Genomic DNA, 117,922 nt, shown 5'->3' with positions numbered 1-117,922 from the left:
TATTTGTCCGGGATGGAATGTTAGCTACTATGGTTTTCCTCTTTTAAGTGTTTGAAGCCAAAATGGCATGTCTGCTACACCCCATGAAACAGCCTTTGGTTGTATTATTTTTGGAGAACCCACAGACAGGGCTAGATCAGCAGAGCCCCAGCCTCAGGCCTGTATTCCCATTCCACACACCCCATAAATCAGTCACAGATAAGTAAATAGGAGTTATTTACATTCATTTCTTCTCCTCTGCCCCTCAGACCCTTTATACTTCTCCTCTCCTCTACGCTACATTGATACAATCAGAAGGCTATAGACATGGACATGGTCTGAAAACAACCTGAAAACACCTTGAAATATGAACTTGGAACTCAACCAACTCACAAGTGAACATCCTCACGTGTGCCTCAAACTTTATTTTACTCTTACAAGAAGTAATTCTACAATTGACAGGATGAGAAATCCATCCACTGTAGTTTAAAATATTCCGCTGATCTATATATATATATATATATATATATATATATATATATATATATTATATATATATATATATATATATATATATATATATATATATATATATATATACAGTTGAAATCGGAAGTTTACATACACTTAGGTTGGAGTCATTAAAACTCGTTTTTCAACCACTCCACACATTTCTTGTTAACAAACTATAGTTTTGGCAAGTCGGTTAGGACATCTACTTTGTGCATGACAGGTACTTTAAAATTCCAGAAAATCATGTCTTGGCTTTAGAAGCTTTTGATAGGCTAATTGACATAATTTGAGTCAATTGGAGGTGTACCTGTGGATGTATTTCAAGGCCTACCTTCAAACTCAGTGCCTCTTTGCTTGACATCATGGGAAAATCAAAAGAAATCAGCCAAGATCTCAGAAAATAAATTGTAGACCTCCACAAGTCTGGTTCATCCTTGGAAGCAATTTCCAAACGCCTGAAGGTGCCACCTTCATCTGTACAAACAATAGTACGCAAGTATAAACACCATGGGTGGGCAGAACTGAAAAAGGTGGGCAGAACTGAAAAAGGTGGGCAGAACTGAAACACCATTTGTAGGCAGAACTGAAAAAGCGTGTGCGAGCAAGGAGGCCTACAAACCTGATTCAGTTACACCAGCTCTGTCAGGAGGAATGGGCCAAAATTCACCCAACTTATTGTGGGAAGCTTGTGGACGGCTACCCGAAAAGTTTGACCCAAGTTAAACAATTTAAAGGCAATGCTACCAAATACTAATTGAGTTTATCTAAACTTCTGACCCACTGGGAATGTGATGAAAGAAATAAAAGCTGAAATAAATCATTCTCTCTACTATTATTCTGACATTTCACATTCTTAAAATAAAGTGGTGATCCTGACTGACCTAAGACAGGGAATTTTTACTGGGATTAAATGTCAGGAATTGTGAGAAACTGAGTTTAAATGTATTTGGCTAAGGTGTATGTAAACTTCCGACTTCAACTCTACCATTACACTCCACACTCAACTGAGTCAAACACCAGCCTTTCACCACTTAAATGAATAAGGCCTGCCATGAAGCTAGGCATCCATTACAGGCCTCAGTGGGTCTATAAATCACAGGATCACAGACAGAGGGGCATGTCTGTGGGGTCCTCTACTCTCAGTTACCTAGCCATGTAGCCCCAGCTCCATATAGCCACAGGACAGGGCGTTTTGTTAGGCTGCTGTTCTAGTAAAGACCTCTTGCTTTGATATGGCCATGCAAAGGCAAATGCCTCCAGGGCCAAAGGAATTTCTACTCCTGAGCACCCTCTTGACGGAAAACCTGCCCCTTAAATATCAACAACAGGAAGTGGCCATCAGTCACCAACACGCCACAACAGCTGTTACAAGCCCCACTTCAATGCAAGACATGAAAGGAACTACTCCCTGTTGTTTCAGCCCTCCCCTTGTTTCTTTCTCTCGCTCTTTGTGTCTTTTTCCTCTCTTGCCCTCCTCCAGGGCTCCTTTCTACCCCCTCCTTCTTTAACCCGCCCCACCCACACTTATCCTCTCTCTCAACCCTCCGACCCCCTTGCAAATGGAGAAATGAGTTATGTCAGTGAATGACTTGAGTTTTAAGCATGGCACGTTTCCTTGTGACATTTTTCAAAGCTTTAGATCAGAAGTAGACACTGAGTAAAACATCTATTTGAAGCTCATTCAATTCTTGCCTGCCTCATAGCCTAGCCTACTCTTGAATTGGCTTGTGAACAGAATAACCAACCCGCCGCGTATGCATCATCTGTTTATACATCTTACATCCCACGGCGGAGACAGAATAAAACAAACACACAGACAGACAGACAGACACATTCAAAAGGAAGATCACATCACACTTAACCCTGAGTACATCTGCATACACATGTTCTTGGAGCTCGACAGGTTATTTGAGTGTTAGCTGCAGTGTGTAGGTGAGAAGTGATGGGTAAAGGCTAACGATGACAAGTCAGACAGTGATCCTGCTGAGTGAGGCAGAAGAAGTGACTTCATCTATCCACCCCCAGCCAGCCATTCAGCCAGCCAGCTTCCCACTCCCTTTCCTCTTAACTGCAGATAAATGGCATTAGTCATTATAGTCAAGGACTCCACTGCTGACAACACTTGATAAGCACTGTCACAGACTTTCTACGTCCTATTTTTTTTTTTTAAAGCAGCCCGGGAAAATCCCTTATTTATTGTTCTCTTGAGTCATTGAGTCTGTCAGCTAGCCTAGTGTTCTCAGTTTAACAAGGTTGGATGAACAGCATGGTGTTGTTAAGAAACAAACAGGCATGTACAGTGCATTTGGAAAGTATTCAGACCCCTTGATTATTTCCACATTTTGTTACGTTACAGCCTTATTCTAAAATGTATTAAATTGTGCGTCCCCCCATCAATCTACACACAATCCCTCATAATGACAACGCAAAAGCAGCGTTTTAGACATTTTTGCAAATGTATAAAAAAAAGAATAATACTGAAAATAGCATTTACATAAGTATTAAAATCCTTTACTCAGTATACTTAGTTGAAGCACCTTTAGCAGCGATTACAGCAAGTCTTCTTGGGTATGATACTACAAGCTTGGCACACCTGTATTTGGGGAGTTTCTCCCATTCTTCTCTGCAGATCCTCTCAAGCTCTGTCAGGGTGGATGAGGAGCGTTGCTGCACGGCCATTTTCAGGTCTCCAGAGATGTTTGATCGGGTTCAAGTCCGGGCTCTGGCTGGGCCACTCAAGGACATTCAGAGACTTGTCCCGAAGCCACTCCTGCATTGTCTTGGCTGTGTGCTTAGGGTCGTTGTCCTGTTGGAAGGTGAACCTTTGCCCCAGTCTGAGGTCTTGAGCGCTCTGGAGCAGGTTTAAATCAAGGATCTCTCTGTCCTTTGCCCAGTTAATCTTTCCCTCAATTCTTCCAGTCCCTGCCGCTGAAAAACATCCCCACAGCATGAAGCTGTCACCGCCATGCTTCACCGTAGGGATGGTGCCAGGTTTCCTCCAGACGTGATGCTTGGCATTCAGGCCAAAGAGTTGGTTTCTTGGTTTCATCAGACCAGAGAATCTTGTTTCTCATGGTCTGAGAGTCTTTAAGTTCCATTTGGTAAACTCAAAGCGGGCTGTCATGTGCCTTTTACTGAGGAGTGACTTCCGTCTGGCCACCCTACCATAAAGACCTGATTTGGTGGAGTGCTGCGGAGATGGTTGTCCTTCTGGAAGGTTCTCCCATCTCCACAGAGGAACTCTGGAGCTCTGTCAGAGTGACCATCGCGTTCTTGATCACCTCCCTGACCAAGGCCCTTCTCCCCCGATTGCTCAGTTTGGCCAGGCTGCCAGCTTTAGGAAGAGTCTTGGTGGTTCCAAACCTCTCCCATTTAAGAATTATGGAGGCCGTTGTGTTCTTGGGGACCTTTAATGCTGCAGAAATGTTTTGGTACCCTTCCCCAGATCTGTGCCTCGACACAATCCTGTCTCAGAGCTTTATGGACAATTCCTTCGACCTCATGGCTTGGTTTTTGCTTTGACATGCACTGTCAACTGTGGGACCTTAAATAGACAGATATGTGCCTTTCCAAATCATGTCCAATCAATTGAATTTACCACAGGTGGACTCCAATCAAGTTGTAAATCAAGTCTCAAGGATGGAAACAGGATACACCTGAGCTCAATTTTGAGTCTCTTAACAAAGGGTCTGAAAACTTATGTAAATAAGTCATTTCTGTTTTTTTAACTTTTAATAAATAATAAATGTTGCAAAAATTTATATAAACCTGATGTCGCTTTGACATTATTGTGTTTGTGTGAGGATTTTATTTCATTTTTGAATACGGCTGAAACGTAACAGAATGTGAAAAAAGGAAAGGGTCTGAATCAATTCCGTATGCACAGTAGATGCAGCTGTTCTTTAGAGAGATACTGTAGAACACGTGCATTTGCTACAGATGGGTTGCCTTGTTACTCATCTCAACTGGCCTGAGAAGCAAAATGTTTCCATTTTTATTACTGAATAAGGGGATGAAAAATCCATATGTGTAATAACTTGATATGTTGATTGTTGTAACATAACATGATGCATAGTTCTTTGTTGGATAAAATCTGTTGAATAGTGACTCATTTTGTGGCTGTGCTGTCAGACAGTTGCAGTTGTGTTGTCATGACAGGCATCTCTAGACACAAGCGTGTCATTCTCATGTATAACCTGAATGGAGACAATGACGTGTATTATACGGCCGATAGAACAAGAGGTGGTGTGGCATCATGTAGTTTCTTGGGAGAGAAATGAGAACTATCATGCCAGACACAATTTATGACCATTGGAGGAGCAGAGTACCCTGAGCATCAAAGTTTATTTATTTCCGCCCGAGCTTAATAGCATCTGTCAGGACTAATTTTCCAATAATACAGCCAATTCATTGCGCAATTAGATTAGTTAAATGACCTAATTGGCGATTCAGCTAGCAGCAATGCAATGAAGCCATTAACATTCCAGAATTGTACCCAGACATGAACATAGGGCTGTTATTTCGAATGCACTTAATTTATTTACAATGGGAATGGATAGGCTATATAAAAAAAATGACCTCTTCAGGAAACCATCAGCTTGTTGTTTGGCTATGCGCTATCTATGATAGAGATACTTTTTATGTCAATAAAAAACGACTTAATGTCAGTTATCATAAAAAATATGTCTATACGTCTTGGGCTCCCGAGTTGAGCAGCGGTCTAAGGAACTGCATCTCAGTGCAAGAGGTGTCACTACAGTCCCTGGTTCGAATCCGGGCTGTATCACATCCGGCCGTGATTGGGAGTCCCATAGGGCGGCACACACTTGGCCCAGCGTCATCCGGGTTTGGCTGGGGTAGGCTGTCATTGTAAATAAGAATTAGAATTTGTTCTTAACTGGCTTGCCTAGTTAAATAAAGGTTAAATATAATTACAACAAAAAAGAACATAGGCCTACTTTACAACATTGCTACAGAGAGTGTAAGGGTGTGGGCATAGGCAGGCCACGCCTCTACATGGAGAGAGTCTTCCCCCTTATTGAATGCGGGAACTCGCTATTGGGCGGCGGCTTCTTGCTTTGAAATTCCTCGTCCTTAGATCTTTAGTATGTGAAATGAGCATGGTACTAGCTGTTGTGTGAACGGAGAGAGACAGTGGGACATCGACGGAGCAGCCTGACCATATCCTCTACGGCGATATTCGATTTAGTCCTTCTTTTTATTCTGTTCTTGTGATAACTGACTGCTGATGATCTTTCTGCTCCATTCGAAGGAAAGTATTTTGAAGGGACAGAAGAGCGGATCAAGGAATGATGACATTTGAGATAAATCTCCCTTTTTAAAGACACTAATTTCATTTGATTCAGGGAACCCATGCTAGCGTTGGTATATTTGGATTAAACAAACCGGGTACTTATCATTGATTATTGATTTGCGCATAATACGGTGTGTACATAAATGTATTTCGACTTGCACCTACACGTTCGCTGCCCTCGCCTGAACTCTGCGCCGCCTCGATCCAGATGAACGATTCTCCCCACGGATCTGAAGCGCATTTACGCAGTCCGTCCCCCGAGCGCACCGGTAACAACAGCGGTAATTCACCCCAGAGAGGAGCGAAAAGACCGCTGGTTTCCGTACCTTCTCCCTCAGATCCAACACGCCAGGCTAAAAGGCTGCCCATTCGGATTCTAAAGATGTTGAGCGCACACAGCAGCCACTTGCTACACCCGGAATATCTCCAACCCCTGACGTCCGCGCCAGTGAGCATTGAGGTAAGCGAAGCATATCTTCTAAAACTGTCTAATTGTTCAATCATCATCTACCGTGTTAATGTTTGGAAATATTTACAAATATCCCATGTAGTTTACGAGATTAATCATGAATTACGCATCAAATTGTCGCTAACGCGTCAACAGTTTACATTACAATGCTGTTTATATTTATTTTCCCTTTTAAGTTTTGTTCTTAGATAATACAAACATGAGCCAATGAATTACATTGAATGAATCTCTCAAATTAGTAGCCTATTATGGAGTCGACTTTTTTAGATGACATAAATAAGCCAGTGTCTTGATACTCTCAGATATTGTGCGTAATTCTCTGTAAAAGATGGAAACAGAAATAGTTCAATCGTTTCCTTGGTTTTCTCCAAATAGAACAGATGCTCTTTACCCCGTGCCAACATTGCAGTCATAAATCTGTCTTTCTATTGGGGATTTTCATACTGAATACACAGGGACATACAACTCTCGAGCAGAATTATGTTTCCTTCCCTCTGCGGATATATGACTCATGGGCTAATTTATGACCAACATTTATAACACATTTTACTGCACCTCGTTGTGATGCCATTTATTGCATGGAAATCACGTCCATGTATTTTATGTGGCCTATTAAATGATAGTGGCTGAAATAGATTTCTAGTGGAAATACTACACTCAGCACAAATACTACAGAATAGTCACCAAATAGTTACAGAATAGTACCCAAATAGTTACAGAATAGTACCCAAATAGTTACAGAATAGTACCCAAATAGTTACAGAATAGTACCCAAATAGTTACAGAATAGTAACCAAATAGTTACAGAATAGTAACCAAATAGTTACAGAATAGTACCCAAATAGTTACAGAATAGTACCCAAATAGTTACAGAATAGTAACCAAATAGTTACAGAATAGTAACCAAATACTTACAGAATTACCACAATACTTACCAAATTACCATGCAATGTAAGTCTAGTATAGAGTGTGAATAAAAAGTGTTTTTAACATGGCGGTGCTCTCATCCTGTCTCTGTGTGTGTCACCCCCTCAGCTGGATGCTAAGAAGAGTCCCCTGGCCCTGCTGGCTCAGACCTGCTCTCAGATCGGCAAACCAGACCCCCCGTCCTCGTCCAAACTGGGCTCCCTCTCCTCCGGCAGCCTCAGTGACAAGGACCCATCCGGACGCTCCTCCAGCTCCGGCCACAAGTCTGGAGACCAGCATCAGTCTCTGGAGGATAAGTCTAGCTTCAAGCCTTACAACAAGGCCGGAGGGGAATGCCGCAAGGATGGGCTGTTGACCAAGGGTTCTACAGACAAAGCTGGCTTCAGAGTGCCCAGTGGTGGATCCGGGAGCGGCGGCTCTTGCCCTTCCTTCCCCCCACACTCCACCTCTCCTAGCTCCAGCTCCCCTCCCCTGCACTCCCAAGGCCAGTCCCACAGACAGACCCAGTCCCCGTCCACACAGCAGCAGACATCACACTCTCAGGCCCTGCACATGGACAAAAAGCCTGTGAGCTCAGACCAGGCCAGCTCAGACAGCAACAGCAGCACAGGGAAGAAAGACTCTGATCACAGCAAGGAGAGGCTGGATGGGGCCCAGCTAGCTAACTCCAGTCACATGCGGGCTAGCGCCAACTCCAGCAATGCCAGCTCCGCTAGCAGCCCGCGGCCGGATAGCAAGGCTGACCCACAGTCCTCTCAGCCTGGGCTAGGCTCCGGACACATCGCCCCTGTCTCCCCCTTCAAACCAGGACACTCCGTCTTCCCCATGCCCCCCGCCTCCATGGGCTACCATGGCTCCATAGTGGGCGCCTATGCAGGCTACCCCTCTCAGTTCCTGGATCATACCAAGTCTAGTCTAGGGATGGGGATCCCAGGGAAGCACCCTGGCTCCAGCCCCCTCACCGGGGCCTCACCTCCGTCCCTCATGCAGGGTCTATGCAGGGACCCATATTGTCTGACCTATCCCAACCACCCCCATCTAGGGGGCAGCAACTGCAATACGTGTGTCCACGACCCCTCCTCCCTAAAATCAGGTTTCCAAATCATGTATCCGTCTCACCATCTCCACTCCCTCCACCCCAGCTCTCTATCCTCCACCACCCCCACCCTGTCCCACCCGCTCTACACCTACGGCTACATGCTGCAGAACGAGCCCCAGCCACACGCCTGTAACTGGGTGTCAGTAGGAGGGCCGTGTGACAAGCGTTTCTCCACGTCAGAGGAGCTGCTGGCCCACCTGCGTACTCACACAGCTCTCTCTGGTGGGCTGGACAGTAAGCTCCTCTCTGCCTACCCCTCCTCTGTCTCCTCAGCCGCCTCCTGCCACCTCCACCTTCCCCAGCCCGGCAGCCCTGGCACCATGCCCAGCTCCTTCTCCCTGCGGGGGTCACCTGGCTTAGGCCTGGCCCGCTACCACCCCTACACTAAGGCCCACCTGCCCGGAGCCCCAGGCCTGTCCATGCATTCTCTACAGGCCTCCTCGCCGTACTACTCCCCCTATGCCCTCTACAGCCAGAGACTGGGCTCAGCCTCTGCCCTGGGCTACCAGTGATGTTTGAGGACACAGAGACAACAGAACAGGCACCTCAGACATGCACAGTGGATGGATGAACCAGGCCCCGTCTGGACAGGAGGGGTCTTTGCCAGTCACTACAACAAGGGGGCCTCACCCTGCCTGCCTGGAATACCACCTGTTGCCACAGGATTCTGAATGGCATTGCAATGGCAAGAGACCCAGTGGTGATGGCTGGCCAGCAGTACAGGCCCAGAGACATTGGTGTGTGGGCCAGACACCTGCCTGGGAACAGAAAGGAGCTTGAATTTGATTGGATGAGATGGTGGAATTTAGATTGTTTTTTTGATTTTAGATTATGATTTTTTTCCCGCTCCCTCCTAGGAATGAAAACGTGTATTTATTTTTCACCTGAGCGCTTGGCATTCAAAATGGGGGAAGTTTACTATCCAAATGAATTGTTCATAAATATTCTAATAGAAAAAATGTTTTGAATCATAGCATTATGTCTATCATACACTCTTTAAATAAAGTTTTGCACCATGGCAAAGATGGACTGATGTTTTTTTTTCTGGAGGAATAAGCCTACTTTTTAACATTTCTTCTGTGTCTTTCCATTTCCGCTCTTTTTTTCCGTCTGCTATTCACACTCTGAGGGAGTATCGCATGTCCTGACGGTGAAAGTCTTCTTAATAAATTGCCATTTATTTTGTATTTGTAAGCAGAGATGCCATATTTTTTCAAGTGTTATTGTGTGAGCCCGTTGGGGTTGCTGACTGTCATTGAACGAGGACGAGATTAAATCAAACAAAATAAAACCACAACGATGGCAGTGCTATCCATCTGACAGGGAAATGTCTTATTTTGTTTAATAAATGATACTTGATTGCATTTGAAGTTGTTTTGTCTTAATTAAATGTTTATATGTTGCCCTAACGTAAAACTCGTTTTCATCATCGGTATAAGAGGGTCATTTATCTGTTAAATGTAATTACATTTAGCTGTTGCACTGCAGTTATCTCTATGGACCAGTATAGTAATGATTTAGTGAGATACTACAGCTATATGGCTATGTGTTATATTTAAGCAATAAGGCCCGAGGTGGTGTGGTATATGGCCAATATACCACGTCTAAAGGCTGTTCTTAAGCGCGACGCAACGCAGAGTGCCTGGAGACAGCCCTTAGCCGTGGTATATTGGCCATATATCACAAACAAGTATTTCTGCGTCATGTGTAACCTTTATATAACTAGGCAAGTCAGTTAAGAACAAATTCTTATTTACAATGAAGGCCTACACCGGCCAAACCCGGATGACACTGGGCCAATTGTGCGCTGCCCTATGGGACTCCCAATCATGGCCGGTTGGGATACAGCCTGGACAGCCTATACCCGTGGTATATTGTCTGATATATTGGGTATTATATCAGACAATATACCACGGCTTTCAGCCAATCATCATCTAGGACGCAAACTACCCAGTTTATAATTCAGAATAAATAATAGCAGTTGACAGGATTTTAGTGTCTCAGAGAAGGCAGATCAGGTCAACTCACATTTAGCCTGTTAGCTTCTTTCTAAAGACAACTATCCATCCTTCCTCCCCTTCTCCCTCTACCGCCACCATAATGATGGGTGTTGGGAGTGCAGGGTTTAATTGCTGATGCTTGTTTGTTAGCGGGCCAGAATAGCCGTCTCAGCAGCACTGTGGCTTGCTAGCTGTCTCTGAATGGCTGCTGGGTCAGTGGGATTTCAATAATGACTAGAGAGAGAGATGCCAACCCAGGCTCCCCTCTCTGTCTGATGGATGGCCCTGCTGCACAAAGGCCAGGACTGACAATGCAAGCGGTAAATAGAGAAATATTAATCAAAGCTCTTGACATTTTGTCCTCCCCAGAGAGGAGTACAGCCTTTAAACCAGGCAGCGCAAACAAAAAGGCTATGTGCTTCCCAAATAGCACCCTATTCTCTATGTAGGACACTACTATGGACCAGAGCTCTATGGGAATAGGGTGCCATTTGGGATGCGATCTATGTCTTTCTCCTGGCGGGGGAAAGCATTTTGTAGGTTTATAAATACAATACTGTATTATGTATAATCTGAGGTCAGACTTCTCTGTTTTTAGTATTTGTTAGATACTAATATTCAGGAAAAGAGAATGAAAGCCTAGGTAACAACAACACCACAGTTCAGCAATTCCAGTGGTTTGATCTTGGTTAAATAATGGTTTATTTCTCCCGCCTTTAACTGTCTGACAGTGTATAGTATAGGAGGTTTATCCAGGAGTAAAGAGGCCAGTAGTCTGTCTCAGGGGCGGCTATTGACCCAGACTCCCCTAGCAAGAGAAGCACTCTCGGTTCATTAGCACTCCAGACAGGGGAGAGAGAGCGAGAGGCGAGCACAGGTGTCACTTGACAGGGCCATTAACAAAATAGATCACCCTCCCAAACCATGGTGGGCTGGCCAGCTCCAGACCAGCAAGATCACTCTGCCCTGAGAGCTGAGCACAGGAACTCATCAGGAGGGATGCCCAGCGGACACATTTTTCATCCCCAGGAACAAGCTAAGGCCCACAGCAGACGGGGATGGGGAGTGTCTGCCACACAAATGGTTTATCTGGGTTCTCTACCTGTTTTCAGGGTTGGATCAGAGGTTGGAATCAAAACTAGGACAGAGGAATTGTTGTTTTGAGGTTGTCCTGTAAATAAGAATACCTTTTATATTGAAGATATGTTAAACGGTTAAAAGTGGTCCACTAAATTGGGTCATATCCTGGTTTGTGTTGCCACCTATGGGTCTGTTGTAGAAGTAAAGATTATATATTTGACTGAGTACAGTACTATTTATTACTCTTTGCCGTGTTGTACATGGCTATTGACTTTGAAGGATATATCTGGGTCCCTGTGTAAATGTAGTAGTAATAGTTTTAATATGATGTTAATGTCCTGGGTGAAGCTGGCACTGGCCCTTAAAATACTTCTGACAGATCAGCCTCCCGCTAGTGTATTAGAGAGGGGCCTAGAACCAGAGGTCAAACTGAGGGCAAAACTTTCAATCTTGTCCACAGGGAGGAATTAATTCCGCTGTCGCTATTTACACTCGTTCATCAAAAGCCTCACTATTCTTTCCATCCAAGTACTCTCATCAATCTCACTCCCCATCTATCTTTCTCCCCTCTCACTGCTCCAGCTGAGTCAACACCCAGATTCTCCATTTCTGTCGCCTCTGCTCTGCAGGCTGGCTGGGCGAGAAGGGGGGGGGGGGGGAGAAGGGCAGTTCATAAAGTCTCCAGCTGCTGTCCTCCCAGGAGGGCCCACACCTGAGATAGATTGATCTCCCTGTCCTGTCCATACTTCCTGGGTGTGGTGGGGACAGGGACAGACAGACAGAGGTTGCTTCCTGATTGGCAGAGTCCCAGTTGCGTCCCAATTCCCTACATAGTGAACTACGTTTTACCAGAACCGTTTGGACCCTGGTCAAAAGTAGTGCTCTATAAAGGGAGTCGAGTGCCATTTGGGACACAACAAGGGAGATTGTAGCCTCTCTCTCAGGCTGAAAGAGAGCTGTGTTGCCTGCCTGCCTGCTTGCCTGGCTGCATGTCACTGTGGGGTCCTGGGCAGACAGCCCCAGTGATTAATGACAGGGTGTGGAGCTGCTCCTCAATTAGACGCCAAGTCCACACTGGCTTACCATTCTGACAGCCATGAGAGAGAGAGAAGGGGAGAGAGAGAGAGAGAGAGAGAGAGAGAGAGAGAGAGAGAGAGAGAGAGAGAGAGAGAGAGAGGAGAGAGAGAGAGAGAGAGAGAGAGAGGAGGCATCCTCTCTCTCATATACACACACTATTTCTCTCTTTCTCTCTCTATTTCTCTCACTTACACACTCTCTCTCATAAACACAAACAAACCGTCAAACAAAACCAATGTTAACTTCAACTTCCATGACTCTGACCTCTATGTTGAGCTTCATTCAGAACAGGACACAATGCAGAGCTCTACTCTTTCCAACAGTGACCACACTGGAAAGCAAACCAGATGGTAAAACACATCCTTCATCAGGGCCATTAAGCAATCACACAACTCCTGCTTTATTTCCAAATAAAAACACGAGGAATGCCTCTCTCTACATACTTCACATCAACCTCTCATCTCATTCATACCCGAATTTAAGCACAGCATAATGCCAGTCTTTAAAACAATAACAAAGAAATAAAGCACATTGCGCACCAAGGGAGGCCAAACTCGTTTGAACCACCACCGCTTCTGCTCTGCTCCAATCTCGTTTGTCCTATTGCATGCGTGTGCGCGGTTAATAAACATACACCCGGTAACCCCGGAGCAGAAAAGTACATCGCAATTATGGCGCACCGCTAATAACGCGCATACCGCTATTGCAGCTGGATACCATTTGTTTGCGCGCTGGGAGAGCTTGGCGGGTTATGTCACAATCACGGTGTTGCACAGGGGAAGATGCCTTGGCAAGGAATGAGCGTTGGCCCTGCTACTTGCCATTATTGGCCTGGTATGCACATTTTCCCCCCTTCACTTAGTTGCTATGGATCGTTCCACGAAAAGAGTATTTTTGCGTCCCTTTGATATTTTAAGTAGAAGTTGTGGAGCAATTTTGAATTTTAAATGACTGTTATATTAAATGAAGTGGTATTTTATAGAACACATGGAAAATTCCATTATTCTGATTTTTTTTATATGAATAAAAGATTGCTAAAGTGGAAAAATTCAGCATGTCCCTATGTCAACCCTGGGTCACTTCTAGGAAGATTTCAACCCACTTAATCAAAAATAGTCTCCAAGTTTCCCCATCATTGTAAAGCCCTAGTTATGTTGTTGCTTCCGTAATTTCTGAAGGTGATTATTTCTGCAATGTGAATAATGATTCGTGTATTTATGTCCCTCTTTTTAAGGTCAACCCTGTAATGTGCACTGAACTCTCATTTTAATATGTGAAAATATTCATTTTTTTTGTAAAAAAAAGACATTGAAAATCTGATAGTCAAATCATAGTGTAAAAGCAGGTGAGCTGTTTCTTCTCTTTTTGGACATTTTGTGTTCTTTTGTGGTGGAAAACTGCGGGTCAAACATAACACGTCGACCCTGTTACCAATAGATGGACAGGCCAAAAAGGTTTTAGCAATTTCATTTTTTGTGTGAAGCTTGCACAGAAGCTTCCATTCCCCCTCATGAGGGAATTTATTCCAGATTTAAGATGAGATCATTAACCCTGTTACGGTCGGTCAATCCTGTTTATATTTGCCACTTATAGGTACTTACTATAGTCATTTTTTTATTGAACTTCTTGAGATGGGAAGACGTGTTTTGTGAATAAATTGAACATGTGCTCTTTATGACAGAATGTTAAAATGAGGTGAAGTCAAATGTTTTTTGGACCAAGTTACACTTCTCAAAAGGTTACAAATTGGTGGAACAACCCTTATGGTTCCTGCCTCTGCTGTCTCTCTCAAATCAAAGAGACTGTCTAAAACCAGATGCACTCTTCAGTCAAAATGTCTAGCTAGAGAGAAGTTATTTAGATCATACTTTCAATGCAGCTGGTCTGAATTTCGCAAAGTGGTGAACTTCAAAGTCTAATCAATCCCAAATTCGTATTCTTATCAGAGGCAAAATCAAGGTTATCTCATACACTTATATTTGGGCCTAGGGTGAACTTATCTGACATGTGAGATTGAAACCACACGTTGAAATAAAAGGATGCCAACCCTCTTGATGAGTGACCATCTATTCATCCTATTACACAGTTAGTCTCTATAGGAACACCAGTATGTGAGGGTTGAACTTCTTCAGGCTGTAGGTAACGAGAATGAATGATTGGTTGACTGTATTGTATGAGCGCTGCCTCTAGAGCAAACAGTGTTGTGTGCCTCAGTGTGCCATGTTCACTCATCTGTAGTGAGTGTATTCAGGGGATGGTATTGTTGTCTTGCAACTGTTCAAACAGAGACATAATTCCAGGTGTCAACACACTGCCGGTGCCCCCCACCACACCACACACACACACACACACACACACGCACGCACGCACACGCACACGCACACGCACACGCACACGCACACGCACACGCACACGCACACACACACACACACACACACACACACACACACACACACACACACACACACACACACACACACACACACACACACACACACACACACAGCGAGAGTTCCCCTTCTCACTCCCATACCTAAGCTTCAGCTTGCACGTCTCCCTTAGGCAGTGACAGCTCTGAGTAAGACACAGTGAACACAGTTGGTCCAAACTGACACTATGGCCTGATTCCATCACAGTGACTCTAATGAGCCCTTGTATTTAGCTAGTGGATAGATATATTGTCCCACGAGTCTCCATAGCTCTTGTTGCCCCTATAGCACTACATTACAGAGTTGTCTGGTGTTGGCATCTCATGCCCATCCATGTGTTGTGTGTATTGTAATTCAACAGGACTGTGAGATTGTGTTCACATATGGGACTTTACATTAGGAGAGTCATAGCGGTTTCTTGAGTGAGAGTGAAAAAAACAAATTCCCTCCAGAGGCCCTAGCTGTAATTATTTTCACTTTTTTACTCAAGCCCCTTTTAGAAGCCTGAGAGAGACCACTCCCTCACTCCTTCTTCACCCCTCCTCTCCATGTGCGTCCCAAATGGCACCCGAGTCACTATATAGTGCACAGAGCCCTATGGGCCCTGGGCAAAAGTCATGCACTTTATAGGGAATAGGGTGCCATTTGGGACGCAGCCTCTATCCTGTAATAAGTCAACCCAGCTGCCTGTGATGTTGCTTGGGGCGGAAAGAAAAAGAGGGAGGGGATAAGAGGGGAGGGGCTGGGAAAGCCAGGAGGGGAAACAGAGCTGATTATCCAAATACAGTCATTAAAGGGGAAATGTGTTTTTCAAACTGTCAAGATGATTAATGGGGTAGAGCAAAATCCTCACAAATGCTCTTGTTTAGTCTAACTGGCAGACACGATCCTGCCCATTGATTTATGGCAGGCCTGGTGTGTGAGGCCATAGTGGGGTTAGGGGAGTGCTGGGGGAGGGAGGGGGAGGAGGGGAGAGGCAGGATGGTGAGGAGCGAGGAAAGGGATTTGTGGTGAGGGAGCATTAGGGCACAGGAGGTAGAGAGTTAGGGAGGGATAAAGGAGAGGAAGGGAGGGATGGAGGGGTGGGAGGCAGAAACAGCCAAGTAAATACTGTGACTCGGACAAACTTTTGCCCCTTGGTTTTAGAACGCAACATGTCAAGAGTAGGATTTCCAGTGCTACTTTCATACAATAAATCACCCAAGCAATAAATCAACAAACCTGTCAAGCTGCCTTTTTTTGAATGAATGAATTAATAGACCTGCACTCAAAGGAATGGATTATACTATAAATCCCCTTTTAAGTGAGAGAGAGAGATAAAACCGTTTCTTTTTCCCTTAGTCAGGTTGAGACTTCATGTCACAACTGTGCATGCACACAACATGTTTCCTAAGACATGGGATATGCACTGTCAAGTGTAATACCTCTACAGTACAACTCTCAATGGATATGACTAAGACCATAATAACAACCCATGAATGCAATCATCAAAACCCCCAACTGGTTTATCCAAAGGTTCTAGAATGTGTCCCAGTCCCAAATGGCACCCTATTCCCTATAATAGTGTACTACGTTTGACCAGAGTCCTGTGGGCCACAGGTTTTCCATACAAACTCCCCATTGCCTATTGATGAGTCCCTACAGACCACCCTTTTCCTTCCAGCGAAGCCAGATAGATGGCTATCAGCTGTTACCCTTACAGCCTCTATTTAGTTCCTCCAGCAGATACAGGGGCTGTCTATCAGGAATTTTCTCATTCTTCCCATTGCCCCGCTGAAGCCTTCGAAGAGCCTTTCCCACACCCCCACAGCACCGCACACACTGTGTCTCCGTGTACCACAAATATACTTACGCACATTCACAGGACCATTTTACCCCGCCCACGCACACACACTGTACACATACACTGAGCCCTCTCATAACTCTTCAGATGAAGAGGAAGGTGCTAAATGGAGATCTCAGCAACGAGGAGAAGATTAATGTGTTGCTGGAGAGAGAGAGAGAGAGAGAGAGAGAGAGAGAGAGAGAGAGAGAGAGAGAGAGAGAGAAAGAGAGAGCGATAGAGAGAGAGGGGGGGGTAGAGAGGAAGAGAGGGAGAGGGAGAGAGAGCGGGGGAGGGAGGGGGGGAGGGAGAGAGAGTGTGTGAGAGAGAGCGGGGGAGGGAGGGAGGGAGAGAGAGAGAGAGAGAAAGAGAGAGAGAGAGAGATAGAGGGTATAGAGAGGGATATAGGGGGGGAGGAAGGAGAGAAAGAGAGAGAGATGGGTCAAGCTTGTGTTACTCTGCACTGGGACCACTTCTGGCAGCAGAGAGGTGAGGAGGACATCCAAGACCTGGAGCACAAACAGTAATGATATTAAATGGCACCAACATGGAGTAGAGGGGACAGGTAGCAGAACATCAGTATCTTGACTTATTTCCTTCCTGCTTAACTTTGTGTCAGGTGTCTTAGCCATTGTGAGGCTATGGTGATTTATCCTGAAGGGGGGGGGGGGGGGTTGGCGGGTGGACGTCAGATGGAGGGAGCTTGGAATCTGGGAGGGAGAGAGGCAGGGGGAGAGGGAGGGAGGGAATGCAGGGTACGAGTAGTTGGCCGGCATGTCTTGTGAGTTGAGTGGTGTCTTGCCCAGCTGTAAGCTCACTCATGGTGCCATGGCCTTCTTGGCTGTGTGTATGTGTGTACACCCGTGTGCCTGTACCTATGTGTGTGTGTGTGTGTGTGTGTGTGTGTGTGTGTGTGTGTGTGTGTGTGTGTGTGTGTGTGTGTGTGTGTGTGTGTGTGTGTGTGTGTGTGTGTGTGTGTGTGTGTGTGTGTGTGTGAGAGAGAGAGAGAGAGAGAGCCTGTATTTGTTGAGTTTGTCCCAGCTGTGAGCTCACCGACAGTGCCCCTGGCCTCCTGGTATGTGTGTGTCAGGGCCCTGTGATTAATGACCCACAGGCCTTGTTTCTGCTGCTTCCTTTCTTTCCAGCCATGTCACACTCACCGTCACGCGTCAACCTAATGGACGCCGGCAGATTGATACTCGAGCAACCCCCACTAGGCCACAGCAATAGACTGGAGGTTACTAGGTACTACACATGGACATACACGCATGTCGCACACGCACGCACACACACACACACTCTCACACACACACACACACACACACACACACACACACACACACACACACACACACACACACACACACACACACACACACACTCTCACACACACACACACACACACACACACACACACACACACACACACACACACACACACACACACACACACACACACACACACACAGGATACAAAGCTCCAGGGATAATTCAGACATTTCCAGTCCAAACCTCGCTTCTCAACCTCTCCTGTTCTGGAAGGTAAGACAGTGCTGCAGTGGGCATGTGTGTTAGTTAGTGAGGGTGTGTGTTGGAGTGTGTGGGTTGGGCTGTCTGTAGATATACTGTGCGGTGTACGTTTGTGTGTGGGTGCAGGAGCAAGAGCAAGGCTTGCATGTGTGCTGGTTCCCAGCCTGTCAGAGGGCTGTCAGGCTGTGATTTATGGTTGCTAGATTCAGAGCAGTCTTCGCTGCCAGTTCAGTATTGTTACAACTGACAGCTAATGAGGCCAGACGTGCTTTCAAGAACAGCACTTAACAGAGGCCTCCATCTTCACGAGTCACAGGGTCCTTTTCCTCTCTCTCCCATTTATTTTCTCTTCTGGAGTGGCAGTGTAGAGAGGGCTAGCAGCCATGAGAGCCCTGCTTGGGTACTGAGAGAACAAGGCAGAGCAAAGCAGACAGAGATATACGGAGGACGCTCTCTTTCATTTACACTCTTCGCTACCTCATGCACACTATTAAGCCGGACTTCACACAAAACAGCCACAAGCAAAACTCTGAGCACCATGCCACCCTTTACTGCCGCTAAACACTGTATATTATTAATGTTACACGGGCGTGGTGTGATTTATATCATCTAAAAAGAGAAACGGTAAGGAAACAGTACAGGGAAAACAGTGATAATATCACAATGGCGGGCTCCTTGTTGTTCAGACTGTGGAAACATACCTGGACTATGAGTTTTAGGCAGTGGTCTCGTCTGTTCTACCTTCAACACCTTCGCTCTGTGTGTAGACCCCATGCTATAATCACTACCAGAGTCTCTGGCAGCAGCACCCGTGCACCCCCCCCCCCCCCCATTCCCTCCCCCCTCCTCCCCTGGCCCCTGGTTCCTTGTCAGTCGTGATTAATGGTAGGGCCCCGGTGCGGCTTACGTTGCCAGTTCCAGCAATGTTCCCTTGATACTTAATGAACTCTGACAAACTTATTTTCCCTCGCTCTGTTGTTCCTTTTTTTCTTTCCCCGTTTAAAATGCACAGCACAGATCTGCACTGCGGCACCTAGGGGTCCGGGCTGGCTTTTCAAATGTCTAAAGCGACTGATCGAGGGCTATAAAAGGCTCATTTTGGAAGTGAGGAAGCAGCAGCACACATAAATCAGATGTCTTTCAAGCTCGATGAGGTGTTGTCACTCTACCTTGTGAGCTGCACGATAAATAATCAAATGTGTCCTAACTGTAATGTAGCTAGATCATCTTAAATAATATTTTGTACTCGCTGTGAGTTCTGCCATTGCCGCAGTCCACCACTAGTCTCACCATTTTTTTTAGATATTTTTTAACCTTTATTTATCTAGGCAAGTCAGTTAAGAACAAATTCTTATTTACAATGACGGCCTAGAAACAGTGGGCTAACTGCCTTGTTCAGAGGCAGAACGACAGATTTGTACCTTGTCAGCTCAGGGATTTGATCTTGCAACCTTTCGGTTACTAGTCCAACGCTAACCACTAGGCTACGCCGCCTGTTCTCTCTGCTTCCTCAGAGAGCAGTACCGGAGCACCATCATCAGCTAATTTAGGCAGTCCAGCACATGGAATCAGTTTTCAAGTATTTATTGTCACGTTCTAGCTCTTTCCCAACAATGCAGTAGTACTATTAAAACATATATATATATATATATATTTAAGTAAGAACAAAAACACAAGAAATATAAATAAAAAGAACACAAGAAGATAAGTAAGCTATATACAGGGTCAGTTCCAGGGTCAGTTCATTCCAGGGTCAGTGCCAATACCATATTTACAATGTGCAGGGACACTGGAGCGGTAGGGTTAGATATGCATAGGGGTAAGGTGACTAGGCACCAGAATGTATGATAAACAGAGTAGCAGCAGCGTATATGATGATTGTATGTGAGTTTGTGTGTGCGTGTGTCTAGAGTCAGTATGAATGTGTGTGTGTGGTATGTGTGTGTGAGCAAATGGTGTGTGTGTGTTTGTGTGTGTTGGAGTGTCAGTGTGTAGAATGTGCATAGAGTCAGTGCAAAAATATCAATAAAATAGAAGGATCAATGCAGATAGTCCGTGTAACCATTTCGTTAGCTATTTAGCAGACTTATGGCTTGGGGGTAGAAGCTGTTCAGGAGCGTGTTGGTGTCAGACTTGACGCTCCGGCACTGCTTGCCGTGCGGAAGCAGAGAGAACAGTATATTGCTTGGGTGGCTGGAGTCTTTAACGATTTTCCGGGCCTTCCTTTCACACTGCCTGATATAGAAGTCCTGGATGGCAGGGAGCTCAGGCCCAGTAATGTACTGGGCCATTCGCACCACCCTCTGTAGCGCACTCCGATCAAGAGCGGTGCAGTTTCCATACCAAGCATTGATGCAGCCAGTCAAGGTGCTCTCAATGGTGTAGCTTTAGAACTTTTGAGGATTTGAGGGTCCATGCCAAATCTTTTCAACCTCCGTAGGGGGAAGAGGTACTGTCGCGATAAAGATGAACGCCAGAAGAATCACATAATAGCCAAGTTGGTTCGGAACTCCTTCTAATCAACTGAAACTATTTGAAAATATTAGACTACCGTGGCATAACTTTATATAAATATTTGGACACCCCCAAAATGTTCAAGACAACATTGGTCCTCAAATGGCTCTCAAACAAATGACAATGAGGGAGTTTGATAAAGTGAACCGGGCTATGGCCGGTTATGTGAATGGGCAAAAGTGGTGAGGGAGGATCACCCTTCTCAAATCGAACGATAATATGCGCCGCTCGGTCATGTTGTCAACAAGGCAGCATGATGCATCGTTTAGATACACACATCTCTTTTTCATAAAATATACACTACTGTTCAAAAGTTTGGGATCACTTGGAAATGTCCTTGTTTTTGAAAATCTCAACGTCAAGAGTGAAGAGGCGACTCCCGGATGCTGGTCTTCTAGGCAGCGTTGCAATGAAAAAGTCATATCTCAGACTGGCCAATAAAAATAAAAGATGGGCAAAAGAACACAGACACTGGACAGAGATAACGCTTTGTCTTTGCAACTCTGCCTAGAAGGCCAGCATCCAGGAGTCCGCCTCTTCACTGTTGACGTTGAGACTGGTGTTTTGCGGGTACTATTTAATGAAGTTGTCAGTTGAGGACATGTGAAGCGTCTGTTTCTCAAACTAGACACTCTAATGTACTTGTCCTCTTGCTCAGTGCACCGGGGTCTCCCACTCCTCATCCTATTCTGGTTAGAGCCAGTTTGCACTGTTCTGTGAAGGGAGTAGTACACAGCGTTGTACGAGATCTTCAGTTTCTTGGCAATTTCTCGCATGCAAAAAATAGCCTTCATTTCTCAGAACAAGAATAGACTGACAAATTTCAGAAGAAATGTATTTGTTTCTGGCCATGTTGAGCCTGTAATTGAACCCACAAATGCTGATGCTCCAGATACTCAACTAGTCTAAAGAAGGCCAGTTTTATTGCTTCTTTAATCAGAACAACAGTTTTCAGCTGTGCTAACATAATTGCAATAGGGTTTTCTAATGATCAGTTAGCCTTTTAAAATTATAAACTTGGATTAGCTAACACAACATGCCATTGGAACACAGGAGTGATGGTTGCTGATAATGGGCCTCTGTACATCTACGTAGATATTCCATTAAAAATCAGCCGTTTCCAGCTACTTCTGATCAATTTGATGTTATTTTAATGGACAAAAAACAATTTTCTTTCAAAAACAAGGACATTTCTAAGTGACCTCAAACTTCTGAATGGTAGTGTATGTTTGAATTTTCAAAATAGTTATTTTGGGAAGGCAGATAAAGCCTTTTAATAAAAAACAATCACTTTTGCATGTGAAGCAGAGAATCCGACTCATTACCCCACGTGCTTAACCTACATCACTTCGGACAAAACAGGGCACCAAGCTCATGCCCGGGAGGCAGCCCGGTTCCAAAACGAATGCAATCAACACTGGCCCGGGGCATTACTTGAATCCCCTCACTGGACAGTCTATATTACCACACAGGACCTTCCATTACAACATTCTCATCTGCATACTGGATTTAGGGGTGGTTTTATACCATTACATGTTCCCCACTAATTATGATCCTCTGTGAAGCACTGACCAAAACTATGGTTCCTACCTTGTTACAGTAATATAAAAGCAACTCTGCCCTATTGTATCACAGCAAACAGTGTAGAAATGTACTTATCAGTACACTTGTATAAATGCATAATATAAAAGCCACAATTAATCGAAAAATAAACCTAGATATTAGATTTTTTTAAATCACTTCTACATAACAGTCAGAATATTTAGCTTTCTTTGATAGTCTTTGTTGCCCTCTACCGGTTTTGAAGGATATTTCCTCTAAAGGCACTGAAGAACGCACAGCTGATGACGCATGACGCAAAATGAGGAAGTGAACTTTGTAGTAGGTGTTAGCAAATGTTGTTAGCGAATAAGTTTTGTATGTATTTATGGAGGAGGCACCTCGTGTAATATTACAGGTAATAATACGGGTTTCGAGTACACTTTTATCAATGGCCTTTTCAAGTATCTAACGTTACATGCAACAACAATGTATGTGAAATATTTAGTCAATGTAGGTTAGATACCATCCTCTGTAGGAACTAAAGATAGCTTAAAGATAGCTTAAAAAACTAACGTTAAACTGTTGTTGCACAATGCCTGTTACGTAGTTGGCTTATCTTGTTTTGCCTTACTGGGAGGGGTGTATGAGTAAATCCAAGACTGGGCGCTTAGCTAGGTAATTCATGTTTAGCTGTCAGCATTCTGTCAACTGAACGTGAAACAACTTCTCCATGTTAGACTTAGAAAGTGGAACCAAAGATACTGAACCAAAGATGACTGAACCTTCACGTGCGAGCTCAAGTTTCACCACCTGGTATGACAAGCCTGCACGCTGTCTTTGATTGATTGACTGACTTGTAGTTGTCTAGACAAGATCACTATAGTAGCTTTATATTATTCTTGTTGTAGCTGTGCACAGACTAATAACTTGTGGCGGCCTTCAGTTGTGGATGTTTTCGGAGTGAGGTGAGGCAGGCGAGAAGTTTCCATGCCTTTCTTGGTCAATCCTCTTATAATGTTGTAAGGTCAGTCAGTCCCTGCTGATGTCTCGGCTAAGCTTCTTCTTCCTGACTAATAGGAGTTTACCTTGACAGCAGCATGCCTAGCATCCAGAGCCTTCTATTTACAAATAGAAGGCTGTGCTCAGATGTTGTTTTCAACTACATGCAGCTGATTCTATTCTAATCAACTGTCCTAACATCCACAACTTGCAAGATTACTATTTACTACACTAAAACAACATTTTTGTAAAAGCGGTAGAATATTTGTAAGGTTATGTATTAGATTAGACTTCAACTCTTCAGTGAAAGGTATCAACAGTGCATTCGGAAAGTATTCAGACCCCTTCGCTTTTCCACATTTTGTTACTTTATAGCCTTGTTCTAAACTTGATTAAATAAAACAATCTCATCAATCTACACACAGTACCCCATAATGACAAAGCAAAAACAGTTGTTTTTTTAAATAAATGTCTGCAAATCTATTTAGTTTTATAACAGGAATACCTTATTTATGTAAGTGTTCAGACCCTTTGCTTTGAGAATTGTAATTGAGCTCAGGTGCATCCTGTTTCAGTTTGATCATCCTTGAGATGTTTCTACAACTTGATTGTAATCCACCTGTGGTAAATTCAATTGATTGGACATGATTTGGAAAGGCACACACCTGTCTGTATAAGGTCACACAGTTGTCAGAGCAAAAACCAAGCCATGATGACGAAGGAATTGTCTGTAGAGCTCCGAGACAAGATTGTGTCGAGGCACAGTTCTAGGGAAGGGTACCAAAACATTTCTGCAGCATTGAAAGTCCCCAAGAACACAGTGGCCTCCATCATTCTGAAATAGAATAAGTTTGGAACCACCAAGACTCTTCCTAGAGCTGGCTGCCCGGCCAAACTGAGCAATCGGGGGAGAAGGGCCTTGGTCAGGGAGGTGACCAAGAACCCAATGGTCACTCTGACAGAGCTCCAGAGTTCCTCGGTGGAGATGGGAGAACCTTCCAGAAGGACAACTATCTCTGCAGCACTCTACCAATCAGGTCTTCATTGTAGAGTGGCCAGACGGAAGCCACTCTTTAGTAAAAGGCACACAACAGCCCGCTTGGAGTTTACCAAAAGGCACCTAAAGAACTCTCAGACCATGAGAAACAAGATTCTCTGGTCTGATGAAACCAAGATTGAACTCTGGCCTGAATGCCAAGCGGCAATTCTGGAGGAAACCTGGCACCATCCCTACGTTGAAGCATGGTGGTGGCAGCATCATTCTGCAGGGATGTTTTTCAGCGGCATGGACTGAGAGACTAGTCAGAATCGAGGGAAAGATGATCGGAGTAAAGTACAAAGAGATCCTTGATGAAAACCTGCTCAGGACTGGGTTGAAGGTCTCTGAATGTCCTTGAGTGGCCCAGCCAGAGCCCAGACTTGAACCCGATCAAACCTGAGCCTGGACTTGAACCCGATCGAACTGAAAATAGCTGTGCAGCGACGCTCCCCATCCAACTTGACAGAGCTTGAGAGGATCTGCAGAGAAGAATGGGAGAAACTCCCCAAATACAGGTGTGCCAAGCTTGTAGCGTCATACCCAAGAAGATTTGAGGCTGTAATCGCTGCCAAAGGTGCTTCAATAAAGTACTGAGTGAAGGGTCTGAATACCTATGTAAATTTGATATTTCCTTCTTTTTTTTTCGTATTTTGCACATTTGCAAAAATGTATAAAAACCTGTTTTTGCTTTGTCATTATGGGGTATTGTGTGTAAATTGATTAGGGGGAAAAACGATTTAATGCATTTTAGAATAAGGCTATAACATAACAAAATGTGGAAAAAGTCAAGGGGTCTGAATACTTTACGAATGCACTGTAAGCTTGATTATTATTTAATTAATCCATCCTCTGTCCAACATTGTGCATGCCAATCCTTTAAAAACAAATGGTTTATTCTTCCTCTTCTTCCCAGGATGGCACAGTTGGGTGCCATTGCTTCAATAATCTGTGCGATTGGAGGCGCAGCTCTCTTCGCCTCTGTTCACAAGATTGAGGAGGGACACACTGGAGTTTACTACAGGTCAGATTTATGTTATGTCTTCATTTAACAGATCTATCTGTTATGTTGCTCCCTCCTCAACGTGTCCTTGACTTGTGTGTTCCACAGGGGAGGAGCTCTCCTGACCACCACCAGTAACCCTGGGTTCCACCTCATGATGCCTTTCATCACTAACTTCAAGTCTGTGCAGGTAAGACTGGTGTCTTAGGCCCTGGGCATGACTGGTCTGACTGGGGTTTAGGCTGAAATGGAGTTGAACAAAGAGAGGAACTGAAACCTGACTGGTCTGTGAGGTTTCTGAGGTGAAATGTACTAGGGCAAAAGCTGAGGCTGGACTTCATTCAAACAGGAAAGTTTAGGCAGTTTCTTTGTTTACAAAAGTCACCCTGTGCTCGCACACTTCTTATTCTGAAAAGTGACAGCAAATCTATGATGGGAGTCTACCAGGAGTGTATTCACTAGGAACCAAACGGGGAGGGACCTGCCTATATTTGTCTAATAGGAAATCTAGGTTACGGTTTCTGTTACAGAACATTTAGCTACGAGTGTGCTACTAATGAATACACCCCTGGTAGGTTTGCAGGTTTTCATACAGTGGTATTGTCACATACACCGGATAAGTGCAGTGAAATGTGTTGTTTTACAGGGTCAGCCATAGTAGTATGGCACCCCTGGGGCAGATTAGGGTTATGTGCCTTGCTCCGATTTTTCACCTCGTCGGCTCGTGTATTCGAACCAGCTATCGTTCGGTTACTGGCCCAACGCTCTAACCGCCAGGCTACCTGCCGCCCAAAGACCTGTCAGAAGAGTTTTTGGACCATGGGGAAAATAACTACTGTGTAAATACAACAATGTAGGTTTTATTGAATTGAGCCCTACAGAAATGATGTATTTGTGGAGTGTTTAACGTCTTCTCTTTCTGTTCTTTGTAGACCACTCTACAAACAGATGAAGTGAAGAATGTACCATGTGGCACAAGGTAGGATTGTCTGTCACCACTGCCCGAAATAAACTTCATGGATGGAAAGATTACCAGCTACTTTTATCTCCATTCTTGAAAATGTATTGCATGTATGTCTAGTTACATTCTGTTTTATTTGTTCAGTGGGGGAGTGATGATTTACTTTGACCGGATAGAAGTGGTGAACTACCTGGTACCCTCAGCAGGTAAAGTCATAAGCCAATGCATCAAACATTGGAGCAATTTTGACAAGGGGCTCAAGTTTTGTCTCTCTCAACACAAAACTAAAACTGATCTCTTTAGTATATACGCTATATTGTTTCAAAACCAGTGAAACCCATGCATTGTAACAGTGTGTTGTCTGCTGCATCATCATTCCAAAGGGAGGCTACTCCATGTTCTCTCAAAGTGTGCTCCGAGTCTCTTTTGTTATGACAAATGTAAGGGGTGGGTGGAACGAGGGGAAGCCTGGCGCGTGATGGTTGTGTACTTAGCAGTGTTGTAGTAACTGAGACCTGTCTCTTTTTTTTCACCATTCTGAATTTCTAAAGAATCGGTATGTTGTTGTAAAATACGAACACAGATATACTGGACATTTTGAACTGTTATGCTGGCAATTTGACACAATTTACTATCCCCCTCCAGTCTTGATCTTGACTCTGACTCTATTTGCTCCGGTCTTGAGTCAGTCTCGCTTCAGGTGGTCTCGAACACAACACTAGTACTTGGCAACCATTTTGAACACAGCTTACTGTAACCCTGCGATAGACTAGCTTCCGGTCCAAGGGGTGTTACTTGTACATCAAGCTGCCTGATGCTAAGAAACAGGAGGCTTCTGCCCTATGGACCGTTCTGGCTCGGACCAAGCTCCGTATTTACTGTAGCAGCTACTACTTACTTACTTCATACTGCTTTCACATAGGATTTACGGTACTGTATCAAAAAAAAAATAAAACAAATGTAATATTGAATACCTTTCAGATATAAAGAAAAGGTGGGAAAAAAGTTGGCGGTATGGTAAAGTTGGTGTAAATTTCTTGGTGTGAAAGGGATATTACTGTAGCGGGGAGAACGGAGGGGAGAACGGCTCATAATAAGGGCCGGAACGGAGCAAATGGAATGGCACAAACACCTGGAAACTGTGTTTGATACCATTCCACCAATTCCGTTCCAGTCATTGCCACGAGCCCGTTCTCTCCAATTAAGGTGCCACCAACCTCCTGTGCTGTAGTCATTCTTCTTTGTCCTTTCTCTGCAGTGTATGATATAGTGAGGAACTTCACAGCGGATTACGACAAGGCCCTGATATTCAACAAGGTTCACCATGAGCTCAACCAGTTCTGCAGCGTCCACTCTCTACAGGAGGTCTACATCGGCTTGTTCGGTAACTAATCAATATTCAAAGGGTTTCAAAGGCCTAGTGTTGTCTCTGGGTGGTCCCAAATGGCATCCAATTCCCTACATAGTGCACTACATACTGCAAAACTACTATACTGTATAGTGAATAGGGTGGTGTGTGGGATGCAGCCTATGTCTCCATTGTGTGCGCTTGTGCGTGCGTGCGTGTGCGTGCGTGTGTGTGTTGGTTTCCCTCAGACCAGATAGATGAAAACCTGAAGCTGACCCTACAGGAGGATCTGACCTGCATGGCTCCTGGACTCATTATACAGGTACTGAGACTGGGAAGGAGACATGGAAGGAGGAAGAGACAGCAAACCATCTTAGAGAATCCTTGCATATCAGTATAAATATGTTTTTATTGAAGGTTTATATGCAAGGAATCCCGATTTGATTGATTTGATTTACTCGATACTCCACTTATCCTTGTGTGATCCAGGTAGAGCCACACGCACACAGGGGGTTGAATGGCAGACAGGAAACAGGGTTAAGTTGAAAGTATTGTGCAAGGTTAAAGTAGAATACTGTACTTCAACTTTATGAGGCTCCATATTGTGATAATGAATGCCAGGTGATGAGTGGGCTGCTAAGCGGCCTGGATGGACTTCAGTTACCAGCTAGAACTTAATGAAAGACGATAAACAGAACAGATCCCATGTTGCAATATCTGGACTGGAAAACGATGAGAGATTCTGTCAGACTCAAAAATGAGACAGCGAGATGGAGTGAGAGAAATAATCATTTCCTCCCCGACCCCACCTCTGCTCATTCCTTTCCAGTTTTAAGGCCCCTCTGGGTTTAAACACTTAGCTTTTTGTCCTCATTAATCCTCTAGAAGAAACTACAATAACAGCTGTAGGTTCTGCCAGGAACGAATAACACTACAGCACAGTTCACTTCAGAGAGAGTTTGGGGGAGGAGTAAGATTGCATTTGTTCTTTTGTGCTCCCAAATTGAACTAGGTCTGTGCCCCAAAGGGCACCCTATTCCCATGACCAGAGCACTATGGGGCTGGGTCAGAGGTAGTGCACTACAAAGGGAATAGTTTGTCGTTTGGCATTTGGCCTAGATGATTCCCTGGTGATGGAATGCCTCTTATTGCCATGTAATGACTTGCAGTTCCACAGTAAAACAAATGTTCAATATGATCTCAATCATCTCTCCGTCACCCCTCTTTTTCACGGTTGTGGTTCGGCAATCTTGACCACAGGCGGTCCGAGTCACGAAGCCCAACATCCCTGAGAGCATTCGGAAGAACTACGAGATGATGTGAGTAGAACAGTTGGCTGTGTAACACTGAAACATTCTAGAACACTGCAACACTCCATATTCCCAACTCCCTGACGTCCTGTATTCATATTCTCCTCAAACCTGGATGTATCCCAAATGGCACCCTATTTCCTCTATAGTGCATGATCTTTGACAAGTGCACTACATAGGGAATAGTATGCTATTTGGGACACTCATCACTTCCATCTGGGGGGCTTTAGTAATGGACTTTTTAAACCTGTCTGTTGTTGTGTTTAGAATGTTCTGGTGAGGGATGGGACACATGCTGCATGCTGTGGGACTAGAGAAAGATATTAACCAACTTTTAGCATGCACCTTTGATCTCTCTCTGTGTGTGTGTGTTTAGGGAGGCTGAGAAGACAAAGCTTCTGATTTCTGCTCAGACTCAGAAGGTGGTGGAGAAGGAGGCGGAGACAGAGCGGAAGAGGGCTGTGATCGGTCAGACACTAACGCACTATGACCTTTACATTTTCACAGAAAAAAAAATATCAAACTGACATTTTATAATAATACATTACATTTATAAACAAATGACTGTAAGTCTGTTTTGTTGAACTCATTTTTAAGAGGAATTCTGCCCGTTTTCTCATTTAATCCCAGAATGTAAGGCTCATTTCCTGTCTCCTCCATGTGCTGCTCTACAGAGGCAGAGAAGTTGGCTCAAGTGGCTGAAATCAAGTTTAGCCAGAAAGTCATGGAGAAAGAAACAGAGAAAAGGATCTCTGAAATCGAAGGTGTGTATGTGTGTTTGGCAAAACAATAAGACTGTATATTTAAGCAATAAGGCCAGAGGGGGTGTGGTATATGGCCAATATACCACAGCTCAGGGCTGTTCTTTGCAACACGGAGTGCCTGGATACAGAGCCGTGGTATATTGGCAATATAACGCGAACCCCATGGGTGCCTTATTGCTATTATAAACTGGTTACCAACGTAATTAGAGCAGTAAAAATACATGCTTTTGTCATACCCGTGGTATACGGTCTGATATATCACGGCTTTCAGCCAATCAGCATTCAGGGCTCCAGCCACCCAGTTTATAATTGTCATTAGGCCACTGGTCAGTGAAATGGCATGCTAGCATAACAGGGCTTTTAAGATGCTCTACATTTTTTTCCTTTTCCCTGTGGGTCATGATGATAGACAGAGGTGTCTCCTGAAGATTGACTATGGGAGCTCAAAGCTTAGTGCAATACATTTAGACATACCCCGTCACTGCCCCCTCCTGTCTTCAGAAACGCAGCACCTGTTTCCACGATGGTGTCGTAGCCTATTCCCTTATCATAACCTTTCTTTTTGTTTCTCCGGCTAGGCCTACGTTACACATTTTCGCATGTGCTAGGCTATCCATGGAAAGTAAACTTGTCGTATTCTCACGTGGGGAGAGGGAACATAAGCTCTGGCATAGACAAATTGGAACGTTTTAGCACAACACAAATAAGGGACAGTTCCCGGCTCGACACACTCAGTGCGTGGCTGGTAGCCTTATGTCTGCCTCGCCACTCACAAAATGTAGTTCGTAACACAACAAGCTCCTGGGTTTTTAAAAGTATTATCTTGATTTTAAAATGTTTCCGACCCACAATGTAATTCTGAACCGCGAGCCAACCCACCGGTTGAAATAATGTTTTCATTCCACCCGCCAGCTGATTATTTTTGCGAATCACCCGCCGGGAACCGTGGATATCTGACCCGATGCAGAACTATACTAACGATTGGCCCAATAGGGTAAATGCAGATGGGCAACCCTATGCTTCAGCCTATTTATGTATAGCCACTATGCTGCATCAGTTGGGCTACAGGTATTAATGCTAATAGCATACCTGATAATATGGACCATACATAGGTTATAGGCATGGTCCAATATGTGAAAATGATTTTACTAGGAGGTGGAAATAATATTATAGATGGCGTCAACACAATTTGACGTCTAACCCCTGGGTTGCAGACGGAGCATTCTTGGCTAAGATGAAGGCCAGGGCCGATGCAGAGTTCTACACAGCAGAGAGAGCGGCCGAGGCCAATAAGGTGAGAGGAACATACTGTGAGGAACAGCTGGTCCTCCTTGGCCCTAACCCTTCCACATTTGCAGATCTGAAGGATTTGTAAAATCAGGGTGGTGAAAGATTTCTCAGCTCCCTCCATGTTGCTTCCTCCATGCAGATCTACAAATATCCAAGGCTTAGAGCCAAGGGGAGGTGGTAGGGAGGGAATTCAGACTGGCTGGAACAGTGAGAGAGAGAGAGAGAACACACTGCCCCTCAGGCTACAATCTAACAGCATCACAGGACAGCCATCACTGGCTTCTGCCTTCTCTCTCTCTCCTCTCTCCCTCCATCTCCACCCTCACTTTCTTTCTCTCCCCCCTCTCTCTCTCCACTCCCAGTTGAAGCTGACGCCAGAGTATCTGCAGCTTATGAAGTTCCAGGCCATAGCAGCTAACAGTAAGATCTACTTTGGGAGTAAGATCCCCCAGATGTTTGTTGACTCTGGCCCCTCCACTAAGGCCTCTGATGCCATGGACGTCCTAACTGAACAGATCCTGGACCTAGACTGATGGAGGGATGGAAAGGAGAAGAGACCCATCCCAGGACTGGAGCTGTGGAGCTAGGCCCATGCCAGCCACAAGGTGGGTGAAAGATGAGCCTTGGGTACGTGTCCCAAATGGAATCCTATTCCCTATATAGTGCACTACTATTTTTTGAAGTATCTGGCCAGTGAAAATCTTAGTTTAAAAATTGATATTCTGTTAACTCATACCAAAATGTTTTTGACTTGTCTTATTCATATTTGTGGCCAAAGAACTTTATACATTTTTAGGGAAAAAACACTTCAAAAACCCCACCTCAAACAGTCCATTAAAAAAAAAATGTTATGCTTGCTATTTTCTCATAAAACATGTCACGTTGGCTGAGCTGGCCAATGAGCGGTCTACTAGCGTGAATATTTTTAATGACCAGTATACGGCCACACCATTCTGTTGTTGGGTTACGCCCACACCATTCAAACACAGGAAAGCTGCTTTTTAACATAATTAATTGCCAGGTTTTTTGGAAGGAAAACTATTTCACTCATATGTTATTAATTATAGGTCATATTTCATAGAAGTCTGGTACACAGATACTTTAAAGAGGCAATCGGCAGTTGCTACGTTCACGCTTGTTTTACTCCAGTGTTTGTTCACAAAGTAAATGTAAACAAACACTATATAGCCTCAACATGACCCATAGCTCTGTTTATTAATTTTAGTGGTTACATTCTTCCAGCCCCATCCCTCATCTTTTTACCAAACATTTAAAAATATATATACTGCTGATTGCCTTTTGAAAGCGCAACTGAAGGCAAACAACTTCTCTGATAGAAAATGGCATATGTGGCATCTATATTAGTCAAACATTTATTCTAGTGTCAAAATTTACTACAAAGTGTAAATAGGATAATTTTGTACATAAAGTCAGTCTTGTCCAAAACTGAGTTTTGTAAGTGAGTTCTTCATGACTTACTTGAGGGTTGGGTTTTGATTTCAACAATGCTCACTTGCCCACTAACACAGGGTTACACAGCTGTGGTGATTGCCTCTATCCAATCCTACTGCAGAACACACAGACAGTGAGACATACCTGCCCATTAGCAGGTAACCCGGGACCGGTTTAAAAAATGAATGGAAGTATGGAGGTGGTTTTGTGCCTACAAAAAAAGGGGTTAAATATGTGTCCCAAAAAACTAAATATTTCCTGAACTTTCTTATATCTCCTAGATATAGGACAGACACTTCAAAACCTTATCCCTTATGATTTCCTGTCTTTTTTCCCATTAATGAATGTATTATTCAGTGCATTTCTAAAGCCCAAATTATATTTTTAATCACATTTTTGTATATATTTTTTTGATACCTGCATGGGCCTAAAATTCCAAATCAAATGGCTAACTGATCCATGGTTTGACCAATTCCATGTCAGCTTAGTAGAACCCCTACCCATAAGTGCACTACTACCCATAAGGCTCTGGTCAAAAATAGTACACTATATAGGGAATAGGGTGCCTTTTGGGATGCTACCCTGGACCGGAGGTTTTACTAGCCCTACAACAGACTATTCTAAGATTGTATGCGAAACAATGATATATTGAATGTAACAGTGTGGTTTGGGACATTTTAAACATGAATTGAACTTTTGCAAGTGTATGATGTATGTTTTGTAACTTGATTTAATTGGTAGTGCTTTCATGTATTTTCTATGTTTTGCATAGCTCATAATACTGTAAGTGTATGAGATAGTTGTGTATGATTAACTACATTATTAATGATTCATTTACTTAATCATACACAATACATTGTTTGGAATACCTAGTTTCTTCATACAGATCCCTCTCCTATATGAATTGGCTGACTGTCTTTATCTTATCTCACCAGGATCTTATCATAATAGCAGATGTAACAGATCTTGACTAGCCCACTGAATGAACATTACTTGACCTCTGTTTCAGAGAGTGAGCATTGATATTCAATTGTTTTTTGACTCAAGAAAAGTCCAGGTTGACTTGTTTTTCTCTCAATTATCTAGTTATGCTGGACAAAAGGCCATTGTTATATTCATGTCTGCTCTTGAGAGAGTGTCCTAGACACAACAGAGAGTATCTGTTAGACTTGAGATATTGAGAAACAAGCTTCTCCTTGAGTGTAAACATTGTCCCATGCTGGAAAAGAGAGAACAATGGCTTCTCTGTCAGTAGTAGTCATAGTATGAGGGATACAGATGAACACATTGACAAACCACCCTCCACTCAAAGCACTTTCTACTGGTGGTGTTTGACGGTTGGTCTCATGCTTTGCCACTCATTTTAAACCATCCCATTTTATTTTCTGGTATTGACTACAAATGTTGTAGGAATGGCAATGAACTACACAGATGGAAACCTTTTCTGAAACTGAGGCAGACTTTGGGCTGAAACTCTCCTGGTCTTGCTTGGGAAGGGGGGTGACATTAGAAAAGGGTTTGGGACTCACTATAAAAGTATAAATTATCTTCCGCATCAAATCTTCCTGGGAATTTTGGATTTGTGACATTATCTAATTGTACATTATACAAAAAGTTCTACATGCAATACAAGCCTCACACTCATTGATGAACCATCTTAACCCTCTGCTATTGCCTATCCCCATGATTTGGTGAAGGGGTGATACCACATAAAATCCAATTTTATTGGTAACACACATATATTTAGCAGATGTTATTGCGGGTGTAGTTAAATGCTTGTGTTCTTAGCTCCAACAGTGCAGTAGTATCTTAACAATTCACAACAATACACACATGTAAAAGAATGGAATTAGGAAATAAATTAATATTAGGATGACCAATGTCAGAGTGGCATTGACTAAAATACAGTATGAAATTAGTAAAGCAGTATGTAAACATTATTAAAGTGACTAGTGTTCCATTATTAAAGTGACCAGTGACTCCATGTCTATGTACATAGGGCAGCAGCCTCGTAAGGTGCAGGGTTGTGTAACGGGGGACAGCCGGCTAGAGAGCGCTATTTAACAGTCTGATGGCCTGTCCAACCACTCCCAGTTCAGTATTCGAGAAAAAAATTAAAATAGCAACTTTTGTCGTTATCTGCTAGGCATTTCATACAGGTTCTACATGAAGAAGAAAAAAGATTCCCCTGACATTGGATATTAAGAGCATTACAGGTGCGTGCTTTAACAGTAGATTTTATTCTGATTAGTCCTTTCTCGTCTGCGGTTCATGACAGACCATGTCCATAGATGTTAATCTCGTCAGTGTGACGCATGTTTGTTGAAGATTGGACCAGACCTCGTTATTTTCGAAATAAAATCTAGTCATCTTACATGGAAAGGAATGGTGGAAAGAAAAAAACAATAGTGTGTTTTTTTTCTTGTTATTAGCTGACATATGTTAGTCATTCATATTGGAAGGATGAGTCAATGGTATAAACATGTAATGGGGTTTTCATGAAAGATGCAACAGCAGCTTTTTGACTCTTTCACACACTGGTGCCCTCAGTGTAGTGTTAGACTGAGTTCATTTGGGGTGAATCATTTGTATGTTTTTCACCAACGCTTTGACTAAAGCAATGACAACTTGTTTGAGAGGCACTTGTGTTGTATCCATTAAACTGTTCTCTCAATGTAACACTGGTTTGTTCTGGCTGAGTTAGCTTCGTTAGCCGTGTGAGTGACAACCTGTATAAACTGTTTGTTAGACTCTCTCAGGTTGACTTGACTGATAATGACTTGAAGGAGACTCTTTTTGCGCTCGCTCACTGATGTTAAATTGTGAATCAGAAATCCATAATTTTGTAACGTACACAATAAAATGTGTTTTTCTTTGACGACGAGGTACTTTGTCTTGAAATGTAGTCTGTTTTTATTGCCTTTTTCTTACATTGCCCTTTCACATCTGTCAAACAAGAAAGGCTGATGAATCTTGATTTTGCAATTTAGGAGGGGTAGACAGTTACATACCACAGCCTATTAGCAAAATTATATTTATTATCTGCTTATGTTATTTAAACTATGATATCTTCACTGACATTCAGACTATTGCACACCATATGGACTGGATTTCAGAAGTTATGGAGAAGAGAAGTTACCCAATTTCAGGTGCAGGTGAAATGTTTAATAAAACAACAAAACCAGTAATGAGACAATTCCATAAGGCTACACGCCAGTAAACAAGAACAATACCACCTGGTGAGAAAACATAAGGGAGTGACATATAAAGGGGAGGAAATGATGAAGTCCAGGAGAAGATGTCAGTATAGTATTTCATAATGTAGCACGTTTTTTTTTTTTTTTTTTAACTAGGCAAGTCAGTCAGAACACATTCCTACTTACAATGACGGCCTAGGAACAGTGGGTTAACTGCCTTGTTCAGAGGCAGAGCGACAGATTTTTACCTTGTCAGCTCGGGGATTCGATCTAGCAACACTTTTGGTTACTGGCCCAATGCGCTAACCACTAGTCTACCTGCCGCCTCAAGATGACTTGATAACCTAGTGTACATTGTCAAGTGCTGACAGTTCAATCACCTGTTATCTCCTGTGAGAAACCCCCTAGATTCCCAATCTGGTATGCCGGATGTGTAATCAGAAGACTGCGTAGGCAGGAACCAAGGTGACAATATCCCTGCTTCAGATTCAGGCTTGTAGAGGTAATTTCAAGCATGAGACATGTCTAGGATTGCAAAGGGAGGGTATATTACTGGTAACTACCAGAACTTGGTAACTTTCAAGTTTTTAAAAAATTAGATCACATGACATCTAGTGGCCTTATTGGGTACATCAGATTATCACAGGTGTCTGTAATTATCTCTGGCCCCTCCATGTGGTCATATAAAATAAGATGATTTTAAAATAAACAATATAATGACAAAGCTAATATCTTTATCTGAAGTCGGGTCTATGACATGAATTGCTTTAATCCCATAAAATTATCACAGGCTTTTAGTTTAAATGGAACACATTGAGAACACATTGATTAAAACTCAGATATCCCTGTTCCAGAGAGGGGCCCCACGCAAGATGTTTGTGAAACCATCTGGCTCCAGCATGGTATCATACACTAGACGTAACATAGTAAATGAAAATACAGGACACTGAAATTAGTATATGTTACGTTTGGTAGGGTTACATAAGACAGAAGGTTACTTAAGGCAAACACTAAAGGAGGGTAGTTGGTCAGGGTGGATGAGTGGGCGGGTAACGTGAACGTCTAGCAACCCAACAGTTGCATGTTTGAATCTCATCACGGACCACATTAGCATTTTTATTCATTAGCAACTACTTACTACTGTTTAGCTACTTTGCAACTACTTAGCATGTTAGCTAACCTTAGCCCCTAGCCTAGCTAATGTTAGCCATAAAAAAATGGAATTTGTAACATATCATACAAAATGGAGGGAGGCAGATTTACTATGTTCTTCACAAAGAGGGCAACAGATGCTACTGAGCCAGATGTCTATGTGTCAGGGGAGAAGCTCCAGGTGGTATCTGATTTTAAGTACCTTGGCATCATACTTGATTCCAACCTCTCTTTTAAAAAGCATGTGAAAAAGGTAATTCAAATAACCAAATTCAACCTAGCTAATTTCCGATTTATACGAAATTGTTTGACTACAGAGGTAGCAAAACTGTACTTCAAATCTATGATACTCCCCCACTTAACATACTGCTTGACTAGTTGGGCCCAAGCTTGCTGTACAACAGTAAGACCTATTCAGTCTGTCTACAAACAGGCTCTCAAAGTGCTTGATAGGAAGCCCAATAGCCATCATCACTGTCACATCCTCAGAAAGCATGAGCTCCTGAGTTGGGAAAATCTTGTGCAATACACTGATGCATGTCTTGTATTCAAGATTCTAAATGGCTTGGCTTCCCCTCCACTCAGTATTTTTGTTAAACAGAAAACCCAAACATATGGCAGCAGATCCACAAGGTCTGCCATGAGAGGTGACTGTGTAGTTCCCCTAAGGAAAAGTACCTTTAGTAAATCCGCTTTTTCTGTGAGAGCTTCCCATGTCTGGAATGCACTGCCATCAGACACACATAACTGCACCACATATCACACTTTCACAAAATGCTTGAAGACATGGCTAAAGGTCAATCAGATTTGTGAACATGGTCCCTAGCTGTGTGTTGCCGCTTTCCATGTCTGTTGTCTGTAACTTGTGAGGTGTGGAAACACTTTGTTGCTTTTATGAATTTTGTCTTGCTGCTTTTTGTTCTATGTTGCTCTGCCTGTATGCTACGTCTTGCTTGTCCTATGTTGCTATGTCTGTATGCTATGTTGCTATTGTCTATATTGTAATTGTTTTTAATAACCTGCCCAGGGACTGCGGTTGAAAATTAGCCGGCTGGCTAAAACCGGCACTTTTACTGAAACGTTGATTCATGTGCACTGTCCCTGTAAAAATAAAATAAAACTCAACTATGTTACCTACCCCTAACTATCATACAAAATGGATGATGGACATCCACAAATTAATGCATGCCATACGAAATGTAACATACTGTATCATACTAAATTGAGGGAGACAGATTTACTATGTTACCTATAGTCTATGAGACCAGGCTGTGCTGCTGACTTGTATAAATTGGAATGTGATTTTTTTTTAAACATTTATTGCTTCTGTGGATCTATTACCCTCCCACCAAACAACAGACAAGCGTGTTCTGTCAACCATTGTGGAAGAGAAAATAAGTATTCACTCGAGCAACTAAATGCGTACCTTCAGCTGGAGACAGTGAATTGAAGAAACTACATCATGGACTACGTTATTACAAAGTAGTAGCCAACACACTTGGATAAATGCTGAGAACACTTCATGATGGTCATTTTTGGTTTGATTAAAAAATAACCCTTCGTTTGCTGTTATTATGAATATTAGTACTTTTCTAAAACATGGGAACCCAGATGGACTGCTGCTCCAGGCGCTGTGGGATGATCTGCGAGCACAACGGGAGTTCCTCACGTCACCTTTCCTGCCCGCATGCTTCGCTTTCCTCATCCACCTTCTCCTCTGCGCACCTTTTCTAGCCTTTGAAGTGCTGGGATGTTTCTGGCCACGGATAAATCTCTACAGGATCTCGAGGACCGCTGAACCGTTGCTGTTGTGTTTGCAGCGATGGGTTGACTGCTGTTGGAGGATTTTTCTGAAATACCTGACAACTGTTCTCCCAGCCACAGCGCTTTATCAAAGAGTAAGGATTCCAAGATTTCCCGAACTCGCGCCATCATGCAGCCTGCTCATTGGGGAGGTTATCGCGTGCCTACTTCTATTTGATGCGCTGTTCTTTTTATGGCATTATTCCATGCATCGGTAAGCTTGAACCAGAATCTAGGTTTACAGCACAGGAGGTTGGTGGCACATTCATTTGGGAGGACTGGCTCCTGGTAATGGCTGGAGTGGAATAAATGGAATGGTATTAAACACATGGTTTCCAGCTTTCTGAAACGTTTATGTCAAGTAACTTGGATGCAGTGAGCAGTGTTGCATTAAAATCATCTCAAACAAATTTGGTAATACACAAATCAAGTAAAACATTAAAATTGCATTACTAACCACGTTTCCATCAACAGTTTTATGCAAGTAAAGTTATACCGTATATAAAAAATTAAAATCACGACAGCTGTGATAGAAACGGGTAGTTTCAGTACAATTTTGTAAATGCCGACAGATCATTTGTTCGTTCGACATGGTGGGATCTTTTTGTGTCTGTAAAATTAATAATGCGAGAAATGGTGGTGGCAACACCTTTATGCACAAATATTGATATAATAACCATCATATCGAAGTAAACTTGGGAGTCTGTCACGCCCTGGCCTTAGTATTCTTTGTTTTTCTTTATTATTTTAGTTAGGTCAGGGTGTGACATGGGGAATGTTTGTGTTTTGTTGGTTTTGGGTGATTATATGGTAAAGGGGGTGTTGGGTGTAGTGTATGGGATTGTGTTGAGTGCATGTGTCTAGCGTTGTCTATGTTGGTTTAGTTGTCTAGGAGAGTCTATGGTTGCCTGAATGAGTTCCCAATTAGAGACAGCTGATTTCTGTTGTCTCTGATTGGGAGCCATATTTAGGGTACCCATAGGCTTTCATGTGATGTGGGTAATTGTCTATGTGATACGTTTGTAGCCTGTGTGTACACATCGTTATTTAGCTTCACGATCGTTTTCTTGTTTTGTTTAGTGTGTAAGTGTTTTTGTTTCGTTTTGCCTTCATATTCATTAAAAGGAATATGGCTTACTTTCCTACTGCTGCGTTTTGGTCCGTCAATCCTCCACACGATCGTGACAGAATTACCCACCAATATAGGACCAAGCGGCATGTAAAGCGGCAACAGGACCCACCTACCCACCGAGGATTCTTGGACATGGGAGGAGATACTGGATGGTAAGGGGCCGTGGGCACAACCGGGAGAATATCGCCTTCCTCGTGAAGAGCTGGAGGCAGCTAAAGCCGAGAGGAGGCGATATGAGGAGGCAGCACGGAGACAAGGCTGGAAGCCCGTGAGTACAACCCAAAAATTTCTTGGGGGGGGCCTTAAAGGGAGTGTGGCGAAGTCAGGTAGGAAACCTGCGCCTACTCCCTGTACTTACCGTGGAGAGCGAGAGTACGGGCAGACACCGTGTTACGCAGTAGAGCGCACGGTGTCTCCTGTACGCGTGCATAGCCCGGTTCGGTACATTTCAGCTCCTCGTATCGGCCGGGCTAGACTGAGCGTTGAGCCGTATGTCATGAAGCCGGCCCAACGCATCTGGTCACCAGTGCGTCTCCTCGGGCCGGCGTACATGACACCAGCCTTACGCATGGTGTCCCCGGTTCGCCTACATAGCCCGGTGCGGGTTTTTCCACCTCCCCGCACTGGTCAGGCGACGGGGAGCATACAACCAGGTAAGGTTGGGCAGGCTCGGCGCTCAAGGGAGCCAGTACGCATGCACGGTCCGGTATTTCCGGCGCCACCTCCCCGCCCCTACCCAGTACCACCAGTGCCTCCTCCACGCACTAGCCCTATGGTGCGTGTCTCCAGCCCTTTACCACCAGTGCATAAACCACGCACCAAGCCTCCTGTGTGTCCCCAGAGTCCTGTGCGTCCTGTTGCTGCTCCCCGCACTAGCCCTGAGATGCGTGTCCCCAGTCCGGTACCACCAGTTCCGGCACCACGCACTAGGCCTAATGTGCGCTCCCAGGGTCCAGTATGCCCTGTTCCTGCTCCCCGCACTAGCCCTGAGATGCGTGTCCCCAGCCCGGTACCACCAGTTCCGGCACCACGCACCAGGCCTACAGTGCGCCTCAGCCGGCAAGAGTCTGTCGTCTGCACAGCGATGCCTGAACTGCCCGTCTGCCAAGCGCCATCTGAGCCATCCGTCTACCCAGCGCCATCTGAGCCATCCGTCTGCCCCGAGCCATTAGAGCCGCCCGTCTGTCCCGAGCCGTCAGAGCCGTTCGTCAGTCAGGAGCCGCTAGAGCCATTCGTCAGACAGGATCTGCCAGAGCCGCCAACCAGACAGGATCTGCCAGAGCCGCCAACCAGACAGGATCTGCCAGAGCCGCCAACCAGACAGGATCTGCCAGAGCCGCCAACCAGACAGGATCTGCCAGAGCCGCCAACCAGACAGGATCTACCAGATCCGCAAGCCAGCAATGAGCAGCCAGATCCGTCAGCCAGCCATGAGCAGCCATATCCGTCAGCCAGCCATGAGCAGCCAGATCCGTCAGCCAGCCATGAGCAGCCAGATCCGTCAGCCAGCCATGAGCAGCCAGATCCGTCAGCCAGCCATGAGCAGCCAGATCCGTCAGCCAGCCATGAGCAGCCAGATCCGTCAGCCAGCCATGAGCAGCCAGATCCGTCAGCCAGCCATGAGCAGCCAGATCCGTCAGCCAGCCATGAGCAGCCAGATCCGTCAGCCAGCCATGAGCAGCCAGATCCGTCAGCCAGCCATGAGCAGCCAGATCCGTCAGCCAGCCATGAGCAGCCAGATCCGTCAGCCAGCCATGAGCAGCCAGATCCGTCAGCCAGCCATGAGCAGCCAGATCCGTCAGCCAGCCATGAGCAGCCAGATCCGTCAGCCAGCCATGAGCAGCCAGATCCGTCAGCCAGCCATGAGCAGCCAGATCCGTCAGCCAGCCATGAGCAGCCAGATCCGTCAGCCAGCCATGAGCAGCCAGATCCGTCAGCCAGCCATGAGCAGCCAGATCTGTCAGCCAGCCATGGGCCGTCCCTCAGTCCGGAGCTGCAGTCCCTCAGTCCGGAGCTGCCCCTTATCCTGGTGCTGCCCCTTATCCTGGTGCTCTCCCTTATCCTGGTGCTGCCCCTTACCCTGGTGCTGCCCCTTACCCCGGTACTGCCCCTTAGTCCGGAGCTGCCCCTTAGTCCGGAGCTGCCCCTTAGTCCGGAGCTGCCCCTTATTCCGGAGCTGCCCCTTAGTCCGGAACTGCCCCTTAATTCAGTGGGGTTAATGTGGAGGGGGGTCATTTGGAGGAAGCTAAGGAGGCGGTTAGTGACTGTGGTGGGGTGGGGACCACGACCAGTGCCGGAGCCGCCACCGTGGAAGGAAGCCCACCCAGACCCTCCCCTAGACTGTGTAATGGTGCGCCCGGAGTTCGCACCTTAAGGGGGGGGTTATGTCACGCCCTGGCCTTAGTATTCTTTGTTTTTCTTTATTATTTTAGTTAGGTCAGGGTGTGACATGGGGAATGTTTGTGTTTTGTTGGTTTTGGGTGATTATATGGTAAAGGGGGTGTTGGGTGTAGTGTATGGGTTTGTGTTGAGTGCATGTGTCTAGCGTTGTCTATGTTGGTTTAGTTGTCTAGGAGAGTCTATGGTTGCCTGAATGAGTTCCCAATTAGAGACAGCTGATTTCTGTTGTCTCTGATTGGGAGCCATATTTAGGGTAGCCATAGGCTTTCATGTGATGTGGGTAATTGTCTATGTCAGGGGTGTCAAACTCATTTCGCATCGTGGGCCACATACGGCCTAGGGAGATGTCAAGTGGGCCGGACCATTAAAATTATACCATACTCTGCTATAAATAACCAAAATATCATGTCTTTCCTTTGTTTTGGTGTAAAGAAGCACAAGAACATTAGGAAAATATTGAAATTTAATGAACTATCCTTTTACAAAACATTTCATGAAACACCTCATATTTCCTTTGATAAAAGTAAATTGCACATTTGTCTTTCACAAATATGCATTGCAACTGATCCCACTGATTGTACAAAGGCACAAAACTTTAATTGGTACAGAAAAATATAGTAATGCACTTTAAGATTAAATGAGACTTTTAAAGAAAGGAATTTTTAAACCACTTACACATACGCATATAAAATCTAAATGTAATCCCTGCGTACACCTTACAAACTAAGGAGAGTGATTTTAAATGTGTAATGAAGAAAGTGTTCGCCTGTCCTGTAAATCTGTAAACTTCATACATGAAACATACATACACATACAATACATACTGAAAATTTATGGAGTTGTATGAACAGTAGAATTCCATCACACAACTTTTGTTTTGAAGCTGCTGACTAACATTAAAGTGCACATTTTTTAAATCACCACAGTAAGGATTCATCTTCACAGAGCTGTATTCTTTCAATGCAAACAGTATCTAAGGCAGCATTTTAAAGGTGTTAGTCTAGTCTGGACTTGTATTTGTTCCTGAAACTTGGCATCTTTTGGCCTGTACAAGTGCATCAACACCAGGTGTCATGTCCTGACTAGCTGTCACTTTCAGAATGTCATTTAAGTGCTTGTTTGTGAGCCTTGAACGCATTTTTGTTTTATTGATATTCATCACTGAGAAAATTTGTTCACAAAGGTAGGTTGTCCCAAACATGCACAAAATTTTAGCAGCCAGGGCTGTTAATTTGGGGTACCCTGGTAGTAGATACTGATAAAATCTGTCCAGACCTACAGAGGCAAATTTGCCCTTCAAATCTGCATCACACTGCAAATCAATTATCTCTAGCTGAATTTCGACCGGCAGATCAGAAGCTTTAACTGTGAAAGGTGGCGAAAAACTGAAAATTCTGTCTCAAGTTCACCAAATACCTGAAAACGTTTCTCAAACTCCCGCAGTAGTCCTGCAATTTTGTCTTTGTACCGTTTCATGTCCGCATCAGGTCTGGTCACACACACATCTCTCAGACAGGGGAAATGAGCAGGGTTGCCATTTGCCAGTTGCATCTCCCACAAAGTCAGCTTCAACTTAAATGCATGTATGTTGTCAGAAAACTGTGTGACAACTTTTTTGCGGCCTTGCAACATTTTGTTCAGATTGTTCAAGTGTTCAGTAATATCAACCAAGAATGCAAGGTCCCGTAGCCATTCCTGAGATTGTAATTCCAACACCGGTTTTCCTTTTTTCTCCATGAACTGTCCGATTTCCTCTCGTAGATCAAAGAAATGCCTCAGCACAGCGCCTCGGCTTAACCATCTCACTTCGGTGTGGTATGGCAGGCTGTGGGTAATGTTGCTGTCGCTGAGAAGTTTGTCAAACTGACGATGGTTCAGACCTCTGGACCGGATGAAATTTACAGTGCGAACAACCACCTCCATGACGTGGTCCATTTTCAGCGACTTGCAACACAATGCCTCCTGGTGCAAAATACAGTGAAATGTCCAGAAACGATCTCCTCCATTAAGGGCTTGTACTTTGTCTTTGAACTTTGTCGCGACACCTGCTTTCTTTCCGACCATGGATGGCGCGCCGTCTGTAGCCAGGCTGACAGCGCTGGACCAGTCCACTCCAACTCTGTCCAATGCAGCAACGACAGAGCTCTGTCCACTCTGTCCATTGGCACCAACTCAAGAAACTCTTCAGTAACAGTCAATGTCTCATCAACTCCTCGAATAAATATGGCCAGTTGGGCCACGTCTGTGATGTCAGTGCTCTCGTCAATTGCCACGGAAAATGCAATAAATGACTTGACTCTCTGTTTCAATTGACTGTCTAAATCTGCCGATAGTTCCGAAATCCTCTCTGCTATAGTATTCCTCGTCAGGCTAATATTGGCAAAAGCTTGTCGCTTCTCGGGACATACAAGTTCAGCCGCCTTCATCATGCATCGTTTAACAAAGTCACCGTCGGAATACGGCTTCGACGCTAATGCTATTTCGCTAGCAATTAGGTAGCTGGCTTTTACCGCTGCTTCACTGACTTCTCGGATCTGGATGAAAGTTGACTGCTGTTTCCTCAGACCCGCCAGCAATTCGTTAATCTTATCTCTTCTCAGTTGTCCTTGCAAGCCGTCATATTTTTCGCTGTGATGAGTCTCGTAGTGGCGTCGAATATTATATTCCTTCAATACCGAAACTTGTTGCAAACACACCAAGCACGAAGGTTTTCCGTGCATCTCTGTAAATAAATAGGACGTGGTCCATTTTTCTTTGAAAATTCTACACTCCTTATCTACTTTTCTCCGTTTGGATAACGACATTTTGGCTAATGAGGGTGTAGCGGAGAGGTAGAGACCAAGGTATTAACAACGTCGTAACAAGCAGCAGATGGCGCATTGATACCGTCTGCTGGTTTCAGTCTGTCTCAGTGATGCGGCTTGTCTTCTACTCTGATGGAAAGAGTGCGCCCCTTAGCGGATAATCCATGAATTGCAGCGAATTAAAAATATTAATTCCATGTCTTTTATGCATTTTTTCCACTTTCAAATTATCCTGCGGGCCTGATCGAACCTCCTTGGGGGCCGGTTCCGGCCCGCGGGCCGTATGTTTGACACCCCTGGTCTATGTGATACGTTTGTAGCCTGTGTGTGCACATCGTTATTTAGCTTCACGATCGTTTTCTTGTTTTGTTTAGTGTGTAAGTGTTTTTGTTTCGTTTTGCCTTCATATTCATTAAAAGTAATATGGCTTACTTTCCTACTGCTGCGTTTTGGTCCGTCAATCCTCCACACGATCGTGACAGAGTCGCATGATTATATAATGTGTGGTCCTCCCACTATGATTTCGGGATAACATGCAGTTTATTAGGCTACAGATGAAAAAAGTTATGATGAACTTCACAGGGTGGTGAAAGTGCATGGGGATCTTGATGCTCCTTTCCAATAAAAATCGAATTTTATTAGTCACATGTGCCGAATACAACAGGTAGACCTTACAGTGAAATGCTTACTTATGAGCCCCTAACCAACAGTGCAGTTAAAAAAAATATGGATAAGAATACGAGATAAAAGTAACAAGTAATTAAAGAGCAGCAGTAAAAAATAACAATATATACAGGGGGGTGCCGGTACAGAGTCAATGTGCGGGGGCACCGGTTAGTTGAGGTATTATGTACAGTTGAAGTCAGAAGTTTACATAAACCTTAGCCAAATACATTTAAACTCCGTTTTTCAATTTTCCTGACATTTAATCCTAGTAAAAGGTTCCTGTCTTAGGTCAGTTAGGATCAACACTTTACTTTAAGAATGTGAAATGTCAGAATAATAGTTGAGAGAATGATTTATTTCAGCTTTTATATCTTTCGTCACATTCCCAGTGGGTCAGAAGTTTAGATAAACTCAATTAGTATTTGGTAGCATTGCCTTTAAATTGTTTAACTTGGGTCAAACGTTTTGGGTAGCCTTCCACAAGCTTCCCACAATAAGTTGGGTGAATTTTGGCCCATTCCTCCTGACAGAGCTGGTGTAACTGAGTTAGGTTTGTAGGCCTCCTTGCTCGCACATGCGTTTTCAGTTCTGCCCACACATTTCCTATAAGATTGAGGTCAGGGCTTTGTGATGGCCACTCCAATACCTTGACTTTGTTGTCCTTAAGCCATTTTGCCACAACTTTGAAAGTATGCTTGGGGTCATTGTCCATTTGGAAGACCCATTTGCGACCAAGCTTTAACTTCCTGACTGATGTCTTGAGATGTTGCTTCAATATATGAACATAATTTTCTTTCCTCATGATGCCATCTATTATGTGAAGTGCACCAGTCCCTCCTGCAGCAAAGCACCCCCACAACATAATGCTGCCACCCCCGTGCTTCACGGTTTGGATGGTGTTGTTCGGCTTGCAAGCCTCCTCCTTTTTCCTCCAAACATAACGGTGGTCATTATGGCCAAACAGTTCTATTTTTGTTTCATCAGACCAAAGGACACTTCTCAAAAAAGTACGATCCTTGTCCCCAGTTGCAAACCGTAGTCTGTTTTTTTTATGGCGGTTTTGGAGCAGTGGCTTCTTCCTTGCTGAGCGGCCTTTAAGGTTATGTCGATATAGGACTCGTTTTACTGTGGATATAGATACTTTTGTACCTGTTTCCTCCAGCATCTTCACAAGGTCCTTTGCTGTTGTTCTGGAATTGATTGCACTTTCGCACCAAAGTATGTTCATCTCTAGGAGACAGAACGTGTCTCCTTCCTGAGCGGTATGACGGCTGCGTGGTCCCATGGTGTTTATACTTGCGTACTATTGTTTGTACAGATGAATGTGGTTCCTTCAGGCGTTTGGAATGTGTGTAGACTTGCGTACTATTGTTTGTACAGATGAACGTGGTACCTTCAGGCGTTTGGAATTTGTGTAGAAGCTAGACTTGGCGCTCCGGTACCGCTTGCCGTGCAGTAGCAGAGAGAACAGTCTATGACTAGGGTGGCGGTCTTTGACAAATTTTAGGGCCTTCCTCTGACACGTTTGGTATCGAGGGTCCTTTTCTGGTGACATGATGATCGATGCTTGACTGCAGTTTGACAAATAAAAATATTCTCTTATCTATAATAATCTCATCATGTAGACTAGTCTACCAGCATAGCGTACCCGCACTGTATCGGTGAGCTCTTGGCTAGTGCACACATGCCAAGACCAGAATAGGCAAATTCAATAGGCTATTCAATGAAACAGTTTTTGTGACACAACTATCGGTGGAGTTGAAAATGCAATGGAAACACACTGAACTTTTAGATTTTTATTAAGTATAATGAAAACTTAAGCGAAAATAAAATGTTGTGTGCACTACCTCATCACGCACTGATTTGTATCTGCAGTCAGTTGGGTGGAAACACACCAAGTTTCTCAAAAACAAATTAAATCGTACTGTTCTATAACATGCTATTTACATGAAAAATAGAGATTTAATTGTAAAAAAAGCTAAATTCTCCTTTAACTCGGACGACCCTCATGTAGAGAGTCTAGAAGGAGCACATAAGGTTTGTCCCTGGCTGCCTACCAAACACAAAAGTTCTGTCTTTATGGTCCCCAGGGTTCCCTGGCTGTATCGGAGGGTCCACCAGAATCATCACCAGAACCGGATCACCTTCGCCCTGGCTGCCCAGGACGCCAGCCCGGCTGAGCTACTCTCCCTGCAGATGCTGGCCCTGAGCAGTGCCTGGGTGGTGGGCTGCCACCCTCTGAGTGAGGCCCTGTTCCACCTGCTCAACACCTGGCTGGCCATAGAGGACCACTGTGGCTACGACCTGCCCTGGGCCATCCATAGACTACTGCCCTGCTTCGGAGGGGCCCCCTTCCACCAGGCACACCACCATATCTACAGGGGGAACTATGCCCCCTACTTCAGGCACTGGGACTGGCTCTGTGGGACCTACCTGGGCGTAAGGGAGGAGGCTGGGAGTAAACATGGAGGGAGGACAATGAAGAGACATTAATTTGGCGTCATGGAACAGCCCCTTCTTCCACAGAGTATAAAACCCACTTCCTACAAAATCTACATTAAGTCAGAGAACGCCGGGACAGAGTCCTCACGTTGGAATGGCTACAATTCTATAGATCATTAGACCATACAGCTGTAGTTTTGGCTACACAATTAGAAATGGTTAAAATCTGAGACTATCAATCACTACAGAATAAGAGCAAATCTTAGACATAAGATAAATATATATATTGCAATTATTCTCAAATGAGCGGCCATTCATGTGCAAAGGATTAGAATTTCAATGATTATAATTATCCACTGTGTATAGTGAATCCATTTAGTCTTTCCTGCTCTTTCTCAGTCCCCACCCCTTTCCTTTGTCATTTAGCCCACTAGGGACTTTTCTATCATTGTTAGTAACCAATATCTACTGTTTGTTTGTTATTTATTTCTTTGATTATTTAGTTAGTTAGTAAATAAATAAATAATGAACACAATTTGTATATTGTTGATTCATTATGGAAACTAGGGTTCATGCAGATATCCAAGGGTTTGCGACGTTCAGTAATGAGAACTGATGAGGTAATAATAATAGATTAATGAGAATGACTGTAATTGATCAGATATTAAAATATCTGAAGAGTTATATTCAGAAAATTATAACTCTAAATCGGAACCTTTTCCGCTGTGCCCCGGCGTCTTAGTTAATTCATGTTTAATTATTAGTTTAAATCACGTAATAATGAAACCTAGAGAACTGATTTGATATAAATAAGTCTTCACATTTAATGATAGTCCAGACACGACACAGGTGTGCGTAATGAAGGGCACCCTGGCGCCCTTGAGCTCCAGAGAGAGAGAGCGGGAGCAGGCGTGACAGGAATCTACAAGTATGAAAATTATATTGGGGAACTAATATCAGCCTGCTCATGAGGGCCTCTCATTCATGAGGGCCTCTCAGCTTGAATTCCAGCCTTTGCCAACTCACACTTCATGAAGGGTAAACAATATTGAGGTTTTAAGTTAATCAAGCTTCCTCAAATTACTAAAATGTAAGTATAATGTAAATAAGAGGATGGTTGGACTCGAGTCTAACTCCAGTCACAAATTTGATGACTTGAGACTCAACTTGATTGAAAATAAAATAACTTGAGACTTGACTTGGAGCCTCAAGACTCAGAACCCGACTTTGACTTTTAGGAATGTTTTGTCATTTATTCTGTGGTTCAGAGTCTCTGTGGATTACTCTCCACACAGCCAGAGAGAGTATTGCATTTGCAAAAAAAAACTGATTGGCTAGTAAAAAGCCCATTCAGCACTCTGATTAGACCAGCAAACTGTCAATCAACACAGGTCAGTCGGCAAGAGCTAGAGCAGTGAGAATGTTTTGTGGGGTTGACAGTAGGCCTATATTATTTTCATACATATTTTTTCTAGACTACATAGAGTACATATACCAGTACGCTAGACTAACATTTGTATTTTACATTTATACCTTTGCTTATTTTTTTATTTTATTTTATTTATTTTTTGAACTCCTTTTTCTCCCCAATTTCATGGTATCCAATTGGTAGTTACAGTCTTGTCTCATCGCTGCAACTCCCGTACGGACTCCGAAACACAACCAAACCAAGCTGCGCTGCTTCTTGACACAATGCCCACTTAACCTGGAAGCCAGCCGTACCAATGTGTCGGAGGAAACACCGTACACCTGGCAACCGTTTCAGTGTGCACTGCGCCCAGCCCGCCACAGGAGTCGCTAGTGCGCGATGGGACAAGGACATCCCTGTCGGCAAAACCCTCCAAAAACCCAGACGACGTTTGGCCAATTGTGCGCCCTCCCCATGGGTCTCCCGGTTGCGGCTGGCTGCGACAGAGCCTGGACTCGAACCCAGAATCTCTAGTGGCACAGCTAGCACTGCGATGCAGTGCCTTAGACCACTGTGCCACTCGGGAGGCCATACCTTTCCTTATTCAATCTGGTTACCATAGGCCTACGGCATTACAAAACCTTTTTTTTTGCCAGAAACATCTGATCTGTGCTTCAGAAACAAAAAGTTGGGCATCTTGACTGTTGGCCAATGACCAGTCATCAGCAATGCAATGCGGATGCACATATTGTAACGGCTGTCGGTGGAAGAGGACCAAAGCGCAGCGTGGTACGTGTTCATGTTTGTTTATTTACACTGAACACTAAATACAAAAATAACAAAAGGGAAAAATCGAAACAGTCCTGAAAGGTGAAAAACACTAAACAGAAAACAACTACCCACAAACACAGGTGGGAACAGGCTACCTAAGTATGGTTCTCAATCAGAGACAACGATTGACAGCTGCCTCTGATTGGGAACCATACCAGGCCAAACACATAGAAGTACAAAACATAGAACAAAACATAGAATGAACATAGAATGCCCACCCCAACTCACGCCCTGACCAATCCAAAATAGAGACATAAAAAAGGAACAAAGGTCAGGACGTGACACATATTCAGATTATTGACCAGAAAGCGCCTAGCAGAAACAGAGTAACCTACCTACCAGTGGCGGTCGGTGCCGTTTAAGATTAAAACAATTTTTTTTTTATGAGCATGACAGTCTGGGCATCTTTCTTTAGGTGTTTTTCAGAGTCAGTAGAAAGGCCTCTTTAGTGTCCTACGTTTTAAGAACTGTGACCTTAATTGCCTACCGTCTGTAAGCTGTTAGTGTCTTAATGACCGTTCCACAGGTGCATGTTCATTAATTGTTTATGGCATGGGAAACAGGGTTTAACCCTTTACAATGAAGATCTGTGAAGTTATTTGGATTTTAACGAATTATCTTTGAAAGACAGGGTCCTGAAAAGGGACATTTCTTTTTTTGCTGAGTTTAATTGTCACCATATTAGCTAATGTCATAGTCAACATAAACCCTCTACAATCATGCAGTACAGTGTACAGTCAGCAAGCAGTTTAGCAGTTACAGTTACCCAGTGGCAATAAATTAATAAAACCAAAAGCTTACCTTGACTTGGCAAACATGGCATCCCTCTCTGTTTGAGTCAGATGTTTGAGTAGGCTAAACTAGCTAGATGCATTTGCTAGCTAAGTAATTGAAAGTGAAAAAAAGTACAATGAAATATAGCTAGGTTTCTCTCTCTCGCTTCTCCTTTATTTTTGAAGAAATTAATTTGTTCAACTATTGTCTTTCTTTTTGTGTCAACTACTCACCACATTGTATGCAGTGATAGCTAACTGTAGCTTATGCTTTCAGTACTACATTAATTCTCTCATCCTTTGATTTGGTGGACAACATGTTAGTTCATGCTGCAAAAGCTCTGATAGGTTGGAGGACATCCTCTGGAAGTTGTCATGATTACTGTGTAAGTCTATGGAAGGGGTGAGAACCATGAGCCTCACCAACACCATGGTGCTACCCTACAGAGTGCTGTTGAGGCTACTGTAGACCTTCATAACAAAACAGTGTGTTTTAATAAATTATTTGGTGACGTGAATATTTTTTGTATAGTTTTATCTATAAAGGCTACGTTTTTTAATGTTTCACTATATTTATTTTTATGAAATTTACTGAGGATGGTCCTCCACTTCCTCCTCTGAGGATCCTCCACTGCTACATTAATATTATCCATATTAAGTAGGCTACCATTTTAGCAATCTGCTATGGACTCATCTTTGCAACAACAATAGGCTATCTAACTGGTGATTTCATTGATAATTTTCATGTTTCAGATAGGCCTAGTGTAACAGTATAACTTTAAACCGTCCCCTCGCCCCGACACGGGCGCGAACCAGGGACCCTCTGCACACATCAACAACGGTCGCCCACGAAGCATCGTTACCCATCGCTCCACGAAGGCCACGGCCCTTGCAGAGCAAGGGGCAACACTACTTAAGTCTCAGAGCAAGTGACGTAACTGATTGAAATGCTACAAGCGCGTACCCGCTAACTAGCTAGCCATTTCACATCCGTTACACTCACCCCCCTTTCAACCTCCTCGTTTTCCGCAGCAACCAGTGATCCGGGTCAACAGCATCAATGTAACAGTATAACTTTAAACCTTCCCCTCGCCCCGACACGGGCGCGAACCAGGGACCCTCTGAGCAAGTGACGTAACTGATTGAAATGCTACTAGCGCGCACCCGCTAACTAGCTAGCCATTTCACATCCGTTACACTCACCCCCCTTTCAACCTCCTCCTTTTCCGCAGCAACCAGTGATCCGGGTCAACAGCATCAATGTAACAGTATAACTTTAAACCTTCCCCTCGCCCCGACACGGGCGCGAACCAGGGACCCTCTGAGCAAGTGACGTAACTGATTGAAATGCTACTAGCGCGCACCCGCTAACTAGCTAGCCATTTCACATCCGTTACACTAGTTTGGGTGGGTTATAATGAATATACCTCAGTGGTGGTACTGGCTATATGTCTAAAGATAGCTGTGACATCTCACTATCTTCTATACTTGATGAAGTTGTAACATATTCCAGAGAAATCACAATGTGACAAATCCCTATTTGATATTGACTTTCAGCTCAAAATGTAGGTATAAAACGTAGTTTATTTCTGTATCTTACATTTTGAAAATGCATCATCATTTACACTGTAATGACAGGCTACATTTGCGCAGCAATTGTGCGCACGTGTTTGCATGCGCACACATGGTCGCATAAATGAATATGCAGCTCCAAAACAACGTTGGTGATCAATAATAGGAACCGTTTACTTTTCAAGCTCACCAGCAATTGGGCATCAACTAGCATAGGCCTACTGGTCTTTTGGTATGTTAAAATTAGTTAAGGTCACCAACGCTCCGGAAAACATGAAAACAGCAAGTTCTCTCATTTGTGTCTGGAAGTAGCTAGCCAACTAGTTAGCTTGGGTGCTTGACTGCCGCTGTCAGGTCCGAATGCTCGGATCAATCATATTCCTCGGTCAGAGCGTCCAGTGTGCGTTCTGAACGCTCTGAGAACGAAACTGTCTGAATTTACTAATGGACAATCTGACAATGCTCTGAATTTCTGAACATTTACAAAGCACTCCAGAGTGACTTTACGAACGAACACACCATATGAAAGTATTTTGCGATAGATTTGAGATGTAGGCTACATCTCCTAAAAATTTAAACCAACACTTTTTCAAACAAATCACATATTTTTGGTCACGTACACATAGAGTTGAAGTCGGAAGTTTACATACACCTTAGCCAAATACATTTAAATTCAGTTTTTCACAATTCCTGACATTTAATCCCAGTAAAAATTCCCTGTTTTAGGTCAGCTAGGATCACCACTTTATTTTAAGAATGTGAAATGTCAAAATAATAGAGAGAATTATTTATTTGCAACTTTTATTTATTTTGTCACATTCCCAGTGGGTCAGAAGTTTACATACACTCAATTAGTATTTGGTATCATTGCCTAAATTGTTTAACTTGCGTTTTGGGTAGCCTTCCACAAGCTTCCCACAAGTCGGGTGAATTTTGGCCCATTGCTCCTGACAGAGCTGGTGTAACTGAGTCAGGTTTCTAGGCCTCCTTGCTCGAACTGCTTTTTCAGTTCTGCCCACAAATTTTCTATAGGATTGAGGTCAGGGCTTTGTGATGGCCACTCCAATACCTTGACTTTGTTGTCCTTAAGCCATTTTGCCACAACTTTGGAAGTATGCTTGCGGTCATTGTCCATTTGGAAGACCCATTTGCGACCAAGCTTTAACTTCCTGACTGAGGTCTTGAGATGTTGCTTCAGCTGTTGCTACCCCCACAACATCATACTGCCACCCCTGTGCTTCACGGTTGGGATGGTGTTCTTCGGCTTGCAAGCCTCCCCCTTTTTCCTCCAAACATAACAATGGTCATTATGGCCAAACAGTTCTATTTTTGTTTCATCAGACCAGAGGACATTTCTCCAAAAAGTAAGATCTTTGTTCCCATCTGCAGTTGCAAACCGTAGTCTGGCTTTTTTACGGAGATTTTGGAGCAGTGGCTTCTTCCTTGCTGAGTGGCCTTTCAGGTTATGTCGATATAGGACTCGTTTTACTGTGGATGTAGATACTTTTGTACCTGTTTCCTCCAGCATCTTCACAAGGTCCTTTGCTGTTGTTCTGGTATTGATTTGCACTTTTCGCACCAAAGTATGTTCATCTCTAGGAGACAGAATGCGTCTCCTTCCTGAGCGGTATGACGGCCGCATGGTCCCATGGTGTTTATACTTGTGTACTATTGTTTGTACAGATGAACGTGGTACCTTCAGGCGTTTGGAAATGTCTCCCAAGGATGACCCAGACTTGTGGAGGTCTACAATGTTTTTTCTGAGGTCTTGGCTGATTTCTTTTGATTTTCCCATGATGTCAAGCAAAAAGGCACTGAGTTTGAAGGTAGGCCTTGAAATACATCCACAGGTACACCTCCAATTGACTCAAATTAAGTCAATTAGACTATCAGAAGCTTCTAAAGCCATGACATCATTTTCTGGAATTTTCCAAGCTGTTTAAAGGCACAGTCAACTTAGTGTATGTAAACTTCCGACCCACTGGAATTGTGATACAGTGAAATAATCTGTCTGTAAACAATTGTTGGAATAATTACTTGGTGTCATGCACAAAGTAGATGTCCTAAACGACTTGCCAAAACTATAGTTTGTTAACAAGAAATTTGTGGAGTGGTTGAAAAACTAGTTTTAATGATTCCAACCTAAGTGTATGTAAATTTCCGAATTCAACTGTATTTAGCAGATGTTATTGAGGGGTGTAACGAAATGCTTGTGCTCCTAGCTCCAACAGTGCAACACTTTTTAAAACAAGAATTACTCAGGAGGAAGAACTGTTGACTTAATGAATGTGGGTTTGGTTTTCTGTAGGTCCCAGGTGAATACCACCAATATATTAATGTTGACAAATAATGGCTGTGGAGGTTTTAGTTGAGGTCAAGGTCATGTTTCTTTTTTCTCTCAGGGATTGGAGGTGGTTTAGCGACTACATTTCACGCTATTCCAACTCAATCACAGATCATTTTCACTGGCATACTACTCAGCTTTCATAACAATGTCATCATGGCAACTCCGTTTGTAAAGTAACTCCCCGATAATGACAAAATGACCAGTTCCAAACAAGCGTCTACTGTATTTAACTTGTATGTCCTCATTTGCTATTATATACTACATCTGTACAAAGCTAAACCAAATATACCTATGTTTTCCTAGTACATTAGGTTTACAGTACATAATCGAACTATCACTGTTTTCAAACTGAAGCGAGACTCAAAATGTCAGACTGCATAATGTTGTAAGAAAGGTAAGGCAAACTGGGGAAACTTCGTCTAGTCAATCATAGGCAAACACCACGCCATTGTAGAAACACACAGATCTGCAGTTAACTACTGTAACTGTAACTACATTATATAAGTAAACAAGACAGACAGTTATGTAATACTATGACAGTGGATACAATGCATTGTGGTCCTGGAAAGGACATGTTTATAAATCCATAAATCCCTGTGTAAGTCCATAAATACCCTGGAAGGCCACAAGATGTCTTCATTGAGTCAATATTATAAGTTTGACTGGTTGTGGCAAAAGGGCCTCAAGTCAATGAATTGCAACATGTAGGCTACTCAGTCATCTCAGTGGTTGGGGAAAACAGATAGTACACTGAGATATAAACCGTGAATCATAGACACAGGAAATACGTTTCCCAGCACAATAGTCTAGTGTGTGAGTGTTGAGGCTACCAATGACAACAATTTGGTACATTGTCCCCCCAACAAAAGGTTGTCAAACCCCCTACAGCCCACCCCCATTTCCCCCATAGCATTGATAGTCAGTTTAACACTGATGGAGGAGATGAACGTTAATAATAGTCCAAGAGCAAAGCCCTGGCCAGCATAGAACACAGCTGGAATACCATGTCTCTGTGCAGAAAGTTCCAGACTTCATTACACTCGACAGAAGTGCATCCACCAGAGCTCCTGATTGAGCTCCTGATCAAGCAGCTGCTTGCAGTACAGTACAGAACAGTAGTGTTTATTTCTGCTGAGGTGTGGCTCACCCCAGCTGTAATGAACACGGGAGGGAGTAGAAGGGGGAAGAAAAGGTCGGGGGCCATCCCTGGGGGATGCAGACACACACGTAGCTCCTTGCCACACAGCTAGTCCACATGGTAGTGTGACTTCAGCACAGCTTCCTCAGGACAATTGGACTCTGGGGCTCTACCCAAAAGCGTGCCAGCTATCTCCATTATCAGCACGGGCTGTGGGGCAGAGATCTGGCTGGATGGAGGGCAGCGTCCTTGACCCTACGCCACACCTTCCCCTGTCCCCATTACAGGCAATTAGTACATTTCCTCCCATGTAAATACCCACGTTTGATGGTTCCTTACATCTCACGGCTCCCTCCCTCTTTCTCTTTTGCTCTGTCTCTCTCTCTAACCATCTCTCTCCATGTTGCTCTCTTTCGCGCGTTCTGCCACGCTCTCTTGTATGAAACATATCTGTTCTTCTTTATCTATGAATCTAGCATTTCTTCTCTTGTGCTTTGCCTATGAACATGGATAGATAATTACACAAAATGACAGCTGGAAAGAACACCCACAAACCCACACATGGCCTGATATGGGCCTGAGGGATTCAGAGGGAGGGATATGATGGGCGCTATCCCACGTCAGAGCAAAGGCAGGGCAGGATGACACATCGAAGCACCCTTTCCAGCATGATCTCAAAGTCATCTGTAATGTCTAACCTATGCATAGCAATTTCTCAGTCATGACTAAGTATGTACCACATCCAGAAAAAAAGTGTTGCCACAAACTCTGGCATGAGCATACATAATGGGTAAAATACGTATTTTTATTATAGTCTTGACAAGGCAACCGTTGCGTAATTACAATGCATGTTTTGAGAACTGTGTCATTTTGTAATGTGAGAAGTAGCCAGAGAAAGCACAGATTTTTCCACATTCATGTCCTATCATCAGCACAAACACTAAAGACTTCCTATTTCAACATGCTTCTTAGAGTTTGGCATTAGTTGACAGTGGCCAGACTCATATTTTCAGCGGTTTCTGTAAATATTCAATTAGTGAGCTCCCGCACTGAGGCTTGAATGCCAGCCTGTTGATGTCCAGTCGTCTAGTAATTGGTTAGGGTCCTTGCCTTCTGGTCTGAGACTATTTATAGATGACCTCTGCTCTCATCTAACACGAGATGACAGAGGTCACTGATCTCATAGTTTACTTCCCAAAACATTGCGGTGCATTTGCCATTAGTATGGTAATGCCAAAGAGCTGTGTATATGGTCGTGAATAACTTAAGACACATGCACTTAGTTATATGGTATAGGACTCTTCAAGAAAAGTGGGTCGATGTGATTTAACTTTTCATATTTTGCAATTAATGAGTTTTTGACATCAAGGTCAAACTGGTGGTGCTTATATTTGTCCTCTATCATACATGTACAAGTGTGCGGTGAGAAAACTAAATGTGTTTTTTGCATATCTCACTCCCCCTTGCCCTCAGAGACTGGGGTCATGGCCAGGGATCCACCATTATTGACAGCAAACTTGGAGCGATTAGGATTGAGTGGCTTTTTCAAGGGCAGATCGACAGATTTTTCAACTAGTAAACTCGGGGATTGAAACTAGAAACCTTTCAGTTACTGGTTCAACACGCTAACCACTAGGTTACTTGTCTTTGATTAATGGTTTTGTCAAATCCAAGTTTTATGTGTATTGGTGAACTAATCCTTGTGTAAATATTTCATTTTGTGTAATTATCTATCTCATAGGAAAAGCACAAGTTAGCAGCAGAGAGAGAATAAATATTAGATGCATAGATAAAGAAAAACAGAGGTTTTGTGAGAGAGAGAGAGAGAGAGAGAGAGAGAGAGAGAGAGAGAGAGAGAGAGAGCGCGAGGTGGAGCAAGAGAGAAAGTAGGGCCATGTCCTTTTATACAGTGGTGTAAAGTACTTAAATAAAAATGCTTTAAAGTTTTTTGGATAACTGTACTTTACTATTTACTGTATATTTTTGACAACTTTTACTTTCTACTCCATATGTTTTCTCTGATACGCAAAAGTACTCAAAACATTTTAAATGCTTAACAGGACAGGAAACTCGTCCAATTCACAAACTTATCAAGAGAACATCCCTGGTCATCCCTACTGCCTCTGATCTAGCGGACACATTAAACAAAAGTGCTTCGTTTGTAAATTATGTCGGAGTGTTGTAGTGTGCCCCAGGCTATTCGGAAAGGAATTTAAAAAAAATTAATATTGCTGTCTGGTTTGCTTAATATAAGTAATGTGAAATTATTTATACTTTTACGTTTGATACTTAAGTTTAGTTTAGCAATTACCTTTACTTTTGATACTTAAGTATATTTAAAACCAAATACTTGTATTATTTTACTTAAGTATTATTTTACTGGGTGACTTAAATTTTTACGTGAGACATTTTCTGTTAAGGTTTCTTTACTTTTACTCAAGTATGACAATTGGGTACTTTTCCACCACTGCTTTTATACTCTGTGTTATGAATTTCTTTTATCACAGGGTTTAAACTGGTAGTATGCTTGTCTCCTGGCAGGAGACTTGTCTCCTTGTCTCCTCCTAAGGCATGTGGCATGCTGCTTGGGAAAGCTAATAGCTCCTCCATGTTTCTACTTATCTGTGTGTGTCCCTCCTCAGTGTGTTGACATGGGTGACACTAGCCCTCTCAGAGAGTGAGACACCATGCCAACACAGCCTGGCATACAGTCAACTGGCCCTTGCACTGTGTCAGTGTTCTGGGTACTTTTTAGCTGGGTACGGTAGGCCTACTACTACAGCCTACTACAGTACATAGCTACTGGATCCTCAAAAATGTCTACAGCTGCACCATCGAGAGCATCCTGACTGGTTGCATCACCGCCTGGTATTGCAACTGCTCAGCATCTGACCGTAAGGCGCTACAGCACATCAATGGGGCCAAGCTTCCTGACATCCAGGTCCTCTATACACGGCTGTGTAAGAGGAAGGCCCAAAAAATTGTCAAAGACTCCAGTCACCCAAGTCATAGACTGTTCTCTCTGCTACCGCACAGCAAGCGGTACCGGAGCACCAAGTCTAGGATCAAAAGCCCCCCCCTCTTTGTTTTACACTGCTGCTACTCTCTGTTTATTATCTATGCATAGTCACTTTACAAATTACCTCAACGAACCTGTACCCCCCGCACATTGACTCGGTACCGGCAAGAAGAAGTATGTGAACCCTTTGGAATTACCTGGATTTATGCATATATTTGTCATAAAATTTGATCTTTGTCTAAGTCACAACCATAGCTAAACACATTGTGCTTAAACTAATACACAAATTATTGTATTTTTCTTGTCTATGTTGAATACATCATTTACAGGTACAGGACGGCAGGCAGGCTCAGAGTCAGGTCAGGCAAAGGTACAGGACGGCCGGCAGGCTCAAGGTCAGGGCGGGCAGAAAAGGTCAAAACAGGAACAATCAAGAGACAGGAACTGATGGGAAAACCGCTGGTAGGCTTGACGAAACGAAACGAACTGGACACAGACAGCACAGGTATAAATACACAGGGGATAATGGGGAAGATGGGCGACACCTGGAAGGGGGTGGAAACAGGAAACAAAGGGCTGTGAGACATGGGTTTACATAAAATAGGAAGTATATGGAGGGTACGGGGCAACAGAGGACGAAGAGCAGAGGTGCTAATGATCTTGGAGCAGAGAGAATGGTCTTGGCTTCCGGAGGTGTAGCCGCGGGGCTATAGCGGCGTGCCATTCAGGCTTGACATTCTTGTGCACCGGTCGGTGTTGCAGAAGCGAAGTGTCCTGGGCCTTACTGAACCCTTCCCGGAGGTCCTGGTACTCCGCTGGAATGGCGAAGAGGTCCGGGGCAATTTCCAAGCCCCCAGGAAGATGTCCTGGGGCAGGCAGAGCTAACTTCAGGCAATGAGTGTGGCAGAACGGGCTCCAGCCCACAATGGCACCAGTAGACCAGTCAATTCAGCGATTGTGTCACTGGAGCCAAGAGAATCCCAATACCATGGGAACCTGCAGAGACTCAATTAGCAGGAATTGGATCATCTTGCTGTGGTTCCCGTCACTCGTAGGTTGATGGGGTTGGTATGGTTGGTGACCCGGCCTATAGAGCGCCCGTCCAGCGCTCTAACATCCATGGGAATGGAGAGGGGTTGAGAGGGGATGCCCAGCTTGGACGCCAGGGTAATGTCCATAAGACTCATATTGGTCCGCGAGTCGATGAGTATCTGGAAAGACTTGGACTGGTCGCCCCACAGCAGGGTGGCATGGAGAGGGGGGCGAGTAAGGGGAGAAGCAAAATTATCCTTAAGACCCACCAGAGTACTCATTCCCACAAATGAGCTAGGTCTCTTGAATGGACAGGTAGACACATAATGACCAGCAGTACCGCAATACAGACAACTCTGGGTGTTAAGTCTGCGTACGTGTTCGGCTAGAGACAGCCTAGCCCTGCCGAGCTGCATCGGCTCGGGAAGTGGTAAATCGTCAGTCTTCGGAAGCTCTTGGAGGAACTCGGGTAAGCTCAGATCCTCTCAGGGACGTAGACGCCGGGGACTTCCGGAGTTCATCAGATCCAAGGTGGGATCCTTGAGTGAGTGATTGGGACCGCAATCAGACCTTTTCTCCCTCTTACGTTCCCGTAGCCATCCATTGATCCGGATGGTTAAGACGAGGAGTGAGTCGAGATTCGTCGGTAGTTCCCGGACTGCAATCTCGTCCTTTACTTCCTCAGATAATCCGCGCAGGAACGTGTCGAACAGTGCTTCCGGGTTCCAGGCACCCTCCTCTGCTAGCGTGTGGAAATCCACCGCACTGAGGGAGTCCTGCCGAAGCTGGAGTAACGTCCGGCAGCCTCTCTCCCGGATACCGGTGCCTCAAATATTTTTCACTTCTGCCACCAATCCCTCCAGACTGAAGCATACAGCCGACTGATGTTCCCAAACGGCCGTAGTCCAGGCGAGGGCCCTCCCGGACATCAGCGTGATGAGGTACGCTATCTTAGAGCGGTTCGAGGGGAAGGAGTAAGGCTGCAGTTCCATGACAAGGGAACACTGAGCGAGAAAGCCCGACAGGTGCGCGGTTCCCGGGAAACCAGGGTGACGGCGCTGCTACCAGCCGGGTTACTGAGGGGCTGGGAGGTTACCGTCGTGGTATGCTGACTAGGAGACAACCCACGGAATTGCTCCCGCAATGTTTCCAATGCTAGGTCGTGCCATTCGGCCACGACCTGGAACCCTTCCATCAGACCGCAAAGCAGCTCCTCGTGCCTACCAATGGTGGCTCCTTGGGAGATGGCGTTGCGGAGCTGGTCCAAGTCTGCTGGGTCAGGGACGACCAGCAGAAGCCTTACTAAAGCTTCCACCTGACTGAAGAGACCTCACCTCTGGCACCATTTCCCAAATAATGCTAGCAACATCTGAGCTTGTTTGATATGTGTAATTAGCCCCAAACATGGCCAGCTGCACCTGCAGTAGTCTTGAATTCAATTCAGGATACAAGTCTACCACCTTGTCCAGGTCTCCGCGTAGCAGCACATTTTCAAGCTGCTACAGCTTGTGGAATTTGATAGGGTTTGACTAAGTAAGACATTCACATTTGGATGATTTGGGCGAGGTCCGAGCTCCTCACCTCCCTCTCCTGCACCTTCATCTTCGCCTGCCTGTCTGCTCTCTCTCTCTGTCTGTCATTGTCTCAAACTCACTCTCCCTGCTTGATTGTATTATCTGAAATACACACGAGAAGGCATACTTAAAGGAATATCTCAGCTTATATGAACATTAGGACTAGACTGTCGTGATGTCATTATTCGGTCTAAACCATCAATATGTGCTCCTTCTCTCACTCACCTCCATGTCACCTGCTCTCCCTGTCCTGTCGGCATCCTCGTGCTCTCTCTCCCTCTCTCTCTTTGCTCTGAACGCACCAGAGTGAACATGAAAGAAATATTATCAGTAAACAAGTGGTGTTTCTTGCCATGATGTTCCGGAATGGATTACTAACCATTTCTGATCTGAATGGCAATGGTTATTATATCAAGAAACATTGACTCATCTCTTGTACTACTGTATACTTCAACCATCTGACTGGTACTCATTTTCTCACTGCTCTCAACTTACTTTTCTTCTTTTCTGAGGTTGCCCAAAAAACTGACGACTGTCACTGCCCCCCTTCCTCTAGCTCATGATGACACTCACTGTGAATGAAAGTGGACTGTAATAAAACTGCTTGCACTTTAATCAAACAAACACTAATAATGCTATTTATCATAATCAAGTACAGCTATAGAGTATACTATACGAATATGCAATAAATGAAAGCTACTACTGTCTACATAAATTACACATGCAGCCCAACATAAATGATTGACACTTTACTCAGACTTCACCTGGGCTTTCTGACAAATATAACGTGATTAAGACATTAACGTTAGTTGAATACGCCGATGAGCACCATTGATGGTCGCTGGGTGAATGTGTGGCTAATGAACTTTCCAGGTAACTTAACTATGATAGCTAACGTTAGTGATTGATTAGCACTCGCAAATCGGCCCGTTTTCACCAAAAACGTTGTTTCCACTACATGCATTTACTGACACTTTTTAGCAAAATATTATTTATTTCCACAATTACAGTTCCGGCGCAAAATGGCGTGTTGACGTTAAACGTATCACAATCGACAGTGATATAGCCTACGTAACACTCATATTACATTCGAGTTTTCCTCTTTTTAATACATTTGAAAGTAATGCAATAGAGAGACAGTACAGTGTTTGACACTGATTGTACCTACCCACAGCAGTCGAGCAACGGCTTCTGCTGGGGTATGGCAACTTCACTTGGACAAACCACACGCAGAACTGCATTACACCGTAATACTAGAACCGGTAGTAATAATAATGGCAATTTTTTAAGTTTAGTTATGATTAGTTTAGTTTAGTTAGTTTAGTTATGTTTTTAGTTTAGTTATGAACATTTGATCATGATTATTTCAGGCGGCGGTGCGTGGTTGCCTGTCGTAGCATAGGAAAAAATATATAGATTTCTATTTTTTATATCAATATATTGTGTGGGACATTTATAGCATATTTTAATATTGGGCTGTAGTAATATATATTATAATTATGGCCCTGTTTCACAGTAAGGCTGTTGTATTCAGTGCATGTGACAAATAACATTTGATTTGATTTGATTGACTCTTATAGCATACTACTACAGCCTACTACTACATCCTACTACTGCATCCTACTACTACAGCCTACTACTACATCCTACTACTGCATCCTACTACTACAGCCTACTACTACATCCTACTACTGCATCCTACTACTACAGCCTACTACCACGTCCTACTACTACATCTTACTACTACAGCCTACTACTACAGCCTACTACCACGTCCTACTACTACATCCTACTACTGCATCCTACTACTACATCCTATTACTATGTCCTACTATTACAGCCTACTACTACAGCCTACTACTACATCCTACTACTGCATCCTACTACTACATCCTACTACTGCATCCTACTACTACATCCTACTACTGCATCCTACTACTACATCCTACTACCACGTCCTACTACTACATCCTACTACTGCATCCTACTACTACATCCTATTACTATGTCCTACTATTACAGCCTACTACTACATCATACTACTACATCCCACTACTGTATCCCACTGCTGCATCCTACTTCTACATCCTGCTACTACTACAGCCTACTACTACAGCCTACTACTACATCATACTACTACATCCCACTGCTGCATCCTACTTCTACATCCTGCTACTACTACAGCCTACTACTACAGCCTACTACTACATCATACTACTACATCCCACTACTGTATCCCACTGCTGCATCCTACTTCTACATCCTGCTACTACTACAGCCTACTACTACAGCCTACTACTACATCATACTACTACATCCCACTACTGTATCCCACTGCTGCATCCTACTTCTACATCCTGCTACTACTACAGCCTACTACTACAGTCTACCAAGTAAAAGTCATGCATCTTTACACAGTGTTTTGGACATCACATACTTTTTATTTACATTCACTATGTGTAGTGTCAACATTCCTTGGCTCTGCTGCTGTTGTTGATATAAGTCCATCAGGCATGTTTTTGGAAGAGCATTGGAAGCGAAGGAAACATGTTTATAGTTCATTTTTCTCTCTTTTTTTCTCTCAAAAAAAGGTAAAGAACAGGTTTTCCATCTAAAGCAGCTGTCTGCATCTGCAGTTTGTTATAGCGAGCGGCAGGCAGATCATCAGGAAGACCATCCATTGTGTTCATTAGCTGGGCTTCCAGTCAGTTTCCCACTGTGTTTGTGTGACGTGTGTAAACTATGGCCTGTGAGCTGATACTATGGTACACAACAGTCCCAACCTGAGAGTTATGCATCCTAGTCATACCCCCAGCCCTGAAAGCCCCCCAGATAGCACATAACGTTCTGAGAACCATATGTTTCTTAAAGGCTGGTGAGAGCGTGGTTGACCTATGGTTATTTTGCATACAACCTTCCCACAACTTTCTGAGAATGGTGCAGGATAATTCATTGGCTTTAGCACATTCTCAGCACATATAAGGAACTTAACATTAAAAAAACGTTTTTTTTTTCTTGGTATTTCAATAAAACGTTTCCTAAAAGTTCAAACTTTTGGAATGCTAGCTCCAGCCTGGTGCCGCAGCGGACTTCATAATTCCATGGATAGAGATCAGAAGATTATAGGTTTGAATCGCACAGATGACGTGTCACAATTAAAATATAAATGTGTTTGTATGATTAATACCTCAGGAAATTAATTTCCATGTGTCCTATCTGTGCTTGGAGTTCTAAAAAGTTAACCCAAAATAAGTTACCAGTGTTATTAAAAGTGAGAAACGTTAAGGAAATTATTCAAAAGTCTCTGAATAACCTATAATTTAGCGTTTATTAGCGTTTCTCAGAACGCTAATAAAATCTCCCAGGAAAATGTTCAAATAACCAGAGTAAAATATTATCAGAACCTCCCTGCAACATAAAAATAAAAGTTCCCAGAACAGACTAAATGTTCACTTCTGTTCTCAGAACGTTTAAAAATCTTTCAGTTTTACTGGTCAGGAAACCAAAAACATACATTCCCACATCTTACAAGGAACCAAATGTGCTAACTGGGCTCTTTTCTAAAGATAATTAGGTCTAGTAGGGAGGTTCAGTTTTGCAACCTGTTTATAGTTGTCTGGCCAGGAGAGAAATGGATTATGGTTTCTGATACAGATGTTATTATGATAATATAGGTACAATAGTCCTTTTTTTAAAGTATTCATTGTATGAAAATAATGATTTGTGAAGCCTTTTATGCACACTATGTTTAAGTTTCGCTGCTTCAGTATTTTACAAAAGGATTCACAAAGGAACCACAACAACAGGTAACAAAATATAATATTCATAAAATATTTATAAATTAAAGACATGTTCTACAATATGGTCAGGGTATGTACTGTATGTTCACCCTCTGTATGCATATCCATGTTGTACAATTTTACATAATCACCTACTTGTCATAGTAAAATCAATAAATTAATCAATAAATAGGCTTTCACGTTACCCAAGCAGCAGAGAACTGTATTACATTTGTATTACAAGAACACAGAACAACAAGAAAGAACTCCACACAGGACTCTCAGAGGAGGGGAGAAGAGACATGAAGTGTCATACTCTCCACTCATCTTCTCAGCCTGTCCATGATAACAGGCCAAATATATGGAAATCTTTTCCTTAAACGTGACGGATTTCAGGGCCAGGGGGAGAGGGATGTATGGAAGGTAAAGAAACAAAGGGAGGGAGAGGAGGTTGGAGGGGGCACATGATGGGGGTCGGTCAGTGAGTTGAGCCAGTAGAATCTGTTTCTATTAGTACCCATGGAATCTTGACAGGCCACCCCCCCTCTCCTCCCCCCTCCGCTCCCCCAGCACCTCCAGCCCTGAGTGGTGGAGCACATGTTTCTCACCGCCAACACCTCCTTATCGGCGCGGTGCGGAGGAGTGGGAGAAAGCGGCTCGCACGGCATGTGACTGACTCTGAGGCCGATGTGGGAAGGTGGGTGAGGGCTCGAGGGAGATAACCCAGCCCACCCTAACTGCTGCCCTGACCTCAGCCCACTGTCCTAAATGCCAGGGGGAGGTGGTGGGGATGAGGATGAGGGCAGGCCCCTACCAGAAGTCCAGTCCAGTCAGGTTTGTGTTTCCCTTGGGAGGCCTGTTGCTGTTAGGGAGACATGCTAAATGAGGTGTGGATTAGTGTTAGCGTCCAGGGAGGGGGAAAACAGAGATAAGTGGAGAGGAAGACATGAGATCAATGTCAGTGGAAAGCTAACTGTGGAGAACCCTATGTGGTCCCACCAGCTAGGCCTATTGGACATCACTGTATGGCTGGTTGCTGTATTGCCGGAACCCTTTGAGAGACCTAAGGATAGTTTATTTTTAAAGGTCCAAACTTTTTTCCTCATTTTTTTTTGCAAATTCCAAATGTGTTATTTAGCTTCAAATGGCATCCAACTGCTTCTATTACAGAATTATGAATTGGTATCATACATATTTTACTGTACAAAATAAAATATAAATTTTCCTGAAATACAAAATATACATACACAATGTACAAACTGTTTAGTTTAGATCCATCTTATATACACATACATGTCATAGCTGTTTTTCTTGTCAACTGTTCTCAACTGTGATTCTAGATTCATTTCAGAGTCCATCTACTCTAAAACCAATCCTGCTTGAAAAAAAAATGTAGTCTTTGCTTTGTTCCATCCGCACCCTGTCATTTCTCTTCACGAATGGCTCTCTCCATGTCTATATGACCAGCAGGGTGGACTAGCTATCTGCAGCCACACTCTGCCACCACCATGCCCTCAAACTTATACTTGTACGTGACTACTCCGGTGTCATCCATGTAAAGCAGGGAGATGGGATCCAGCTTGGTGGGCACGCAGCAGGCCCGCGTCACCTTCTGTGGGCTCTTCATGCTCACCAGTGTCTGGACGATGGCGTGCTTGGTGGGCGTCACGTGTTTGGTCAGCGGGTATGTGCAGATGCCACTGCACTCAAAGGCCTCGTACCCGGCAGGCGCTAGGATCCAGCTGTCCCAGCCGATGTCTTTAAACTCCACGTACAGCGACTGCTTCTTACACTGGTTGACCTTGGCATTGCGGCGGATTCGGGAGGCCGTGTCATAGATCAGATTGGAGCGCATCTGGAGCAGGGCCTCTTCGTCCTGCTCCTCCTCCTCTTCCTCATCTTCCTCGCCCCCCACCCGGCCCAGCTCCCCCCACAGCCTATTCAGCTCCAGGTCACCCTGAAGCAGCGCTTCCGAGGTCTCGTGTCCAATCATCTCGTTCAGCTCCCGCTTGTCATCGCGGTGATCACCACTCTGATCGTCGGAGAAGATAATCATCAGGGGTTTGTGTTTGTCATCTGCGCTGCTGTCTATCTCCATGTCTCCCCTGAATATCCTCCTCCCCTCTCCTTCTCCCTCACCGTCTGCTAGTGTCTGCCCTCTTTCCCCCTCGGAGGCCAGGCTTGCTATGTGGACCTCCAGCCTGTGGGTGGTGCTGTACTCTGACTTGCGCCAGTGTTGGACGGCAGCAGTTAGGTCAAAGGCCTCCCAGGCGTTATCAGTACCATAGACCTGCCGTGATGCCAGCTCTACTAACTCCTCCCGTCCTCCACCTCTTCCTCCTGCTCCTCCTCTATCGGTGTCCTTCGCTGTTCTGTTGCCCTCTCCTGTTCCGTCCTGCTGCTCCAGCTCGTAGATGGTCACCTTGCGGTCGACCCCGGCGTAGAGGTTGCGATCAGTCTGGACCAAAGTATAGAGACGCAGCTCTGCGGTTGTGATACGCTCATTGTGGGGTATGGATACGTTGAAGAGCAGAGGGTGTTGTCTCACCCCTCTACTGCCCAAACTGCAGGGAGACGAGTCTGGGGGAGAGGAATACACAGAGATAAAGGCTGTTAATTAATCAGTAGTTCTCCATGTTGATGTTTTGAATAGATTGCCAGTGTACTACACTGCAGAATTGATAGTACAGCAAAAGCCAAGATTTTGTCCAAAACACTTCCGAGGCAATTGTAGCATCCCAATTAACATTCAACTAGATCAAGTTGAATGAATATATCATTGTAAAAAATCTAAATGAATAATGAGAAATTCACAGTTTCATATTCTTGTCCAAAAAAAAAAAAATACGTTTTATTTTATTTGCACAGTGCAGACTCAAAAATGTAAGGTGCTACAGTATTTGTAAGATGAAAAACAAACGTAAATGAAAATGCATAAATTATACTTAATTGTTTTTACACTATGCATGTTGACCTTCTACAGGTACATTTTGATACGTAATACATTTCTGATGAACAGTTCTGATATTAATACTCTCATTACACAGGGATAAAGGGCTTACGGTACATTAATTAAAAAAATTCCAAAGCAAAGTACACCACAGCATAATGTGAAGCTAGTACGGCATAAGGACACAGAGTACAGTATAGTGGTTCTCTACCTTCGTTCTTGAAGCTGCGGATGATGTTGGCGGTGGGCATGGCGGTGTGGTCGTTGGCAAAGCGGTTGTACAGCTCCATCATGTACTCGGGCGGCTCCACACGGACACTGCCAGGTGCCTGGGCAGGTGGGCCCAGGCCAGACAAGTTGAAGGTCCGGAGGCTCTCCAGCAGGCTCTGCATGTCCACATCCCTGTCCTGCTCCAACAGAGATGGGTCTATGACGCCCCCGTGGCCGTCCCCCAGACCTGGAGCAGGGCGATGTCTCTCTGGGGCCAGGGAGATGGGGCTGCCCTGCCCAGACAGGGGCCACATCAGGAGCAGCAAGGGGAGCAGGGGGAAGGGAGTCCTGGTGATAGAGGTAGCCTCTAACCTGGAGAGCCCATTGTCCGCCATGGAGAGGAGTGCTACTGTTCTTGTGTTGTATGATATATCCACAGGGACTATCCAATGTTGAGATTGAACAGAATTATATCTATCAAATGTGTTAATCCAACGGTCCACTGGAGGTTGGATTCAGCTTGATGAAGGGTGAGAAACAACAACCGTGTTTTTCTCTTGCTGATCCGGTTGGTTGTCGGTTCTCTGGTGACTCAAAAGGTTCTGTTGACCCTTGGAGTTGACCGGTGAGGAGGTCTGTGCTCTGTAGCTCTCCCTGTGTGTTCCTCTTGCTGTGTGTGGAACCCTGATAAACGACTCTCATTCCAGATCTCATGCCATTTATCCTAATGCACACCTTTTGATGTTGTTTTCTAAAGAGTTGGTGTTCCGGCTAGAGGGTGGCTTTGCTGTGTCCAAAGGAGGCATCCCTTGTGTTTATTCTCTCAGTTTCTCCCTCTGTTCTCTCTCTTCTCTCTCTCTCTCTCTCTCTCTCTCTCTCTCTAGCTCTCTTTCTTTCTGTCTGTTATCTATGATATGGTAAGCTCTGCATTTCTCAGTGTTTGTGTCCCTGTGTTTGTGTGTCCCTGTGTGCGTGTGAGTGTGTGTGTGTGTGTGTCTGTCTGTGTGTGTTATCTCACCACTTCCTTAATGAGGACTTTGTAAACATTGTCCTGTAGCCTGTTCCTTGTAAAAGGGATATTTTGTTTTGTGTCGGAGCACTAGGGCAAGGATGAGATTGTTCATGTGTTTATTTGTTTGGTAAATGGGGGAGCTGCAGAAACAGGAATTTGCTCCATTGACCATTTATTTTTGACAAATCCATAAAGGGTCTATTGATGTTGCATGCTACATGATATGTCTGTTGGACAGTGCCTTCCCAAATGAAATTGAAATGTAATGAGGTGTGAGATGTAATGGGCAGCGATGAGAAATGATGGACTTCTGCAAGTCTGAAGAACACATAACAAACCGATTGAGATCAGCTGGTGAGAACAGCACTGCGCAGATGACCGTGCATTTCATTAGTATTTTATGACATAAGTTGTAATGTTTCAAAATAAAAACTTGAAAAGCATATATTTCAGTTGGAGAAAGAAAGTTGTTTCTTCGTCTGTTGTGGAAACAAAGTCGACAACACGACACAACTTTTCCATAATCTACTTATTACCCACTTGTGTTTCAAAGTTTGCAGCACTTAAGTGCACTTCCTCTTTAAGTTGGCGAACACGTTGCAGATGTCACTGGAGTGTTGGAAATCGGTTATCTCTGTCTGAATGTCTGACTAAGAGGCCCAACTGCCTATTGAATGCACAGGAGTCAAGACGTACAGTTTCCAGTGTGCTCTGCGCTGTGCCCTCACATGTCCGTCAGACATCAGTACAGTGGTTCTCAGGTCAGCTTTAGTCCAGATTCCACAGCCCAGAATGAAGTGCAGGAGGGAGAGGGCTTTGCAAGGGCAGACTCCATGCTTTGTAAGGGCAGACTAGTCTCCTTGCATTCCACTGTGATTAGGGAGACAGCATGGAGTCAAAGGTGACAATGGAACTAGAACCTGGATGGCTCAAGCTAGAACACATCTCCACTGACCAATGACCAGAGGAGTAATCTACACTAACCTCCCCTTTAAAGTCACGTGCCCACTCTCTTTTTTCTCTCTCTTTTTAAGAGGAACGCAGGAAACGGTATTTTAATGAGTGATTCCAAAACCTGAGCATCCCCTCAATACCTCATCATAACACCTCGTCATCTCAGATTTGCCTTTAAAGACGGACTCCGCTAGACTAATTAATGTTACCGGTTCCAGATTCTCAATTCGGACGTATAATTTAACTGCACTTTTAGAATCTGTATGGCTGCAAGTGTTTGTTTCCACATTCATTCAGGGGTCCTCATTCCTGAGTCTCTGACAGTGACCTGCAAAGAGGCAGTCTTGACCGTGAGGAGGAGATGACATGGGAAGGAACAGGATCTTCCTCCCCCCCATTACTCATCCTCCAGGGTGACAGTTGACAGACGTGCTGTTATCTCCCCTGCGGTCCCTTTTACGCAAAGCCTCCTTTGTGCACTGCCAGTCCCCATCTCTCTTCAATCTTCCTGCAATGCTGAAGAATGCTTGATAACACCAGTGTCCCACTTTCACTCGCTCCCTGTTTTTCTCACAAGCACAGACATGCCCGAACAAACGTGCTCCCACACACACGAATCCACAAACAGACTTGCACACACACGCACGCACATACGCACACATTCCAGCCATTTCCCCCCTGGCCTCCCACTATCTTTCTTCTGACCACTTCAGTGTGTGACGACATTCTCTTTGGCCCTGATCTCATTCATTCTTTCTGTCTCTCTCACTCTCTCTCACGTGCATATTACACATATCACATGCAATCCCTCTTAAAAGGTTGTAGTTCAACCCTAATAATGACAAACTGTGCAGATTGTTGGTCAGTCAACTTAATCTATTCTTCTTTATTCATTTGCGGATCAAACAAATATAAACATGATTTGAACCTTAACAATTGAGCCGATATGCGCAGCGTTTTACCATGAATGTGATCTCCGCGAACGTTGGCAAAATGCCTTTAAAAGCCATACTGTTGGCTGTCCAGCGCGCTGCGCTATGAATTGAATCACAGCCAAAATACTAATACAGTCCATTATAGTCCAAGTGTCCTGGACATGATCTTAACCTGGACACTATGCACCAATAGCTATTGCATTTACATGCTGTAAGTTATCCAACAATAGAAATGTAACAGCCCCTGCATGGTCAGCAACCATCAGCATTTTATAGGATAATACACACATCACATCCATGATCAGCTACACCAAGCAAAGGCCATTCCCATACAGTTGCAGCATTCCTCATTTTATGCCTATGCATGTGAAGTGTAGTCAACATCTGCTTTAGATAAAGAGTTTATACATGGGTTTTCCCACCAAACAAACTGACAAGCTAGCAACATTTTTCAGGACCCAGCCAGGGTTACAGCTCTAGCCAAGACACTGACTCTCTACCTCTCTCTCCCTTGTTCAGGGATCTCTATGTTAAATATCCATCCACTGCATTGAGGGATCTCTTTGGGATCTCTTTGGGATCTCTTTAAAGCTAAAGGCCGTTCTAGGTTCTAGGTTGGCCCTCGTGGTTCTCTGGTGGGGAACTACTGGATCTAGGTTGGCCCCCTTGTGGTTCTAAGTTGGCCTTTGTGGTTCTCTGGTGAGGAACTGCTTTATCTCCTGGTCCAGCTCCTGGTTGCGTCTCTGGGCCTCGTCGCGGCTGCGTTCTGCGTTCCTCAGCCGGATCTCCAGAGCAGACACACAGCGCTTCTCTGTATCCAGGGCTGACTGCAGCTCCGCTACTGTGGCACTCAGCTCTCTGTTCCTCTGCTGCAGGCTGCATGGGAGGGGAGAGGGAGAGAGATTGGATTTATGAATGCAGAGTACAGTACACTAGTGTTGACGTCGTGTCCTTTCCAATAAAATAGTATTCCGCATCCTAAATGGCACCCTATTCCCTATAGCCCTAGTCAAGGTAGTGCACTATATAGGGAATAGGATGTCATTTGGGACAGAGACAGTATTCCATAATATAGACCTGGTAACGAGGTGCTCTGTGTCTCCCCGTCTGTCCTCCTGCTGTTCAACCTTACTGTCTGGTTGCTGGGCTGAAGATGAAACCCCAGCTCTACTGGCCTCTGTCTTCTTCTCAGGGGTCGCTGGCTGAGACTTCTGCTGGGGGTTCCTGCTGGGTTTGGAAGAGGTGACTGTGATGTCATCATAGGTGACTGTGACGTCACTTTCTCTCCTGGCCGTCCCTCTGTCCTCCCAGTCCTTCTTCTGGACCTCTCCGAACAGAGAGGTACTCTGTAGGTCCAGGATCTTAAAGATGTCCTCTGAGAGAGTCTTCTCCCCCTTCTCCCCTTTCTCCTCGCTGCACTCATTGATGTGGCTCCAGCACTTGATGGCCTTCAGCTTGCCGGCCATCCCGGGGACTGGGCAGTTCAGGGTGGGCAGGGTCTGGGTGCGTTTGCGGGGGCTCCCGGACCAGGGGTCCATGGCTGAGGATGAGGAGGGGGCGTGGGGCTGCTGGGGCCCTCCCTCGGGGATGGAGATGGTCACTGGATCTGGCCCCAGAGTGTCTGTGTCCTCTTCCTCCTCTGGAGACTCGGACAGAGACCCCTCACACTGCAGGGACAGACAGAATGTGGATTTAGACCACAGAACTAAAATGAGAGAGAGATATCAATTTCTTCTCCAAAACATTCTGAAATCGAATCAAGCTTTGCTTAAAGTGTTCTTACAAACTGCAACACACATGAACATTTACAGAAGTGTAGCTATGCAATGCTTACTGATATAATAATGTATCATAATATACACTGAGTATACAAAACATGACTAACCAGTTGAATCCAGGTGAAAGCTATGATCTCTTATTGGTGTCACTTGTTAAATCCACTTCAATCAGTGTAGATGAAGGGGAGGAGACGGGTTAAAGGATTTTTAAGCCGTGAGACAATTGAGACATGGATTGTGTATGTGGGCCAGTCAGAGTGTGAATGGGCAAGACACAAGATCTAAGTGCCTTTGAGCACGGCATGGTAGTAGGATCTCAGATGCACCAGTTTGTGTCAAGAACTGCAACGCTGATGGGTTTCTCACGCTCAAATTTCCCCGTGTGCATCAAGAAGGTGTTCCTAATGTTCGGTGTACTCAATGTATTACTCCTTGAATTGTGCATGTGTTATACCACGTTCACGGTATGAAATAAGAGAAGAACCTCTTTGAGGTTGTGTCCCAAATAGTACCCTATTCCCTTTATAGTGCACTGCTTTTGACCAGAGCCCTATGGGCTGCGTTGAAAATAACTGTGTGATGTTGTTACCTCAGCAGACTCCCAGCCCACAAAGCTGCGTGGAGCGCTGCTCTTCTTGTTGTCACTCTTCTCGGTGGGGGGTGAAGGGGCCACGTCTTTAGCCGGAGGAAACAGAGCCTTATGCTGTCTGATCATCACTGTCATCAGCTTCTGGATCTGAGGAGTATCTGTGAGGAGAGACACAGCCAAGCGCACAGTCTGTTCATACAAAAGACAGATCTGGAAGGGAATGGGGATACAGAAACAATTTGTCGACATAAATGGTACTGCATCTATGCATCTTAATTTCATAAATAATCGAACTGAGGGGCCTCCCGGGTGGCGCAGTGGTCTAGGGCACTGCATCGCAGTGCTAACTGCGCCACCAGAGTCTCTGGGTTCGCGCCCAGGCTCTGTCGCAGCCGGCCGCGACCGGGAGGTCCGTGGGGCGACGCACAATTGGCCTAGCGTCGTCCGGGGTAGGGAGGGTTTGGCTGGTAGGGATATCCTTGTCTCATCGCGCTCCAGCGACTCCTGTGGCGGGCCGGGCGCAGTGTGCGCCAGCCAAGGGGGCCAGGTACACGATGTTTCCTCCGACACATTGGTGCGGCTGGCTTCCGGGTTGGAGGCGCGCTGTGTTAAGAAGCAGTACGGCTGGTTGGGTTGTGCTTCGGAGGACGCATGGCTTTCGACCTTCGTCTCTCCCAAGCCCGTACGGGAGTTGTAGCGATGAGACAAGGTAGTAATCACTAGCGATTGGATACCACGAAAATTGGGGAGAAAATGGGATAAAAAATAAAATAAAATAAAAAAATAAAAAAATAATCGAACTGTACAGTAAGGTCAGTTTGTCATTGCATCAAGCAGCAGCAGTATGTCAAAATAAAGGTATGACTTTCAAAGTAAAAGCATAGGCCTACTGCTGATAATGACAATTACACCCCGTTACAGCATGCACTAAAGGCCTTTTCGCACCAGGGTTGGGGTCAAAACCATTTTAATTCCAGTCAATTCAGGAAGTCCACTGAAATTCAAATTTTTTCCAATGTTTTTCAACGAGGAAATGCTGGAATTGGAATTTGGTTTACTTTCTGAATTGACTGGAATTTAAATGGACTTAACGTCAACCCGGTTTCACACTGCAATTTCTTAGCCCAGGGCTATCCTTAACATGGCTTAAGATGATCCTGACAGGCAGTGGTCTGGTCTCACCCTTCATCATAGTGATGGGGTCCTCAATCTGGGACTTGAGCAGGTTGATCCCAATGACCGTGGCCAGGTTTTCAACACTCATCTTGTTCACCTTGGAGTTCTGCTGCACTTCAAATAAGAACCTTCACAGAGAGAACGTTTAGACAGCAAAGTCACACAGGGCGAGTACCAAATTATACCTTATAATGTGCCCTATTTATAGGACTTAGAATCACTCACCATGCAGATTATTATAATTAATTTTTTTATCAAACACAAAATGCTGTATGGGCAAGCTGTAGACTAATCATCACAGGGTTAGTAATCAAATTGCTTGTCAAATGTTTCAGTAGAAGCTCGTTCGTCAATGGGTTCTATGATATGTCATTCAATTGAATATTCCCTACCCTGATCTGTGCTTGTGTAAGTGTCAGCTCACCTGCATATGTAGCTGAGGAGGTTGTAGTTGGTTCTAGGAAGGATGCTGATCTGCTTCTCCAGTCTCTCACGACCCTGGGTGGAAAGTGAGTTGGAATATACAAAGTTCAACTAACGCACTCTTACTCGGCAGACATGCATCTAGTCATTTTGGCACAGGTGATAGAAATAAAGCTAAATTACAAATGATTGTGAAGAAGAAAAAACAAATGTCCATGAACATTTGGCTATGGTCATCATTAAAGGAAGTGACAACACTTTGATTCAGTACATACTCATTTTGGCACAGTTGACCGATGTAGAGCTAAATCACAAATTGTAGCCTAGACGACGTGTTTATTTATAAGAATATTTGGCTAACTTCTTCACTGAAGTAAATATTAATTCCTACTGCAGCACTGTTGGGGTCCAGCATGGGGCTGCAGTCCAGGAAGTCTTGGTACTGTGTCCAAGGAACCACCGGCTCAGGCAGCTCCCGCAGGTACAGCTTGAGCAACGACGCCACTGTGTGGACATCTGTGTCACTGCAGGGCACAAAGCAGTCAGAAACAGTGCACGAGCACACACATGCATACACAAACAAAAACATACAGCTGTGCTGAGTGTATTTCGATTTTGTGTTGAATCCAGCTACAAATCAGTTTGTCCCCCTTTTCAACAAATTTGTCACATTAGAGAGTTCAGCGTGGGCAGAAGGTTCTTATAAAACTGTCTTTCTCTGTCTACTAGGACAGGATGTGGTGTGAGCCACAGAGCACTAACAGCAGAAAAGTGTATCAGGCATCTCTGTACTATCATCCTCACTGCATCTCTCTCATCTTACTATGCAACCTTTAGAAAAGAAGCCAACGGGATTTCAGTTTGTATAAAAAGGGCGTAATAATTGTCTGTTTGTACGTTGGCGCCCTTGAACGTTCCTTCAAACGCTCTTATGTAAGTTAGCTTAGCTTAGTTTAGCGCTGAGGCGTCTCACATTGGGAAGGAAGGTCTCTCTCCGGCGTTGAACGCGTCCCTAAACTGTTTGACTGTGTTGTCTTGTCCCGGCAGTCTGAAGATGCCTTCCTCGCTTAGTCCGTGTTCTCTGATGAACTCTGCACACTTCTGCACCAGGATGGGCACCATGTGGGAGCCGAACCGCTGCTCGTGGGTTACCGTATCACCCAGGCTCTTCCCAAATATCGCTGAGAGGGAAGGAGAGCGGTTAGAGTAAGTCACAGCCCAAACTGGAGAATCAGAGACAGGGTTTTTCAAGTTTGTGGCTAGTTCCTCATGGGTTGCGGCTTTATGTCATGGGCCCGAAGACAATTCCAAAAAGAGTCCTTGAACCAAAGTCAAGAAAATAAGTTCAGATGACTAGAGACCCGCTTTTTCCTGACCATGTGACCTGACCAGGAAAAACATATTCTGGGTCCTAGTTATATGTTTTTTTCCTGGTCAGGTTCCTTGGTCAGGGAAAACTCTTGTCCTTTAATGTCAGCAGACTATCTGTACCTCCACTAGAGGGTGATCCAACCACCCTGCGCAGCGTGCGGACCCACTCCTCCATCTCACTGTGGGAGTTGGCCATGAGGACGTACGGGTACCGCTCCCGATCACCACTGCTGCCTGGAATACAGAGAGGGTATGACTCTCCAACATACTGGGATACATCATACATAGATTGAAAGGCATATCTTTAATTCCTCTCTCAACAGAGAGACAAGAGAGACATGGTGAGATGGAGGGCAAGAGAGAGACATGGTGAGATGGAGGCTGAGAGAGGCATGATGAGATGGAGGGCAAGAGAGAGACATGGTGAGATGGAGGACAAGAGAGAGATATGCTGAGATGGAGGACAAGAGAGAGACATGGTGAGATGGAGGGCGAGAGAGACATGGTGAGATGGAGGCAAGAGAGAGACATGGTGAGATGGAGGGCAAGAGAGAGACATGGTGAGATGGAGGACAAGAGAGAGATATGCTGAGATGGAGGACAAGAGAGAGACATGGTGAGATGGAGGGCGAGAGAGAGACATGGTGAGATGGAGGACAAGAGAGAGACATGGTGAGATGGAGGACAAGAGAGAGACATGGTGAGATGGAGGGCAAGAGAGAGACATGGTGAGATGGAGGACAAGAGAGAGACATGGTGAGATGGAGGACAAGAGAGAGACATGGTGAGATGGAGGGCAAGAGAGAGACATGGTGAGATGGAGGACAAGAGAGAGACATGGTGAGATGGAGGGCAAGAGAGAGACATGGTGAGATGGAGGACGAGACAGAGACATGGTGAGATGGAGGACAAGAGAGAGACATGGTGAGATGGAGGGCAAGAGAGAGACATGGTGAGATGGAGGACAAGAGAGAGACATGGTGAGATGGAGGGCAAGAGAGAGACATGGTGAGATGGAGGCTGAGAGAGAGACATGGTGAGATGGAGGACAAGAGAGAGACATGGTGAGATGGAGGGCAAGAGAGAGACATGGTGAGATGGAGGACAAGAGAGAGACATGGTGAGATGGAGAGCAAGAGAGAGACATGGTGAGATGGAGGGCAAGAGAGAGACATGGTGAGATGGAGAGCAAGAGAGAGACATTGTGAGATGGAGGGCAAGAGAGAGACATGGTGAGATGGAGGCTGAGAGAGAGACATGGTGAGATGGAGGACAAGAGAGAGACATGGTGAGATGGAGGGCAAGAGAGAGACATGGTGAGATGGAGGGCAAGAGAGAGACATGGTGAGATGGAGGGCAAGAGAGAGACATGGTGAGATGGAGGGCAAGAGAGAGACATGGTGAGATGGAGGACAAGAGAGAGACATGGTGAGATGGAGGGCAAGAGAGAGACATGGTGAGATGGAGGACAAGAGAGAGACATGGTGAGATGGAGAGCAAGAGAGAGACATTGTGAGATGGAGGGCAAGAGAGAGACATGGTGAGATGGAGGCTGAGAGAGAGACATGGTGAGATGGAGGGCAAGAGAGAGACATGGTGAGATGGAGGGCGAGACAGAGACATGGTGAGATGGAGGGCGAGAGAGAGACATGGTGAGATGGAGGACAAGAGAGAGACATGGTGAGATGGAGGACAAGAGAGAGACATGGTGAGATGGAGGACAAGAGAGAGACATGGTGAGATGGAGGACAAGAGAGAGACATGGTGAGATGGAGGGCAAGAGAGAGACATGGTGAGATGGAGGGCAAGAGAGAGACATGGTGAGATGGAGGCTGAGAGAGAGACATGGTGAGATGGAGGGCAAGAGAGAGACATGGTGAGATGGAGGCTGAGAGAGAGACATGGTGAGATGGAGGGCAAGAGAGAGACATGGTGAGATGGAGGACAAGACAGAGACATGGTGAGATGGAGGGCGAGAGAGAGACATGGTGAGATGGAGGACAAGAGAGAGACATGGTGAGATGGAGGGCAAGAGAGAGACATGGTGAGATGGAGAGCAAGAGAGAGACATTGTGAGATGGAGGACAAGAGAGAGACATGGTGAGATGGAGGACAAGAGAGAGACATGGTGAGATGGAGGGCGAGAGAGAGACATGGTGAGATGGAGGACAAGAGAGAGACATGGTGAGATGGAGGGCTAGAGAGAGACATGGTGAGATGGAGGGCTAGAGAGAGACATGGTGAGATGGAGGACAAGAGAGAGACATGGTGAGATGGAGGGCAAGAGAGAGACATGGTGAGATGGAGGACAAGAGAGAACCATGGTGAGATGGAGGACAAGAGAGAGACATGGTGAGATGGAGAGCAAGAGAGAGACATGGTGAGATGGAGGGCAAGATAGAGACATGGTGAGATGGAGGGCAAGAGAGAGACATGGTGAGATGGAGGACAAGAGAGAGACATGGTGAGATGGAGGACAAGAGAGAGACATGGTGAGATGGAGAGCAAGAGAGAGACATGGTGAGATGGAGAGCAAGAGAGAGACATGGTGAGATGGAGAGCAAGAGAGAGACATGGTGAGATGGAGGGAATGAAAGAGCGAGAGGGGGAAAGAACACAGAGAGAGAGAGAGATAGAGAGAGAGAGAGAGAGAAAGAATGAGAGAGAGAGAGCAAGCGAGACTGAGACAGAGTCAGAGACAGAGACAGAGTCAGAGACAAACTGAGACTGTCTTCCGCTTACGTGGTATAATCTCAAAGAGGAATTTTCCTGGATCATCTTGATTCTGTGGGAGTTCGTTGACTTTACTGAACCTCAGCTGAATTACACCCTGGGGACAGAGAGACAGACTGTCACTGACATCTTAGTAAACAACGCATACATGTCTAGGCTACAGGAAACACAGGGAAGGACTTCAATAAAGACGGAAACATGAATAACTGAATATTGACAGCAGTAGTGTTGTTTGGATGCTTAAAGGTTTTCCTAACCACATGACCAGATCAGGAAAAAGCCAAAGTTAAAGGCTATAACTAGAGCCCAGACCTATCTGCCTTCTTCTCTACCCCATCTCTCACCTGGACAGTCCCTTCCTTTTCGTCTTTATGGTAGGTCAGTGTGCTTCCTCTCAGCACAAAGTAGCGCAGCTGCCAGTTCTTTACGATGGACCTCTGCTTCTTCAGCCAGCCAGCCTTCAGAGGCCTCTCCATGGACCTCCTGGTGGAGCCGGGCGAGCCTAACCCTGGGCTGCCCTCTCCAGGCATCACACTCTTAGACCGTGCTGCCGCAGAGCGGAAACAAACAGAACGGTCGTACTGTTAAAAAGAGCCTTGTGAAGAGACACTTCACTAAACACAGCCAGGATGTCAACAAGGCTCTCAACATCCGTCAAGTCAGGTCTTCCTCTTTTATTCATCTGAACATGCATCAATCTGACTTGCAGCAGAGAGAAGTGGGGGCCTGGCAGGAAACAGGCCGCCTCTGTCTGACCTGCCACGCTTCCTGTTTAAGGTGCATGCTTCTAGATTCTAGTCGTGATTGTTCAATGGTAGGAACATAGTGACCTACAAATACACTGTGCCTTCAACAATCATGCACAATAGACTGCAGGGAAGGGCAACACAGGAACAATAATACAGTGCATGGTCTCAACTAGGCCTAAATGTAGATAAGGTTGAGTCATTTGTCCTTTACTAACAGGCCAGCCATTGCTCAACAACATGGTGACTTACTGTCTAAGTTGTCTGTGGAGGATCTCAGAAGAGAGCATGAGAGAGATAAACGGAAGAGTATGAAGAAAGGATGGAGATGGGGGTAGAGTTGTAGGCTACGTGGCACACGACAGAGAGAGAAAATCACGCATGGATTGGCACGCAGGGTGGTACTGTAGCTTGCCGGACAGATGGTGTGATTGTGATTGAGAGCGTTCGCTCACTTGTTGTGTAATTCACCGTGACCTCCCAGGCCAGATGAAAGAAGAGAAGAAGATGAGGCCTGGCTATATAAACAGGAAGTGACTGCATCGACGGGAGAAACACTTTGAAGGCCCCCCCCCCACCCCCACCTAAAACGCAGACCCTTTGGTCTGTTTTAATAGCGTCATCCCTTGAAGAGGGCCATGTCAAAGGACTCTGGACGAACGTCTGGCCCACACACAGTGAAGTATGAGACGCCACGGAAAGAAGGAAAGACGGACACAGACCCTTGAGGAACTTTTCAACTGGTCGCAGGACCTCCTAGACCCAGGAGTCCCAATGGAAGCATGAATACAATGTTCAACTTCTCAACCAAACGGAGCTTGTTGCTAGAACGCCAGCTCTTCCACGTCAGTGGGAATAGTGAGGGGTTGAAAGTGCGCGGCCGTGGCACAATCCTATTGAGTGTACAAAGAGCAGGCAGAAATAGATGTTGTTCCAAATAAGGATCTCCGTTACGTGAATATTTAACCCCTAGGGACCAGTCTTGAATGGCACCATATTCCCTATGTAGTACACTACTTTTGACCAGAGCTTTATGGAGCCTGGTCAAAAGTAGGGTACTAAATAGGGAATAGTATTCTAACTTCAGCAGTTGAACTGACAGAACACGCTGGCCCCATTCAGTTGCGTGACTATACATATTCATTCTGTGTACATATTTCTTATCCCTATATAATGCCATTGACATGTATGGCTTTTGATCCTCTGATGAATCGAGGGTAGCCGTAGATAAAAATGTGTGTACAGTGTACTGGTGTAAGGGAAATTATAGGAGTCATCAGATCTTCTCGCACAGTCGCTCTCACACACAAACACACGAGTCTGCAGAGTCACAGCTACTGTTCTGACATTTCATCAACTTCCTGCTGAAAGTACCCAAAGGGCACAGAGAAAATGAGAAACGCCTTGCTGCCTGAAACTATAGCACTACATTTTCTTGAGATGAGGACTGGGGTTAAGTTCTCAGGGTTGTGAGTAACTGACTGGTAAAGTATACTGTGTGATAAATGAAACAATCATGGAAGTCAATCAATCAAATGTATTTATAAAGCCCCTCTTACATCAGCTGATATATCATAGTGCTGTACAGAAACCCAGCCAAAAACCCCAAACAGCAAGCAATGCAGGTGTAGAAGCACGGTGGCTCGGAAAAACTCCCTAGAAAGGCCAGAAAGCTAGGAAGAAACCTAGAGAGGAACCAGGCTGTGAGGGGTGGCCCTTGTAGCATAAAAAGTCACTTCTTTTCATAGAAATAATAAGAAACTTGTTTCCCAGCAATGCTGATGTGTACCCACTAAACTACATAAACCTGTTCATCATAAATAGGAGCAGTATCCACACTGTTTTACCTGACAGGTTGATGACAGCTGCAACATTCCACTAATAGTTGTGTGAAGTCATGACATTGCCATATAAGGCTATGTCGGCTATATATGTATTCACATGCACTCATGCACTGTTTTGTTAAGTTATAGGTGCACCACACCTGCTGTAATCAGGTGCATGATCCTTCTGTAAGCCATGGCCCTGGACCACAAACACAGTTTAACACAGAAATATAACCAAGTATAAGAACCAACAGTCTAAATAAAACAGTCTCAGTATGCCGCTGGCACACACAGTGCCACAGTCAACCTCATGTCTAGGGATGGCTGGGTTACTTTGTAAATGTAATCCGTTATAGTTACTAGTTAGTTAGCTGTCCAAAATTGTAATCAGTGACGTAACTTTTGGATTACCCAAACTCAGTAACGTAATCGGATTACTTTCTGTTATTTTGGGTTACTTTCCTTTTAAGAAGCATTGGAAGAAGACAGAAAGGATCCACCAAATGCATTTGGTGTGTCCTCATAGTAGTCTCTGACTTGTGGTCATGCCCACTCAGATGGAACAAGTTTAAAGAACCAATGCGGCCGTTTTTATCTCAATATCAAATCATTTCTGGCTAACAATTAAGTACCTTAATGTGATTGTTTTAAATTAAACTTGTCAAAAAGAAACAAAAGTAGCTTCTTAGGAAAGAGCAATTTCTCAAGCAAGAATTTTGCACGGACTCTGGGAGTGGTCTGAGTGGGGAGGGGAAAACTGAACATTTGCTGTTTTGGCAAAGAGGTTTAGAACTCTGGTCTAGTAGCTAATGTACTGCCTGGTGATGTCACCATGCAAGCCAAAACTCCATCCCACCAAAACAGGCTGAATTTTGAGCATTTTTGTCTACATTCTTACAAATTCACAGCAGTTGTTATTATTCCAACCACAAAGTGTGGAAATATAACTTTAGAAAATCCTATTTTTGACTGCACTGGGCCGTTAAACCCACAGGTCCAGTCTCTATACCTCTTCAGAGACGCATGTAACACACATGCACTAGTGTACAATGCAACTGATGATACAACAACACATTTTCCTATTTACGCAAACGCAATGACTCCCAAGAATAGCTTCATGTTTAGGATAACATCCAGTAACTTACCTATTCTAGATGTTTCAGCTTTAAGGGTACTGAAGTCCCAGTTCCGAGGTAGCTTAAGCGACATGATTCCTCCTTCATAGAAAAGATCAGTATCTCACTTCACAACACACTCACACACACACACTCACATATATACACACAGCACACACACATGTATGAGGGGTTTTAGCTGTAGATCTCCAGTCTGTCTGTCACACTAAAACCTTTCTGTATCTGACTTCCTACTTCCTGTATAGCTACTAATCTATCTTTCATTTTTTTTTCAACATGTCAAAACACGTTCTTTCATGTTCCCTCTACTTCCCTCTAGATACATGTTCTGCTATTCTAATACTTCACGGCACTGTAAATACTTCCCTCTCCAGGTAGGTATATCATAGCAAGTGCTCTACGATAGAAGGTTTCAAATGACGAACCATTCACTAGTGTCACTTAACCACTGGTCTCCCTTTATTCTCTCTCAGGAGGAAGTGGGTTTTGTTTCTGGGTTGCAGTCTCTTCAAGCTGTGGCAATGTCGCTTACCGGCAACATGCAGCCTACGGTATGTATTCACAGTCATACATTTCAACTAGATTTTTTACGTCTAAAATTGTAACATTGTGGCTTGCTGGTACAGCATTGGTGATTTATTTTAGAATTTGTGCACTGATTAATATATTACAAAACTGCCCTAATGAGAACCACAGCCCAACACACACTGAGGAAAACTATAGTCAGGGGTGAAAGTAGGCTATAGTGTTCCTGCCTCATTCAAAGGTACAGTATTCATTCTTAAAAGTCTAAGCTATTGCGGTGGGTTCCAAGCTGACATATAGAATTGTTTTAAGATGGTCATACTATAAATCATTTAGCTATTTGATTTGACATTTTAGGACCCATTTATGTATAAAAAAATATATATAAAAGGATTTGATAAAATATTGAATTTGGCCTTTACTACTGTAGCCCAGAGAAACTCATTGAATAACATATTCATTAATGGCAAAAGACAGTCAAAATGAAACATAATAAGAAACACGGTTTTGAAGTTTTTGTCCTTTAACTAAGAGATATAAGAAAGCTCAGAAAAAGAAATATATATATACACAGTACCAGTCAAAAGTTTGGACGCACCTACTCATTCAAGGGTTTTTCTTTATTTTTACTATTTTCTACCTTGTAGAATAATAGTGAAGACATCAAAACTATGAAATAACACATATGGAATCATGTAGTAATCAAAAAAGTGTTAAGCAAATCAAAATATATTTTAGATTTTAGATTCTTCAAAGTAGCCAACCTTTGCCTTGATGACAGCTTTGCACACTCTTGGCATTCTCTCAACCAGCTTCACCTGGAATGCTATTCCAACAGTCTTGACGGAGTTCCCACATATGCTAAGTACTTGTTCGCATACCGCCCCAACAGATCCACAGATGACGCAATCTCAATCGCACTCCACACCGCCCTTTCTCACCTGGACAAAAGGAACACCTATGTGTGAATGCTGTTCATCGACTACAGCTCAGTGTTCAACACCATAGTGCCCAAGAAGCGCATCACTAAGCTAAGGACTCTGGGACTAAACACCTCCCTCTACAACTGGATCCTGGACTTCCTGACGTGCCGACCCCCAGGTGGTAAGAGTAGGCAAAGATACGTCTGCCACGCTGATCCTTAACACTGGGGCCCCTCAGGGGTGTGTACTTAGTCCCCTCCTGTATTCCCTGTTCACCCACGACTGCGTGGTCAAACACGACTCTAACACCATCATTAAGTTTGGGGCCAAGCTTCCTGCCATCCAGGACCTATATATTAGGCAGTCATAAGAAAGCCCATAAAATTGTCAGAGACTCTAGTCACTGACTGTTTTCTCTGCTACCTCATGGCAAGCGGTACCGGAGCGCCAAGTCTAGGACCAAAAGGCTCCTCAACAGCTTCTACCCCCAAGCCATTAGACTACTGAACAACTCATAAAAACCGCCACTGGACAATTTACATTGACCCCCCGTACACTGCTGCTACTCGCTGTTTGTTTGTTACCTATGCATAGTCACTTCGCCCCCACCTACATGTACAGATTACCTGAACTATCCTGTACTCCCGCACACTGACTCGGTACCGGTGCCCCCTGTATATAGCCTCGTTATTGTTATTCTTATTGTGTTAATTTTTATTATTACTTTTTATTTTAGCCTACTTGGTAAATATTTTCTTCTTCTTGAACTGCACTGTTGGTTAAGGGCTTGTAAGTAAGCATTTCACGGTAAAGTCTACTCTTGTTGTATTCGGCGCATGTGGCAAATCAAGTTTGATTTGATTTGATTGCTGCTCTTCCATCCCTCTGCGGTCCAACTCATCCCAAACCATCTCAATTGGGTTGAGGTTGGGTGATTGTAGAGGCCAGGTCATCTGATGCAGCACTCCATCACTCTCCTTCTTGGTCAAATAGCCTTTACACAGCCTAGAGGTGTGCTGGGTCATTGTCCTGTTGAAAAACAAATGATAGTCCTACTAAGCGCAAACCAGATGGGATGGCGTATTGCTCCAGAATGCTGTGGTAGACATGCTGGTTAAGTGTGCCTTGAATTCTAAATAAATCACAGACAATCTCACCAGCAGAGCACCCCCACACTATCACACCTCCTCCTACATGCTTCACAGTGGGAACCACACATGCGGAGATCATCCGTACACATGCTCTGCGTCTCACAAAGACAGGGCGGTTGGAACCAAAAATCTCTAATTTGGACTCATCAGACCAAAGGACGGATTTCCACTAGTCTAATGTCCATTGCTCGTGTTTCTTGGCCCAAGCAAGTCTCTTCTTCTTATTGGTGTCCTTTAGTAGTGGTTTTCTTTGCAACAATTCGACCATGAAAGCCTGATTCACGCCATCTCCTCTGAACAGGTGATGTTGAGATGTGTCTGTTACTTGAACTCTGTGAAGCATTTATTTGCACTGCAATTTTTAAGCCTGGTAACTCTAATGAACTTATCCTCTGCAGCAGAGGTAAATCTGGGTCTTTGTTTCTTGTGGTGGTCCTCATGAGAGCCAGTTTCATAGCGCTTGATGATTTTTGCGACTGCACTTGAAGAACATTTTTCGCATTGACTGATCTTCATGTCTTAAAGTAATGTTGACCTATCGTTTCTCTTTGCTTATTTGAGCTGTTCTTGCCATAATATAGACTTGGTCTTGTACCAAAGAGCGCTATCTTCTGTATACCACCCCTACCTTGTCACATCACAACTGATTGGCTCAAACGCATTAAGGAAAGAAATTCCACAAATTACATTTTAACAAGGCACACCTGTTAATTGAAATGCATTCCAGGTCACTATCTCATGAAGCTGGTTGAGAAAATGTCAAGAGTGTGCAAAGCTGTCATCAAGGCAAAGGGTGGCTACTTTGAAGAATCTCAAATCTAAAATATATTTTGATTTGTTTAACACTTTTTTGGTTACTACATGATTCCATATGTTTTATTTCATAGTTTTGATGTCTTCACTATGTAGAAACAATTTCTACAATGTAGAAAATAGTAAAACACTAAGAAAAACCCTTGAATGAGTATGTTGGTCCAAACTTTTTACTGGTACTGTATATATATCATTTTTTAACAAATATTTAACCCCTTTTTTGGGTAGGCACAAAACTACCTTCATACTTCCATCATGTTTTTACCTGGTACCAGTTACCTTCAGAAGAGTCCCGTGACACCTGTCACCGTGTTCGTGAGAGTTTCCCCTTTCCATAGAGTGGTCATAATAGTAGTAGATAATAATATATTTTTCGGGATGTCTCATGGTCTGACAAACACTGCTCTAGCTCTGCCTCCTTTCATCACTGATGCGGAAGTGCGACATCGGTGGATGCAGTGGATTGAGACGAATCCAACGGGAAAAACCCCCCCCAGATATCTCTAGCATAAACTGACGGATTTTGATGGGGAGATTATTTTATGATGTTACTTAGATTGATGCACCGATGCGTCAATCGACTCTAGAGGGCTAATAATAACTGGAACTGTTAGCAGATAAGAAAACAGGGAAGTTCAGAGGTACAGGGAAGAAGACACGCACACAGATCATGCCATCTAACATGAACAGGGTATTTACTGAAAGGCAAAGCACATTTTCTGGCATTATCAAGAATGTACAACTTCAAACGATTTCCTACATCAAATACAATTTAACACAAATCATTGCACAATAATAACATAATCATAAAATATCAATATCTAAAAGCGAAACAATACCCACAGGAGGGGTATATGCGACGTGTGAACAGCAAAATATAGCAGGTACAGTTGAAGTACGAAGTTTACATACACTTAGGTTGGAGTCATTAAAACTCGTTCTTCAACCACTCCACAAATGTCTTGTTAACAAACTATAGTTTTGGCAAGTCAGTTAGGACATCTACTTTGTGCATGACACAAGTCATTTTTCCAATAATTATTTACAGACAGATTATTTCACTTATAATTCACTGTATCACAATTCCAGTGGGTCAGAAGTTTACATACACTAAGTTGACTGTGCCTTTAAACAGCTTGGAAAATTCCAGAAAATGATGTCATGGCTTTAGAAGCTTCTGATAGGCGAATTGACATCATTTGAGTCAATTGGAGGTGTACCTGTGGATGTATTTCAAGGCCTACCTTCAAACTTTTTGCTTGACATCATGGGAAAATCAAAAGAAATCAGCCAGGACCTCAGAAAAAACAAAGTCTGGTTCATTCTTGGGAGCAATTTCCAAATGTCTGAAGGTGCCACCTTCATCTGTACAAACAATAGTACGCAAGTATAAACACCACGAGACCACGCAGCCGTCATGCCACTCAGGAAGGAGACGCGTTCTGTCTCCTAGAGATGAACGTACTTTGGTGCGAAAAGTGCAAATAAATCCCAGAACAACAGCAAATGACCTTGTGAAGATGCTGGAGGAAACAGGTACAAAAATATTATATCCACAGTAAAAGTCCTATATCGACATAACCTGAAAGGCCGCTCAGCAAGGAAGAAGCCACTGCTCCAAAACCACCATAAAAAAGCCAGACTACGGTTTGCAACTGCACATGGGGACAAAGATCATGCTTTTTGGAGAAATGTCCTCTGGTCTGATGAAACAAAAATAGAACTGTTTGGCCATAATGACCATCGTTATGTTTGGAGGAAAAAGGGGGAGGCTTGCAAGCCGAAGAACACCATCCAAAACGTGAAGCACGGGGGTGGCAGCATCATGTTGTGGGGGTGCTTTGCTGCAGGAGGCACTTCACAAAATAGATGGCTTCATGAGGGAGGAAAATTATGTGGATATATTGAAGCAACATCTCAAGACATCAGTCAGGAAGTTAAAGCTTGGTTGCAAATGGGTCTTCCAAATGGGCAATGAACCCAAGCATACTTCCAAAGTTGTGGCAAAATGGCTTAAGGACAGCAAAGTCAAGGTATTGGAGTGGCCATCATAAAGCCCTGACCTCAATCCCATAGAAAATGTGTGGGCAGAACTGTGCGTGTGCGAGCAAGGAGGCCTACAAACCTGACTCAGTTACACCAGCTCTGTCAGGAGGAATGGGCCAAAATTCACCCAACTTATTGTGGGAAGCTTGTGGAAGGCTACCTGAAATGTTTGACTCAAATTAAACAATTTAAAGGCAATGCTACCAAATACTAATTGAGTGTATGTAAACTTCTGACCAACTGGGAATGTGATGAAATAAATAATTCACTCTACTATTATTCTGACATTTCACATTCTTAAAATAAAGTGGTGATCCTAGCTGACCTAAAACAGGGAATTTTTACTAGGATTACATGTCAGGAATTGTGAAAAACTGAGTTTAAATGTATTTGCCTGAGGTGTATGTAAACTTCCGACTTCAACTGTATCCATACATTCCATAATGTCCTGGCTAGCTTGGTAAGAGTCATACACTACTAAAACAGAACTGTGTGATAGGGAATTGCACAATGATAGCCAATTACATGAGCTGCAGAAAATAGGTATGCTCAATATTATGATTAACCTATTGCTGAGGGAAATTCTCATTTATGTAAGAGCAAGTCGCTAAGGAGAAATAATGATGCCCATTTCCCCCTATAAGTAGTTTCCTTTCAACCTTCAGGAGATGGAATGCATCGAACAGCTGATGTAGATGGAATAATAACCTTGCTGCTTTTAAGTGCAATACTGGCAGAGGCTCAAAAAATAGATCAAGGAGGACTCTCAATTAGGAAAAGCTAGTTTAGCCTTTAGCTCACTCTAGTGGCAGCTATCTGTAATACAGACATGGTACTGGCCCAGTACTGTTTGTACCACCAATGAAGTCCAAGGGAAATGGACCCCCTTCTCACTGGTTGGCTTCCGACTTTACTTCTATTAATATCTCCCTTAACTACACATCATGAGACATCGCAATAGGTTCCCTCTCTTGAGCGCATCACGCAGATAACACATACTCAGTAAGAGCTTCTATAGACAGACAACAGACAATATCAGAAAATACAAGACTAGCTAATGCACCAGATACCACAGCAATACGAGAGAAAATAGCGACATGCGTATTTGAACAAAGTCTCTCCTCTAGTCCTATATTACCTGAATATTTCTCTGAACATTAGCTAAATGTGCGAGTTATGTAAATGTACAAAACAGAAGAATATAGATAATATAATTTATAAACAGCTGGATTTGGATGATATAATAATAATAATATAGAAAAACAAAGGTAAGTTTAATACCAGTACACTACAGTATACAATTCACAGAATAACAATAACAGGAAAGGTAGAGAAGACTGACATAACATCAAATAATTATCACAAAAATGTATAGGAAAAAAACCATATAACATATAGCATGTTTAAAGTAGGCATTTCTAGGAGTAGAGCTGCATGGTTTTTGGAGTGTATAGAGGTCTCCCTCTGTCGAGCGGCGTTCCATATCAGTGTAGACAGATGGGATGGAAGGTGAGGATGTGAAGCACAGAGACATAATGGCAGCGGAGGTGTAGAGTAATGCAGACGATTGCCCAATCCGAAACATACCTCTATGGCCTTTTAGTCACCGGATTCCCTATTATCCCTCCTTCCTGTAAGTATAGGATACTACACGGACATTTCACAGCCTACATTTATACTTGATATTGCTTTCCTGTTACATTCACGGAATAAAATGTGCTACTTATGACTCAATACTACATAAAACATTTTACTGACAGAAACGGAGGTACCTTTTCAATATCTTTGTAGCTAGTGATTGTTCAAGTTCAAGATGCATGAGGCTTGGCTTGACAAAATTCGACCTAGGCTACCCAAAAATAATGTGTCAGTCTACAACATGGGCCCAATCCCGAGTTACTGTACACATATGGAATCAATTAATGATCGACCGATTATACAGTAAGTCAGCATTGGGCCCTATGTGATCAGTCAGAGTGAAAGGTAATCTGTATGTGGGTCAATCACAGCCTGCAACACACCCATCTATTTAATCAAACACATCAACCCCTAATATTCATATAGATGAGCCTCGGGCCGTATTCGTAAAGCATCTCAGAGTCGGAGTGCTGATCTAGGATCTTGTCCTCGATGTTCATATAATGTTATCCACTATGATCTTAAAGGCTAGAAATAGCTTAGATAGAACATATCTACCGCTTCTTAGACTTACTTTCAACGAGAATTACAGACCTATAACTCACATTTCGATGTGAATATGGTTGGGTCGCCCAAAAAGTTACATATTGTAGCTTTAAAGAATACAGGCCCTGGTTTCCCCACTAACACCATTCATGTCATGTCACACTCAGATTGGTCTATAGACTGGTCCTTGTAAATGAACACTTGACACCGGGTACAACCAAGGAGAAGAGTTTAACCATTTATGTTGATGTGACCACAAAAGTCCCTCGGTGATGATCTCACAATGGCATCAAGGAGGAAATACATCAACAGCATCTGTAGCTTTACAAAATCTATTCTTAGTTCACCTGGTGAGATTGATATGAAATAGGTGTTACTACTGTTCTCGACCCACGGGAGGGGTGTGTAACCATGAGCACTATCTGTGAGCCTGTGTGCGCACCCCAAATGGCACCCTATTCCCTTTATAGTGCACTACTTTTGACCAGGGCCCATAGTGCTCTGGTCAAAAGCAGTACAGTATTAAGGGAATAGGCTGCCATTTGGGACACACTGCCAGTGTCTGTACTATCAGGCTATGGTAGTGTGGTCTGAGAGGGAGCAGACTTGGCAGTGCAAAAATCGTTAGCATGAAATGCTAGCAGAGTGATTATGTGACTCCATTACTGTCCCATAGCTTCGGAAACTGTACACAGCATGATCCATTCACTCCACCATCCTGGCACTTCCTATACAACACTCTATAACAGCTGAAAACACGTGTGTCTGCCTCTTAGAAGATTAAAACAATTTCTTTTTTAAGTATGGTGGTCATTTGTAACTATTCTTCAATTACAGAAGCTAATGTAAAACATGGACGGTGTCCCATCACACTCATTCCTATGAGAACCTCAACAGTGGCCATCGGAGCCAGAAATACATGGAGCACATAGAGAGAAAGAGACACAGTATATATACACTGAACAAAAACGCAATATGTAAAGTGTTGGTCCCATTTTTCATGAGCTGAAATAAAAGATCAGACATGTTCCATACACACAAAAAGCTTATTTCTCTCAAACTTTGTGCACAAATGTGTTCACATCCCTGTTAGTGATCATTTATCCACCTGACAGGTGTGGGATATCAAGAAGCTGATTAAACAGCCTGATCATTACACAGGTGCACCTTATACTGGGGACAATAAAAGGCCACTAAAATGTTTTGTCAAACAACACAATGCCACAGATGTCTCAAGTTTTGAAGGAGTGTGCAATTGGCATGCTGACTGCAGGAATGTCCAACAGAGCAGTTGGCAGAGAATTGACGGTTCATTTCTGTACCATAAGCCACCTCCAACATCGCTTTAGATCATTTGGCAGTACATCCAACCGGCCTCACAACCACAGACCACGTGTAACCTCGCCAGCCCAGGACCTCCACCTGTGGGATCGTCTTTGTGTGGAAAAACACATTCTGATTGGCTAGGCCTGGCTCTGGATCCCCAGTGGGTGGGTCCTACAGTATGCCTTCCCATGGCTGCGACCCAACCCCAATCATGCGGAACACATAGACTATGGCCTAATGAATGTATTTAAACTGACTGATTTCCTTCTATGAACTGTAACTCAGTAAAATCTTTGAAATTGTTACACTTATATTTTAGTTCAAAACACCTCTGGTGGCTGTCATCCACCATGAACTGATCTCTGATAACGGAACTTGATTGGTAAATAAATAACCATCGCTAAAACCCCAACATATCAGTCCCGCACCAAAAGGAGAATCGTTTTATACAAAACGTCTTACATTAAGGCAGACAACTGTGTAGTAAACTATCAGAAATGGCAATCAACTATATTGTGAAATACCGACTAGTCTTCCTATACTATTCCCTTGTCATTTTACAACGTGTATTCCATCCATTGCTGTGCAGGAAACAGTTTGACGCTTGACCTCCATTCCGTAACACTAATGACATACTCAGTAATCCGGTCAAATCCCTAGTGGTGTTTTGTTCCTAATTTAGACAGTCCACTTCCTCTAATGGTTCTACCCCCACATGACACCACATACACCATTTGGCTGGGTGTGAACAAAACTGCAGGTGAAGCATGAGTGGCTACAATGACACCCTTTATAGTGCACTACTTTTGACCAGGGGGGCCAATAGGGCTCTGCTCAAAAGTAGTGTATAGGGAATAGAGAGTGCCATTTGGGAACCAGAGAGAAACACACATATGCAGCATGACATGTGCCAATAGCAGAGTGAATCTCTGCGGGGTAAAATGCACATAGACAAAACACAGATTTAATGGAAGATGCCAATGTAAAAACTCAACCACCAATACTATAAATACAAACAATTATTACAATGAATGAAGCAAATAAAACAGGCATGGTGACAGGATGAGGACAATACAGTGTGAGTATGTTGAGCAGTGCATTAAAACACAAAAAGTATATATGTATCAAGAAATATTCACACACACTAAAGGTATAGAATATCCTGTATACATGTGGAAATGTACATTTGACCTCATTGTGGTACACAAAGTGGCATCACTCTGTTGTAGATAATATGGCTGACATAACTAAATAAACAGGTACAGTAACTCACAGACAACCTGAAACACTGGAGGAAAACAGCTGACACACTGTCATAATGTACACACACAAAATGGAATGACCCAAAGGCTGGAGTTATTCTCCCACAAGCGCCACACCTCCAGGGCTTTCTGGTGCCAGGGGGCGGCCCCCCTGGCCCCAGTAGGGTGACCCAGCCCTGGGCCTGACCGTGGGGGCACTAGGCTTCCTCCTCCAGCAGACCCCTCTCTGTCAGGTGGGTCTTAAGGGAGTTGAAGATGTGGAGCTGCTGGTCCAGGCGCAGGGCTAGGAGTTGCTGGACCACCTTGGCAGGGTTAGGGCCCCTGGAGACAGAAAATTACACAACGGATCACATACAGGGCGATATTTTGACAGCACAAAGATGTCTCCATGAAAGGCCTGGTTAGTCAAACTGGTTGAGGCTGCAGCTCATGTCTCTATACAATAGAGCAGATCCACTGGGAGAGAATTACAAATTATAAACTGGGTGGCTGGAGCCCTGAATGCTGACTGGTTGACAGCTGTGGTATATCAGACAATATACCACAGGTATAACAACTTTTATTTTTACTGTTGTATTTGTATTTAAGGCAGCACCTACTCTTTCTGGGGTCCAGCAAAATTAAGTCAGTTTATACAATTTTAAAAACATTACAATACATTCACAGACTGTGCAATCAGGCCCCCAGTTCACCACTACCACATATACAGTACAAAATCCATGTGTACGTGTCTGTGCCTATGTTTGTGTTACTTCACAGTCCCCGCTGTTCCAGAATTATTATATATACACTGCTCAAAAAAATAAAAGGAACACTTAAACAACACAATGTAACTCCAAGTCAATCGCACTTCTGTGAAATCAAACTGTCCACTTAGGAAGCAACACTGATTGACAATAAATTTCACATGCTGTTGTGCAAATGGAATAGACAAAAGGTGGAAATTATAGGCAATTAGCAAGACACCCCCAAAAAAGGAGTGATTCTGCAGGTGGTGACCACAGACCACTTCTCAGTTCCTATGCTTGCTAGCTGATGTTTTGGTCACTTTTGAATGCTGGCGGTGCTCTCACTCTAGTGGTAGCATGAGACGGAGTCTACAACCCACACAAGTGGCTCAGGTAGTGCAGTTCATCCAGGATGGCACATCAATGCGAGCTGTGGCAAAAAGGTTTGCTGTGTCTGTCAGCGTAGTGTCTAGAGCATGGAGGCGCTACCAGGAGACAGGCCAGTACATCAGGAGACGTGGAGGAGGCCGTAGGAGGGCAACAACCCAGCAGCAGGACCGCTACCTCCGCCTTTGTGCAAGGAGGTGCACTGCCAGAGCCCTGCAAAATGACCTCCAGCAGGCCACAAATATGCATGTGTCAGCATATGGTCTCACAAGGGGTCTGAGGATCTCATCTTGGTACCTAATGGCAGTCAGGCTACCTCTGGCGAGCACATGGAGGGCTGTGTGGCCCCACAAAGAAATGCCACCCCACACCATGACTGACCCATCGCCAAACCGGTCATGCTGGAGGATGTTGCAGGCAGCAGACGCTCTCCACGGCGTCTCCAGACTCTGTCACGTCAGTCACATGTGCTCAGTGTGAACCTGCTTTCATCTGTGAAGAGCACAGGGCACCAGTGGCGAATTTGCCAATCTTGGTGTTCTCTGGCAAATGCCAAACGTCCTGCACGGTGTTGGGCTGTAAGCACAACCCCCACCTGTGGACGTCGGGCCCTCATACCACCCTCATGGAGTCTGTTTCTGACCGTTTGAGCAGACACATGCACATTTGTGGCCTGCTGGAGGTCATTTTGCAGGGCGCTGGCAGTGCACCTCCTTGCACAAAGGCGGAGGTAGCGGTCCTGCTGCTGGGTTGTTGCCCTCCTACGGCCTCCTCCACGTCTCCTGATGTACTGGCCTGTCTCCTGGTAGCGCCTCCATGCTCTGGACACTACGCTGACAGACACAGCAAACCTTTTTGCCACAGCTCGCATTGATGTGCCATCCTGGATGAACTGCACTACCTGAGCCACTTGTGTGGGTTGTAGACTCCGTCTCATGCTACCACTAGAGTGAGAGCACCGCCAGCATTCAAAAGTGACCAAAACATCAGCCAGGAAGCATAGGAACTGAGAAGTGGTCTGTGGTCACCACCTGCAGAATCACTCCTTTTTTGGGGGTGTCTTGCTAATTGCCTATAATTTCCACCTTTTGTCTATTCCATTTGCACAACAGCATGTGAAATTTATTGTCAATCAGTGTTGCTTCCTAAGTGGACAGTTTGATTTCACAGAAGTGTGATTGACTTGGAGTTACATTGTGTTGTTTAAGTGTTCCCTTTATTTCTTTGAGCAGTGTACATATTTTTTTTTAATCTGTTTTTTTCTTTTTAAATCTAATTTTACTGCTTCATGAGTTACTTGATGTGGAATAGAGTTCCATGTAGTCATGGCTCGATTTAGTACTGTGCACCTTCCATAGTCTGTTCTGGACTTGGGGACTGTGAAGAGACCTCGTGGCATGTCTTGTGCGGTATGCATGGGTGTCCGAGCTGTGCGCCAGTAGTTCAAATGATGGTAACCAGTTTATTATAGCAATAAGGCACCTCTGGGGTTTTTGATAAACATGGCATTCGGAAAGTATTCAGACTCCTTGACTTTTCCACATTTTGTTACATTAACGCCAAATTCAAAAATAAAAAAATTCTACCCCCATAATGACTAAGCAAAAACAGGTTATACATTTTTGCAAATATAGTAAAAATAAACTGAAATTTCACATTTACATAAGTATTTAGCCCCTTTACTCAGTACTTTGTTGAAGCACCTTTGGCAGAGATTATAGCCTTGAGTCTTGGGTATGATGCTACAATTCCGGGCCCTGACTCGGCTCAAGGACATTGAGACTTGTCCCAAAGCTACACCTGCATTGTCTTGGCTGTGTGCTTAGAGTCGTTGTCCTGTTAGAAGGTGAACCTTCCAGTCTCAGGTCCTGAGCAGGTTTTCATCAAGGATCTCTCTGTACTTTTCTCTGTTCATCTTTCTCTCAATCCTGACTAGTTTCCCAATCCCTGCCGCTGAAAAACACTCACAGCATGCTGCCAGCACCACGCTTCATCGTAGGGATGGTGTCATGTTTCCTCCAGACGTGACGCTTGGCATTCAGGTCAAAGAGTTCAATCTTGGTTTCAACAGACCAGAGAATTTTGCTTCGCATGCCTTCTGGCAAACTCCAAGTGGGCTGTCAGGTGCCTTTTACTGAGGAGTGGCTTCTGCCTGGCCACTCTACCATAAAGGCCTGATTGGTGGAGTGCAGCAGGGATGGTTTTCCTTCTGGAAGGTTCTCCCATCTCCACAGAGGAACTCTGGAGCTCTGTCAGTGACCATCGGGTTCTTGGTCACCTCCCTGACCAATGTCCTTCTCCCCCGATTGCTCAGTTTGGCCGGGCAGCCAGCTCTAAGAAGAGTCTTCCATTTAAGAATGGAGGCCATTGTGTTCTTGGGGAGCATATACCACATCCCCTCGCACTGTATTACTTAAATATAATTATATATTTTTTCACCTGTTAACACATCAGCATTGTCAGCCAAAGCAGTTAATAAGCCTGTGGTGTTCTAGCTAGTTACCTGATGAAGCTGGCGATGTAGACGTTGACGAACGTAGCCATGAGGTACTGGCAGTCGAAGCGGTCCATGATGCCACCGTGACCGGGAATTGTGTTGGCAAAGTCCTGGAATAACAACAACAGGCCAGACGAACATGGTGACATCAGAGCAATAGGGCATCAGAGCAAAGGACAACATAACACACAGCTGGTGCACTGCAGAGACCCTTTGCACACAGAAAGTCAAAAGTAAGTCAATGCAGAGCCTGCGTGAAACTGCAGTAGATCACAAACTAAGGTGAAACAACCAAGTGGTTCCGGAAGCATAGATCATGAGCACGGCCAACTAAGGCTACTCAATTCTAGTGAGTCAACTGTGGTGAGGTGTTCTGACAGTCACCTTGATCTTGAAGGCCCTCTTAAAGCCGCTGGCAAAGAAGCCTCCGAAAGGTCCCATGAGGGAGGCAAAGGCAGACAGGGAGATGCTGTGGATCTGGAATGGGTAGAGGCGCAGTGTGGGCTGGAGAGAGAGGAGAGACGTTAAACTGGTCTCACATATGGTCAAACAGTTTCTACAAAAATAGGAAAAATAAGGAGACATGATTTAGGACAGGGAACTGTTTTGAAGGCCTTCGAATCAATGTATTTCTTTTTTTTTTTTTAACTCAGTCTGGGTCTCAACTTAGAATAGTAGAATACATCAGGTGCGATTTCAAAATTTGGATGTGTATCAAAACAGTTTCTCTCTTGTTATGTCGGTCACTGATAGTCACTCAGCCCATGTCGGCTAAATTTTTTTTAGATTGGTAAATTAGTCTAGCGGCCAGCTAGACTCGTAGTAATCAAGGTCAAATTAAAGCCTGTGGGGCCCCCATTGATTTTGTTAGTCAGTCTCACTCAGATATCATATTAAAAACTGCAAATCTTCTCTCCGCCCAATAGCAAAATGTGTATAATTGGAGCAAACTAGCTTTAAAACAGCAACATTTTCTCTACACCCCATGTCAAACATTTGTAGAATTGCAGAAAATTAACAAAAAAAATAAAATGTAAAAATGTTCTCTCTGGGGCCACTTAGACCAGACAGAGATCATAAGCAGAGACCAGCCAACCAGACAGAGAGAGGACAGATCAGACTCACCCATCCAGTGAGGGACTCGAGGGCGGCAGGCAGGGCATAGTCCTGCAGCTGGAACAGGTCAGAGGGTTCACAGTCCACCTCGAAACTATTATGGTCGCTGTTAAACTCCACCGGACACACAAAGAAGCTGTATCCCGCCATCACATAGGACAACTGGATAGAGGAGGAGAAAGGGAGTAAGATAATAGGACTAATAGGGGAATTTAAATACAAACTTCTGCACATAGTTATGGCAATTTCTTACCAGGATCCCAAACACAACAGTTGAAAAGAATCCACCAATGAAGCCCTCCCAGGTTTTCTTAGGAGACAGCTGCACGGAACACAGTCACGTTAACGTATTAAAGAGCGTTCAAAGGCTACCCCTTTTGCAAAATGCCACAAGCCTTGGAAAATGCAACATAGCGATCCTATCAATATGTAGTGGGTATGTTGCCTGTTGATGTTGACCATAGCTGTGTGGCCGACAGTGCCAGTCTTGCTAACCTTAATGAGTGGAGTACGTCCAAAGAAGAAGCCAAACATGTAGGCCATGATGTCATTGCAGATCACACAGGAGATGGGCACGATGAACCTAGACAGAGGAACTGGTATCAACAACTGGGGCATATTCAATGGAGTGTCGTGCATAGATACGTTGTGCATAGAGAAGATAAGTATTTACAAGAGACAGAGCAGGTCTCTTCTACACAGTCACTTTCCCTGAATGTTCTGTAACAAGCCCCTAGCGTGGACCAACCTAACTCCCTAATGCACTTATTTCCATCACATGGTTGTAGCGCCAGTCACAATTACATCAGCTAATAGTATATCACTCCGCAGTCGGTTCTCCCACTAGAGGTCTTCGCGGATCCACCTGTACCCGAATAACCGAGAACTGACGTGGGACCCGAGCGGGTCCGGATCCAGAATTCGAAATAAATGTCATGGATCTGGATCAGATTGTCACTGGTCTTGGGTATGTGTAAACTGGACTGACCGTATAGATCTGAACGCGACTGCTGCAGTAGAGAAATGTTATAACTTATGCTGCTGCTACTGCTTTTCACGAGAGTGGAGCTTGTTGCCGTTCAATCACAAAGCGTTTAACTTCTTATGGATAGGCGTTCAGTCAACGGGACAGTTGTAAATCATGTAGCGCCGTGTGTCATGATCGCACATTTTAGAGAAACAACAGATATCGGTACATACAAGTGTGTACCGGCTGAAAGCTTCAATTCTTGTTAATATAACTGCACTGTCCAATTTACAGTAGCTATTACTGTGAAAAAATGCCATGCTATTGTTTGAGGAGAGCTCCTAACAACAAAACACTTTTCACCACGATAGGTTTGATAAATTCACCTCTGAAGGTGAAGTGTGCTTACATTCTGAAATCTTGCTCTGATTTATCATCAAGGGTCCCAGAGATAACATGAAGTGTCATTTTGTTAGATAAAATCCTTTTTCATATCCTAAAAAGGTCCATATAGCATGCACGATCGTTCAATTTGCAAAGAAAGGAATCTGTGAAAATCTAACCCTAAATGTTGTTTCAACCAGTCAAATTACGTTTGTATTTATTCCTCATAGATCCTAGAAAGTAACCAGACTTCACTATATCATTAGGAGTGTAGTATATCCTATAGGACACCAAATTTGGTCAGAGAGCAACGCCTTCATGGCACGCCGATGACACGGGCGGTCTTCACTTGATTGACTATAACTTTGTCAAATAAGCACCAATCGGGGTCAAACAAAGCTAGCTAGATAGCCAATGAGCTGGGCTTTACAGGAGTATGCGACAGAAACCTTGTGCGACAGCAAGCCTTTTCCTTTTGGACAAAAACTGCAAGAATATGGAGAGTTATGAAAACGGGGTGTTTTGCAAATGCTGAACTTAGTCCAAGTACACAGATTTGACAATATTCTTGCAGAAGAATGTAATATAAATGTAAAATGTGTCCTTCACGATTTGCCAAAATGTACCTGGGTGACTTCACACTAAATCTCATGTAGCTTGCTCATACTTCAAGTTCTCAGTCTGAAACTTGGCACATACACTGATGCTCTCTTGTGAACACCATCAGAATTACAACCAGAGTGATGGCTAGATTTGGGACCTTTCTGTTGCATTTCAAAGATGGTGGTAGAAAAAAGATTGTTTTCTTTGTATTTTCTTCCACCAGATCTATTGTGTTATATTCTCCTACATTCAATTCACATTTCCACAAACTTCAATGTGTTTCCTTTCAAATGGTTCCAAGAATATGCATATTCTTGCTTCAGGGCCTGAGCTACAGGCAGTTAGATTTAGGTATGTCATTTTAGGCAAAAATTGAGGGGGGGGAAATGGGGGGGGGGGGGGGGGGGGGGGCTATCCCTATAAAATTGCTTAAAACGTTTATTTTCTGCTGTTCCATCACTCAGATCCGATTGGGCGGGTCTGGATCCAACCAGGTCTGTTTGGGAACGGGCCCGTGAAGACCTCTACCTCCCACTGTACAGAACGGAAAGAGTGGGCTGAATGAAGACACTCCCATGTATGTCCCAAATGGGTATGTCCCAAATGACACCCTAGTCCCTATATAGCCAATTTAGGACACAATCACTGACAATTTGCCCTCGCATACAGTGGAAACCAAGTAGCGGTCAGAGATCTGACTAGCATTGCTGTTTACAATAGTCATGTGCTATGTGATGTGGGCTGTGTGTGCGCATGTGAGAGAGAAAGAGACAGGGACATTCCTTACCAGATCATTCCCTCAAACAGGTTGTGGATGATGAGGTGGGACTGGGTCACAACGATCAGCAGAGTTACGTGAGTCCAGCCAAACTGGCAGGGAGAAAAACAGAATTACATACATATATATTGTCTTAAGATCGTGTAGTATAGGATCTCTATAGAAAAGTGATATCAAGGAACCAAAAAGTTGGAAGAAAATTACACAGACATGTGGCCAAAGTGTTAATGACGTGAATTGCATTTGGCAGAGCAATCCTTACTGATAGGTGTGTCATCATTGCTCTGTGGTCTTTGCAACAACACAAACATATCCTAAAACCCCTCGCATTCAAATCTGGACCTCGCAGCCAGTTCCACTGCTTAAACCCCACCCCTGTCCGTTAATGAGGGTCTGATTTAGACCTGGGACACCAGGTGGGTGCAATTAATTAGGTAGAATAGAAAACCAGCAGTACTCCGGACCTCATCTGACCCTGCTGGTCATCTATAAATGTTTGAACATCTTGGCCATGTTCTGTTATAAACTCCACCCCGCACAGCCAGAAGAGGACTGGCCACCCCTCAGAGCCTGGTTCCTCTCTAGGTTTCGGCCTTTCTAGAGAGTTTTTCTTAGCCACCGTGCTTCTACAGCTGCATTGCTTGCCGTTTGAGGTTTTAGGCTGGGTTTCTGTACAGCACTTTGTGACATTGGCTGATGTAAAAAGGGCTTTATAAATACATTTGATTAAATGGGTCAAATTTAAATACCGCTGTAGACGAAGTCCTCAGGCCAGTCAGTGTGTGGCAGTTTAGCTTTGATGCAGTGTTTAGAGCTCACTCCCTCTCACTGATTGATGTGTTACTGCAGTGTACAGTGCATTCGGAAAGTATTCAGACCCCTTAACCTTTTCCACATTTTGTAACGTTTCAGCCTGATTCTAAAATTGATTAAATAAATAGTTTCTCATCATTCTACACACGAGGACAAAGCGAAAACAGGTTTAGAAGTGTTTGCAAATGTATAAAAAAGACCTTATTTACATAGGTATTCAGACCCTTTGCTATGAAACTCATATTTGAGCTCTACAACTTGATTGGAGTCCACCTGTGGTAAATTAAATTGATTGGACATGAATTGGAAAGGCACACACACACACCGGTCTATAGAAGGTCCCACAGTTGACAGTGCAAGTCAGACCAAAAACCAAGCCATCAGGTCGAAGGAATTGTCTGTAGAGCTCAGAGAGGATTGTGTCGAGGCACAGATTTTGGGAAGGGTAGCAAAACAAATCTGCAATATTCAAGGTCCAAGAACACAGTGTTCTCCATCATTCTTAAAATAGAAGAGGTTTGGAACCACCAAGACTCTTTCTAGAGCTGGCCATCCGGCCAAACTGAGCAATCGAGGGAGAAGGGCCTTGGTCAGGGAGGTGACAAAGAACCCAATGGTCACTGACAGAGCTCCAGAGTTCCTCTCTGTGGAGATGGGAAAACCTTCTAGAAGGACAACAATCTCAGCAGCACTCCACCAAATCAGGCCTTTATGGTAAAGTAGCCAGATGGAAGCCACTCCAAAAAGGCACCTAAAGGACTGACCATGAGAAACAAGATTCTCTGGTTTGATGAAACCAAGATTGAACGCTTTGTCCTAAATGCTAAAGGTCACACCTGGAGGAAAACTTGCACCATCCCTACGGTGAAGCATGGTGGTGGCAACATCATGATGTTGGGATGTTTTTCAGTGGCAGGGCCTGGGAAAATTGTCAGGATCAAGGGAAAGATGAACGGAGCAATGTATAGAGAGATCCTTGATGAAAACCTGCTCCAGAGCACTCAGGGCCTCAGATTTGGGCAAAGGTTTACCTTCCAACAGGACAACGACACTAAGCACACAGCATGACAACACAGTAGTGGCTTCGGGACAAGTCTCCGAATGACCTGAAAAAAGCTATGCAGTGACGCTCCCCATTCAACATTTGTATTTATTATGGATCCCCATTACTCTTTCTGGGGTTCAGCAAAATTTAGGCAGTTTATACAATTTTAAAAGCATTACAATACATGAACAGACTTCCCAACACACCATGTCCCCCGCAGGCACCTACTCCACCACTAATCTACAGTACAAAATCCATGTGTGTATAGCACATTTGTTATCGTGTGAGGGTATGCATGTGTCTGTTCCTATGTTTGTGTGGAATCACAGTCCCCGCTGTTCCATAAGGTGTATTTTTTATCTTTCATCTAAATTTTACTGCTTGCATCAGTTACTTGAAGAGACCTCGTGGCATGTCTTGTGGGGTATGTATGGGTAGCCGAGCTGAGCGCCAGTAGTTCAAACAGACAGCTCGGTGCAGTCAACATGTCAATACCGCTCATAAATACAAGTAGTGATGAAGTCAAGATTGAGATTGACATGCATATTATTAGACCTCTGTGTACGTCCAAGGGCCAGCCGTGCTGCCTTGGTCTGAACTAATTGCACATTTTCCTAAGTCCCTTTTTGTGGAACCTGACCACACAACTGAGCAGTTGTTCAGGTGTGACAAAACTAGGCCTGTAGGACCTGCCTTGTTGATAGTGCTGTTAAGAAGTTAGAGCAGCACTTTATTACGGACAGACTTCTCCCCATCTTTTTGGTACTGTTGTATCAATATGTTTGACCATGACAGTTCACAATCCAGGGTTACTTCTAAGCAGTTTAGTCACCTCAACTTGCTTAATTTCCACATTATTTATTATAAGATTTTGTTGAGGTTTAGGGTTTAGTGAATGATTTGTCCCAAATTTTATTTATTATTATTTACAATGCTTTTAGTTTTAGAAATAAATTAAATTACTTTTGCTTCCCTCCAAGTCTGGGGGCACACACTTTCTAGTAAGTAGGCTTAAATTGAAAATATGGCAAATGGGAGTTGCAATATCGTCCGCTATTATCCTCAGTAATTTTCCATCCAAGTTGTCAGACCCCGGTGGTTTGTCATTGTTGATAGACAATAACTTTACGAAATTCAAAATTACAATGCTTGTCTTTCATAATTTGTTCAGATATACTTGGATGTGTAGTGTCAGTGTTTGTTGCTGGCATGTCACCCCTAAGTTTGCTAATCTTGGCTATGGAAAAAAAAACATTGAAGTAGTTGGCAATATCAGTTGGTTTTGTGATGAATGAGGTGAGTCAATGAATGATAGAGCTGAGTTTGCATTTTTTTCTCCAAAATGTAATTTAAGGTGCTCCAAAGCTTTTCACTATCATTCTTTGTTATTTATCTTTGTTTCTTCTTTTTATTCAGTTTACTCACATGATTTTGCAATTTGCTTGCCATTTGTTTTGTGCAGCCAAACTTATTTGCCATTCCTTTTGCCTCTTCCCTCTCAACCATATAAATGTTCAATACTTCATCAATCCAAAGGGATCTAACAGTTTTCAGTCATTTTCTGTATGGGTGCATGCTTATTAGTTACTGGAATAAACAATTCCATAAATGGGTCAAGTGCAGCGTCTGTTTGCTCATTACACACCATGGACCAACAAATATTTAAAATCAACATAGGAGTCACTACAAAACTTAATGTACGACATCTTATACACTATATTAGGCCCAGCCTTACAAACTTTGGTGTTCCTAGATATTGCTACTATATTATGATCATATATTATATATTATATTATATTATCATATATTATGATATATATTACTATATTATGATCACTACAGCCAATGGATCTGGATACCACATTTCTGGTTCATAGGCACATGATTACAGCATACAATAGCTGTAGGATCAGCAGAGACTTTCAGGGCAGTTAGAGGGACATAAATTAGGTTAGTTACATTGTATCTACCAACGCCCCTGGTGTAATGTACTTTTGCTGAAGCATTATGGAAATTCTGCGTCACAATGGTAGGGATTTGCTGAGCTGGGGTCATTGATAAGTCATTGTCTCAATGCAGCCTTATAATGCGGTGAAAGGATTAAGGAACCTAAATGATTTGGGTGGATCCCATCCTCCTTATAAAAACGTGTTTTGTTTCCAAAAGGTATCGAAATTGTCAGAGGTTAAACCCACTGAGCTGCAATAATCACGTAGCCAGTTGTGAGGAGAAAGAATCCTGCTAAAGCATTCAATGCCACGATTCAGAAGGGGCACAGGGCCAGATATGATGGGTCTTTTGTTAGTGTCTAGCAGAGAGTCAATCAGCTCTTTAAAATCCAGTTTCAACTGTTCAGAGCTGCCGTTTATAATGTCATTAGAAACCCACATGGACTACGATGGAAACCGATTCTATGTCCTGACGTAGTACATTCGGGAGCAGCTTAGTAATGTCATTTACTCGGGGATAGGACATTATTTTTGCACCAGGAGCGGTCACATTTCTTACCATGGAGCTCCCCAAAAATAACGGCTGGCGAGAAGGACGAGGAAATCTGCCCACTCCCACGCTTCACAGGATTCGGAGAACCCTTTATGGATGGGCGAGAAGCAGGATAACGTGAGCCCATTGCAGGCATCTGACAGATGCAGAAGCCCCGCTCGATCCAGAGCAGGGCTGAAGGTTGCCGACGTTGACTTCGAAATCGTAGTAGGCGGCACTGTGGCAGCAGACACCCGAAGCGACGAAAGTGCAGGAAGCTCAGGCTCCAGGACGGCAAAACTATTCCTTGTTTGAATCCACTCTGGGCCTCCCGTTGGGAGTTTAGACTGATTTGCGGGAGGCCGCTGTCTTCGACTTCCACGGCTTGTGACATGTGACCATCGTTACTTGCCTTGCTCCTCTTGCTATGCTCCTTCAACTGAAGGGGGAGCTCCGGGCAACACCGGCAAGTCGGATAACGACAAACAAGGCATCCAACAAGCGTGAACGCCATCCAGCCACCGGCTTAGAAAATGTACACATTCCACTCTGTGTTTTTTCCAGTTTCTTACGAAGGCTGGCGAACTGCATGATCAAGGAAGCAACCTCAAGCCTATAATCCTCAGTAAGGAAACAATTGCCGTATTGGAACTATGAGTGATCCGGATTGTCCCGAAACAAAGCGTAGTAGATACAGATCCTACAGCTCTAGAAACCGGTAATTTATTTCTCCAGACAAAAAGGGCTCCACTGAAAAACTAATTTGGTACCAACTTCGTTAGCTTGATGGCTAGCAGCTTAGCATCTCTGTCAAGCAGGCTTCAACCTTCGTTAAGCGGAATACTGGGACAAGAAATAGCGGTCCTAGCTGTTAAAAGCTAACCGAGTCTCGGAATACACGCAGAGCTTGAGAGGATTTGCAGGGAAGAATGTGAGAAACTCTACAAAAACAGGAGTGCCAAGCTTGTGGCGTCATACCCAAGAAGACTCGAGGCTGTAATCGCTGCCAAAGGTGCTTCAACAAAGTACTCAGTAAAGGGTCTGAATACTTGTGTAAATGTGATAGTTATTTTTTTATATACATTTGCAAACATTTCTAAAAAAATAACTGGTTTTGCTTTGTCATTATAGGGTAGTGTGTGTAGATTAATGAGGGGGGAAAACAATTTAATTCATTTAGAATAAGGCTGTAACGTAACAAAATGTGGAAAAAGTCAAGGGGCCTGAATACTTTCCGAATGCACGGTGTTTCCTTGCTGCGCTCAGCTCTGTCACTGCCTTACATGGTCAAGCCAGAGCCCAGAACACAAAGCTTCTAGCTATGCGTGTGTGTGAGACAAAGGCAGCAGATAAAGTGCCTTCAGAAAGTATTCACACACCTTTTTTCCTAATTTTTGTGGGATTCAAATTGATTTAATGGTCATTCTTTGTCAACGATTTACACACACAAAAAAATGTCTAAGTGGAAGAAAAATACTAACATTGAAAAATGAAACAAACAAAAATAATATAATCTTGACTAGATAAGTATTCAACCCCCCGAGTCAATGCATGTTATAATCACTTTTGGCAGCAATTACAGCTGTGAGTATTTCTGGATAAGTCTAAGAGATTTCCACACCTGGATTGTGAATCATTTGCTGATCAAAATTCTTCAAGCTCTGTCAAATTGGTTGTTGATCATTGCTAGATAACCATTTTTCAGGTCTTGCCATAGTTCTGACTTAACTCTGCTTGAAAATCTAACTCGGTCTGTGATTAGCACCATTCAGTTTCCCATTTCCCAGTCCTTAATGATTGCAAGCATACCCTTAACATGATGCAGCCACCACTATGCTTGAAAATATGAAAAGTGGTACTCAGTAATGTGTTGTATTGGATTTCCACCAAACATAACACTTTGTATTCAGGACAAAAAGTTAATTGCTTTGCCACATTTTTTGCAGAATTACTTTAGTGCCTTGTTGCAAACAGGAAGCATGTTTTGGAATATTTGTATTCTGTACAGGCTTCCTTCTTTTCACTCTGTCAATTAGGTTAGTATTGTGGCGTAACTACAATGTTGTTGATCCATCCTCAGCTTTCCCATCACAGCCATTTAACTCTAACTGTTTAAGAGTCTCCATTTGCCGCCTCCCGAGTAGCGCAGAAGTCTAAGGCACCCGGGTTCAATCCCATGCTGTGTCACAGCTGGCCGTGACCGGGAGGCCCATGAGGCGGCGCACAATTGGCCCAGTGACGTCTGGGTTAGGGGAGGATTTGGCCGGCCAGGATTTCCTTGTCCCATCGCGCTCTAGCAACTCGTGGCGGACCAGGCGCATGCAAGCTGACTTTGGTCGCCAGCTGGACGGTATTTCCTCTGACACGTTGGTGTGGCTGGCTTCCGGGTTAAGCGAGCAGTGTGTCAAGAAGCAGTGCGGCTTGGCAGGGTCGTGAGTCGGAGGACGCATGGCTCTCTACCGAGTACGTAGTGGAGTTGCAGCGAAGGGACAAGACTAACTACCAATTGGATATCAATTGTCACCATTGGCCTCATGGTGAAATTCATGAGTGGCTTCCTTCCTCTCCGGCAACTGAGTTAAGAAGTACGCCGGTATCTTTGCAGTAACTGGGTGTATTGATACCCTATCCAAAGTGTAATGAATAACTTTACCATGCTCAAAGGGATATTCAATGTCTGTTTCCAACCTTTCTGCATATATCAGAGTCCATGCAACTTATGTGACTTGTTTTATTCTACCTTTATTTAACCAGGAAGGGCACATTGAGATTTGAAATCTCTTTTTCAAGAGTGGCCTGGCCAAAATAGGCAGCACCAAGTCATTGCACAATTAGACAGACAACATGAAAAACTACATGTAATCTAACAAAAACTATAGAAATCACAGGAGTATAACAAAGTCATAAAACAATTAAAAATATTGACAGGTCAAGGAATCAGCCTCAAACCTTCAACTATTTAAAAACACCAATCAGGACAAGTTCTTCCAGTTTAAAAGTATTTTGTAAGGTGCTCCAAAACGATGGCGCTGAGTACATAAAAGCCTTTTTACCAAACTCAGTTCGGACATTTGGAACAGTTAGCAGGATAAAGTACTGAGAACAAAGAGAGTACCATCACATTTCTGGAGAATAAAAAGGCCCAAATAAAATGGTAGTAAACCCAAAATGGCTTTGTTAATAAAAGTCCACCATTGACTGAGCCTACGAGTGACTAGAGAAGGCCAGCCAACCCTGGTATATAAAGTGCAGTGGTGCATAATGGTTTTACAGTTTAAAATAAATCTCAATGCTCCATGGTAAAGGGTGCCAATTGATCTCAAACACTGAGCAGAAGCAATTATATATAAAATATCACCATAGTCTAGTATAGGAATAAATGTAGCTGATACTAGCCTCCAACAAAAAAAACAGGCCTTATCCCAAAATAAATTGGTAAGAATATTTTTTGTCCTGGACTTATGTAGGCCTGACATAACAGAAGGGTTGAACACTTATTAACTCAAGATATTTCAGATTTTCATTTTAAATTAGTAAAAATGTCAAAAAACATAATTCCACTTTGACATTATAGGGTAATGTGTGTAAGCCAGTGAAAAAAATAGTAATACATTGAATCCATTTTAAATTCAGGTTGTAACAATAAAATGTGGAGAAAGTCAAGGGGTATGAATACTTTCTGAAGTTACTGTAGATCTGGGGTTCCCAAACTTTTTCCCCTCAGGCCCCCATTACAGCATTGGGAACCTTGTGCATTCTGCTATTACAACTTTCAAGAGTAAGTTGAAAGCGGGAATGTGGTGGAGAGAAGAACCACTGCTGTGGATGAGGCCCTGGCCTTATGTCCTGGAATGGACCCAGAACACTGTTGGAGGGCTTACACGTTTTTAGGCCGGGACACATCAATAACGTAATAGTAGCCAAGAGGAAGAAGGCTCATATAATACAGAACACACAAACACTATGCCCAATACACTACGCAACACATGCACACAAACACTCACCATGTAGAACTGCAGGCGATAGTGTTTCTTCACCAGGCTCAGCACAAACATGCAGAAACCTGCAAAAAACACAAAGAAGAGAGGAAACAAGTCAACAAAGCATTATGGGGTCAGCCTTTTTTTAGTGGTTATTGTCATTCTTTGCTTTCAAACTGAGGACCGGTAACTGCCTCCTTGTAAATCATCCTAGCCATGTTCAATCAAACTCAATCTTCAGTGACACATAAATGCCAATTTGGTTCTGGGTTCTGAGGTTAAACGCCTGCCAAAGTCAGTAACAGATAAAAAATACAATCACGTGAATGTGCAGCATCGAACTCTTCATTTCTTACAGTTCCAAGAATTCTATTCTTCCCCAAATCAGAGTAAGAAGACAGCCTTCTGAGTAAGAGGCTTTTACTGAATCAAACAAATTAGATCAAGCCAATGTGGCCATAATCCAGTTAGGACAACTTGGACATCTGAATATTGGATGGCAAGACATCCATTCAATTCACATTATTTTGTTAGAAGGGCTTCATCAGAGAAGAACAAAGCTAGCCTGGTCCCAGATCCGTTTGTGCTATCTTGCCAACATCTATGGTCATTGTGGCAGCCACGTCACAAACAGATCTGGGGCCAGGCTAGAACAAAGCACACAGTGTTCTGCGAGTGTCTTTATAGAACTAGTTGACCCTGTGAGCTCATTCTATATTATCTGGCACTGGGGAGATGGCCCGATTACCTTAAAGCCTTTTCCTGCCAGCATTTCTACAGTAAATGACCTGGCCTGGTTTTTAAATGTACCCAAAGGGAGAAGTGAACAAAGGAGGGGTGGGTATTTACTTTCCTCTCACCTTGAGGCACGGAGTCGAGGTGTGATCATGCAGTCAGAAACAGCCGTTAGCGAGTCAAGTGCTGCCTGCCTTTACCACATCCTCCTGCCATTAACTGCCATAGTGCTGCACTGACTGAGTGAAAGCGGGAGGAGCAAGTGAAGCACAGTGGATCTGCCGTCTGAAACTAACCATTTAAAAAAAAACTTGTACCGAACCCTTAGTCAGGTAAAAACTGATAGAAATTGCAGAAGCTTCAACAGTGACTAAAGCAACACTAAAAGTTGACACTAAAAGCAACACCCTCCCGTCTCACTCAACACTCCCTGAAAGCACTAGATCGATTTCCATATATCCTGCCTGGCCAGATCAGTGATCAGGAAAGAAAACACAAGGAAAGGAAGCTAGTTAGAACTTGAGCCACAGCCTCACCAGTGAGGTACATGGCAAAGGAGATGAGGCGGTGGTATTTGCTAAGGATGCGCAACGGCTCCTCCCTCTGCACCAGATTAGAGAAGTAGTCTGTCACCGTCTCTCCGTAGAAGAAATAGTTCACACACAGTAGGAAGTACCTGGGGGGGGGGGGGGGGGATGATGAGGGGAAGGAGGAAGGTGAGGTCAGAACTGTTGCAACACAAATCAACTGCACAATGCACTCCAGTCTAGAAAAGTCTGGTGTAATGGTGAACTTTGCATGTATCTGAAGCCATTAAGGGACTTTGTGGGTTCAATATTTACATCAATAATGTTAAGAGCTTTTCACCAGGTTTTTCCAACATAGTGCAATGTGAATGGCAGGAGACCACTGAGCGATCATACTACAAATACCATCACCACTACATTGGTTAAAGACTACACCTCTATATACTCAATTTGATCAGCTAACTAACATGATATAGTCTATCTGCTGATTGGTTTAATAAGCTAGATAAACACTGTAAAGTGGGTCAACATTACCAAGACCAAAAAATCTCAGGAAGTCTGCAATGAAATAAAACATGCAATTCATTATTTTGGGTGGCCAAATGGTTAGTTGCAGTGTAACCTTAAACACAGACATAGAACTGTGTGTGTGTGTGTGTCTCACCAGCTCAACGTTCTGAACCAGGGCAGGTGGTAGGAGTGGTACACACTGTAACCGATGTGGATAATTTCTTGGAAGCATTTGATCTGCACACACAGCACCTGGGCAGAGACAGATAATCCAATATCACTGCAACGATACAACAGGTCTGTAATAAATTACTGAGGTGTGTCGATGACTGTCTGAGTGTTGGTATCATCCCTTTGGTATCAACTACACGGACTTCCCCTACCACACATTTGATATCGCTCTGACAACAGCATCTGGTCTGTGTATGATTCCTCATCGCCCAAAAACATTTAATTTAATCATACACATTTGGACATGTCTTGTGCTATGACCATTTAGAGTTTTTGTGTTGGCGATTTAGTTCCTGCAGTGTCTGGATGTGGCCGCATACTTTCTCCTTCCCAGCAAGTCCAACAGAGCATTAAAGGAGAGCATGTTATTTCCACTGACCTACACTCTGAACCTGAAACTATTAAAGGACAGACAGAAACAGACAGACCCAATTAAATCCCTTACCCTCTCCTAACGCTTAGTTTCTGCAGCTCTGTAAGGTGCGTTAGCAACATGGTAGAAGCGCCACCGATGCACTGCTTTTACCTGTCCTGAACCTACTGATCTGGAAACGGCGAGGGGTTAGGGCCAAGGGAGCGATTTGGGACCGGCGAACAAACTGGACTGACAGGAGGCTTAGGGGAGGGAGGAGGAGTACTCACAATCAACATGAGCACCATGGGGCCCAGGTAGATGATGAAGAAGAAGAAGGAGATCATGGCCAGAGTCAGGATCCCTCGCACCCACCAGTTCTTCCATCTGAGAACACACACAGTTAATACCCGCATGCGGTGTTTAATTGATTGTGAAATGAACACAGTGAAATGAAGAGGGGAACAATAAGCATCCATATCAGTTGCACAAAATATTTGCTGGCCAACAGATTCCTAAAGAATGTCAATATAGGCCGACACAGATCAATAGTTCTATTGAGTATATCAGGTGCTGTTTCATAAACATTCACTTATCCATGACTGAACAGCAGGATGTTGTTAGGAAGGAGGACCAAACAGAAGACTGTACAAACCAAAAAATGCAATAGGCTTGTTTTGTCCCAAATGGCACCCTATTCCCTATATAGTGGCACTACTTTTAACCCAAACCCTGTGGGACGCAGATATCGCGTGTTGTGAAACTATGATCTTTCCCTTGTTCTAAACAATTCCCAAACTGGATGTTGGGATTACCATGAGAAGATAGTAAATAGAAATCTGTTATTTTGTTAGTGTTTACCGGGAGGACAGTCCAGACAGGGCTTTGTTGAGGACCTCGGGGGTATCATCAGCAGTGACAGGCACCCCCGGGTGCCCTGTATCAGGCTTGCTCTCACTGTCAGACGCCCCATCCTTCTCCGCTTTCCCCTCATTCTCAGATCCCTAGAGACAGACGGGGAGAGAGTGAGTCAGACAATTTAAATAAGCACAGCTAGCTACCTATGAGGAATGCTCTCCCACTTCCTTTCTAGGTCTATTTTTTTGTCAATGAATAAAAACATTGCAAGCAAGCTTGTAGAGCTTTCCTGATTTGGTGTTAGGATATTCTGCATGATAAATGTAGGTCTGATAGCGACATAGTGATCAATATATTACACAGTGTCGGACTGCCCCTTGATGCTCTGAGAGCGTTTGTCGTGAAACTGCATTAATCCGGATGACCCTCTACTTTTCCATGGCAACAGCCACCAAATGTGTTATCAGGAGACAGCAGACACTAGACTGCTGTAAAGTCCTCGTTGTCGCTCTTCTCTGCCCCCCCGGGCGCTACCAAAGCTACACTGTTGTCTAACCTCCAAATAACACAACAGATAGCTATTAGCCTACACTATTTCTATATTGGTTGCAAACACACACACACACACAGCAGTAGCCATCAAGCTGATGGATCCTCCAGGCTCGCTGGTTTCCATGGTGACCATATCATGTCAGTCAGGATGACTTGGTTAAAAATAGCCCCTCCTTTCACATAAACAACACGCCTGCTACTGAAGAGGCCATTTTCATGTTTCCTGTGTAGAGTACCACTACACTCTTTCCCATTTCAAATCAGAAGCAAAAGATTTATTCAACCATGTTAAGTAATGTAGGTCTATGCTATTTCTACCTGGTCTTTTGACTCCTGCCAATCATGCACGCCTAGGCCTACTCTTCTCAATTTGGCTCACCATGGCGCATACGGTTTCAACAACAACAAAAAATTGAGGGTGCAGATGACAGACAACTTGTTTTCCATGGAAAGTTGCATCTGCTGTCAGGGAACTCCTACAGTGACATATGACTCTAAACCAAACCATAGACAGCACAGCACCATACCACTAGCACAACACAGCTGCACGGGGCCTGCCTGAGTTGTTAACACTATCCTTCTCTTCAGCAGTCAAACCCAAATTGGGGGTAATGTCAATTACTGATCAAAAGCCACAATGCAAGGCCCTATGCCTAGCAACCCAGGAATACATTCTACTGAAGCAGGAATGCAAGGCTAAGTGGAGGGAAACTGAAAATCTAATAAAGCCCCACAGTGGAACTGTGTCGAATTAGAGAATAGGCAATACACACCAAAGCAGCTGGGAACTGTCTATTTTTATTAGAACTTATGAAGACCCTTGACTTTAACATATAACTGTGTAGAAGATTTAGATGCACTATTGGTAAGTGGCTGTTCCACTGGATATCATAAGGTGAATGCACCAATTTGTAAGTCGCTCTGGATAAGAGCGTCTGCTAAATGACTTATATGTAAATGTTTCTTTCCTCAAAAGAGCCCACAACTGGTATCAAATAAGATTTTATTTGTCACGTGCGCCAAATACAACAGGTGTAGACGCAACCAGGTGTGATGTAGTAGTACAACAGGTGTGATGCAACCAGTCAGGATACTCTCGATGGTGCAGCTGTAGAACCTTTTGAGGATCTGAGGACCCACGGCAAATCTTTTCGCTCCTGGGGGTGAATAGGTTTTGTCGTGCCCTCTTCACGACTGTCTTGGTGTGCTTGGACCATGTTAGTTTGTTGGTGCACACTAGCTAAGTTGTGGAAGTCTATTTGTATGTGGCTACAAATGTGTATGTGGGTTGTCCTTCCTGCAGAGTTGTTTGGCCTTTTCATTTCAGCCTATAACTTATGAGTTGAAATCCAACCCATACATTGGAAAAACTAGGCAGTTTATGACTAAATTGAAGGTTGTTCCACCTCAAAATGCACAAGAAAGAGGATGGCACCCACCATCTCAGATTGTTCTGAAATTGTTTCTGTTGATAGAGACAGATAAGATTATCATTCCTTCAACATTATTTTGTTCAAATATAATTTGATCAAGTGCATTGTTTTCTCAGAGATCATATTATATTTAAACAAAATAATATTACGTGAATACTAATCATACTGGTTTCTAACTACAGAAACGATTTCAGAACAATCTGAGATGGTGGGTGTTATGGAGTGCTGAAATGACATGGAACGATCCTCGATTTAATCAATTGAATACATAGCTAGCTACCCAACTTTAGCTGCCCTCTTTGACCTGGCAACACAGGCAAACGTTAACGTTAGATAAGATAGCTAAACAGCTAACCACTGAAGTAAACGAGTGCCTTTCATGCCAGAACTAATGTTAGCAGCAAATCAGCATCCATAGCATGTTGTTAGCTACCTAGTTAGCATTTTATCTATGTGTTGATAGCAAGCTAGCGCAAATGTTTATTAATTGCATGCGTGGCTGGTCAACTAGCTAACTTCCCTTTTACACTAGATATAGTTAACTAGCTAAAACATTTACTATAATTACTTATAGCCTCTATCATAATGTGTGGAAAGGTCTCCCTGCATCATGTGCCTGTAGCGGATGTTTCTCTTCCCTTGGCTGGCTAGCTAGCTAGCGGGTCTGTCCAAACGTTAGTCCATAAACACTCCGTACCTTGTCTTCGGATTGTTGATGTTGTAGGTCGTTTTCCGTCTTTCCGCGGTGCCGTAGCTCTGTCATTTGTGCAACTCTTGTCCAAGCTACTACAGAGGAGTGTATGTTACAGCTTGCTAGCTATTTTACAACCTTTGCTAGCTTGCTAAATAACAAATATAACCGTTTGGTTCGACAGAAATGATCCTTTGCCCCAGATGATGCACGTTCCTCTCACTGCGTTGCCCCTCCCACAAAGTCGTTTCACGAAGTTGCTAAATGGTCTTAGCTGCATTCTGTGTCGCGACGTTTTGTAACGTTGCTTTGCATTTGGTGCGAAACACTGTTTAAATGCCACTTTCTCTTGTCTGGTCTAGTCTAGAGTTGAATGAATTCCAGAGTTGGTCTGCTGGTTATGGTTTTTGGGTTGCGGATTTCATATACATTCATGCATATATCACGCTGCTGGTAGTGGGTTATAATGAATTTATATCTAATCTATCCCGGCTGACCTTGGAGGCATTTTGAAAATTATATATTTTTGTTTTGCAATTGGAATTTTGCACGCTATGTGGCAGCAAAGGCCCACAAATGTATTGAATGAGAACTGTGTGGCGTGCATGTGTGTGCTTGCTTGTGTGGGTGTGTGTGTCTGTGTGCATGCTTGCTTGTGCGTGCATGTGTGCCTCTCCCTCCCCAGCAGCACAGGGATGTGTTCAGCCCTGTGGCGTGACAGGGGCACAGAGCAGTATAAATACTTAATGGCTTCCTGCAGAGTCAGAGTGAAGGGAGAGCAGCACTGCAGACAAAACACAAAGGCTATGTTTTTTCAGGGCGTTTCCCCTCTTTTCTCCTCTTAATATTCAATGTTTATTATAGTAAAGTGTCATCCATAGAGCTTCAAAGTCTGAAAGTAGGCTAAGAATGAACTACCATTTCTACAAAAACATCAGTGCTCATGTGAAATAGGCCTACTGTGAAGTAATGGTTTTTTTGTTACTTCATTTGATTCTTGCGTAAGTCCATTGAGAACCCTCTCACCACTGTAGCCCATGCTGGAGCACAGCACTGAGATGTATGACTCATCAAATACCCCTGTAGTGCTGAAAGAGATAAACCAATCTATAGCGATGCAGGTATGCAACATGTTATATTTCATGCTTGCATTATGACTGCAGTGTTGTGTTTGTGATCTGTGATCTGTGGTATGTGGCGTTGCTTCCCCTGCAATATGTGGCACCCGACTTTGCCCAGTCATGCTATATTACGTATTGGGTGCACGGTGGTGTGATGTCTTGCTGTACTGTCTGTCAGTGGCAGAATTTGGCTGGGATTCCTCAGGAGCTCCAACACGACTGCCGGGCTCTGGGACATCTGCAATGCAGAAGTCTATATAAATAGCGGTGGAGAAAGGGTGCCACAGAAACTGAAAGAGAGGGGGGGGGGGGGGGGGGGGACGAGAGAGAGAAAGAAAGAAAGAAATAGAGAGAGGGAGAAAGAGAAAGAAAGAAAGATAGGACGAGAGATAGAGAGAGAGAGAAAGAAAGAGAGAGAGAGGCTGAGAAGAGGGTGTGCAAGAGGAGCCGCTGAATTGTGGATACATGAAAACTATTATTGTGCAGAAAAAGCAAGAAGACTCTTGGAGGAATACGTTTTTGCTGTAATTTTACCCTCAATTTGCCCATTTTCTTCTTTGACCTGCTGTTTTCTCCATCATCAATATGTTGCTAAAGAAAAGTTAAGAAATCCCTTGGACCATTTGAGAAGCCAAAAAACAGGACTCACCAGTGGATAAAACTGCCCTAAGTGGCAGACTGAAAGACTGTTAAGTCGGTAACTTCGCTTAGATATAATCAGCTTCCCCTGCCACATGTGCTAATGAATTATGTAGTACAGGAGTATGCAAAACCCACAACTAAGCCCAATAAGAGATTGTATTTGAAAATAACAATAGTTGAATACCTTGATTACATTGAGACACGATCACATATGTCTATTTTTTTTATTTGTGCGACTACTTGGTAACAGATTTCCTAAATGTAAGTAATTATTATTTTAGCTGAATTCCTGGTGATTTTACAGTCTTTTTTACTTTGGGGGGGCCATAAAAATTCACCCGCAGGGCCGCCTGTTGCCGTCCCATGATGTAACACTTTTCCTGGATACAGAGGAATCTTTTGTCTGATTAGCAGGATGTCTTGGTAAGCTCATTACCTTATTGTAATGTAGTGCCTTCGGAAAGTATCCAGACCACTTCACTTTTTCCACATTTTGTTACGTTACAGTCTTATTCTAAAATGTATTAAATCTGTTTTTTTCTCAGCAATATGCATAATGACAAAGTGAAAACAAGTTTTTTGAAATGTTTTATTAAAAATATTTATTTATTAAAAATGAATAAAAATGTATATTTCTTAAAAATTAAAAACAGAAATACCTTATTTGCATAGGTATTCAGACCCTTTGCTCTGAGACTCGAAATTGAGCTCAGGTGCATCCTGTTTCCATTGATCATCCTTGAGATGCTTCAACAACTTGATTGGAGTCAACCTGTGGTAATTTCAATTGATTAGACATGATTTGGAAAGGCACACACCTGTCTATGTAAGATCCCACAGTTGAGTAATGTCAGGGGGGAAAAAAACAAGCCATGAGATCGAAGGAATTGTCCGA

The 117,922-nt window shown here is 43.9% G+C and overlaps 6 protein-coding genes across 10 annotated transcripts; 3 read left to right on the top strand and 3 right to left on the bottom strand.

Moving 5' to 3' along the window:
- Positions 1–5,566: 5,566 nt before the first annotated feature.
- Positions 5,567–9,665, top strand: LOC129853489 (zinc finger protein 703-like). The gene is made up of 2 exons (XM_055919594.1): positions 5,567–6,266; positions 7,311–9,665. Exons 1-2 carry the CDS (start codon positions 6,015–6,017, stop codon positions 8,811–8,813), a joined length of 1,755 nt encoding a protein of 584 aa, XP_055775569.1. The 5' UTR covers positions 5,567–6,014; the 3' UTR covers positions 8,814–9,665.
- Positions 9,666–22,602: 12,937 nt separating this feature from the next.
- On the top strand, positions 22,603–35,336 carry LOC129853487 (erlin-2-like). Of its 3 annotated transcripts, XM_055919590.1 has the most exons (13): positions 22,603–22,710; positions 23,033–23,108; positions 25,247–25,354; positions 25,442–25,523; positions 26,266–26,312; positions 26,439–26,500; positions 27,553–27,678; positions 27,891–27,964; positions 28,903–28,961; positions 29,329–29,420; positions 29,627–29,716; positions 30,931–31,010; positions 31,369–35,336. In XM_055919590.1, exons 2-13 carry the CDS (start codon positions 23,068–23,070, stop codon positions 31,537–31,539), a joined length of 1,032 nt encoding a protein of 343 aa, XP_055775565.1. In that variant the 5' UTR covers positions 22,603–22,710; positions 23,033–23,067; the 3' UTR covers positions 31,540–35,336. The 3 variants fall into 3 exon arrangements, with proteins under 3 accessions (XP_055775565.1, XP_055775566.1, XP_055775564.1); XM_055919591.1 differs by lacking the exon at positions 23,033–23,108 and having other exon boundaries at positions 22,604–22,710; XM_055919589.1 differs by lacking the exon at positions 22,603–22,710 and having other exon boundaries at positions 23,026–23,108.
- LOC129853488 (cholesterol 25-hydroxylase-like protein) lies at positions 31,524–50,227 on the top strand. Of its 2 annotated transcripts, none has more exons than XM_055919593.1 (2): positions 31,524–31,611; positions 47,703–50,227. In XM_055919593.1, exons 1-2 carry the CDS (start codon positions 31,547–31,549, stop codon positions 48,103–48,105), a joined length of 468 nt encoding a protein of 155 aa, XP_055775568.1. In that variant the 5' UTR covers positions 31,524–31,546; the 3' UTR covers positions 48,106–50,227. The 2 variants fall into 2 exon arrangements, with proteins under 2 accessions (XP_055775568.1, XP_055775567.1); XM_055919592.1 differs by lacking the exon at positions 31,524–31,611 and adding an exon at positions 38,086–38,824.
- Positions 50,228–65,734: 15,507 nt separating this feature from the next.
- Positions 65,735–69,306, bottom strand: bmp10 (bone morphogenetic protein 10). Its single transcript, XM_055919588.1, has 2 exons — positions 68,689–69,306; positions 65,735–68,107 (listed from the first exon to the last, which is right to left on the bottom strand). Exons 1-2 carry the CDS (start codon positions 69,080–69,082, stop codon positions 67,008–67,010), a joined length of 1,494 nt encoding a protein of 497 aa, XP_055775563.1. The 5' UTR covers positions 69,083–69,306; the 3' UTR covers positions 65,735–67,007.
- A 2,202-nt stretch (positions 69,307–71,508) lies between these two features.
- Positions 71,509–84,502, bottom strand: LOC129853485 (rho GTPase-activating protein 25-like). Of its 2 annotated transcripts, XM_055919586.1 has the most exons (12): positions 83,376–83,437; positions 82,389–82,429; positions 80,003–80,205; positions 79,668–79,755; positions 77,046–77,159; positions 76,528–76,735; positions 75,946–76,078; positions 75,556–75,629; positions 75,138–75,259; positions 73,956–74,113; positions 72,666–73,255; positions 71,509–72,464 (listed from the first exon to the last, which is right to left on the bottom strand). In XM_055919586.1, the coding sequence occupies exons 2-12, from the start codon at positions 82,423–82,425 to the stop codon at positions 72,263–72,265; spliced, it is 1,929 nt and encodes a 642-aa protein (XP_055775561.1). In that variant the 5' UTR covers positions 82,426–82,429; positions 83,376–83,437; the 3' UTR covers positions 71,509–72,262. The 2 variants fall into 2 exon arrangements, with proteins under 2 accessions (XP_055775561.1, XP_055775560.1); XM_055919585.1 differs by lacking the exon at positions 82,389–82,429 and having other exon boundaries at positions 83,376–84,502.
- A 2,954-nt stretch (positions 84,503–87,456) lies between these two features.
- LOC129853484 (phosphatidate cytidylyltransferase 2-like) lies at positions 87,457–115,746 on the bottom strand. Its single transcript, XM_055919584.1, has 13 exons — positions 115,271–115,746; positions 112,592–112,734; positions 112,021–112,117; positions 111,302–111,399; positions 110,647–110,786; positions 109,400–109,458; positions 101,066–101,148; positions 98,820–98,907; positions 98,578–98,646; positions 98,334–98,486; positions 97,593–97,712; positions 97,215–97,318; positions 87,457–93,917 (listed from the first exon to the last, which is right to left on the bottom strand). Exons 1-13 carry the CDS (start codon positions 115,334–115,336, stop codon positions 93,794–93,796), a joined length of 1,344 nt encoding a protein of 447 aa, XP_055775559.1. The 5' UTR covers positions 115,337–115,746; the 3' UTR covers positions 87,457–93,793.
- Between the last annotated feature and the right edge of the window lie 2,176 nt (positions 115,747–117,922).

The sequence above is a fragment of the Salvelinus fontinalis genome, chromosome 4 (assembly GCF_029448725.1).
Source record: "Salvelinus fontinalis isolate EN_2023a chromosome 4, ASM2944872v1, whole genome shotgun sequence".
Lineage (NCBI taxonomy): Eukaryota > Metazoa > Chordata > Actinopteri > Salmoniformes > Salmonidae > Salvelinus > Salvelinus fontinalis.
This window is presented reverse-complemented; position numbering and strand designations above follow the sequence as displayed.

Bases quoted from the DNA above. Each gene is read 5' to 3' on its own strand.
- LOC129853487 (XM_055919589.1), top strand. From the start codon at position 23,026: ATGTTAGACTTAGAAAGTGGAACCAAAGATACTGAACCAAAGATGACT. The intron at 27,679-27,890 runs GTAACTAATCAA...GGTTTCCCTCAG, and splicing joins GGTCTACATCGGCTTGTTCG to ACCAGATAGATGAAAACCTG. The intron at 28,962-29,328 runs GTGAGTAGAACA...GTGTGTGTTTAG, and splicing joins CGGAAGAACTACGAGATGAT to GGAGGCTGAGAAGACAAAGC.
- LOC129853488 (XM_055919592.1), top strand. From the start codon at position 38,382: ATGAATATTAGTACTTTTCTAAAACATGGGAACCCAGATGGACTGCTG. The intron at 38,825-47,702 runs GTAAGCTTGAAC...TATGGTCCCCAG, and splicing joins TGGCATTATTCCATGCATCG to GGTTCCCTGGCTGTATCGGA.
- LOC129853485 (XM_055919585.1), bottom strand. From the start codon at position 83,439: ATGTCGCTTAAGCTACCTCGGAACTGGGACTTCAGTACCCTTAAAGCT. The intron at 79,756-80,002 runs GTGAGAGATGGG...CTCTGTCCCCAG, and splicing joins AAAAGGAAGGGACTGTCCAG to GGTGTAATTCAGCTGAGGTT. The intron at 75,260-75,555 runs GTGAGCTGACAC...CTCTCTGTGAAG, and splicing joins CTCCTCAGCTACATATGCAG to GTTCTTATTTGAAGTGCAGC.
- LOC129853484 (XM_055919584.1), bottom strand. From the start codon at position 115,336: ATGACAGAGCTACGGCACCGCGGAAAGACGGAAAACGACCTACAACAT. The intron at 111,400-112,020 runs GTGAGTACTCCT...GTCTCTGCCCAG, and splicing joins CCATGGTGCTCATGTTGATT to GTGCTGTGTGTGCAGATCAA. The intron at 109,459-110,646 runs GTGAGGCTGTGG...TGTTTTTTGCAG, and splicing joins CTTTGCCATGTACCTCACTG to GTTTCTGCATGTTTGTGCTG.
- bmp10 (XM_055919588.1), bottom strand. From the start codon at position 69,082: ATGGCGGACAATGGGCTCTCCAGGTTAGAGGCTACCTCTATCACCAGG. The intron at 68,108-68,688 runs GTAGAGAACCAC...CCTCTCCCCCAG, and splicing joins CCGCAGCTTCAAGAACGAAG to ACTCGTCTCCCTGCAGTTTG.
- LOC129853489 (XM_055919594.1), top strand. From the start codon at position 6,015: ATGAACGATTCTCCCCACGGATCTGAAGCGCATTTACGCAGTCCGTCC. The intron at 6,267-7,310 runs GTAAGCGAAGCA...TCACCCCCTCAG, and splicing joins CCGCGCCAGTGAGCATTGAG to CTGGATGCTAAGAAGAGTCC.